Below are 144,179 nucleotides of genomic sequence, written 5' to 3'. Positions count from 1 at the left end.
GGGTAAAGAAAATGCATCAGTACCTGTTTGGGCTAAAATTCGAATTGGAAACTGACCATAAGCCACTTGTATCCCTGTTCTCCGAGAGTAAAGGGATAAATATCAATGCATTGGCCCGCATCCAGAGATGGGCGCTCACATTGTCCGCATACAACTACGTCATCCGCCACATGCCAGGCACAGAAAACTGCGCTGATGTTCTCAGTAGGCTGCCATTGCCCACCACGAGGGCGGAAATGGCGCAGCCCGCAAATCTAGGAATGGTTATGGAAGCATTTGAAGGTGAGCAATCACCCGTCACTGCCCGGCAGATCAAAACCTGGACAAGCCAGGACACCTTATTATCTCTAGTCAAAAGCTGTGTGCTTCATGGGAGCTGGTCCAGTGTCCTAATGGAAATGCAGGAAGAGATAAAGCTGTTCCAGCTGCGCAAAGATGAAATGTCTATACAGACAGACTGTCTTCTGTGGGGAAATCGAGTAGTGGTCCCCAAGAAGGGCAGAGACACCTTCATCAATGACCACCACATTACCCACCCAGGCATCGTAATGATGAAAGCGATAGCCAGATCCCAAGTGTGGTGGCCCGGTATCGATGCAGACTTAGAGTCCTGCGTTCACAGATGTAATACATGCTCGCAGTTAAGCAATGTACCCAGGGAGGCGCCGCTAAGTTTATGGTCTTGGCACTCCAAACCATGGTCTAGGGTACACGTCGACTATGAAGGCCCATTCTTGGGTAAAATGTTCCTTGTGGTTGTAGACGCGTACTCCAAGTGGATTGAATGTGAGATAATGTCGACTACCACGTCCGCTGCCACTACTGAAAGCCTGCGGACCATATTTGCCACACACGGCCTACCCGATGTCCTTGTGAGTGACAATGGCCATGTTTTACCAGTACTGAGTTCAAAGAATTCATGACCCATAACGGGATCAAACATGTCTTATATCTGCCCCGTTTAAACCAGCGTCCAATGGTTTGGCAGAGAGAGCAGTGCAAACCATCAAGCAAGGCTTGAAGAGGGTAACTGAAGGCTCACTGCAGACTCGCCTATCCCGAGTCCTGCTTAGCTACCGCACGAGACCCCACACACTCACTGGGATCTCACCTGCTGAACTGCTCATGAAAAGAGTACTTAAGACAAGGCTCTCGTTAGTTCACCCTGATCTACACGAACAGGTAGAGAGCAGGCGGCTTCAACAAAGTGCATACCATGAGAGCTCAAATGTGTCATGCGAGATTGAAATCAATGATCCTGTATTTGTATTAAATTATGGGCAAGGTCCCAAGTAGCTTCCCGGCACTGTCGTGGCCAAAGAGGTGAGCAGGGTGTTTCGGGTCAAACTTTCAAATAGAAAGACTTGGACCAAATCAAACTCAGATTCACGGACTATCCTGAGCAACCTACCTTGGACCCTATCTTTTTTGATCCCCCAACATACACACCAGTGGCAACCGACACCACGGTTGACCATGAAGCAGAACCCATCATCCACAGCAGCCCAGCAGGGCCCAACACACCAGGCAGCCCAGCAAGGCCAGCTGCACAGCAGCCCAGCAAGGGCCCAACAAATGATTCAACAACACCAGCTTTCACACAGAGACGATCAACCAGGGCAAGAAGGGCCCCAGATTGACTCACATTGTAAATAGTTACACTATTGACTTTGGCCGGGGGAGCAGTGTAGTTATATATGTATACTTGTATTTACTCTGTACAGTCACCAGAGGGCTCATTTCTTGGAGTCCCAAGGGATCCCATAATCCCTTGCGAGCACAGGTATTTAAGGAGGCTTCACAGGTTGGAGAGGCACTCTGGAGACCTGCAATAAAAGTCTATGGTCACACTTTACTTTGAGCTCACAGTGTTCAGTCTGACTCTTTCTCCATACACAACAAAGGTGAGATGAACCAAAGACCTCCCTAAGTGGAGGATGAGCATCTGGGAGGGCGCTGAGCACCTCGAGTTTTGTCGCCGAGAGCATGCAGAAAACAAGTGCAGACAGCAAAAGGATCGCGCGGCAAACCAGACTCCCTACCCACCCTTTCCTCCAATGACTGTCTGTCCCACCTTTGACAGAAACTGTAATTCCCATATTGGACTATTCAATCACCTGAGAACTCACTTTTGGACTGGAAGCAAGTCTTCTTCGATTTCGAGGGACTGCCTATGATGAAGCATTGCAGCGAGGAAGATTGAGAAGCACATTGTGCGATGACACAGCCTTGCTTGACCCTGGTCTGCAATTATATTGGGTCTGTGGTGGTTCCATTGGTAAAAATCATGGCTTGCATGTCATTGTGAAGCAAACGGTGGATGGTTACAAATGTTTGAGGACAGCCAAATTTGAGAAGGATGCTCCATAATCCATCACATTTGACAGATTTGAAGGCTTTTGTGAGCTGAAAGAAAGCCATGTACTGAGGTTGATGCTGCTCCCTACATTTTTCTTGGATTTGCCACAGTGAAAATCATGTCCGTTGTGCCCCTCAGTGGGCAGAATCCGTATTGCAACTCTGGAAGGAGCTCTTCAGCCACTGGGAAGAGACGATTGAGGAGGATTCTTGTGATGATTTTCCCTGCGGTAGAAAGCAGGGAAACTCCTCTATAATTACCGCAGTCGGATTTGTCGCCTTTCTTGAAGATGGTCACGATTATGGCATAACTGGGATCCCCTGGCATGCTCTCCTCCTTCCAGATAAGAGAGATGACATTTTGGATTCGCGCCAAGAGTACTTCTCTGCCATGCTTGAATACATCGGCAAGGATTCCATCTGCTCCTGAGACCTTTATGTTTTTCAATTGTCAGATGGCCTTTAAAACAACACACCAGGCTGGGATTGTTCCAAGGTAGTGATGGGTAGCATGCTGTGGGATGGAGTCTTCGACACTCACTTCAAAAACAGAGTCTTGGGTGAGGAGATCCTCGAAGTGCTCCTTCCAGTGGGCACTGACTGCTTCTGTGTCCTTAATGAGCACCTCTCCATTCTTGGCTCTCAGTGGAAAAGGACTTTGAGTCCTTGGGCCGTAGATGGTCTTGATCGTGCAAAAGAATCCCCGCACGTCGTGGTTGTCAGCCAGTTGTTGAATATCCTGCACTTTTTCCTCCCACTATCTATTCTTTAGGTCCCAAGTTTTTTGTTGGACCTCAGCCTTCAGTTGTCTGGAGAGCTGCTTTCTTTCCATCGTAGTGTAATGTAGCCAAGTTGGCTGATGATACAAAGATGGGTGGGAAAGCAAATTGTGAGGAGGCCACAAAGAATCTGCAAAGGGATATAGACAGGCTAAGTGAGTGGGCAAACATTTGTCAGATGGAATATAATGTGGGAAAAAGTGAGGTTATTCACTTTGGCAGAAATAATAGAAAAGCAAATTATAATTTAAATGGAGAAAATTTGCAAATTGCTGCAGTACAGAGGGACCTAGGGGTCCTTGTGCATGAAAGATAAAAAGTTAGTATGCAGTACAGAAAGTAATCAGGAAAGCAAATGGAATTTTGACGTTTATTGCAAGGGGATAGAGTATAAAAGCCGAGAAGTCCTGCTACAACTGTACAGGGTATTGGTAAGGCCACACATGGAGTACTGCATACAGTTTTGGTCTCCGTATTTAAGGAAGGATATACTTGCATTGGAAGCTGTTCAGAGAAGGTTCACTAGATTGATTCCGGAGATGAGGGGGTTGACTTATGAAGATAGGTTGAGCAGGTTGGGCCTATACGCATTGGAGTTCAGAAGAATAAGAGGTGATCTTATTGAAACATCTCAGGTAATGACGGGGCTCGACAATGTGGATGCAGAGAGGATATTTCCACTCATAGGAGAAACTAAAACTAGGGGACATAGTCTCAGACTAAGGAGCTGCCCATTTAAAACTGAGATGAGGAGGAATTTTTTCTCTCAGAGGGTTGTAAATCTATGGAATTCTCTGCCCCAGAGAGCTGTGGAGGCTGGGTCATTGAATATATTTAAGGCGGAGTTAGACAGATTTTTGAGCGATAAGTGAGTTATAGGGAGTGGGCAAGGTAGTGAAGCTGAGTCCACGATCAGATCAGCCATGATCTTATTGAATGGCAGAGCAGGCTCGAGGGGCCAGGTGGCCTACTCCTGCTCCTATTTCTTATGTTCTTATGAGTTGTGGTGTTTCCAATTCAAAAATGCCTTGCGTTTGCAGTTTATTAGCTCCTGAATCTCCTGGTCATTCTCATCGAACCAATCAATGTTTTCTGGTAGAGTAACCAAGAGTCTCTTCACAGGTGCTAATTAGGGTGGACTTGAGGGTAGACCAGGCACTAGGGACACTCTGCGGCTCCGGTTCATTGGAAGATATCAGCTTGGCTGTGATGCATTGGCTGAATAGCACTTTCTTTGAGTGCTGCAGCGCTGATTTTTTTGCGGCAGCTTTTCTGTTGCCCCCGCCATTTTGAGGCTACATTGATGCACACAGCAACTGAAACCATGTTAAGCTAACCTGTTTTTAAGTTAAGGATAACAGTGAGGCGATCCATGAGCACCCGACAAAATTACACTGATGGACAAAAAATATTGGCCCAGAAATTCCTCTCGATGTCTTCCCGTGGGCAATTGCCTCCCAACCGGAGAATTTTTACGAAAGTACCTGGTGGTCTAGGAGGCGCCCTGGATTCCGTTGGGGAGGCTTTCTCTTCCCACACTGTGAAGCACGCTCCCATCCAGAGGGTTCCCATGCAGAAGATACAGTCACGTGTGACTGCTCAGCCAATCAGGTTCCCATTAATGAGACTGAGACTCGAGTATCTACGAGTTCTCAGTGCTATTAATGGGAATGAAACCAAACACAAAAAATAAAAAACAGACCACACATATTTAAAATTAATTGAAATTAAAGTTATTATGTCTTATAAAAATAAAATCTTTTCCCGGTTTTTAAAAAAGTATTTTTAATTATGGTTAAAAATAAACTTATGTGCATAAATAGTTGAAGGTGGCAGGGCAGGTTGAGAATGCAGTTAAAAAAGTTTACGGGATCTTGGGCTGCATCAGTTGAGGTATGGAGTACAAAAACATGGAAATTATGATGAACCTGAATAAAACACTGGTTCGACCTCAGTTGGAGTATTGTGTCCAATTCTGGGCACCGCACTTTCGGAAGGATGTGAAGGCCTTAGAGAAGGTGCAGAAAAAATTACAATAATGATTCCAGGGATGAAGGTCTTCAGTTACATGGATAAATTGGAAAACTTGGGATTGTTCTCCTTTGAGCAGAGAAGATTGAGAGGAGATTTGATAGCGGTGTTCAAAATCACCTCTCATTCTTCTCAACGCCAGTGAATACAGGCCCAGTCGATCCAATCTCTCGTCATATGTCAGTCCCGCCATCCCGAGAAACAGTCTGGTGAACCTTCGCAATAATACATCTGCATTAAGACCTCCCTGCTCCTATACTCAAATCCTCTCGCTATGTAGGCCAACATGCCATTTGCCTTCTTTACCGCCTGCTGAACCTGCATGGCAACTTTCAATGACTGATGTACCATGACACCCAGGTCTCGTTGCACCTCCCCTTTTCCTAATCTGCCAGTATTCAGATAATATTCTGCTTTCATGTTTTTGCCACCAAAGTGAATAACCTTACATTTATCCACATTATACTGCATCTGTCATGCATTTGCCCACTCACCTAACCTGTCCAAATCACCCTGCAGTCTCTTAGCGTCCTCCTCACAGCTCACCCCACCACCCAGCTTAGTGTCGTCTGCAAACTTGGAGATATTACACTCAATTCCTTCACCTAAATCATTGATATGCTGAGGTGCATTTGCAGAGAGCTGGCATGGGCTCGACGGGCTGAATGGCCTACTTCCGTGCTGTAACCATTCTATGATTCTACGATTTTAATTACTTTGCATCAGTATTACAGTCAAGTAAATCCCAAGGAAATAAATATTGAATCAGGGACTGGGACTCAATAAAATTAACAAAATTAAATAACAGGAATGAAGAAAATAATGGCACTAAATAGTGAAAATCCCCAGGACCAGATGTTTCCCAGGGTTTTAAAGGAGGTAGGTGAGCACATTGCAGATGCCGTAACTATAACCTTCCAAAGTTCTCTCGATTCAGGAACTGTTCCTTTAGATTGAAAAATTGTGCATGTCAGTCCACTATTTAAGATTGGTGAGAGATGGAGGCCAGTTAGCCTAACATCTGTTGTGGGAAATTAATAGAGTCCATAACTAAGGATAGGGTGACTGAACACCTCGAAAATATTTAGTCGGTCAGAGAGAGCGAGAGAGAGCCAGCATGGATTTGTGAAAGGTACGTCATGCCTGACAAACCTGAATATCAGCGGCTGTCTATGCATGTTATTTATATGGACTTCCAGAAGGAATTTGATAAAGTCCCACATAAGAGATTATTAACTGAGGTAGAAGCCCCTGGAATTGAGGAAAATTATTGACCTGGTTAGGAAATTGCCTAAGTGGCAGAAGACAGATAGCAGTGATAATGGGGAGATACTCTAATTGGCAGGATTTGACTAGTGGTGTCCTGATGGGATCTTTGTTGGGTCCTCAACTATTCACAGTATTTATTAACGACTTAGATGATGGCATAGAAAGCCATATAATCCAAATTTTCCAATGACACAAAGATAGGTGGCATTGTAGGCAGTGTAGATGAAAGCATAACATTTCAAAGGATTATCAAAAGATTATGTGAATGGGAAAAATTGGCAAATGGATTTCTATTTAGGCAAATGTGAGGTCACCCACTTTGGCCCTACAAAGTGTAACATTACACATTTTCCAGAAGGCACAGAAAGAGGCCACAAACTAAAAACTGATTAAAGTGAGTTAGTGCAAACTTTTGGGATGAATTGGACAAAGGGAGAAAAAAGGCACCAGCCTGGGGCAGGTGGTGACTCACCACCAATTAAGGACAATCTCTGTGGTCGAGAAACCAGACTGGGTTTAAGCACAACAACAATGGGGTTGTTACACCTCATAAACCAACTGAAGAGGCCCTGAGCTAATTGGCCAGAGGGGGAAAAACAAATCTCTCTGGAGACTCCAAGTCTGCAAAGAGTCAGAACAACAAAGGGACCCCACCAGGTGTACACTTTTGGAGAACAATGTACTTAAAATGAGGAGTTGTCTTTTTCCTTGTAGTCTCCATGTGCAAATTGGGGACATCCAGATGCTTCATTGCAGTCAGTCAAACAAGATCACCACAAACAACGTATCGATCCAAACACATTATCGGAAACCGCAGCACATCAGGGGATTATTCATAACGTAGATATAAATATGCGAGCTAGAAGCAGTTCTGAATGTGTGATACAGAAGTTAAGCGAAGTACGGAACGGACACGGAAGGAACAGAACTGAAGAGAATGATTCAGATGAGGAAACAACCGGTCAAAGAACCAATGACCACGAACCTACAATCCACGATTACAGCTACGAACTGGATGTGTGATTGTATGTCTTCAGTCAATTCCCTCAGAAGTCTATTTCTGTAGTTTTTAGTTAGTTTTTGCTTATTAAAACTGACAACTAGGTTAAGCCTAAATTTTGTGTCATGTGTTGTCCTTTTCCTATAATTCCTGAAGTCCACGAATCAAGGTAGAGTGTAAAAACAAACACCCTACAGAAATTGGCGACCGCGGGCAGAACCTCGGCGTTTGGAATAGGATCATAGACACAAAACCAGGGCAAGAACCCAAGGGAGGCTTGGTTAAGTCTCAGGCTGGCTAAGGTAGTCAGAGTATTTCTCAAGGGCGGCTATGGCAACCAGCAGAGAAAAGAAACAGTCTTGGGTAGGCTGGAGTAATCCTGGGTTGACAAGGGTAGCCACCGAGAAAGTCGCAGGTAGTCTGCGAAGGGGTCTCAGGGAGACCAAAGTATCTCAAGGACGGCTAGGGAAACTAACAGAGGAAGGAAACAGTCTTGGGTAGGCTGGAGTAATCCCGAGTTACCACACCCATCAGCATCTCCTGAAGCAGAGTGTAAGGGATCACATAGTCACTCTGTAATTGTGCCGGACCACCATTTGGTACGGGTAGGCCGAATTTCTGCTGTCTCAAGGGACACATCAGTTTCGGGGGTCCCGGTGCCTCGGGGTCTCTGGCAGACCAAAGTACTCTCAAGGGCGACTAGGGTAGCCGAAGAGCTCCGGCTGACTAGGGTAGCCACCGGGAGAAGTATTTGCGGGTAGTCTGCGAAGGGGTCTCAGGGAGTTCAGGGGTAATCTCACGGACAGCCAGGGCAGCCAGAGGAGAGAAACAGTCTCGGATAGGCTGGAGTAATCTCGGTTGACTGGGGCAGTCACAGAGCAAAGCCAGTATAGTCGCGGGTAGTCTGCGAAGGGGTCTCAGGGAGGCCAAGGGTGATCTTAAGGGTGATCCCATGAGCGACTAGGGGACCAGGAGAGAAACAGTCTCGGACAGGCAGGAGTAGTCTCGGGTTGACTAGGGTAACCACAGAGAGAAGCCTGAGTAACAGTAACTACAGGTCACTGCGAGGTGGTCTCAGGGGAGACCAAGGTAGTCAGGGGAAATTTCTCAGCCAGAGGCACTGGAAATGGACTCACCGCAGCAAAACGTGGTAGAGCCTGCGCTAAGAGCAGTTGTAGGACGTTCATGGAGGTTAAGGTAGCTGCATACATATGCAACAAATTGGACATTTCAGAGCCATGGGCATGAGAAATGCTGCTCTCTGGGGATTCGCAGGAAAAAGTGGCAGAATGGACAGTCATTAGTAAACATAAAGGGTCAAAAGAGAAGGCGATTTGGCTCATGTGCCTGCAGAAGCAGACACAACTGTTAAGAGAAATGGTAGGACAGCTGGAGGAGGAGAATAAGAAGTTAAAAGGCGAGATTGGCAGTTTCGAGAAAGAAAGGCAGGACCAGGGTATGAAGGAAGAAACGGCGCGGAATCACTTAGAGTATTTACAATGCCAAGTGACTGAGTGCAAAAAGCAGCAGCAAATCTACGTTGAACAAAGTGAAAGGCACTTAGAAAGAGCCAAAGAAGTGGAAGAACAGCTCAAGAAAATCAAGATAGCCTATCAGGTAGTGCAGAAACAGGGTTACGAGAGGGAAGATCACGAACCTTGTAAGGAAAAGATCCACCAGCTAGTGGTAGAGCTAGACGGGGCCAAAGGGATGGTTTATCTCATGGCACTTGGAACAGGCGAGGAAGGTTGGGATCCAGAGGGCAAAGAGTTAGACGATGGACCCAAGTATAGCAAGCAACGGCCGGCTCCTGAGGCACTGGGACTTCTGAAACTGGTGTGCCTTGAGACAGCAGAAATTTAGCCCACCCCCACCAAATGGTGGTCCGGCACCATTACAGAGCGACTATGTGATCCCATACATGCCGCTTCAGCTGCAGGAGATGCTGATGGGAGTGGTAAACTTAAAGCAAGGAGGGGATGCCTCCGTTCATTTTGCCAATATAGAGCAGAGAGAGGGTATAAATAACTGCAACAAGGAGGAGAAAATTAAGTTGACATTGCTCTCGCTGGAAGGGAAGCTTTATCAGAGCTTGTCGACAGCCACCATCATCATAGACACTCCCTCGGAATCGAGGAAGACTTTCTTCCAATATTAACATGAGTTCTTAGGTGGCTGTACATTCCAATACGAGAACCACAGTCTCTGTCACAGGTGGGACATTTAGTCGTTGAGGGAATGGGTGAGTGGGATTGGTTTGCCGCACGCTCTTTCCGCAGCCTGCACTTGATTTCTGCATGGTCTCAGCGATGAGACTCAAGGAGCTCAGCGCCCTCCCGGATACACTTCTTCCACTTAGGGCGGTCTTTGGCCAGGGACTCCCAGGTGTCGGTGGAGATGTTGCACTTTATCAGGGAGGCTTTGAGGGTGTCCTTGTAAAGTTTCCACTGCCCACCTTTGGCTCATTTACCGTGAAGGAGTTCCGAGTAGAGTGCTTGCTTTGGGAGTCTCGTGTCTGGCACGAAAACTATGTGGCCTGCCCAGCAGAGCTGATCAAGTGTGGTCAGTGCTTCAATGCAGGGGACGTTGGCCTGGTCGAGGACGCTAACGTTGGTGCGTCTGTCCTCCCAGGAGATTTGTAGGATCTTGCGAGGACATCGTTGGTGGCATTTCTCCAGTGACTTGAGATGCCTACTGTACATGGTGTCTATTGTACATGGCGCGAATACATGACTTCATCTCTCTCATCTGGATGAAAGAGAGCATGCCGGGAGATCTCAGAGATGCAGTGATCGTGACCATCTTCAAAAAAGGGGACAAATCCGACTGTGGCAACTGAAGAGGAATCTCCCTGCTATCAGCCACTGGGAAAGTCGTCGCTAGAGTCCTGCTCAACCGTCTTCTCCCTGTGGTCGAGGAGCTCCTCCCGGAGTCACAGTGCGGATTTCGTCCCCTATGGGGCACAACGGACATGATTTTTGCAGCGTGACAGCTACAGGAAAAATGCAGGTAACAGCATCAGCCCTTATACATGGCTTTCTTTGACCTTACAAAGGCCTTTGACACTGTCGACCGCGAGCGTCCTCCTCCATTTCGGATGCCTCCAAAGGTACGTCACCATCCTCCGCCTGCTCCATGATGACATGCAGGCCGTGATCCTTACCAACGGATCCATCACATACCCAATCCACGTCCGGACTGGGGTCAAGCAGGGATTGCGTCATCGTCAAAACCCTCGACTCAATCTTCCTCGCTGCCATGCTCCACCTCACAGTTGACAGCCACCAAGTTGGGTGGAGGAACCCCACAGGGTTAAAGGAGGAATTCATGGCAGTGCTAGGGTACAGTCAGGATAATCCGTTCTGGCAGGTAGAACAGACTAGGCAGCAAGTAAACGAATCACCCGATACGGTTGCAGACTGACTGTGGCCTATTTATTTAAGGGCCACTGGAGGAAATCTGGTACGGGCAGATTTAATAGGGGAACCCAGAAACCATTGGCTGAGAACTATAATGGCTAACAGTTTGCCACGGCTCAGAGTAAAGGTCGAAGCATGGTTTGACCCAGACAATCTCCAGAATGCAGAAGCGGGGTGCTGAGAAGATTAACACTAGCTTTTAAGTCCAGTCAAGGGGGGGGAGGAGAAAACTAAAAGGGAAGTGCACAAAGTAAAAGGAGAGGTTAGGCCAAAGAAAGAATGGAGACAAGAGGGAGGTACTGCATGTCGATCTAAAGGAGAGCGTTTTAACTGTGGGAGGTTGGGACACTGGAGCAAGGATTGTGGGCTCTCTAAAGGAGGGAAGCCAGGGTACAAGGGTGCTGAGGCAGAAAAAGGTCAGAAAAAGGTAGCCGACAACCCAGCACAGATTTCAGTGGCCGCATTACAGCTGGTTATGGGCACGGGCGGAGGAAAGCTGGACGCAGCAGTGGGAGAGCAGGGACCCAATGCATCGGCACCCCCGCTTTGACGTTGCGCCCAGCCAGAATACCTGTGTCCGCTCATATATGATGAGTGGGGCAGGCCATGTGTGGATGTGAAGGTGGAAGGCGTTAAGGGAAGGTATCTGGTAGATACAGGAGCCTCTAGCATGGTTGTCCACTCACCGAATCCGACCACTTCCCTGTGGCCGAATGGAGTCCCATTCACACTGGCGGGTTTTACGGGTAATGAACAGGCTGGGGCAGTGTCAAAACCTTAACCATAGAGTTAGGACATAATAAAATGGGAATGTATTTTACTGAAGTGGGAACAGCCCAGTTCGGGAGTTCTCAGGGCCGACTACATGTTGGCACACCATGCCATAGTGGATATGAAAAACAATTGTCTATGGGGGGAAGTTGATGCAGATAGGATGGATGAGATCGTAGTGATTCCCAGGGACAGTACAGACAAAGGCAGCACCTGCACGATGAAGCGAAAGGGAGATATGACTTATTAAAATTAGTCGATAACCTTCCGGCCAAGTATCAAGGGTATGTACGAGAGAATATGGATGCATTTGTAAAGCACAAGCAAGATTGCAGGAGGGTAACTGGGGTCGAGGTGAAGATAGATGGTGATCCGATGTCACAGAAACAGTATAATTTTCCCTGGGAAACAGAAAGGGATTTGCAAATTGCTATAAATTCCCTGGTGGATCAAGGTGTGTTGAGGACCATAGCCACACATGCAAACTCACCCCGATGGCCAGTAAAAAAGCCCGATAAGTCATGGAGGGCCACGGTAGATGACCAAGTCCAAAATAAGAATATTCCGGCCTGTGCACCCACGATAGGAGTGGTAACAGATTTGATCGGGAGTATTCCTGCAGCCGCTACAACTTTCACCATGCTGGACATTTCAAATGGGTTTTGGTCCATTCTCCTGAGACAGGAGGACCAGTATAAATTTGCCTTTACCTTTAATGGTCAGCAGTACATGTGGACATGTCTTCCACAAGGGTTTCACAATAGTCCCTCGACCTTTCACCAGAGTATGACCGAGGCACTAAAAGATTTTCGTTAGCCAGATCGATTGATCCAATATGTGGACAACCTGTTGTTATTCTCCGAAAGTGCAGAGGACGACAGGCCATTATTGAGTGTGTTATATATGTGGACCTATATTTACTCTGTACAGCAACCAGAGGGCTCTTCCCCTGGAGTCCCAAGGGTTCCCATAATCCCTTGGGAGCACAGGTATTTAAGGAGGCTTCACAGGTTGGAGAGGCACTCTGGAGACCTGCAATAAAAGACTAAGGTCACACTTTACTTTGAGCTCACAGTGTTCAGTCTGACTCTTTCTCTATACACAACATCTGGCGACGAGATAGAGATAGCGAACCCAAAGATGCAGAGAACAGTGGGCATCCTGGAGAAATTTTCGGAGGGAAATGATTGGGAAACTTTTGTGGAGCAACTCGACCAATACTTCGTGGCCAATGAGCTAGATGGGGAAGAGAGCGCTGCCAAACGAAGGGTGATCCTCCTCACCGCTTGTGGGGCACCAACGTATGGCCTCATGAATAATCTGCTCACTCCAGCGAAACCCACGGAGAAATAGTACGATGATTTGTGCACACTGGTCCGGGAGCATTTGAACCCGAAGGAAAGCATTCTGATGGCGAGGTACCGGTTCTACATCTACAAAAGGTTTGAAGGCCAGGAAGTGGCGAGTTATGTCGCCGAGCTAAGACGCCTTGCAGGACATTGCGAATTTGAAGGACATTTGGAGCACATGCTCAGAGACTTTTTCATACTTGGCATTGGCCACAAAACCATACTTCGCAAACTTTTCACTGTAGAGATTCCAACCTTGAGTAAAGCCATAGTGACAGCCGAGGCGTTCATTGCCAGCAGTGACAATGCAAAGCAAATCTTTAAGCACACAAGTGCTGCTGCAACTGCTGTGAACAAAGTGATGTTGTTTTCAAATCATAATGTACAGGGCAGATCACACATACCTGCAGCTGCACGTCCCCAGATGACTCAGAGTTCACCATCAAGGGTGATGAATGCAAGGTCATTAACACCTTGTTGGCGCTGTGGGGGTGATCATCGTTTCCATTCATGCTGATTCGAAGAGTACGTTTGCAAGAGCTGTGGAACAATGGGACACCTCCAACGAGTGTGCAGGCAAGCTACAAAGCCTGTTAAAACTGCAAACCACCATGTTGCAGAGGAGGACAGATCCACGGAGGATCACAACGAACCAGCGCCTTGGATCGAGGAGACAGAGGTACATGGGGTGCACACATTCACCACGAATTGTCCCCCGATAATGCTGAATGTTAAACTAAATGGACTCCCAGTGTCAATGGAGCTGGACACGGGCACAAGCCAGTCCATCATGGGCAAAAAGACTTTCGAAAGGTTGTGGTGCAACAAGGCCTCAAGGCCAGTCTTAACTCCAGTTCGCACAAAACTAAGAGCTTACACAAAATAACTGATTCCTGTAATCGGCAGGGCTACTGTAAAGGTCTCCTACGATGGAGCGGTGCACAAGCTACCACTCTGGGTGGTATCGGGCGATGGTCCCATTCTGCTCAGCAGGAGCTGGCTGGGAAAGATGCGTTGGAACTAGGACGACGTCCGAGCGCTATCGCCCACTGACGACACTTCGTGTGCCCAGGTCTTAAACAAATTTCATTCATTGTTCAAATAAGGCATCGGGAAATTCCAAGAAGCAAAAGTGCAGATCCACCCCCTATCCAGCACAAGGCCAAAGCAGTACCGTACATGATGAGAGAAAGGGTAGAGATCGAGCTAGACCGGGCATCATTTCACCAATCGAGTTCAGTGAGTGGGCCAGTCCTATTGTCCAAGTCCTCAAGGGAGACTGCACCGTCAGAATCTGTGGCGCTTACAAAATAACTATCAATCGTTCCTCCCTGCAGGACCAATACCCACTACCAAAGGCTGACGATCTCTTTGCAACGCTGCCGGGAGGAAAGACGTTCACGAAGCTGGATCTGACTTCAGCTACATGATGCAAGAACTGGAGCCCTCAGCTGCATCAACACACACAAAGGTATTTTTGTTTATAACTGATGCCTGTTTGGAATCTGATCGGTGGCGGCGATATTCCAGAGAAACATGGAAAGCTTACTGAAGTCGGTCCAGCACACCGTGGTCTTCCAGGATGACATCTTGGTCACAGGTCGGAACACAGTCGACCTGGAGGAGGTTCTTAGTTGACTCAACTGCGTGGGGCTCAGGTTAAAATGCTCAAAGTGTGTTTTCCTGGCGCCTGAAGTGGAGTTCTTGGGCAGGAGGATTGCGGCAGACGGCATCAGGCCCACCAATGCAAAGACGGAGGCAATTGAGAATGCACCGAGGCAGCAGAATGTGACGGAGCTGCGGTCATTTCTGGGACTCTTGAACTATTTTGGTAACTTCTTACCGGGTCTCAGCACACTGCTGGAACCACTACATGTCTTACTATGAAAAGAGGGCAAATGGGTTTGGGGCAAAAGACAAGAAAATGCCTTTGTAAAAGCAAGAAAATTGGTATGCTCAAACAAATTACTTCTGTTGTATGATCCATGTAAGCGTTTGGTACTAGCATGTGATGCATCGTCATATGGTGTCGGGTGTGTATTGCAACAAGCTAATGATTTAGGGAAACTGCAACCGGTTGCTCATGCATCCAAGAGTCTGTCTAAGGCTGAGAGAGCCAACAGCATGATTGAAAAAGAAGCTTTACCTTGTGTCTATGGGGTAAAGAAAATGCATCAATACCTGTTTGGGCTAAAATTCGAATTGGAAACTGACTGTAAGCCACTTATATCCCTGTTTTCCAAGAGTAAAGCGATAACTACCAACGCATCGTCCTGCATCCAGAGATAGGCGCTCACGTTGTCCGCATACAACTATGCCATCCGCCACAGGCCAGGCACAGAAAATTGCATCGATGCTCTCAGTAGGCTGCCATTGCCCACCAAGGGGGTGGAAATGGCGCAGCCCGCAGATCTAGGCATGGTTATGGAAGCATTTGAGAGTGAGCAATCACCCGTCACTGCCCGGCAGATCAAAACCTGGACAAACCAGGTGAGCTTCATGGGAGCTGGTCCAGTGTCCCGTGGAAATGCAAGAAGAGATAAAGCCGCTCCAGTGGCGCAAAGATGAAATGTCTATACAGGGAGACTGCCTTCTGTGGGGCAATCGAGTAGTGGGCACCAAGAAGGGCAGAGACACCTTCATCAATGACCACCAGGCATCGTAATGATGAAAGCAATAGCCGGATCCAACGTGTGATGGCCCGGTATCGATGCGGACTTAGAGTCCTGCATTCAGAGATGTAATACATGCTCGCAGTTAAGCAATGTACCCAGGGAGGCGCCGCTAAGTTTATGGTCTTGGCCCTCCAAACCATGGTCTTGGGTACACGTCGACTATGCAGGCCCGTTCTTGGGTAAAATGTTCCTTGTGCTTGTAGACGCATACTCCAAGTGGATTGAATGTGAGATAATTTGAGTACAAGGGCAGGGAGGTGTTGCTACAATTGTACAGGGCCTTGGTGAGGCCACACCTGGAGTATTGTGTACAGTTTTGGTCTCCTAACCTGAGGAAGGACATTCTTGCTATTGAGGGAGTGCAGCGAAGGTTCACCAGACTGATTCCCGGGATGGCGGAACTGACCTATCAAGAAAGACTGGATCAACTGGGCTTGTATTCACTGGAGTTCAGAAGAATGAGAGGGGACCTCATAGAAACGTTTAAAATTCTGACGGGGTTAGACAGGTTAGATGCAGGAAGAATGTTCCCAATGTTGGGGAAGTCCAGAACCAGGGGACACAGTCTAAGGATAAGGGGGAAGCCATTTAGGACCGAGATGAGGAGGAATTTCTTCACCCAGAGAGTGGTGAACCTGTGGAATTCTCTACCACAGAAAGTTGTTGAGGCCAATTCACTAAATATATTCAAAAAGGAGTTAGATGAAGTCCTTACTACTAGGGGAATCAAGGGGTATGGTGAGAAAGCAGGAATGGGGTACTGAAGTTGCATGTTCAGCCATGAACTCATTGAATGGCGGTGCAGGCTAGAAGGGCCGAATGGCCTACTCCTGCACCTATTTTCTATGTCTATGTTTCTATAATGTTGGCTAGCACATCCGCTGCCACTACTGAAAGCCTGCGGGCCATGTTTGTCACTCACGGCTTACCCGATTTCCTGGTGAGAGATAAGGGGCCATGTTTTACCAGTGCTGAGTTCAAAGAATTCATGACTCGTAATGGGGTCAAACATGTAACATCTGCCCTGTTTAAACCAGCGTCAGAGGGTCAGGCAGAGAGAGTAGTGCAAACCATCAAGCAAGGCTTGAAGAGGGTAAGTGAAGGCTCACTGCAGACTCGCCTATCCCGAGTCCTGCTTAGCTACCGCACGAGACCCCACTCACTCACTGGAATCCCACCTGCTGAACTGCTCATGAAAAGAGCACTTAAGACAAGGTTCTCGTTTGTTCACCCTGATCTACATGAACAGGTAGAGAGCAGGCAGCTTCAACAAGTGCATACCATGATAGCGCAAATGTGTCACGCGAGATTGAAATCAATGATCCTGTATTTGTATTAAATTATGGGCAAGGTCCCAAGTGCCTTCCCGGCACTGGCATGGCCAAAGAGGGGAGCAGGGTGTTTCGGGTCAAACTTTCAAATGGACTCATTCACCGGAAGCATTTGGACCAAATCAAACTCAGATTCACGGACTATCCTGCGCAACCCACCTTGGACCCTATCTTTTTTGATCCCCCACCATACACACCAGTGGCAACCGGCACCACGGTTGACCACAAAGCAGAACCCATCATCCACAGCAGCCCAGCAGGGCCCAACACACCAGGCAGCCCAGCAAGGCAAGCTGCACAGCAGCCCAGCGATGGCCCAATAAATGATTGAACAACACCAGCTTTCACACTGAGACGATCAACCAGGGCAAGAAGGGCCCCAGATCGACTCACATTTTAAATAGTTACACTATTGACTTTGGAGGGGAGTGTTGTTATATATGTGGACCTATATTTGCTCTGTACAGCCATCGGAGGGCTCATCGCCTGGAGTCCCAAGGGATCCCATAATCCCTTGGGAGCACAGATATTTAAGGCGACTTCACAGGTTGGAGAGGCACTCTGGAGATCTGCAATAAAAGACTAAGGTCACACTTTACTTTGAGCTCACAGTGTTCAGTCTGACTCTTTCTCCATACACAACAGAATGGAATCTTGATAGGTTATTAAAATGAACCAAGGCCAAAGTGTTTGAGTATATAAAACTGAAGTTGGATCAAGGCCGAACATTTTGTTGTTGTAAAAAGCATTGGTTTGTCAGGAAATGTACTATTTATTGTAAAAAGGAATGTAATCTGGAGTTTTGACTGAAGGCTGCAATACACCCAAAAAGGCTCATGAAAAAGAAGAAATCACCGAGAGACATGTCTCTGTGTTTATATTAAAGAGACAACAAAGGAGGGTGTGTAAGGTTACACATGTTCCAGAAGGCATAGAAAGAGGCCACAAACTAAAAACTGATTAAAGTGAGTTAATGCAAGCTTTTGGGATGAACTGGACAAAGGGAGAAAAAGGGTGCTAGCCTGGGGCAGGTGGTGACTCACCACCAATAAACGACAATCTCTGCGGTCGTGAAACCAGACTGGATTTAAGCATAACAACAGTATGATTGTTACATTTCATAAACTAACTTGAGAGGCCCTGAACTGATTGGCCAGAGGGGAAAAAACAATCTCTCCGGAGACTCCAAGTCTGCAAAGAACCAGAACAACAAAAGGACCCCACCAGGTGTACATTTTTGGAGAACAATGTACTTAAGATGAGGAGTTGTCTTTTGCCTTGTAGACGCCGTGTGCAAATTGGGGACATCCAGAACCATCACTGCAGTCAGTCAAGCAAGATCACCACAAACAACATATCAATCCAAACACATTATCGGAAACCGCAGCGCATCAGGGGATTATTCATAATGTAGATATAAATATGAGAGCTAGAAGCAGCTCAGAATGTGTGGTACAGAAGTGAAGCGAAGTACGGAACGGACACGGAAGGAACAGAACTGAAGAGAACAATCCAGAAGAGGAAACAACCGGTCAAGGAACCAATAACCACGAACCTATAATCCACGATTGCAGCTACGAACTGGATGTGTGATTGTATGTCTTCAGTCAATTCTCTCAGAAGTCTATTTCTGTAGTTTTTAGTTAGTTTTTGCTTATTAAAACTGACAACTAGGTTAAATCTAAATTTTGTGCCACGTGTTGTCCTTTTCCTATAATTCCCGAGGTCTACGAATCAAGGTGGAGTGTAAAAACAAATATCCTACAAAAGGATAGAACAGGATATTTTCTAAATGGTAAAAACCTAAAAATAGTAGAGGTCCAAAGAAACTTGGGGGTCCAAGTACATAGATCATTAAAATGTCATGAACAGTACAGAAAATAATCAACAAGGCTAATGGCTAGAGGACTAGAATATACGGGGTTAGAAGCTATGCTGCAGTTACACAAAGCCCTGTTTAGACCACACCTGGAGTACTGTGAGCAGTTCTGGGCACCACATCTTAGGAAGGATATATTGGCCTTGGAAGGAGTGCAGCATAGGTTTACCAGAATGATACCCGAACTTCAAGAGATAAATTTGAGGAGTGATTACACAAACTAGGGTTGTATTCCCTAGAATTTAGAAGGTTAAGAGGCGATCTGATCGAATTTTTCAAGATATTAAGGGTAATAGAAAAGGTAGGTCAAAATAAACTATTTCTACTGGTTGGAGATTCTGGGGGCTGAAAGTGCCCCTTTTTTAAGAGTAGTTAAACTCTCCGACGATCAGGACTTTTTGATTTTTTCAGGTGGAGAAGGTATTCGTCCCACTCCTGTGCGAACGGCAGTAATGACATCATTAGAGTGTGCACCGTCTGGTACCCGCCCCGGAACCGACTTTGCCCTCAATCGATCGACCACTTGTTGGTGGCCCCGACAGCTTCGCGTGGTGGGAACCTGCCAGTGGTTGGCGGCACGTCCACCCTTAAAGTGAAGGGCGCACTACCCAGCCACCATTTTATTTTAATTGTCGGTCAACTCTGCAATCAGCCCGACAATGGTGGCCACGTGTTCGGCCAGGCCGCAAATAAGCTGCCCCGCACCCCCTCTTGGGTGCCGGGCCACTGGCCTGGCTGAAGCTGTCCCTTGTGGCCGAGTAGGCACCAAGTAGGCCTCGCAACGTCCCTCTCCTTTAAGTGAAGGGGAGGGCCATAGCTAAATGTCAGCATGCCGCGGCACATCAGCGTCGCGCTGATCTCATCAGCATCATGCTGATGTGCTCACCGCGGCACTGATGACACTGCCCTCCTTCTGCCCCGCACCAAACTTGCTTCCACCCCTCTGCTGACCCAAAGACCGCCCGATGATTTTTCAAAAGTAAAGCTGGCAATTTCCCTCTATTCCCTGACCCATCGATTCGGCCGGTAATTCACCAGATAATTCGAATTAACCGAGGGCAATTCCGGTCCCTGGGATTAGGGGGCATAGTCCAAAATTAGAGCCAGACGTTTCAGAAGTGAAATTACGACACATTTCTAGGGTGGAGAAGTTTGGAACTCTCTTCTACAAACAACAAATGATGCTAGATCAATTGTTAATTTTAAATCTGAGATTGATAGATTTTTGTTAACCAAAGGTATTAAGGGTTGTGGGCCAAAGGTGGAGTTAGGTCACAGATCATGATCTCATTGAATGGCAGAACATGCTCAAAGGGCTCAATGGCCTACTTCTGTTTCTACGTTCCTCTTTTCCTGTGAAGGGCAACTGTCAGGCCACCCCAGCTCATTGATGTGAAGCCCAAGCCATTTTAACTCCCAGGCTTCAATTAAAGATACGAGGCCTGACTTTCACCAGAACCCATTGTCAATAACTTCTGGTCGGTGGGCATGAAGTTGAGCAAGGAAGCTGTGGCCAGGGACTCCTTGGAATAATCCCAGGCAGTCAGGTAAATGGTGGGTGAGTATACTCATTTTTAGTTGCAGAGCTTTGGGAGGATCCAATAAATGAAGGTTCCAACACTAGGATGATACTCTGAACTGGAAGTCAACTCAGTTCAGAGTAACTTCGTGCTGGGCCAGGAAACCAAATGGAAATATTTTCAGGAGAGGGGATCAAAGAAAAACCTAAATGAAAATATCTTTCTTCACACAAAGGTAGTGGAAATCTGTAACTTTTTCCCCCCAAAAAGCTGTTGATGGTTCGTCAATTTTGTAAAGCAAGGGTATTATGGGTTACAGAACCAAGGTGGATAGATGAAGTTAAGATACAGATAAGCCATGATCTAATTGAATAGGGGAACAGGTTCAAGGAGCTGAATGGCCTACTCCTGTTCCTACATTTCTATGTTCCCATTTCATAGCAATATAACAAGCAGTATAACAAGCAAATTGATGAATTACTCTTTTGACTGCATCCAGTTCATAATTTTAAGCAATTTAACTATGTCAGTGTGCCAGACTGCAGCGTTTTCATGGACATTATTAATTGCTAGATTTGACAGTTAGTGTGGTTGCTGGGCCAGAAAGTATACAGGAATCTATTAAACATTAAGGAGTGGGACTTGCAATGGTAGAGGGAGTATCAAAGGAACAGTATCGATCTCTCATAGCTACCATGTCTCCTGATGTGTTGTTACAAATTGTTTAGTGTGTATGGTGTATCACAGTAACAACACAAGATGAATGTTCCCATCAGCAAGCAGCAGTGTGGACAGTGTTTCCTTGGTAACATATTTTTATGCCAGATGTTGGTTCCTCCAACATTAAAGACATAGTTCAATTAATTACTTTAGACTAAATATGGACTGGAAATGTAGACAAATTGTTGCAAACACCAGAAAGGCACAGAATAATATACACAGTTCAAATGTAACTGGGGAATATGGAAAAAGAACTTTACTCATGTGAAATCATAGCTTTCATTGTGCAAGGAGTTTGTTTAAAAAAAAACACTGCAGAACAAATGCCAGACTATTGACACCTTGGGAAACCTTGTGGAGTGGGTGATATTGCTTATCAAACGTTCACTTGGATCAAAAACTCTTTCCTGGAACTTTACACTTTAGGCATGATTTCGATCTGTGTTCATTGCATTGCTATTTTGTTTTTGCCCACAGTTTGAGGGTTAATCTGTTTTTGATAATGCCGTGGCAGTCATGGAATTTGTTTTACATTTTTTTCATATTATCGGATTTCATGGTCATGCCAGTTTGCTGAAATTATTACCAAATAAACAGTTGAGCCATTGTAAATGTTAGTGAATTCATTTATTGCAGTAAACTGCCTAAATCAGGAAACATCCTTCCCTCAGTCATCATTCATTCATAGGCAAACCCTCGAAGTCGAGAAAGACTTGCTTCCACTCTAAAAGTGAGTTCCCAGATGACTTTACAGTCCAATACGGGAATTACAGTCTCTGTCACAGGTGGGACAGACAATCGTTGAAGGAAAGTGTGGGTGGGGAGTCTGGTTTGCCGCACGCTCCTTCCGCTGCCTGCACTTGTTTTCTGCATGCTCTCAGCGATGAGACTCAAGGTGCTCAGCGCCTTCCCGGATGCTCTTCACCAATTAGAGCGGTCCAGGAATTCTCAGGTATTGGTAGGGATGTTACACTTTATTAAGAAGGCTTTGAGGGTGTCTTTGAAACATTTCCTCTGCCCACCTGGGGATCACTTGCCGTGTAGGAGTTCCGAGTAGAGCGCTTGCTTTGGGAGTCTTTTGTCAGGCATGTGGAAGATGTGGCCTGCCCAAACGAGTTGGTCAAGTGTGGTCAGTGCTTCAATGCTGGGGATGTTGGCCTAATCAAGAACACTGATATTGGTGCGTCTATCCTCCCAGGGGATTTGTAGGATTTTGCGGATACAACGTTGGTGGCATTTCTCCAGCGATTTGAGGTTTCTACTGGATATGGTTCATGTCTCTAAGCCATATAGGAGGGTGGATATCACTACAGTCCTGTAGACCATAAACTTGGTGCCAGATTTGAGGTCCTGGTCTTCGAACATTCTCTTCCACAAGCGACCGAAGGCTGTGCGAGCACACTGGAGGCAGTGTTGGACCGCGTCGTCGATGTCTACACTTGCTGATAGTAGGCTCCTGAGTTATGGAAAGTGGTCCACGTTGTCCAAGGCCGCGCCATGGATTTTGATGACTGGGGGAGCATTGTTGTGTGGCAGGGTCAGGTTGGTAGCGGACCTTTGTCTTATAGATATTTAGTGTAAGGCCCATGCTTTTGTACACCTCGGTGAAGATGTTGACGATGGCTTGGAGTTCAGCCTCTGAATGTGTGCAGAGCAAGTGTCGTCCACATACTGCAGTTCGATGACAGAGGATGAGATGGTCTTGGATGTGGCCTGGAGGCGAAGAAAGTTGAACAGGTTCCCACTGGTTCTTTCGTTTAGTTCCACTCTAGCGGGGAGCTTGTTGAGTGTGAGATGGAGCATTGCAGTGAGGAAGATCGAGAAGAGGGTTGGCGTGATGACACAGACCTGCTTAATCCCGGTCCGGACGTGGATTGGGTGTGTGGTGGACCCAATAGTCAGGATCATGGCTTGCATGTCGTCATGGAGCAGGCGGAGGATGGTAACAAACTTTTGGGGGCAGCCTAAATGGAGGAGGACGCTGCATAGTCCCTCGCGATTTACAGTGTCAAAGGTCTTTTGTGAGGTCAAAGAAGGCCATGTACAAGGGTTGGTGCTGTTGCCTGCATTTCTCTGGCTGCTGTCACGTCATAAAGATCATGTCTGTTGTACCCCGTAGTGGACGGAATCCGCATTGTGAATCTGGGAGGAGCTCTTGAGCCACAGGGAGAAGATGGTTGAGGAGGATTCTAGCGATTACTTTCCTATAGATTCCTCTGTAGTTGCCGTAGTCGGACTTGTCCCCTTTTTAAAAGATGGCCACGATTACGGCGTCTCTTGAGATCTCCAGGCATGCACTCTTCCTTCCAGATGATAGAGATAAGGTCATGCATTCGCGCCAATAGTGCCTTAGTACTTTAGTGCCTCAGCGGGGATTCCATCTGCTCTTGATGCCTTGTTGTTCTTGAGCTGAAAGATGACCTTTTCTACCTTGTGCAAGGCTGGGGTTTTGCTGAGGTGGTGGCAGGTAGCATGCTGCGGGATGGAGTCGAGGGCACTCGAGTCAAAGGCAGAGTCTCGATTAAGGAGATCTTCAAAGTGCTCCTTCCAGCGGGCCCTGACTGCCTCAGGTCCTTGATGAGTGTCTCCTCGTTCTTGGTCAGTAGTGAGGTGGGGCCTTAGGTGCTTGGGCCGTAGGTGGACTTAACTGCGATGAGACATCACTACACAAGCACAGACATCCCGTGCTGAGTAACAACAGGTGAGCAAAAGGGCTACAATTTACTTTCGTTCTCAGAAAATTGTGATACTTTAAAACAATCTTAGCACATTAGCTGGAACATTATCTTGAGTCTAGTGTAATGTGCCAAAATGTCTTTGTGCCAAAATGTCTTTGACCTTATTCAATTGCCATGAAATGTATTACTTTTCTTCGAACTGCTACAAAAGATAAATAATGTTCTTTACAGCTGAACTGTAATGTTTAATATCAAATGGTTTTTTGGCATTTTATTCTCTTTGTGAAATTGTTAGTGGCGCTCTGTAATTTAACATAAAGAAGAAACTTCCCGGACATTCTACAAAGAATGGCAATGATAATTGTTTACTGATTTAGGGTTGCTCAAACTTGAAGATATTCTCCCAGGTTCAATAACACTGGTCATGCCCATGAACGGACCCTATATCCTTTACATTCAGGGGTTAACCCATACTGTCCAATATCTGGTAATATGCTAACATAGCCCAGATATATAAGTCCACTTTGTTATATAAACTGGATATCATGATCCTCACATGATCCTCATCATGTGCTCTTCTCCAATCGTCTGAAAGGCAGCAACGATGCACATTCTGGTGAGACAACATCAATGTAAAGTCATAAAGCTGATTTATTTTGCACAGTGCACATGACTGAACAAACCTCGAATATGTTTATACTGTTTCTTGTAACATGCAAAATAATAAAACACAGTACATTATCTGATTAGTGGGCTAAACACTAAATTGAATTTCTGCCGGATTTCTCCCAGTCGCCTGCTGTAACAGTGGTAGAAGATCCATGGAATCTCCATTAGTAACACAGCATTTACACCATGAGCTAAAAATTCGGGTGCACCACGTTTGGGGGCGGTAACTCTCGCGAGGTGCAAGATTTTGTACCAGGCACAGAAGTCTCGCCTCTAGCGAGAAATTGGGGTTACTGCCCCTGAAAGAAATGGAGCACTAAATCAAGCACTCCACTTCATTTCTGGGGTGGTAGCAGGGCCGATAACTCGGGAGCGGGATGCAGCGCTACGCACTGGGCTGCGTGGCGCTGCCATGTAAGATGGGCTCGTCCCTGAATTAAAGAGCAGGGGCCAAGCTGCATATTCTGCATTAATGAAAGAGTCCCATCTGGACCATCGGGGAGCAGAATGCCAGGTTGACCGATCGCGGCATGGACCCCAAGAAGAGCCGACCACCTCCCCTTTAACTTTCGTCCCGCTAGTGGCGGCTTGCCCTGAAGCTGTCATTTTCATCGCCCGACACAGCTTCAGAGGGCGATATCCAATTTAGGGCCCGGAGCGCTGATGGCGCACTGTGCATGGTGATGACCCAGCATCACCGGGCGCAGCAGAGAGGGGCGCTATGTGTTACCGCCACTGCTAAACTCCCGCCAAATTTAGCGGGAGTTGTTAGCGGCGCTGCTACTGGTCGCAAAGCCATTTATGCCCCTGGGGGTGCTAACGAGTGGCTCAAATGACCAAATATCTCCTTCTCATATTTGCAGGCTGTCTCCATATCTTCCATGTAGCTTAAAGAACTTTCTCCAGACACTGGTGATACTCATTCCCCCTTGGCTGAGAATTTAAGTAGATTCATCAGATGCATTGCCCTAAACGTGTTCAATTTTAAGGACCCAATGACTGAATTTGTCAATTGATTTAGAAAATCCATTTTAGGCATTGCTACTCCATAGGCTGACAGAATATGGTTTTGAGACTATGAGGTTGTGGGGGCATTTTTCCACAGTTACTTTATGCTCTAAAGAACCTCCAACGTGGTCAAGATGGTTCAGCCTGTGTTTAGCGCAAGGCACCACCTTGGTAAAGGAGTTGATGCATGTGCTCGGAACATAGTGCAGCAGCGAGGATTAGTGCTGCATGAGGGGCGAGGCTCTGATCGCACAGCCTCTTCAGAGGAGGAGAAGGAAAAGCAGGAGGAGCATCAGCTGAAAGATGAGGAGGAGGAGGGAAAGAAGAACCTGCGGTCCAGATCCCACAAGCACCAGAGCACATTGCTTCCCAGGAGGCCAAGGCTGGTCTCAACATGACCAGATTTACAACTTCAGACATTACACCCATAAGGCTGCCAAATGCTGTGCCAGGTTCACACCATCGGCTCGTGCTCACTTGTGACTTGTGAGATACCAGGTAACATCACTACTCTATCTCATGTGGGACCCACCGAGGTGTGGGTATCTGCGCTGGTGCTGGGTGTCTGGTGATGGTGTGCCCTCAGAGGTTGGAGGCTGCTCTGAGGAGTCGTCTTACTCTTCCTCCTGGATAGTGGGGGTGGGAGGGGGTTCACTTGATGGATCTGTAGGAGAGCAAAGAGCTGAGTTAGATATATAGGGCCCAATTTTCCCCAACCCCTTTTTTCAGCGCACTTACCCTAAATGCGCCGACTTTGCGCGCTGGAAATGGCGCCGGAAAAAGTGGCCCCATCATGCCCGTTCTGTCGAGTCTTCGGTGTCTCAGCATGATCTCAAACTTTTTGATAGACAGTTCCAAATTAAATTTTCTTTCCAATGAGTCCAAACAGTGTGGGTGGTTTCCTACGAACTTTGCAACCCTTCAACGTAGAACCCGGGCAGAAAGAGGCTGTCTACGTTGCAGCCTTCCCTCCTTTTTCTCCTCCTCCTCTTCCTCCTCTCCTCCTCATGCTCCTGCTCCTCAACTTTGCGCCTGATAGGTGGTGGCAAGGGCTGTTCCCTCATAATGTCTAAGGTTATGCAGCATGCAGCATGCCACCACAAATCTTGAGACCCATTCAGCTGAGTTTTGCAGAGTCTCCAGATTAATCCAGTCAGCATAAGCGTTGCTTGAGGATGCCAACGGTAAGCTCGATAAGATACATTATGATAGCATGGCTCTTGTTGTATGCCTGTAGTGCACAAGCGTGCAGGTTATGGACTGGAGTCATGAACCATGTTATGAATGGATAACTCTTGTCCCCCAGTAGCCACCCTTTGGTTTGCCGTGGTGCTTCAAATACAGCTGGCACAGTGGACTGCCAGAGAATGAATGAATTGCGACTGCTGCCAGGACACCGGACATTGATCTGCATGATGTGCTGCCTGCGGTCACACACCAGCTGCACATTGAGGGAGTGGAATCCTTTTTGGTTCAGGTACATAGCCACGTTCACATGAGGCGCACGCAAAGCAATGTGCATGCAGTCAATGGCACCCTGCAACATGGAGAAGCCTGCAATCTTTGAAAATCCTCATGCTCGCTCCGGCTGACAAGAGGGATTGAGATGAAGTTGTCTCTCTTCACACAGAGAGCCTCAGTGACCTCCCTTATGCAGCAGTGCACTGCAAATTGCGAGATGTTGCTTATATCTCCAGCAGCAGCTTGGTCGGAGTCAGATGCACAGAGCCATGGTCAACTTGACAGCCATAGGCAATGCAGTCCTTGCCCTGCTCTGAGTTTGGAGTTGTGGCTGCAGCAATTGGCAGATTTCAGTCACAACCTCTTTTGTGAAGCGCAGATGTCTCAAGCACTGGTCATCATTGAAATTCAGGTACGAGAATTGCTCCCTGAACACCTTCTGAGGATACGGCCTCCTGCTGAGAGCCTACCTCCTCTTCCTCCTCCCTCTTCTAGCAGTTTGTCATGCTCTGCGTGGCCTCTGTTCATTTTTCCAGTCATGTTCAATGCCAAGATAAAGTCATACTAGACCACCCATGTCTCAAAGTAACTGGTTTGTGTACACCGTAGCTAATTAAATGGTGCTAAAAGAGCAGCTGCCACTCTTTCACTGGCAGTTCCCGCGGCAGCCGTTGAATTTATACTTACCTTTGCGCTGCCGGTAACTGGCAGCATCATGCTGGAGAAAATTGCGGCGTTGTGATATAAATTGGCATGCAAGACCGACTTTATGCCACAAGTGCGAACTTCAAACCCTAACGTTGAATCCAGCTGGTGGATGCTTGTAACAGCTCGGATTGTAAATAAAGGCCTTTGAGAAGACAGAACATGCTGCAAATACTCAGCGGGACACGCAATATCTGTGGAGAGACACAGAGTTCACGTCTCAGGTCAAGATGCGGCCTGACCAGCTGAGTATTTCCAAGATTTTATGGTGTTCTTTCACATTTACAGCAATGCTTGGCGAGGGAAGAGGAAGACACAGAAGAGGACGAAGCCACAGTGGAGGAAGCCACAGAGGAAGAAGCCACAGAGGAAGAAGCCACAGAGGAAGAAGCCACAGAGGAAGAAGCCACAGTGGAGGAAGCCACAGAGGAGAAATCATCAGCCTGCAGTCCCAGTGACCACAACCACAATTGTGTGTTTGGGGGTGGGGGTTGTGCATTGAGCAGTGTGTGAGGCTAGTGGTACAGGTGGTAGGACACAGCTTTTGAAGATGTATTCACTGACCCTAACCAGTGGTCTGAGGTCACGAAACTTCTTTGGTCACTGGAGCCAGGTGATGGAGGCGACACTGCTGGCAGTGACAGTCTGGGCGCTGTGGTCTCACACTGTTCTTTCTGGAGGGCCTCCTGGCCCCTATGGGTAGAGGACCTCTCTTCCGATGTTAACCCCCTGCACAAAGCTGGAGTGTTGCGTGCATGACCCAGGGTGCCCCTTCCCTGGATTGCTGAGCCACTTGTGTTGGTGCTGAGGCACTTTCCCATTTTTTGAGCTCAGGACGGGATCTCAGCTCTAAGAGCGGAATTTTCACATTTGGGGCTTCTCTTTAATGTTAAATATTTTTTTAAAAGGCAGAAATGGCTAAAAACTGGATTATTTCACTTCATTTTAATTTGTATTGCTTCATTGCCCACAATTCCTTGCAAGCCACTGTTTCACTTCCAGAGGCTGTACGAAGCACCAAAGCCGCTCCTGCACACAAACCTCAGGTCGGCTGCCTCCAGTAATGCCACCAGGATGGCGTTGCACGGCAGGTAAGCGCCACGTCAATAATATCCAACCCCCCATATCAATTTTGCTCTGATAGCGTCGTGGCCACTTTCAGCGGCCATTAAATCCAGTTGCTGGTGGTACCGGCAACTTTGATGGCTAAAACAAATTTCTCCATCTATGTGAGAGCTGAAATAATCTAAAGTAAGAATGATAGAAAAGACACAAAATACATAACCCTATGACAAATAAATAAATAAATCGCCGAAATGAAATACACATTTAAAAATTCTCCAATCTCAAGTAGCGGCCTAGAAAGGGCCTAATGCTGTGTTTCTCTGGGTACAAAGAATAAATTGGCCGAGAAATTGGGGGTTTATCGCCAGCCATTAATGGCAGATTTGGCTGAAAAAATGGCAGCCGCTGCTCTGCCACCAGCTGCTGGTGGGTCCTTCGGCAGCCGTCATTTTAGGATGGCCGGCAGCGCTGCTGTTATCAGCGATCGCTAATATCATGGAGATCATGCAGATCGTGACATCACTGAGTGTGCAACGCTCACTTGATGCCCGATCTGCGAGACTGGAGTTCACCGTTCAACTTACTGGCATGCCTTTAGTGCGAGGAGCTGTGCAAGCATTGCCAAGCTGGAAGGAGGCACCAGATTGAAAGGGATCATCAGCAATCGCTTACACGTTTGTTCAATTTGACTGGTTCTGTGCAATCTTCTGCAATTCCAGCAGCTTTATAAACTTCTTTCAAGGTTCTAAGGTAACAGGGAGTGTTTTTGCAAGTGGAGAACACCTTCATTCTTATTCAAAGGCTTCTGCTCACAGCACTTGCTCACAGTCATGGGGCTCTACAGGTGTCCTGGGTTTGTCCAGGTGTGTCCCTTTCCTGTCCAAAGTACTTGAACATGTTGTTGACTCCCAAATCCGTGACCATCTATCCATGCATTCAATGTTTGAATCCCTTCAATCTGGTTTTTGCCCCTGCTACAGTACCGAAACGGCCCTCATCAAAGTCACAAATGACATCCTTCATGACTGTCTGCAGCCAGTTGACCACTCCATTCTCCCTCAACCCCTCTCCACCAATGTCCAGCTAGATGGGACTGCACTCACCTGGTTTCATTCTTATCTATCTAATCGTAACCAGAAAATCTCCAGCAATGGCTTCTCTTCCCATTCTCGCATCGTTACGTCATTTGTCCCCCAAGGATTTGTCCTTGGCCCCCTTATTTCTCATCTATAAGCTGCCCTTTGGAGATAACATCTGAAAGCATGGAGTCAGTTTCCACATATACGCTGACGACACCCAGCTCTACCTCTCCACCACTTCCCTCGACCCCTGCTTGGTATCTAAATTGTCAGATTGCTTGTCTGACATCCAGTACTTGATGAGCAGAAATTTTCTCCAATTAAATATTGGGAAGACCGAAGCCATTATCTTTGGTCCCCGCCATAAACTGCGTTCCCTAACCACTGACTCCATCCCTCTCCCTAGCACCAATCTGAGAGTGAACTAGACCTAGGTATCATATTTGACCCTGAAATGCGTTTCTATCCACATATCTGCAGCATAACTAAAACCACCTTTTTCCACCTCTGTAACATTGCCCGCCTCAGCTCTTCTCCTGCTGAAACCCTCATTCATGCCTTTGTTACCTATAGACTTGACTATTCCAATTCACTCCTGGCTGGCCTCCCACATTCTACATTACGTAAACTTGAGGCCATCCAAAACTCAGCAGCCGATGTCCTAACTCGCACCAAATCATGATCGCCCATCACCCCTGTGCTTTCTGACCTACATTGGCTCCCGGTTAAACAACGCCTCAATTTCAAAATTCTCCACCTTGTTTACAAATCACTCCATGGCCTTGCTCCTCCCTATCTCTGTAATCTTTTTCAGCCTCACTATCCCAAAAGATGCCTGCGCTCCTAAAATTCTGGCGTCTTGAACATCCCTCATTACAACTGCTCAACCATCGGTGGCTGTGCCTTCAGCTGTTTGGGCCCTAAGCTCTGGAACTCCCTTCCTAAACCTCTCTGGGTCTCTACCTCTCTTTTCTCCCTTAAGGCGCTCTTTAAAACCTACCTCTTTAAACAAGCTTTTGGTCATCTGCCTTAATTTCTTCTTTTGTGGCTAGGTGTCAAATTTATCTGTTTTGTCTTGTAACACTGCTGTGAAATGCCTTGGGATGTTTTACTACAATAAAGGCGCTATATAAATAAAAGTTAAAGACTTTGGGGTTAAGATAGATGCCAAAATATCATAAACAAACTTCAACAAAAATATATATATATTTTATTATTTTAAAAATCTAGTAATGTTATCATAATGGAGAAATTTGATGTACCACAAATATAAAATTAGTTTTTCAGGGCCAGAATGGTTGTTCAGCAGTCTATACACAGTTAAAACCTGATTAGACCTATTTCAACAAGGCTTAACTATTTATGGAGGGTTTAACAGCGATATTAGAGTGGAAAAAGGGAAGGTTTCGTCAGTTCAACCGATTTCACTGATTGGCGGCTATGGAGAGTTCCACAGCACAGCCTATAATTGTAAGAGTTCACAGTTAAGGAAAATTAATTCTAGAACCTACAGCCTGAAAAATAAATCTGATAGCTGCAAATGAAATTCTTTCTCCCTACATTCGTGGAAATAATGTGTAAGCAACAGATGTTATGGACAAAAGAAAAATTACTCTTCTAAATGTCCTGAACTGCATGCAGCTGCTCCAAGTAAAATGCAGCCAGTGACATTGTGCTTAATCACTTCTTGAGCAGCAACGTTCTGCTTGTGGGCTGTGGCACATTATGAAGATATTTCTAGCAAAAGTGGAAGTGGGTCATGTGTATAATCCAGATTACTCGGTTGCAATCAAGTGCATTGAATGCTAGCCACCCTTTGGGAATACTTTACTGGAAAATCTATTCACAATGAAATTAGCCAATAGATGGAAAGAATGTAAAGTTTTTTTTAGCCATATGGTAAAAATTTAAATATAATTGTAATAATAAATATAAATCCTTACTGCTGCATCTCACAAACTACAATAAAATAAAATAACTATTCCCAGTCCTTTCACTAACTTAAAATAAACAGTGGGGGACCAAGCTAGTTCTCTTCAGCCACTGCCAGGTAGCAATGTGTGGGCATGTAGCTAGTTGGTTTCCTCCGGTGGCTTCTGATACCCTTAAAACACCTTATTTATTCCTTATTATCTCCAATCTGCAACCTGCAATTCCTGATTCATGTGTCCCGGAGGCCCAGGTTTGCAGGAACTGTTTCCAGCTGCTCGAACTCATGCTGAGGGTTTCTGAGCTTGAAGTGCAGCTGGATTCACTGCAGGGGTTAGTGGTGGCTGCATGTTTCCTTGGTCGCAAGTTCCAGGAGGTGGTCACCCCACAGCCAGATAGAGTTCAGAATAGCAATGGGTGGCCGCCCAGAAGGGAAGGGAGAGGCATGCAGTGCAGGAATCCTTTGGGAGTGTGGCACACTCAAACCAATATTTAGCATTAAATACCAATGTGGGTGACAGCACCTTGAAGGAGTGCAGTCCCGAACTTGGCACCATGGGGCAAAGGACTGCACAGGGAGTACATCAAAGTGTAGGAATACAGTAATAATTGGGGATTCAATAGTCAGAGGGGACAGACAGGCAATTCTGCTACCATCAACATAAGACTCTCTGGTGCCAGGGTAAGGGATATTACGAAAGGGAAGAGCCAGAAGTCATGGTCCATGTTGGAACCGACGACATAGGAAGGATTAAAAAGCAAAATACTGTGGATACTGGAAATCTGAAATAAAAACAGAAAATGCTGGAAATACTCAGCAGGTCAGACAGCACATAGGAAGGAAAAAAGAAAGAAAAGAAAGACTTGCATTAATATAGCGCCTTTCATGACCATTGGATGTCTCAAAGCGCTTTACTGCCAATGAAGTACCTTTGGAGTGTAGTCACTGTTGTAATATGGCAAACACGGCAGCTAACTTGTACACAGCAAATTCCCCAAAACAGCAATGTGATAAATGACCAGATAATCTGTTAGTTTTGGCCATTTTGACTGAGGGATAACTATTGGCCAGCACACTGGGATAACTTCCCTGCTCTTCTTCAAAATATTGCTGTTGGACCTTTTACGTCCACCTGAGAAGCAAGACGCCCTGGGGCCTCAGTTTAATCATCTGAAAGACGGCATCTCTGACAGTGCAGCACTCCCTCAGTACTGCATTGGAGTGTCAGCCTAGATTTATGTGCTCAAGTTCCTGGAATGGGGCCTAAACCCAGTAGTAAAGACAAACATAGGTCCCCTGCAGTCAGAATCAGGGGAAGTCATAACGGGGAACAAAGAAATGGCGGACCAATTGAACAAGTACTTTGGTTCGGTATTCACGAAGGAGGACACGAACAACCTTCCGGTTATAAAAGGGGTCGGGGGGTCTCGTAAGGAGGAGGAACTGAGGGAAATCCTTAGTAGCCGGGAAATTGTGTTGGGGAAATTGATGGGATTGAAGGCCGATAAATCCCCAGGGTCTGATGGACTGCATCCCAGAGTACTTAAGGAGGTGGCCTTGGAAATAGTGGATGCATTGACAGTCATTTTCCAACGTTCCATTGACTCTGGATCAGTTCCTATGGAGTGGAGGGTAGCCAATGTAACCCCACTTTTTAAAAAAGGAGGGAGAGAGAAAACAGGGAATTATAGACCGGTCAGCCTGACATCGGTAGTGGGTAAAATGATGGAATCAATTATTAAGGATGTCATAGCAGTGCATTTGGAAAGAGGTGACATGATAGGTCCAAGTCAGCATGGATTTGTGAAAGGGAAATCATGCTTGACAAATCTTCTGGAATTTTTTGAGGATGTTTCCAGTAGAGTGGATAAGGGAGAACCAGTTGATGTGGTATATTTGGACTTTCAGAAGGCGTTCGACAAGGTCCCACACAAGAGATTGATGTGCAAAGTTAGAGCACATGGGATTGGGGGTAGTGTACTGACATGGATTGAGAACTGGTTGTCAGACAGGAAGCAAAGAGTAGGAGTAAATGGGTACTTTTCAGAATGGCAGGCAGTGACTAATGGGGTACCACAAGGTTCTGTGCTGGGGCCCCAGCTGTTTACACTGTACATTAATGATTTAGATGAGGGGATTAAATGTCGTATCTCCAAATTTGCGGATGACACTAAGTTGGGTGGCAGTGTGAGCTGCGAGGAGGATGCTGTGAGGCTGCAGAGCGACTTGGATAGGTTAGATGAGTGGGCAAATGCATGGCAGATGAAGTATAATGTGGATAAATGTGAGGTTATCCACTTTGGTGGTAAAAACAGAGAGACAGACTATTATCTGAATGGTGACAGATTAGGAAAAGGGGAGGTGCAAAGAGACCTGGGTGTCATGGTACATCAGTCATTGAAGGTTGGCATGCAGGTGCAGCAGGCGGTTAAGAAAGCAAATGGCATGTTGGCCTTCATAGCAAGGGGATTTGAGTACAGGGGCAGGGAGGTGTTGCTACAGTTGTACAGGGCATTGGTGAGGCCACACCTGGAGTATTGTGTACAGTTTTGGTCTCCTAACCTGAGGAAGGACATTCTTGCTATTGAGGGAGTGCAGCGAAGGTTCACCAGACTGATTCCCGGGATGGCGGGACTGACCTATCAAGAAAGACTGGATCAACTGGGCTTGTATTCACTGGAGTTCAGAAGAATGAGAGGGGACCTCATAGAAACATTTAAAATTCTGACGGGGTTAGACAGGTTAGATGCAGGAAGAATGTTCCCAATGTTGGGGAAGTCCAGAACCAGAGGTTACAGTCTAAGGATAAGGGGTAAGCCATTTAGGACCGAGATGCGGAGGAACTTCTTCACCCAGAGAGTGGTGAACCTGTGGAATTCTCTACCACAGAAAGTTGTTGAGGCCAATTCACTAAATATATTCAAAAAGGAGTTAGATGAGGTCCTTACTACTAGGGGGATCAACGGCTATGGCGAGAAAGCAGGAATGGGGTACTGAAGTTGAATGTTCAGCCATGAACTCATTGAATGGCGGTGCAGGCTCGAAGGGCCGAATGGCCTACTCCTGCACCTATTTTCTATGTTTCTATGTTTCTAACCTTCTGACTCAAAGGTGAGTGTACTACCACTGAGCCAAAGCTGACACAGCTGACAGAGAAAGAGGATTGAGATCCTCTAGTATGAGTTTAAGCAATTAAAGTAGAAGTTAAAAAGCAGGACCTCAAAAGTAGTGATCTCTGATTTACTCCCTGTGCCATTTTCGAGTGTGAGTGGAAATAGGAGATAGCAGGTGAATGCATGGATAGAGACATGGATAGTGTAGTGGACAGGCTTCAGAGTCCTGGGACATTGGGCCCAGTTTTGTGGCAGAAAAGACCTGTCCAAGATGAATGGGTTGCAACTGAACAGAGCTGGGACCAATATCCTTGCAGGCAGGTTAACTAGTGCTATGGGGGAGGATTTAAACAAATTTGATAGGGGGCTAGGCATCAAGATATAGCATTAAAATGTAGAAACAAGATGCACAGAGGACTGGGAGAGACAGAGTTAGAAATAATACAGAATTAGATGGAAACATAGAGGTCTAAGTTAGGTTTGGGGTGCATTAATAAGATTTGAGCTGCAAGCGCAAATAACCATGTGGGAAAATGATATAGTGGCGAAAACTGAGACCTGGCTCGAAAAACTGGAGGATTGGATACTTAATATTCCTGGGTACAAGGTATTCAGAAAATATAGGGAATGAATAAAAGGAGGAGGGGTAGAAATTTTGATTAAGGAAAATATTACAGTGCTAGAAAGAGAGAATGCCTTTGAGGGGTCAAAGTCAGAGGAGCCGAAATTGCCCTGCGGCCCATCTGGGGGCGGTAACCTTTCGTGCCCGGGAAGTCCCGCCTCTAGCGTGGAATTTCCCTTTGCACCCCTCAAATGTGACGGAGCGCTGTCTCATTCCCCTCCTCTTCATTTAAAGAGGAGGGCCACTGCGGACTCTGCATAGCCCTTTGGTGGTCACCACTGGGCCACTAGAGACAATCCTGACCAGGTCAGCAGGCCGGCATGTGAAGAGGTGTGCCAGGCTGCATGATGATAGCCCGGTCGAGACGAGGGCCGCCATTGTCAGGGCGATGGGAAAGTCAGTCAGCAAAAAAAATGACAGCCTAGGGCGCACAAGGCCTCCTCTTTAAGGGGCATACCATGCAGATGTCAGCACCCTGCAAAGCGGGTGCGGATATAGGCCCACGTCAGCCTCGCGTCTCGCGGGTCAATTTCCCCCGCAGGGCGCACAGGGGTCGGCGCAGGGCGGTGAGAGGTTGGTTTGCATGGTGATGACATCACCACTGGGTGTACACCGGCCTGGGGCGCAGCACAAACTCCAAATCGTCCCCAAAATCTCTGGGGCAATTTTGCCCCAGGCGCCACCATCGCCACCCCTGAGCTAAAAGTCAATTGTGCTCTGTTAGCGCCTACCAGCAGCGCTTACGGCACTAAAAAGGGGCAATTTCAGCCCCAGAATCTATTTGGTTGGAGGTGAGAAACATAAATGGAGCTATTACATCACCTGGTACATTTTATGGGCCACCAAATAGTGGGAAAGAGATAGAGGAGCAGATTTGCAAAGAAATTACTGAGTGGTGCAAGAACTATAGAGTAGTAATAATGGGAGACCCTAATTACCCTAATATTGAAAGGGCATTGATTGTGTTCAGGGCAGAAAAAGAGAGGAAATTCTGAACTGTCCAGGAGAATTTTCCCGATCTGTATCTTTCCTGCCCATCGAGAAACAAAGCATTGCTGGATTTTGTCCTGGGGAAAAAAGTGGGTCAAGCAGAGAAAGTTGCAGTCCGGAAGCACCTCGGGAATAGTGATTGTTGGGCTACAACTTCTGGGTGCTAATTTTTGAAATTTTGATTTTGAGCTTCCAGGAAAGAACTGAAGTGCTAAATCCAGGGCTAATGACCTCAGCTACCGGGGCTCTACCGGCAGAGCGATAATGAATTTCAGGTACAATGCAGTCAGGAATGATCCTTCACATTGGCTCTTTCCAGCTCTTAAAGGGGAGGTTGTATCATTGCGCGGATCCTCATTACCACCATTGCTGACTGTGAAGACGACATGCAAGCAACTGAATCCAGTAATTCTCATGTCTGATCAGACTCCCAGGGAGGAAGCTCGCCATTTCAGTGACCAGGCATTGGATGCATTGTTTGCGGAAGTGGAACAAAAGAGGGCAGTGCTGTTCCTGGCCACTGGAAAGAAGCCATTGCTCAGGTCTTCAGGGCAACATGGAGGGAAGGTCTCGGCCAGCAGGGTGGTCATCCAGAGCCTGACACAGTGCGCAAGAAATTCAACTCAGGTTGTCAGAGTGAGTACATGCTTCAACAGATCCTACATACCAAATCTGAACCTCAATCACCCACCAAACACCTCCAGCTACTAAAACTTACATCCACTCCTTACATAACAATTACAGCTATTCAATTATGGAACCCACATCTCCCAAAAACATAGCTGCACTCTCACTCACACACATTAATTTTCTTGCAGGGACAAGATGGCCCATAATAGGAGGGAGCAGCAAAGAACGGGTGGAGGTGATGCACAGATCCAGCACCTTATGGACTTAGAGGAGCAAGTGCTGCGACCCATTGGGCATTAGATGGTGGGCGCCATGGCCGTCAGTGACATCGACACCCTTAGGGGCAACAAAGTTATCTTCATCCCCTTTCCTTCTCTCATCCCACTTCCCCCTCACATCAGAGTTGGTTAGAATGGAATGGGAAAATATATTAAAATATAAAAATATAGAAATGCAGTGACAAACATATACAGTAATATTTCATATCACTCAGCAAAGATTTATTCCAGTGAGAAATAAAGATGCTAAGAGAAGGATGAACCATGCCTGGCTAACTAAGGAAGTAAAGGATGGTATCAAATTGAAAACAAAGGCATACAATGTTGCGAAGGACAGTGGAAGGCCAGTGGATTGGGAAATTTTTAGAAACCAGAAAAGGATGACTAAAAAATGATGAAGACAGAAAAGACAGCATATGAGAGTAAATTAGTAAGAAATATAAAAACAGACAGTAAGAACTTCTACAGGTATATAAAAAGGAAACGAGTAGCTAAAGTAAACATCGGTCCCTCAGAGGATGAGACTGGAGAATTAACAATGCGATACAGTGAAATGGCAGAGACTTCGAACAAATATTTTGTATCAGTCTTCACGGTAGAGGACACTAAAAACATCCCAATAGTTGATAATCAAGGAACTATTGTAGGGGGATCGCAAAACAATCACTATCACAAGAGATAAAGTACTCGGCAAACTAATCAGACTAAGAAAGGAGGGAGACAGAAAGCTGGAAACGACAAACCAGTTAGCCTAACATCTGTAATTGGGAAAATGCTGGAGTCTATCATTAAGGAAGTAATGGCAGGGCATTTAGAAAATCATAATGTAGTCAAGCATAGTCAGCATGGTTTTCTGAAAGGGAAATCATGTTTGACAAATTTGCTGGAGTTTTTTGAAGGTGTAATGAGCAGAGTGGATAAAAGAGAACCAGTTTATGTCGTATATTATGTCCTAAATACGATAGAATCTTTAGAGGAATATAGAAAGTTAAGAGGCAAAATTAAAAGGGATATTAAGAATGCTAAGAGGGAGCACGAGAAATTCTTGGCTAGTAAAATTAAGGAAAACCCTAAGATGTTCTATAAATATATTAAGAGTAAGAGGGTAACTAAAGAAAGGGTAGGGCCTATTAGAGATCATGAGCGTAATCTTTGTGTGGAGGTGGAAGATGTTGGTAGGGTTCTTAACGAGTACTTTGCATCTGTTTTAACAAAGGAAAGGGGCAATGCAGATACTGTTATCAAGGAGGAGTGTGATATTCTGGATGAAATAAATATAGTGAGAGAGGAAGTATTAAGGGGTTTAGCAGCTTTGAAAGTAGATAAGTCTCCAGGCCCAGATGAAATGCATCCCAGGTAGTTGAACGAAGTAAAAGAAGAAATAGCAGAGGCCTTGACCATAATTTTCCAGTTCACTTTGGATTTGGGCATGGTGCCGGAGGACTGGAGGAATCTAATGTATAAACTTGTTTAAGAAGGGAAAAAGGGATAGGCCGAGCAATTACAGGCCTGTCAGCCTAACCTCAGTGGTGGGAAAATTATTGGAAAAAATCCTGAAAGACAGGATAAATCTACATTTGGAAAGGCAAAAAGAGTAATTAGGGACAGTCAGCACGGATTTGTTAAGGGAAGATCGTGTTTGACTAACCGGATTGAATTTTTTGAGGAGGTAACCAAGAGGGTCGATGAGGGTAATGCATATGATATGGTATATATGGACTTTAGCAAAGCTTTTGATAAGGTCCCACATGGTAGACTGGTCACGAAGGTTAAAGCCCATGAGATCCAGTGCAAAGTGGCATGTTGGATCCAAAATTGGCTTGGAGGTAGGAAGCAAAGGGTAATGGTTGATGGATGTTTTTGTGACTGGAAGGATGTATCCAGTGGGGTTCTGCAGGGCTCAGTACTGGGTCCGTTGCTTTTTGTGGTATATATCAATGATTTCGATTTGAATATAGGAAGTATGATCAAGAAGTTTGCAGACGACACTAAAATTGGCTGTGTTGTTGATAATGAAGAGGAAAGTCATGGGTTGCAGGAGGATATCAATCTACTAGTCAGGTGGACAGAGCAGTGTCAAATGGAATTTAATTCAGAGAAGTGTGAGGTAATGCACTTTGGGAGGGCTAATAAGGAAAGGGTACCATCATCATTATCATCATAGCCAGTCCCTAGGAATCGAGGAAGATTTGCTTCCACTCTTAACATGAGTTCTTCGGTGGCTGTACAGTCCAATACGAGAACCACAGTCTGTCACAGGTGGGGCAGATAGTCATTGAGGGAAGGGGTGGGTGGGACTGCACTTGATTACTGCACGCTCTGGGCGACGGGACTTGAGGTGCTCAGCACCCTCCCGGATGTGCTTCCTCCATTTAGGGCGGTCTTTGGCCAGGGTCTCCCAGGTGCCAATGACGATGTTGCACTTTATCAGGGAGGCTTTGAGGGTGTCCTTGTAACGTTTCTGCTGCCCATCTTTGGCTCGTTTGCTGTGAAGGAGTTCCGAGTAAAGAGCTTGTTTTGGGACTCTCGTGTCTGGCATGCGAACGATGTGGCCTGCCCAGCGGAGCTGATCAAGTGTGGTCAGTGCTTCGATGCAGGGGATGTTGGCCTGGTCAAGGGCGCTAATGTTGTTGCATCTGTCCTCCCAAGGAATTTGTAGGATCTTGTGGAGACATCGTTGGTGGTATTTCCCCAGCAACTTGAGGGGTCTACTGTACATGGTCCATGTTTCTGAGCCATACAGGAGGGCAGGGATTACTACACCCCTGTAGACAATGAGCTTGGTGGCAGATTTGAGGGCCTGGTCTTCAAACAATCTTTTCCTTGGGCGGCCGAAGGCTGCACTGGCGCACTGGACACGGTGTTGGATCTCGTCGTCAATGTCTGCTCTTGTTGATAGGAGGCTCCCGAGAAATGGGAAGTGGAAGTGGGAAGGGTATACACATTAAGCAGTAGGCCACTTAATAGTGTAGATGAACAAAGGGACCTTGGAGTGCTTGTCCACAGATCCCTGAAAGTAGCAGGCCAGGTGGATAAAGTGGTTAAGAAGTCATACGGAATGCTTGCCTTTATTGGCTGAGGCATAGAATATAAGAGCAGGGAGGTTATGCTTAAATTGTATAATACTTTGGTTAGGCCACAACTGGAGTACTGCATGCAGTTCTGGTCACCGTATTATAGGAAGGATGTGATTGCATGAGAGAGGGTGAAGGAATGCAAAATTCACAAGAAACCCCACCTTGTGTTTGGGCTCATTGGAAAGGAAATTTAATTTGGGACTATATACCGAAAAGTTTGGAACTCTAACATGGTTATGGAAGAAACTACGAACCTTAATAGAATTTTGGATTTTAAAAGACAAATTCAAGGCTGTGGGCGGGCCTACGGAACTAGCAAGACACAGTCTAATTAAGTAAAGCTACCTGGGTGTGAGAACTGTGTAAACTTGTCTGGAAGAATGAGTATTTGAAAACCCTTCTCCACAAGAGACATTAACATCACAAAATCACCCACAGATAGCTACGTATCAACAAGGGTCTGGACAACCATTTCAGCATATACATCACAAAGAGGCCCAATCCAGCCTGTATGCGAAAGACTAAGCACAAAAGGGCATTGCAATTACCAAACTAATATTTTCATCAGGAAACAGTTTTTGAACGTCAACCCACCCAAAACATATCAACTTTTAACGAGCCCGACAAAATATTACAAAGAAGAACCAAGCCCGCCAAAATTATACAAAGGATTTTGAACAGATCTGGCGGCAAGATTGGAACACTGAAATCGTATAACTGACCCCTGTTTTCAACAGAGGGTAGGTAGTTGCTAGGTACCTGCAAGGCTGCTACCACCTCAGATGACACTTTGACTGACAGACTAGTACCACACTACGCTGTGTCATCAAGACAAGGAGAGAAACCAACATGACAGTTGTAAGCTAACTTCTCCAGCCTCGAAGTCCTGAAGTCCTGAAGGAAGGAAGAACATCACCATCGCAGCAGCGACCGACCACAGTCAACGTGGTATCAAGGGAAAACACAACCGCGACCTACCATTAACTATCAAAAGGATTGATAAGCATAAGTCCCTGCCTGCCCTGGAGTCTAACCTAGCTAGAATTAGGTATTGGGAGGTGGGATGTATAATTTACTGTGACCCTCTTTGAATGTGTAATGCATGGTTCTTTATTAGATGTGTGATTTTAAGTTTGACCTTGTACCTTTCCTTGTATTGTTCTTTATTAGAGTGATTGTAAGTTTGGCCTTGTATTTTCTTACTAGAATAATAAGCCTGTATTACTTTGACTGTAATAAAAACGAAGTTCTTTCAATCAAACCAGTGTCCTTTGCATTTTTGTCACACCCCCTCCCCGCCAAATAAATCCAGAGTACAGAACCCAAGGGAGTGGGAGTGATTCGAACTGCTCAAGTTGGTCAGAAGGGAACCTGACCCCCTCATAGAGAACACCCCCCCTTACAAAATGGCGACCACGGCAGGACTCTGTACACGGGGTGTGATGTGGAGAGTGCTGGTTTGGGGCAAGGAACCAAGATGGAAGAGAGGATTTCCTCCTATGTGTATAAGAAGGTCAATGTAACTAAGGAATGGGTGCTTAGTCTATTGCGCGCTGAGCGTCCAGCTGACGCAGCAGCCCAGTGGACAGCAAGCAAAGATCACAAAGAAGCAGTAGAGAAGGCTATCTGGTTGGTCTGTCTACAGCGACAGGTCCAACTCCTAGATAGAATGAATGAAATATTACAGGCAGAGTTATGGGAATGCGCAGAGAGCTATCAGGAAAGGGTTATGTCAGAAGAAAGATTATCAGAACTCCGTAAGCTAAAACAGGAAAGGACCCAAATAATGGAAATGTTTAAAAACAGTCAGGACTATTTTCAATGTCAGGTTACCGAGGCCAAAAGTAATGAAAAGTCACTGAGGGAGGAAAGCACTCGCCTCACCCTACAAGTAAAAGAGCTCCAGGAAAGATTAAAAGATGTGCAAGCAGCGTATAATCTAGCTAGCACTAATGTAGCTAGCAATTCTCCAGCCTCGAAGTCCTGAAGTCCTGAAGGAAGGAACTGTGTAAACTTGTTTGGAAGAATGAGTATTTCAAAACCCTTCTCCACAAGAGACATTAACATCACAAAATCACCCACAGATAGCTACGCATCAACATGGGCCTGGACAACCATTGGGAGACCACGGTCCCTGCCAGCAACAAATTAAAAGTTTAAACCTTGCTCTATCCAATGCAAAAGGCATGGTATGTCTAATAAGCCCGGGTACGCCCCAGGTAAACCTGGAAGAGAAGGAAGAAACTACCTGGCCACTACCTGTGGCACCGGTGACTACACCGGTGCAGCAACAGGAGGGGCAAATCAGTTGCGGGTTGGACAGGGATAGTGAACCACTGTTGGAGTGGATTTTTGGACATATACTGGACTAGTATACGGGACCAAACATTTGTTTTATTTTCCCCTTTAAATGAATTTTGTAAAGGACAATACTGATGCATTATGCTTTAAACAGTTAGACTTTAAGGCATGCTGGCCTTGAGTTAATGGAGATAGGGAAGTGAGATAATGAACATTGGAAAGTTAAGTACTGGGTATGTTTGTTTATACCGGTGTCAAAAGACCTGCACTTGTTTATACTGCCCTATCACAATGCAGGATGGTTAATATCAGAAGCTTAGCCTTCGATAGTAACAGCTTTGTAGTGCTAAAGCATGTGTTGTAAAGTGACGTAATTTGTAAGATAAAAGAACTTCACTGCAGATACCAATTTGAGAAGATGGTTCAAAGACAGGGTCTTTAACACTTCTCCCAAAGCTTTATCTCTGATTTAATAAACCTCTCTTTATATATTATACAGTCTCGGAAATATTTTTCCACAACAAAATGGCATCACGACAGGATACTGTCTGATCAGACATGATCACTTAAGACAGTATCTGGAATCTGGTGTTAGAGACTGAAAAGAGAGGTGTATGGGCATGACGGGATAGTGTATAAGATACGAGTAAAGAGATAGCGGGATGAGGCTGACTAACCAGTTTGAGTTGTCCCTTTAGTAAATAAGGTCGGTGCGGAAGGGAACTGATCGATCCAACCTCGAGCCGAAAACTCCGGTGGTAAGGAAACACGCTAGCTTTGTTGCAAAGACAAAGGGTCTCCACAGAGTAGTCGTGGCCGTGAGTATTACAGAAACAAAGGGAAACGTCCGAGACTGGCTAACAAGGAAGGTAAGGAAGGGAATGTAAAACGCGGGCTGCCCGGGTCATTAATTAATTCCTATCATTAATTGTAACTTGCGTAATTACGTAATGCCATAAAAAAGCTGATAGTGACTATCTTAAGTGACATATGGATCCAGACATAAGCTTTGTTGAATGAAGAGAGACTTTTGTGAGTGTCTATTTTAAATGAAGAGAGTACTCGAGTAATTTTGACTGTGGAATGAATGAAAGCCTGCTTGGGAAGGTGTGGAGTTGCCTGCCTGTTTTAGCTCCACCCACTGTTTCCAAACAGAGTGAAATGTTTTTTTAACCCTTCATAGTGTTGTCCTGTATGTGGGAAGTTTAAGAAACTGTGAACCTTATGATATTACATTTTAAGTTAGAAACGAAGGTGTGGATATATTCGGATGATAAGTTACGGAGCTAGGAAATGCACAAAGGATAGGTTTGTTGAGTAAAAAAAAAAGAATTTGACACGCTCACTTACTTGTCGAAAGAAAACATGCAATTGGGTTGAAAGACATAAATTTAGTCCAGGAATGAGATAAAGAATGCCTTTTAAAACACTCCCATTTTCCTTTGTGTAAAACCTTGACACGAAAGCTTCTAGCTCAGTAAAAAAAAAGAGTTTTAAAATTTAGAAATACTTCAGGGATCAGGTCAAACTCCTGGGCGAGTGGTGAGCTATCTGTGAAGGTGTAAAAGGGACTTTTGAAAAAGGCTAAAACGGAAAGCTTTAGCAGTTTAGAAAAGAAAAAGATAAAGCAGGAAAAGATCTCTGCCACGGGAACAGGAGGAGGGCAGAAAATTTGCCATAATTGTGGAAAACCGGGCCATTTTGCCAGGGAATGCAAAGGGAAAGGCAGTGAAAAGCAATGTACGTATTGTGGTAAGAAAGGGCACCTGGAAGCGACATGCTATGGTAAAAATGGCTATCCTAATAAGGCAAGGACCCTGTCAGAACAGGAATACCAGAAGTGGCAGGCGTACAAAGCCACCCGGTGATGTCCGGCGGCCCCTGTACAAAGTAAAAAGAAGGGAAGGATATATGTGTCTGCACTAGACAGTGTGAGATGCTAGTGGACACGGGAGCCTCAATATCCATTACCAATATGTCCCTTCCCATCACCGACAAGAAGGCCCTGATTGATTGCGGCAAGGGGAAACTGCACCACTAACTCCCCAACATGGCCGGTAGGGAAACCAGATGGGAGTTATAGACTCACTATCGACTACACTGCCCTTAACAAGATCATCGCCAAATTACACCCGATCGTGGCCAGCCCCTCCACAATCCTTACCTCATAGAGTGGGGCCCTGAACAAGAACAGGCGTATAGTAAACTCAAGTCAGAACTAGGCTCCGCACCTGAATTGGGACTGCCTGACATGAGTAAGGATTTCCACATCCACTGTAACAATGAAGGTGGATTCTATATGGCCGTGGGCACCCAAGATCACGGGGATAAAAGGAGACCTATAGCCTATTACTCTACCACCGAAAGCTCGGTGGTGACTGGGTTATCCAGATGTATAGCCGCACTAGATTGCGCAGCTTGGATGGTAAAAATTAAGCAAGCCTGTGGTGATGACTGGAACCATCATTCTCCACACTAAAAACACATTGGTAGAAATGTTAAATACAGGAAAACTGAGAACCGTATCTAATATGAGATGGGCAAAGTGGGAAGCAGTCCTCTTAACACCCAACAAAGCGGTAACCATAATTAGGGATGTAGGAAACAACCCCGCAGAAGGTATGATGGGTGAAGGGGAACCCCACTTTTGCGAAGAGGTATGTGAGGATATGGAAGAGGATAGAATAAAAGACTCCCCCCCTTCAAACCGCAGAACAAACCTTGTTTGTGGACAGCTCACGAAAATATGTAGAGGGACTACCTCGTACCGGATGGGCCGTAGTTAACCAGGATCTAGAGACAGTTGAATCAGGGCGAATTAATCGGGGGTCGTCAGCTCAAGTGGCAGAACTGGTAGCCCTCACCCGGGCACTGGAATTATCCGAAAATATGATTGTTAATATCTATACGGACAGTAGATATGCATTCAGGGTAGTACACGATTATATGACAGCATGGGGGAGAAGGGGTGTTTGCGATGGATAAGACATAACTTACTAAATACCAGTTGATATCAGCTGTGAAAAAGATATTGGTTTAATTGAAAAAAAAAATAATTTGAAGAGGTTAAAAAAAACACTCTCCATTGATAATGATTTTAAATTATTAAAATTAAGTCAGTGCCGCTGGGGCCCGAGACAAACAGATAAGTATTGAGAAACTACACCAGGACACTTCTGAGGAGGAAATAGGTATGTGGACAAAGCAGGGCGCAATGCAAGGGAAGGATAACGTTTGGAGACGAAACGACAAGGTAATTGCGCCTGAATGCATACAGAATACCTTATTGGAGTTGCATCATGGCCTGTCTCATTCAGGATGAGAGGCCATGACCGGGAGTCTTGGGAGAGATTGGTGGTGGAAAGGAATGGGGAGAGATATTGCTAAATATTGCCATCGATGCGTTACGTGCGCACAATATAATCCAGGCAGGCCCATTAAAGTTAAAATGGGACAGCAGCCCCATCCACGGGGGCCATGGGAACACGTACAAATTGATTTCACAAGTCCTTTGCCCACATCCCATGGAAAAAGATATTGCCTAGTGATTATCGATCAATTTACCCGGTGGGTGAAAGCTTTCCCCACACGTGATTGCACTGCCTCAACAGTGGCAAGGATATTCTGACCAAGGCACCCACTTCACGGGAAAAAAAATTGTAAAAACAATATGCCAGCTGATGGGCATAAAACAAAAATTCCACATCCCCTACCACACGCAGAGTTCTGGAATCGTAGAGCGCATGAACCGTACCCTTAAGAATGCCCTGGCAAAGCCATGAAAACGTCAGGAAAAACGTGGACAGAAGCATTACCCATTATATTGATGAAGTTAAGAGCCACGACAAACCGGACAACCGGATTAACCCCTTATGAACTAATGACAGGAAGGGCGATGCGATTACCAGAGAACATCATAACAGGGGGGGGGGGGCGATGTAGGCCTATTAAAAGACAAAATAAAACGGTATGTTTTGGAACTAAGTACTCAATTAAAAGGGATGCGTAAATTAGTTAGGGACAATCAGGAAGAAAGAGACGCGGAAGCAGAGCTTACAAAGCTCCCTGAAGTCCCGTTGGTGGGAAGTCGCGTTATGGTAAGGGTCCTCCCGGGAAAACCAGGGTTTGCCCAAAAAATGGATAGGACCGTATGAGGTTATAATCAGCAGGGACACTTGTGCCTGCATCGATGTTAAAGGGAACGGACAATGGAAGCATCGGACCCAGCTTAAGGTTTTTGAACCAGCCATTTAGCACACGTATTAGTTGTTGTTGTTTGTCTATTTACAGATTGACAGTGAGATATTCTTCAAGCAAGTCATACGGCCATTTTGCCTTTGACTATTTGTTAATTATAGAGTAATAAGATGAAATTATATATTACGATCGGTGTGATTATCATAGTTCGTGTTAGGTCCGGCCTGCTAGCTAGACCGAAACGAGAGTTACATGTGAATACCTTTTTGTACATGCCTTATGTTTATGCGCAAAATGAGAACTTTTCTAGTTGCTGGATATGTTCGCACATCCCCATACATAGCAAAGGAGGAATCCCCTTGTGGTCAATCTCCCTTAACATCTCGGAAGTAGCAGAGTGGGTAATGCGACAAAACGGTACAGGAGAAGTAAATGATACTTGGAACCAGAGTGGGGATAAAGAAACGTGGAGATTGGGGGGTTACCTTTTGGATGCATTTGACAGATGGTACCAGCCGGAATACAATCGGTCGGTACGACCCCCGTTCCTGGTTTTGACCAACACCTCAGAAGTTGGAAGGCCCACCACTGACATTTGTTTCACTAGAGACCTGACTGGTGAGGAAACAGGTTTTGTAGCAGGATATAGCAATTGTACGCAATACTTTAACCTCACCAGGTGGAACACAATAGCCAGCGAAACAACAAAGCAGGGGTTCTTTGAAATAGAGGGTTTGAAGAATCAGACAAGTAGCCAGGACTGGGACCCTAAGATTAGGTGGCGACGGGGGCTGAGAGAGAGATTGGGATTGAATCTAACAGCATACAATTTTGTGTGCGGGCATAAGGCCTACCCCTGGTTGCCTCAGAACTGGAGGGGGTCCTGGTATTTGGGATATGTGGTCCCGTTTTGTCAGACGGGTACGTACTTTAGCAGAAGTACAGACACCAGGTCGACTAAGATGAGATCTTACCCCGGTAGAGAGGCTATTTGGGGTCATGATGCTCCCATTCGGGATAGGACGCACCATGGATGAATTACGTAACCTAGAGAGGGGACTGGAACAGATAGTTAACGACACTGCTGAAGCAATAGAGGGCATAACGGCTGAAATGGTAGCCATACGCACAATGGTACTCCAGAACCGAATGGCCCCAGATTAGATACTAGCACAAAGTGGGGGCACATGTGCCTTAATTGGAGCTGAATGTTGCACTTGCATTCCCGATAATTCAGAAAACATAACCAACCTCGCTGATCACATAAGAAGGGAGGTAAAGAAGTTATCCATAACAGCAGGAGGATCTGGCTGGTTTGACTGGCTGTTAGGGGGATCCTGGGGGTCCTATCTTATGCATGGAGTAATTATTCTGGTTGTAATAATAATTACTTGCTGTCTGATTATCGGGTGTTTTAATATCTGCTGTAAAGTTATGATGGCTCGACTGATGCCAGTAGCCAATGTAATCGCTGAAGAAGAAGCACACCAGATGGAAATACCTGAAGACACCAAGGATGAAGAAACAGACGACAATGACACCGACCACTATCTTTGAAGGGTAGCCTAGAGCTACAGGCAAGGTGGACATACGGAACATCAGGGAAGTAACATACCCCAAAGGATGAATATATGACAATATGATACTATCATTGTGGTCATCTGGATTTCGTGAACATAATCCAGGACCAAAAGGGGGAATATTGTTGGAGTGGATTTTTGGACATATACTGGACTAGTATATGGGACCAAACATTTGTTTTATTTTCCCCTTTAAATGAATTTTGTAAGGGACAATACTGATGCATTATGCTTTAAACAGTTAGACTTTAAGGCATGCTGGCCTTGAGTTAATGGAGATAGAGAAGTGAGATAATGAACACTGGAAAGTTAAGTACTGGGTATGTTTGTTTATACCGGTGTCAAAAGACCTGCACTTGTTTATACTGCCCTATCACAATGCAGGATGGTTAATATCAGAAGCTTAGCCTTCGATAGTAACAGCTTTGTAGTGCTAAAGCATGTGTTGTAAAGTGACATAATTTGTAAGATAAAAGAACTTCACTGTAGATACCAATTTGAGAAGATGGTTCAAAGACAGGGGTCTTTAACACTTCTCCCAAAGCTTTGTCCCCGATTTAATAAACCTCTCTTTATATATTATACAGTCTCGGAAATATTTTTCCACAACAACCACCACCACCTGTAGCACCGAGTTTCAGCTTGGCTTGGCAGCAGGGAGGAGAGGGAGGCAAGCCAGAACAGGGAGAGCCAGAACCAGGGCCAATGTGCCTGGTCCAGCAACAGAAGTTTGGCCCGCCCACCCTTGCCAGTGATCCAGGGCCCCTGGAAAGTCAGTTTGTGGTCCCCCACACTCCCCACCAGCTTAGGGCTATGATAGGCCACCTGGGAAAGCGAACTCCAAAGGGAGACTCCTCGGTTCACTTTGTGGAGGTGGAACAAGCAGGGGATATTAATGGTGCGATGATGCAGAAATGGCAAAGATGCTTCTCCTATCTCTAGACAGCAAACTGTACCAGTCCCTCTCTACTGAGAGCAAAAGAGGACAGAAAACACTTGCTGCCATCCAGAAAGACATTTTAGAAGCTATGGGCTTCAATAATGGGAGTCCCTTATCTAGAGTAGAGAAAACGGTGCAGCTCACAGGAGAAACCCCACAGGCTTTCGCAGACCGACTGCGGCCGGTGTACAAAAGCGCCTGTAGTGGGGACATCGACAGAGATCACTTAAACCCGGGCAAATTAGCACACTGGCTCCGAAGCCTAGTAGCTAACAGTTTACCCAGAATAAGAACCAAGGCTGAGGCCTGGTTCGACCCCAGAGATCCCCAAGCCACCGAACAGGGAGTGCTTAGGCAGCTGACCCTAGCTTACAGAAATGGCAGAGGGACAGAAGAGCATCCACAAAAGGGAAGGGTTCACGAAATCCAACCTAACCAAGACAAGAGGGAATGGCACCACAAGGGGGGCAACTCCTCCGATACAAAACGTACCTGCTTTGGGTGCGAAAAGAGTGGGCACTGGAGAAGGGATTGTAAAAATCCTTGGAAGAACAACGCAGGAAAGAATTCTCCAGCCCCTGCCCAAAAGACCGAGACAGATAAGCCTGCCACCCCCACTCGTTTGATATCTTTTTAACTGCGCTCCAAGCCATGTTAGATGGCCCTGGGAAGGTAGGCCCGCTACCGGTATCGAAATCTCATCTGCCCCCTCCCAACCCAAACCGTGACTAGGACAGGCACAGCCTGTCCACCTATATGACCTCAAGTATGATGCGTGGGGGAGACCGACCGTACAGATGGAAGTGGAAAAGGTGAAAGGGACTTACCTGCTGGACACCAGTGCCTCAAGCACACTTGTCTATGCAGCTAACCCCACCGCCTCACCTCTGCCTAACGGGGTCCCCAACAGCTTGGTGGGTTTCACAGACACTGAACAGACTGGCTCATTCTCCGTTCCGCTCTCCATTCATTTAGGTACACGCCACACAAAGTGGACTTGTGTCCTGATGAAGTGGGAGCAGGAAGGGAGAGGGATCCTGGGAGCTGACTTCATCCTAGGCCACGGGATTCTAGTGGATTTAAGAAACCACTGTCGTTGGGGGTCAGTCTGTACGGGACAGGAGAGTGAGGTGATGGTTATCCCAGGAAAACAGGGAAAAGGGACGGTGTGCACCATGAAACCAAAGGAGGGTTACGACCTTGAATCAGTAACACTCCTGTAAAATACCAAGAGTATGTGAGGAAAAACCTTGCAGCTTTTGTCACTCACAAACACGACTGTGGGAGAATAAATGGGGTCGAGGTTAGCAGAGATGGGGACCCCATGATCCGACCACAGAAACAGTGCAACTTCTCCAAGGAGGCGGAGGCAGACATGGAAACAGCCTTGGGTTCGCTGGTTAAACAGGGGTTATTGAGACCAATAGCTACCCATGTGAACTCTCCATTGTGGCCGGTTAAGAAACCGGACAACTCCTGGAGAGCCATGGTGGACTGTCGCGCACTCAACTGTAACATCCCCACCTGTGCACTCACTGTTGCAGCTGTCGCTGACCTCATTGGAAGTATCCCAGTATCCGCGACCACCTTCACGATGCTGGATATTTCCAACGGGTTCTGGTCCATACCTTTAAGAAGGGAAGATCAGTACAAGTTTGCTTTTACCTTTAAAGGACAGCAATATACTTGGAACTGTCTCCCTCAGGACTTCCACAACAGCCCCAGTATTTTCCATCAGTGTATAGCCAACTGTTTAAAGAGCTTCAGCAGACCCCAGCAATTAGTACAGTATGAGGATGACCTTCTCCTGTTTACCGATGAGGGGGAGGAGCATGGCCCACTGCTGGCTGAACTGCTAGAGCTGCTGAAAGAAGAAGGATTTAAAGTAAACCCCAAGAAGACACAGATTGGCCTGAAGGAAGTAAAATTCCTGGGACTGGCTGTGCACACTGGGGAAAGAGCCATTGACAAAGATAGAAGGGAAGCAGTGCAGAAGTTACCCGCCCCCAACACAGTGACAGGAGGAAGATCTTTTCTCGAGCTAACCAGGTACTGCAGAGATTTCATTGAGGATTATGCAGCCACCACAGCCCCTCTGCTCTGACTCCTACACAAGGGAGTGGAGTGGGAATGGAACAAAGGTTGCGAGGCAGCATTTATCCAACTCCAGAAAGACCTGCAGACTACGCCAGCTCTAGCGGCCATAGATGGGGGTATAGAGTTTTTCCTGGAGGTAGCAGCCAGTGGGGACAGCCTGAGTGCAGTACTGCTCCAGGAGCGGCACGGCCGGCTGAGACCAGTGGTCTACTCCTCCAGGATACTCACGGACGTGGCGAAGGGATACTCCAACGGTGAGCGGCACCTCCTAGCCACTCACTGGGCTGTGAAAAGATCATTGATTTTCTGGGGGGTCCCCTATCACACTCCTTACCCACCATACTCCTGGACGGGAGAATCAAGGACGGGACAGTGAGCAGTACCCGCATTGCTCGCTGGGCCCTGCTCCTCTCCCAAATGGACCTAAGGGTAAAGGGACTCTGCGAGCCAAGACTTGCAGCCAACATGATTTATCCAGGGACAGCCCATCGGTGTTCCATAGAAGTGGTATGGGAAATTAACATAGGCTTTCGGGCTGGGTTACATCCACAGGCCAAGAGATCTATGTGGACGGTTCAAGCACGGTATCTGCAGGTGAACGACACACAGGCTGCGGAGTTTATGACACCAAGGCAGGAATTGCCCTGGCGATTAAACTCCCCAGTACTATGAGCGCCAAGCATACTGAACTGTCTGCGGTGGTGTATGTAGTCACAAACCCCGAAGAATTCCCTACCCCATACATGATTTGCTCGGACAGTATGTTCACATGCAATTCGTGTATGAAAGTACCTGGCTATCTGGTCTCGCCACGGATACACATCCACAGACGGGAGACCCCTGGCAATTAAGTCCCGACTGGAAAAGATCATGAAAGCCGTCGGGGAGGAAGGGAATATTTACATACATAAAGTGAAAGCACATTCCACCACTGAACCCCGTAATGAGGGAAACCAGCAGGCTGACATGTTAGCCAAGCAAGGTGCCCGCACGGGCAAGCTCTGGGATCCGTACAACCCAGGACCCATTGCAGCAGTCAGAGGCAGGATTGGGACAGCAGGGAAGGCAGGGAGAGCTTTGCACTCAGACCTAAAAACGGTTCAGACACAAGACCCCGTCCTCAAAACTTTCCTGAACACGCTAGCTAAAGGGGAAAGGATAGATGGCCCATACGGCACTGCAGCAATTGCCATTAAAGAAGGCATGCTGTTCAGAAGGATAGCGCAGATGAATACGTGGCTTGAGCAGTGGTGCAGCAGGGAGGGATTCAAATTCCTGGGGCATTGGAACCGGTTCTGGGGGAGGTGGGACCAGTACAAACCGGACGGTCTGCACCTGGGCAGGACCGGAACCAATGTCCTGGGGAGAGTGTTTGCTAGTGCTGTTGGGGAGGAGTTAAACTAATATGGCAGGAGGATGGGAACCAATGCAGGGAGACAGAGGGAAACAAAAAGGAGAAAAAAGCAAAAGACAGAAAGGAGATGAGTAAAAGTGGAGGACAGAGAAACCCAAGGCAAAAAACAAAAAGGGCCACTGAATATAAAGGGGCTGCAGGAGGGGTCAAAACTAAAAATCAAGGTTTAAAAACTAGGATTAAAACACTCTACCTAAATGAACGCAGTATTCGAAATAAAGTAAATGAGTTGATGGCACAAATCATTACAAATGGGTATGATTTGGTGGCCATTACAGAAACATGGTTGCAGGGTGGCCAAGACTGGGAATTAAACATACAGGGGTATCTGACGATTCGGAAAGATAGACAAGAAGGGAAAGGAGGTGGGGTAGCGCTGTTAATAAAGGATGATATCAGGGCAGTTGTGAGAGACGATATTGGCTCGAATGAACAAAATGTTGAATCATTGTGGGTGGAGATTAGAGATAGTAAGGGGAAAAAGTCACTGGTGGGCGTAGTTTATAGGCCCCCAAATAATAACTTCATGGTGGGATGGGCAATAATCAAGGGAATAATGGAGGCATGTGAAAAAGGAACGGCAGTAGTCATAGGGGATTTTAACCTATATATCGATTGGTCAACTCAAATAGCACGGGGTAGCCTGGAGGAGGAATTCATAGAATGCATACGGGATTGTTTCTTAGAACAGTATGTAACAGAACCGACAAGGGAGCAAGCGATCTTAGATCTGGTCCTGTGTAATGAGACAGGAAAAATAAACGATCTTCGAGTAAAAGATCCTCTTGGAATGAGTGATCACAGTATGGTTGAATTTGTAATACAGATTGAGGGTGAGGAAGTTGTGTCAGAAACAAGCGTACTATGCTTAAACAAAGGGGACTACAGTGGGATGAGGGCAGAGTTGGCTAAAGTAGACTGGAAACACAGACTAAACGGTGGCACAATTGAGGAACAGTGGAGGACTTTTAAGGAGCTCTTTCATAGTGCGCAACAAAAATATATTCCAGTGAAAAAGAAGGGCGGTAAGAGAAGGGATAACTAGCCGTGGATAACCAAGGAAATAAAGGAGAGTATCAAATCAAAGACCAATGCGTATAAGGTGGCCAAGGTTCGTGGGAAACTAGAGGATTGGGAAAATTTTAAACAACAGCAAAGAATGAGTAAAAAAGCAATAAAGAAAGGAAAGATAGATTTCGAAGGTAAACTTGCGCAAAACATAAAAACAGATAGTAAAAGCTTTTACAGATATATAAAATGGAAAAGATTGACGAAAGTAAATGTTGGTCCCTTCGAAGATGAGAAGGGGGATTTAATAATGGGAAATGTGGAAATGGCTGAGACCTTAAACAATTATTTTGCTTCAGTCTTCACAGTGGAAGACACAATAACCATGCCAAAAATTGCTGGTCACGGGAATATGGGAAGGGAGGACCTTGAGACAATCACTATCACTAGGGGGGTAGTGCTGGACAGGCTAATGGGACTCAAGGTAGACAAGTCCCCTGGTCCTGATGAAATGCATCCCAGGGTATTAAAAGAGATAGCGGAAATTATAGCAGATGCATTCGTTATAATCTACCAAAATTTTCTGGACTCTGGGGAGGTACCAGCGGATTGGAAAGCAGCTAATGTAACGCCTCTGTTTAAAAAAGGGGGCAGACAAAAGGCAGGTAACTATAGGCCGGTTAGTTTAACATCTGTAGTGGGGAAAATGCTTGAAACTATCATTAAGGAAAAAATAGCGGGACATCTAAATAGGAATCGTGCAATCAAGCAGACGCAGCATGGATTCATGAAGGGGAAATCATGTTTCACTAATTTACTAGAATTCTTGAGCATGGTGGATAGAGGTGTACCGATGGATGTGGTGTATTTAGATTTCCAAAAGGCATCTGATAAGGTGCTACACAAAAGGTTACTGCGGAAGATAGAGGTACGCGGAGTCAGAGGAAATGTATTAGCATGGATAGAGAATTGGCTGGCGAACAGAAAGCAGAGAGTCGGGAAAAATGGGTCCTTTTCGGGTTGGAAATCAGTGGTTAGTGTGTGCCACAGGGATCGGTGCTGGGACCACAACTGTTTACAATATACGTAGATGACCTGGAAGAGGGGACAGAGTGTAGTGTAACAAAATTTGCAGATGACACTAAGATTAGTGGGAAAGCAGGTTGTGTAGAGGACACAGAGAGGCTGCAGAGAAATTTGGTTAGGTTAAGCGAATGGGCTAAGGTTTGGCAGATGGAATACAATGTCGGAAAGTGTGAGGTCATCCACCTTGGGAAAAAAAAACAGTAAAAGGGAATATTATTTGAATGGGGAGAAATTACAACATGCTGAGATGCAGAGGGACCTGGGGGTCCTTGTGCATGAATCCCAAAAAGTTAGTTTGTAGGTGCAGCAGATAATTAGGAAGGCGAATGGAATGTTGGCCTTCATTGCGAGAGGGATGGAGTACAAAAGCAGGGAGGTCCTGCTGCAACTGTATAGGGTATTGGTAAGGCCGCACCTGGAGTACTGCGTGCAGTTTTGGTCACCTTACTTAAGGAAGGATATACTGGCTTTGGAGGGGGTACAGAGACGATTCACTAGGCTGATTCCGGAGATGAGGGGGTTACCTTATGATGATAGATTGAGTAGACTGGGTCTTTACTCGTTGGAGTTCAGAAGGACGAGGGGTGATCTTCTAGAAACATTTAAAATTATGAAAGGGATAGACAAGATAGAGACAGAGAGGTTGTTTCCACTGGTAGGGGAGGCTAGAACTAGGAGGCACAGACTCAAAATACGGGGGAGCCAATTTAAAACCGAGTTGAGAAGGAATTTCTTCTCCCAGAGGGTTGTGAATCTGTGGAATTCTCTGCCCAAGGAAGCAGTGGAGGCTAGCTCATTGAATGTATTCAAGTCACAGATCGATAGATTTTTAACCAATAAGGGAATTAAGGGTTACGGGGAGAGGGCGGGTAAGTGGAGCTGAGTCCACGGCCAGATCAGCCATGATCTTATTGAATGGTGGAGCAGTCTCGAGGAGCTAGATGGCCTACTCCTGTTCCTAATTCTTATGTTCTTATGTTCAGGGGGGAGCAATGGGTCGTACCGCAACAACACCAGAGAAAATTCCTCCAGCTGGCCCACGAGGGTCCAGGAGCAGGACACCCTGGACCTGAGACCACTTGGCAATGAGTGAAACAAGCAGGATGGTGGCCAGGACTCAGGGAAGACATCCGCGAGTTCTATGCTAGCTGTCTGGTGTGCGCGGCCAACAACCCCGACCCCCAGAAAAGAAAGGTGTCTACGGGACATATCAGGAGGGTAGAGGGATCCTGGCAGTCGATCCAAATTTATTATATCAGGCCCCTACCCACTGCCCAGGAAGGTTACAAGTACTGCCTAGTATTAGTGGATGAATTTACCAAATGGGTGGAAGCCTTCCCATGCCAAACAGCGACTGCCCTGGGAACAGCTCAGATCCTGGTCAGAGAAGTGTTCTCCCGATGAGGACTACTACAATACGTGGAGTCCGACCAAGGGAGTCACTTCACTGGGCAGGTGATGCAGGAGATCCTTAAGGTACTCGGCATCAAAGCAAAATGGCATGTCGCCCACAACCCGCAGTCATCCGGGCCTGTGGAGAGTTTCAACCGTACCATCAAAAAAAGGCTGTGCAAAGAGGCAGTGGACTCATCCAAAGGGTGGGTAGAGATCCTACCACTGGTCCTCATGGGGATCCGGGCTAGCCAGTCAAAGAGCATGGGGTATTCCCCATACGAGCTCATGACCGGCAGAGCCATGCGAACCACCACCCATGTCCAGCTTAGGGAAGCGAACCGGGACAGCTTTGTCAGGAATCTGTTTGAATACCTGAAACAGATTCACCGGCAGGCTGCTAACAACATGGGAAAACAGCATCGGAGCAACCGACTGCTGCTAGAACCCCACAAACACCACGTGTGGGAGATAGGGGACCAGGTTATGGTGAGAAACTACATAGAGTAGGGGTCTTTGAGGCACTGTACATGGGACCGTACTACATTGACGACAAGGCAAGCCCCATGGTCTATACCATAAAATTGTGCCGCCGAACAAAGTGGTTCCACATAAATCAGTGCAAACTTTTCAACCCAGGGGCAGCAGCAAAATGTAAGGGACAGCCAGAAACTGTAAACCGCACTAAAGACAGGGACCCCCAGCCAACAGCCCCCAACTGTGGAAATCCCACAGGGGACGTGGCAGACCCACAGACTGCACCTAGGGGGACGGTGGACTGTGTTACTGGAGGAGCTGTCCCACCTATCATTTGGGACTCTGATGCACCTCCAGCAGCCGGAGCCTTAAGAAGGACTCCCAGCACGCCACGGCCAAAGACACCATGGTCACCAGCATTCCAATTTGAATGGTTCCACACCGGGAGAGGGACCAGCCACAAAAGGGCACCTAAGGTCAGAGACCAGCCCGCGAGCAGGGACACCCAGCCGGTAGCCTCGGGAAACAAGGGACCCCTGAAAGAGATAGCGGTTGCCCAGCCACCAAGTGGGAGTCCCCAGCCCGTAGCCCTCGACCAGGCAGAACAACTCCCAGGGGAAGAAACAAACCAGGCAGCCACCCTCAAAGGAGCGGTGTGCTGCAGCACCGGAGGGGACGTTCCCCCGATAGTGTGGGACTCAAACCCATGTCCGGTCAGGGTACTTAGGATTAGGCAGTGCAGACCGACCTATCACCTACCTCACTGGACACCCAGTGGGAGAAGAAGAAAGAGAGAAGGCAGGAATTAACCTGGCCAACCGGAGACAGGTGGCAGATGTACATATATAGCGATGTGAATTTAAAGATATTTAGCAATATGAATTTAAGTATGTTTAGTGAATAAGTTTAGAATAGTGTAAGATTTATCTGTGTAATGATAAGTATATATGTATTAGTTAACTGGGGTAAGGAAAAGAATCTACCTGTGCAGCTGTTAAAAGAAGCACAGGCCGGGTAACATCCGGGAGTAAGAAGAATCTACCGGTATAGCTATTAAGGAAGCACCAGTAAGATAACAAGCAAAATGGCTGTGAGATAAAAGTTAAAAGCAGACATCAGTCCACCAGGAACTGAATAAGACAGCCAGTCAATTGAAGACTATGAGCCCAAATTGGAACTCGGTCACCTTTGTCAAGCCAGAGAACTTTCTCAGGGCTAGACAATCTGTTTTACGTGCCCCTACAGGAAAGAGAGCAGCATGAGAAGGATCCTGTTCCTGCTCACCCTGGTAAGGATGAGCAGCGGCGACTGAGGAGATGTGGAAAAATCCCTCATTTACGGGTGTTCAGGAGGAAGAGCACCAATCGTAAACGCCGGGGGTGGCTCCCGAGACGTGGAAGAATTCGCCATTTACGCCCACGAGGGAAGATGGCCAGGGTGGCTGGGATCTAATTCTACCCGCTACTCCAGCCAGGAAGGCTTTACCCATGGGGAGGCCTCATTTCCATGCCCCCGGATATGGATCATCACTGCCCAAGTCAGTGTTGTCATGTTTGTAACCATCACATAACTGTAACCTTTATGTAACAACACTGTACACTGTATACACCTGAGAAATGCACACCTTGACCACAGGCGGTGAACTTGTGGGAGACACTCCTCACCTGGTCATCCAGGTATATAAAGGGAGGTCCCACTCAGGGTCATCACTCCGTGGTCCTGTAAATAAAGGTACAGGTTACAGAGTGACCTTGTCTCCAGTATGTGCCTCATGTTGATTTGCTGTAATGTGTAAGGACACAAATTTGGCGACGAGAAACGGGAATCAACGACTCAAGAGAATGGCCACCGGTAGCATGGAGGAACGGTACAGTGTTGGTGAGGACTGGGACGATTTCATTGAGAGGCTCCAGCAGAGCTTTGTCACGAAGGACTGGCTGGGAGTGGCTGACAAGCGAAGGGCGCATCTACTGACCAGCTGTGGACCTAAGACGTATGCGCTAATGAAAGACCTGCTCGCACCCGAGAAGCCGGCGGACAAGACCTTCCAGGAGCTCAGCAAACTGATCAGTGAACACCTCAAACCGGTGAGTAGTATACACATGGCCCAACACCGGTTCTATACACACCAGCGTCAGAAAGGGCAGAGCATACCGGACTTTGTTGCAGACCTTCAGTGCTTGGCCAGCCTCTGTAGGTTCACAGACACCTGCAGGGGGGAGATGTTACTGGATTTCTTCATTGAGGGCATTTGTCATGCTGGGATTTTTAGGAAGCTAATTGAGACCAAGGACTTGACCTTGGAAGCAGCGGCGTTGATGGCTCAAACCTTGGCGGGGGAGGAGGAAACCAAGATCATATACGCGCGCAACCCTGCTCCCAACGTGGCGATGGAGCAGGGAGTTAACATGGTAAACGCGACTCAGAACCCCGCAGGCAGGCAAGGGCAATTCGACACCAACCAGGCAGTAACAGACTATAGGGTGGGTCCTCAACAGAGACAATGGCAGGTTGAATGGACATTTACACCATCACAAGGGACAATACGTCCCGGGATGGGACTATTGACACCCACAAACAGAGTGCTCAAGAGTAATCAAAGAGACAATCAGAGAGGAATGCCTGGTAACAGCTCTTTTGTTCACAACAACTTCTACTCTTGCTGGAGGTGCGGGGGCAAACATGCTGCGAAAACCTGCCGGTTTCAACAATTCATCTGCAGAACTTGTAACTTAAGTGACATTTAGCCAGGATGCGCAGGAAGCCAGCAGCGAGGCTGGTTTACGAAGTGGATGAACCACAAGAGGAGTCTGCAAGGCAAGGGGTATGCATGGGACACAGTAATGGATGCTGAAGTTCAGCAGGCCCAGGTGGCAAACATCCACAGCTCATACACAAAAACGCCACCTATGATGATGAGAGTACTGTTAAACGACATCCCGGTACGCATAGAAACATAGAATATAGGTGCAGGAGTAGGCCATTTGGCCCTTCGAGCCTGCACCACCATTCAATCTGATCATGGCTGATCATTCACCTCAGTACCCTTTTCCCGCTTTCTCTCCATAACCCTTGATCCCTTTAGCCGTAAGGGCCATATCTAACTCCCTCTTAAATATGTTCAATGAACTGGCATCAACGACTCTCTGCGGCAGGGAATTCCACAGGTAAACAACTCTCTGAGTGAAGAAGTTTCTCCTCATCTCTGTCCTTAGTGACCTACCCCCTACCCTAAGACTGTGTCCCCTGGTTCGGGACTTCCCCAACATCGGGAACATTCTTCCCGCATCTAATCTGTCCCGTCCCGTCAGATTCTTATACGTTTCTATGAGATCCCCTCTCATTCTTCTAAACTCCAGTGTATAAAGGCCCAGTTGGTCCAGTCTCTCCTCATATGTCAGTCCAGCCATCCCTGGAATGAGTCTGGTGAACCTTCGCTGCATTCCCTCAATAGCAAGAACGTCCTTCCTCAGATTAGGAGACCAAAACTGAACACAATATTCCAGGTGAGGCCTCACCAAGGCCCTGTACAATTGCAGTAAGACATCTTTGCTCCTGTACTCAAATCCCCTAGCTATAAAGGCCAACATGCCATTTGCCTTCTTCACCGCCTGCTGTACCTGCATGCCAACTTTCAATGACTGGTCTCGTTGTACCTCCCCTTTTCTTAATCTGCCACCATTCAGATAATATTCTGCCTTTGTGTTTTTGCCATCAAAGTGGATAACCTCACATTTATCCACATTATACTGCATCTGCCATGCATTTGCCCACTCACCTAACCTGTCCAAATCACCCTGCAGCTTCTTAGCATTCTCTTCACAGCTCACTCCGCCACCCAGTTCAGTGTCATCTGCAAACTTGGAGATATTGCACTCAATTCCTGCATCTAAATCATTAATGTATATTGTAAAGAGCTGGGGTCCCAGCACTGAGCCCTGTGGCACTCCACTAATCACTGCCTCCCATTCTGAAAAGGACCCATTTATCCTGACTCTCTGCTTCCTGTCTGACAACCAATTCTCTATCCACGCCAGTACATTACCCCCAATACCATGTGCTTTGATTTTGCACACCAATCTCTTATGTGGGACCTTGTCAAAGGCCTTTTGAAAGTCCAAATACACCACATCCACTGGTTCTCCCTTGTCCACTCCACTAGTTACATCCTCAAAAAATTCCAGAAGATTTGTCAATAATGATTTCCCCTTCACAAAACCATGCTGACTTGGACCGATCCTGTCACTGCTTTCCAAATGCGCTGCGATTTCATCCTTAATAATTGATTCCAACATTTTCCCCACTACTGATGTTAGGCTAACTGGTCTATAATTTCCCGTTTTCTCTCTCCCTCCTTTTTTAAGAAGTGGTGTTGCATTAGCTACCCTCCAGTCCATAGGAACTGATCCAGATTCAATAGACTGTTGGAAAATGATCACCAGTGCATCCACTATTTCTAGGGCCACTTCCTTAAGTACTCTGGGATGCAGACAATCAGGCTCCGGGAATTTGTCAGCCTTCAATCCCATCAATTTCCCCAACACAATTTCCCACCTAATAAGGATATCCTTCAGTTCCACCATCTCATGTGACCCTCGGTCTCCTAGAACATCCGGAAGGTCATTTGTGTCTTCCTTCGTGAAGACCAATCCAAAGTATTTGTTCAATTGGTCTGCCATTTCTTTGTTCCCCATTATTAATTCACCTGAGTCCGACTGCAAGGGACCTACGTTTGTCTTGACTAATCTTTTTCTCTTCACAAATCTATAGAAGCTTTTGCAGTCAGTTTTTATGTTCCCCGCAAGCTTCCTCTCGTACTCTATTTGCCCCCTCCTAATTAAACCCTTTGTCCTCCTCTGCTGAATTCTAAATTTCTCCCAGTCCTCAGCTTTTTCTGTCCAATTTATATGCCTCTTCCTTGGATCTAACACTATCATTAATTTCCCTTGTTCGCCACGGTTGAGTCACCTTCGCTGTTTTATTTTTGCTCCAGACAGGGATGTTTAACTGTTGAAGTTCATCCATGTGATCTATAAATGTTTGCCATTGCCTATCCACCGTCAACCCTTTAAGTAACATTTGCCAGTCTATTCTCGCCAATTCACACCTCATGCCATTGAAGTTAGCTTTCCTGAAGTTTAGGACCCGAGTATCTGAATTAACTGTGTCACTCTCCATCTTAATAAAGAATTCTACCATATTATGGTCACTCTTCCCCAAGGGGCCTCGCACAACAAGATTGCCAATTAGTCCCTTCTCATTACACATCACTCAGTCTAGGATGGCCAGCTCCCTAGTTGGTTCCTCGACATATTGGTCAAGAAAACCATCCCTAATACACTCCAGGAAATCCTCTATCGCATTGTTACCAGTTTGATTTGCCCAATCTATATGTAAATTAAAGTCGCCCATGATAACTGCTGTAACTTTATTGCACACATCTCTTATTTCTTGTTTGATGCTGTCCCCAATCTCACTACTACTATTTGGTGGCCTGTACACAACTCCCACCAGCGTTTTCTACCCTTTGGTATTCGTAGCTCCACCCATACCGATTCCACATCATCCAAGCTAATGTCCTTCCTTACTATTGCATTAATTTCCTCTTTGACCAGCAACGCCACCCCGCCTCCTTTTCCTCTCTGTCTATCCTTCCTAAATGCTGAATACCCCTGGATGTTGAGGTCCCAGCCTTGGTCACCCTGGAGCCATGTCTCTGTGATGCCAATTACATCATATCCATTAACTGCTATCTGCGCAGTTAATTCGTCCACCTTACTCCGAATACTCCTCGCATTGAGGCACAGAGCCTTCAGGCTTGTCTTTTTAACACACCTTGCCCCTTTAGAATTTTGCTGTAATGTGGCCCTTGTAAGGGGTTTTCACAGGTTGTTGTGCCTTTAGTGTCTCTCTCTGGGCTTCTGCCTGGCCTGTGAGGTACCCTGAGTGCTGCAAGAGCACCCCTGGAGAGACTGTGTCCACAGCTTATGAAGGGGGTTTTGAGACTCGCGCATCCCCACAGTTTATGCCTAGCCTGTGAGGCACCTGTGAGTGTCAAACACTCCTAACCCCTTCTTCCCTAGCCTGTGACACACAGTTGAGCGTTTTCGAGGCGCTCCTAGCTTCCCTTACACGGTTCTGACATAAGACTCACGATCAGGAGATGTAATACAATAGAACTGAGACAAGTGATTCCAAGAGGAACTTTAGGCTTCCAATTTATTTGACAATGTGTAACTCAACAAACAGCAATACACCAACAAAACAATCCCCCTAAATCCCACTAAAACGGACCCAACGAAAAGCTTTACACAAGTATAGCAGTACAATGCCCAACCTCCCACCTTTCCTGGCCTAACTGAGTTGGGAGTTCTGGGGACCAGAGGTTATACTCACTACTGTGCCTTCCGCAGTCTGGTGGTTTGTTTCTTCTATCTTCGGTGTCTTCGGACACTGGTTTTCCTTCAGTGTCGAGAGGCTTGCTGGTTGTGGTTGTTGGATGACGAGGGCAGGGAAAATCATCACTTCTTTTTCACTACGTCAGAAACCCCTTTTTTATAGCCAGATTATCCAGTCCGCCTCTCCTGCTGAAGTCGATTCTTCTCATTGGTGGACTTTTTGATTTTGAAAAATGCAGCAGTTTTAGTTGGGGTTTTTTTTCCACTGATGTTAACCTACTCAAGGTTTGAGTGGGTGTTGATTGCATTGGCCTCCTGTAGCCATTGTGCTAGTCTGGCCTGAGCCAGATATTTCTATGCCTGATGAAAAAAGGTGTTGGAATATGTATGTGGCATTGTTTAAATGCTAATGTTTTCAAGGGGCAAGTTTCGAGGGTATACAGTTCCCAGACAATTTGATAAGTTCCAATGTCCAAACTGGCCCGTTTGATATTGACCCCACCCCTTTTCTTGCAGACCCAACATACACCTTTTAAAATCCCAACTTCGATTAAAGTTCGTAGTTTCTTCCATGTGCACTTTAGGATTTCAAACTTTCTGGTAGATAGTTCCAAATTAAATTCCCTTTCCTATGAGTCCAAACACTGGGGGGGGGGGATCTCCATTCATTTGTGTCCCAAAGTTTTCCTTTCATCGGTTTCAATTCACAGCACAGACTGATCACACAGCCCTTTTCCTTCTGGGTAAAATGAGGGGGTTTTCGTCCTCCCCTACATAATCCCCCATCTGACACAGTCAGACACCACTCGAGTGTGTCAAAGTTCAGGGTGGTGAGAAAACCCTAGGTCTCCCAAATTGCCCAACTTTCCCCAGTTTAACTCTAAACTGATCCCGTCGATATATATCGTAATTCCTTTTAACACGGTACTAAACACAGAAATCCAACAGGTTACAATACACGACGGCAACATACATATATGTACTTAAGGTTACAGCAGTAATTGTACATTGAGTCTCATTTCAGTCTCAAACGTAAGACAAAGAAACCTGCCCTGCAAACTCCCCAGGAGCCATGTATGAAAAACGCAGCCATTCCTGGAAATAACAAAACCGCCTAAGTGTCGCGGTCAAGCTTTGTTTACACACCTTGAGTGTTTAGCAACGGCTCTCCTGGCTGTGTAGTAGCCTGAGGAACTGCGTTCTTTTTCTTTTTCTCCTGAGCTTACAGCTTGTAACTAGCAGATAAGCTACAATCAGGAGTTGGCCGATTACTAAGGCATGCGATCGCACCCGGATCCATGCAGGTATGTCTGCCCGTATTCCCAAATCCCAACATGCTGGGGGTTTAATCTGGGCAATCTCCCCTGCTAGAATTTCAGTTTTCTGCTCCATGGTGTAAAAATGTTTTTGAGACAAATCCACTGCCTGGAGGAGGGCTGTAAGTTTCTCAGGTAGTGGGGCAATGGGATAGTCAAACTGGGCGACATACTGTTGTAGATGGCTGAGGTTGTTTTGTACCGTGAGGTGAATCGTGGAAGGTTCAGGGATGGGTGTGATTCTGGTGTGTGCCATTTGAACCTCTGCCCTGGGTTTAAAGCAAAAGCTGCTGTACAGTATTGGACACCACCTTCCTGGTCCATGTTCATACCGTTGGGCACTTGTGGTGACACAATATGTCCCACCGCCTACATATGCTACCTGTGGAGGCATGTGGTTAGGGGCCATTACCTTCATTGTGCAATTGATAGGCTCTGTCCCAGCAGTGCTGAATCCGCATTGTGGCCTTGCAAAAGCGTTCAAGTGCTGGGGGCACAGGATTACCTGTGCTCCCCTGCTCCGACAACCCGAGAGGTCTGTACCTGTCACTGTGTGCTCCCACATTGTGACATAAGGTGGGACCTCTTGGAATCGAACATGCACCCCTCCACGAATGACTCCCACATTCTCCACTCGGTACAGGGGTGCTGGTTATGGGGACGCCCCCATCACGGGCATCCTGACCACCACACCCATGATGGTATGATTTGACTTTCCACAGTCCACCGGTACCGGGTAGGCTTCCGACGCTACACGAAGTTGGCAAGGACTCAAAACATTATCATAAGGGTGCAGTGCTGCTAAGTGCTGGTTGCTGATCCAGGAGGGGACCTGTCCCTGTCTCAGATCCTCGAGGTTACTCCGTCCCTCTCCCAGCAACCAGGCACCATAGAGCACGCACACCTCATTTTAGGCGGCTTGATCGGAGGCGTTTCTATCCTCCCGAATCAAGGCGTTTACAGCCCTGGCCTGCGCCTCCAATTGAGAGATAATCTCCTTTAAGTGAACTGTCATTGCCACCTCTTCGTGGAGCGCGGATCCCACTCCGGTATTCTCGTCCCCCAGGACTTTGCGCAGCTGATTCTTTAACCCATTTATCTGGAGGGCCAGCTGCATGTTATCCAAACTGTTTATGGCGGACGCCCCGGTGTTAAACCCCGTAAGAATGTCATTTAAAGTGCCACGCCTCTGCCTGCCCGGTTCGGCCCTATCCCACTGTTTATACAAGTCTGTCACTTTGACATCCCCGAAGTCCAGTTCATAGAACTTCCGGAACATCTCCCGCAGCAAAATCTGGTATAACAGCTGGTTTCCCGGGGACACCACGTAGGTAGGCGGACTTCTGTCAGATTTAGCACCACTGATGCCACTGCGTAGTGTACCCCCTGATAAAATAGTTTCTTGGTAGGGACAAACACTAAACCATTCCCCGGCCCCCTGGTTGCTGTCGGGCACTCGTGTGGGATGGTGGGCTTGGCCGTGGGTGGGGGTTTTCTTTCCCGAACTACAAGTTCGGTGGCATTTACTGGTACCCGGGGATTGGGGGTCACACACGCCTCCCCGCTGCGATTCCATACCACCCCATCCCCGACATCCTGCCACCACCTATAAAAAGCAATGGAGACCCCCTCTGAACACACGCGAGTGGATCCCCACATACACAAATAAATTCCTTGGTCGTACGCCCACCATTTCTCCCAGCACACCGTTACCCCGCCAGATGGTTCGGTAGGTATCATTATCCAGACGTTCCCAGTCCGAGTGTCAGTCTCCCATGTCCCTCTTGAGCTTTCTGAGCCACCACCACCATCCCAGAGGTATGTCCCCTTGGCAAGTTAGGCATACCTTCCTGCCTTCTGTCACTCTCACTCTGGAAGTGGCCACAGTGATCTCCAGGCAGGGGATGGAGGCCTCTCCGTAGGTAAAGTCCTTATGGTTGGAGTACTTGGTGGAGTTCGATCCCAACCACCCAGGCCATTTCCCCTCGTGGGAGTAGGTGACCCGGCCATCCGCCGCCGGAGTCCCTTCTCCTGTGGTCACTGTCGGCGCTCTGCCCCCGGAGCATCCGAAAACTAGGGAGTCCTCGGTGTCCCCTCGGTGTCCAGTGCAGATCCTTAGCGATACCAGCATCACAAACGTCCAGTAGGGAGGTGTTGACATCTGAAAGGCAAGAAGAACATGGCCTTGCCTTGAGAGACCTCTCCAGGCTCGGCCCACTTAACATGTTCCAAACACAAAATGCTGTACCCAACCGTCACTGCCTTACCTAATCACATATACTCACAACACAAAGTAATAAAACAGGAAGGGAAAATATACACACCGCCACCCGTCCCCGGGTGGCCAGGCTATATCCTGTCACTGTATAGGCATCGTCGACCACTCGGCTGACCGTATCCTGGGGACCAGGATGCCCTCCGCTGAGGGGCTCGTATGGTCCCCCTTAATGAGTCTTGTGCTGCCCTCCAAGGCCCTCCCGAGCCCTGGATAATTGGTGGGAGACCCTTGCTAGTGCAACAGAGCATCCTCCCTGTTGTCTTTTGCCTTCTCGGTCTGGGGCGGGGAGCTAAGTAAACAGGGGACCATGGCGCCCTGGTCTGTGGCACTCTGTCACTCCTCCTTACTGTCGGTGCAGAGTCCCACGTTATGGGCTGCAATGCCATCTCCTTCACCTCTTGGGCTAGCCCCAGCTGATCCACCATGGGAGGTTCAGCTTCCCCTTGAACCTTGCTAATGGTAGAGCCTTTCTCGCTACTTCTGTTAGTGGGCTGGGAACCTCTACCCAGTGGTGGGATAGCTTTACAGGAGCAGTGAACCAGCCCCGACTGTAGAGCTTCGGGGCCCGCTGCCTCCTCCGGAGCCTCCAAATCCACCGGGGCCTGTTCTTCCCCCAGTGCCTGATTCCCTTCCCTTGCTCGTCCCCTCTGTTTTTTACCTCTTTTGGGGTCAAACAATTTACACTGATTAATGTGATACCACTTCACCCAGCGAGGCAGTCGAACCGCATAGACCATAGGGCTAGCCTTGTCGACTATGCTGTATGGTCCCATATATAATGCTTCAAAAACCCCGACCCGAGCATAGTTCTTCACCATGACCTGGTCCCCTATCTCCCATTCGTGGTGTTTGCTGGGTTCTAGCAGCAATCGGTTACTCTGATGCTGTCTGCCCATGTTACTAGCAGCCTGCCAGTGAATCTGTTTGAGGTGTTCAAACAGGTTCCTGACAAACCGGTCCCGGTTCACCTCTCGGAGCTGCCCTTCGGTGAGAACCGGCGCCAACACATGCACTGGGGTTCTCATGATCCGGCCCGTCATCAGCTCATGGGGTGAGTACCCTGTGCTCTTTGACTGACTGGCCCAGATTCCCATGAGGACCAACGGTAAGACCTCCACCCACTTGTTCGGTGAGTCTCCCGTCCCCTTGCGCAGCCTTTCCTTTACGGTCCAGTTCAGGCGTTCTACGGGGCCTGAGGACTGAGGGTTGTAGGCGACATGCCATTTGGCTCTTATCCCCAGCACCTTTAGGGGGCCTGCATCACCTGGCCGGTGAAGTGGCTTCCCCGGTCGGACTCCACGATCTGAGGTAGACCCCACCGAGAGAACACCTCCCTCACCAGGATTTTTGCAGTCCCCACCGCGGTAGCTGTTCGGCAAGGGAAGGCTTCCACCCACTTGGAAAACACACCCACCAGGACAAGGCAGTATTTATAACCTCCCTGGGCGGCCGGTAGGGGTCCGATGTAGTCGATCTGGATCGACTGCCATGGTCCATTTACCCGCCTGACGTGTCCCATAGACGCCTTCCTTTTCTGAGGGTCTGGGTTGTTTGCAGCGCAAACCAGACAGCCTGCACAGAAGTTGCGGACGTCTTCCCGGAGGTCTGGCCACCACCCTGCCTTTTCTACCCATTGCCAGGTAGATTCCGGCCCAGGGTGTCCCGCACCTGGACCCTCATGGGCCAGCTGAAGGGATTCCCTCCGGTGTTGTGGCGGCACTACTCATTTGTCCCCTTTAAACAACATGCCTTCCCACACAGCAATATCTACAGTACTATATGGGCCCTCTGCCTTTTCCCCCCTTTTTATAGCAGCCAAGGCAGCCTTCAGGATCGGATCCTGCATCTGGACTACTTTAAGGTCCGGGGCCGCAGCCGCCCCTACGCTCCCTTGTGTCCCTGGCTTGCTTCTTGCTGCTGCTATCCTGCCTGCCTCATATGGGTCCCATGGGTGACCTGTGCGAGCACCTTCCCTTGCCAGCAGGTCTGCCTGCTGGTTACCTTCCCCCCGTGGTTCAGTTTTGGAGTGGGCCTTTACCTTATGGATATATACATCCCCGGTTTCTCCCATTGCAGCCACGATCTTTTCTAGCAGGGGTTTGGTCACAAGGGGCTTCCCATCCGCAGAGGTGTACCCCCGGCGTGACCAAATCGCCAGATACTCTGTACACGAATTGCAAGTGAACATGCTGTCCGAGCAAATCGTGTATGGGGTAGGGAATTCCTCGGGGTGTGTGACCACATACATCACCGCCGAGAGTTCCGCCTGCTGGGCGCTCAGGGTGCATGGGAGTTTAAGAGCCAAGGCAATTCCTGCCTTGGGATCCCAAACTCCGCAGCCCATGAGTCTTGTACCCACGGACACTGAACTGGAGCCATCAACGTAGACACTGGGAGGGGTCTCCATTCATTTGTGTCCCAAAGTTTTCCTTCCATCGGTTTCAATTCACAGCACAGACTGATCCCACAGCCCTTTTCCTTCTGGGTAAAATGAGGGGGTTTTCGTCCTCCCCTACACCCTTTTTGTTTTTTGCCTTGGGATTCCCTGCCCTCCATTTTTTCTATTATCCTTTCTATCTTTTGCCTCTGTCTCTCTTTTATTTCCCTCTGCCTCCCTGCATGGATTCCCGTCCCCCTGCCATATTAGTTTAACTCCTCTCCAAGAGCACGAGCAAACACTCCCCCTCAGACATTGGTTCCGGTCCTGGCCAGGTGCAGACCGTCCGATTTGTACTGGTCCCACCTCCCCCAGAACCGATTCCAATGCCCCAGGAATTTGAATCCCTCCCTTCTGCACCACTCCTCAAGCCATGTATTCTTCTGAGCTATCCTGCGATTCCTACTCTGACTAGCTCGTGGCATTGGTAGCAATCCCGAGATTACTACTTTTGAGGTCTTACTTTTTAATTGAGCTCCTAGCTCCCTAAATTCGTGTCGTAGGACCTCGTCCCGTTTTTTACCTATATCATTGGTACTTATGTGCACCACGACAACTGGATGTTCACCTCCCTTTTCAGAATGTCCTGCACCCGTTCTGAGACATCCTTGACCCTTGCACCAGGGAGGCAACATACCATCCTGGATTCTCAGCTGCGGCCGTAGAAACGCCTATCTATTCCCCTTACAATTGAATCCCCTATCACTATCGCTCTCCCACTCTTTTTCCTGCCCTCCTGTGCAGCAGAGCCACCCACGGTGCCATGAACTTGGCTGCTTCTGCCCTCCCCTGATGAGTCATCCCCCTCAACAGCACCCAAAGCAGTGTATCTGTTTTGCAGTGGGATGACCACAGGGGATCCCTGCACTACCTTCCTTCCACTGCTCTTCCTGTTGGTCACCCATTTACTATCTGGCTGTGGACTCTTTACCTGCGGTGAGACCAACTCGCTAAACGTGCTATTCACGTCATTCTCAGCATCATGGATGCTCCAGAGTGAATCCACCCGCAGCTCCAGTACCGCAATACGGTCTGTCAGGATCTGCAGGCGGATACACTTCCCGCACACTTAGTCGTCAGGGACACTGGAAGCGTCCCTGCGTTCCCACATAGTACAGGAGGAGCATCACAAGTGTCTGAGCTATCCTGCCATGACTTACCCTGAGAATAAGTTAATTTGGCAACAACAATGCTAAATGTTACTTACTGAAAAAAAAGAGAAAGAAAAGCTACTTACCAATCACCAGCCAATCACTTACCCCCTTGGCTGTGACGTCACCTTTTGATTTCTTTCAACTTCTTTTTTACCTTCTCCCTGTTGCTGCACAAGCACGCCTCACCAACGAACTGCCCGACGCCTCTCGCGTCCATTTTATAGGCCTCCGACCCCGGACTCACGCCTCACCAACGAACTACCCGACACCTCTCGCGGCCTTTTTATAGGCCTCCGACCCCGGACTCACGCCTCACCAACGAACTCCCCGCGCCTCTCATGGCCTTTTTATAGGCCTCCGACCCCGGACTCACGCCTCACCAACGAACTCCCCGCGCCTCTCATGGCCTTTTTATAGGCCTCCGACCCCGGACTCACGCCTCACCAATGAACTCCCCGCCTCTCATGGCCTTTTTATAGGCCTCCGACCCCGGACTCACGCCTCACTAACGACCACCCCGACGCCTCTCGCGGCCATTTTATGGGCCTCCGACCCCGGACTCACGCCTCACCAACGACCACCCCGACGCCTCTCACGGCCTTTTTATAGGCCTCCGACCCCGGACTCATGCCTCACCAATGAACTCCCCGCCTCTCGCGGCTTTTTTATAGGCCTCCGACCCCGGACTCACGCCTCACCAACGAACTCCCCGACGCCTCTCGCGGCATTTTTATAGGCCTCTGACCCCGGAATCACGCCTCACCAGCATGGAGCTGGACACAGGAGCCAGCCAGTCACTTATGAGTGTCCAATAATTTGAGAAACTGTGGCCACTCAGAGCTAGCAGACCCAAACTAGAACGCATTGACGCGCAACTACGGATGTACACCAAAGAGATCATCCCAGTGCTAGGCAGTGCAATGTTGGTGGTCACACATAATGGATCTCAGAACCGGCTGCCACTCTGGATTGTCCCAGGAAATGGTCCCGCGCTCTTGGGGAGGAGCTGGATAGCCGAGATGAACTGGAAATGAGGGGATGTGCACGCCATTTCATCTGTGGAGCGAAGTTCATGCTCACAGGTCCTACAAAAGTTCAAGTCACTATTTCAACCTGGCGTCGGTACTTTCAAAGGCACCAAAGTAGTGATACGCATTACCCCAGACGCCACACCAGTGCACCACAAAGCCAGAGCTGTGCCGTATGTGATACGGGAGAAAATTGAGAGTGAGTTGGACAGGTTGCTAAGAGAGGGCATAATTTCGCCCGTTGAATTCAGCGACTGGGCAAGCCCCTTCGTCCCTGTTCTAAAAACGGATGGCTCGGTCAGGATCTGTGGTGACTACAAGGCCACCATCAACCGAGTGTCCCTTCAGGACCAATACCCGCTTCCGAGAGCGGAGGATCTTTTTACCACACTGGCAGGCGGCAAGCTGTTCACCAAGTTGGAACTCACTTCAGCCTACATGACTCAGGAACTGGCTGAAGAATCCAAGCTACTGACTACCACCACAACGCACAAGGGGCTGTTTGTCTACAACAGGTGTCCATTTGGCATTCGTTCAGCAGCCGCTATCTTTTAGAGGAACATGGAAAGCCTGCTCAAATCCATCCCTGGAACAATCGTATTTCAGGACGACATCCTTATCATGGGCCGAGACACCGAGGAACACCTCCACAACCTGGAGGAGGTGCTACGCCGACTGGACCAGGTAGGCCTGCGACTAAGGTAGTCCAAGTGTGTGTTTTTGGCCCCAGAGTTTAATTTTTGGACAGGAGGGTTGCCGCAGATGGGATCCGGCCTACCGAATCCAAAACGGAGGCGATCCGTCGCACGCCCAGGCCTGGCAACACATCGGATTTACGTTCATTTCTGGGACTATTGAACTATTTCGGGAACTTTCTACTGAACTTAAGTACATTGCTGGAGCCGCTACACGTGCTCCTGCGTAAGGGTTGCGATTGGTTTTGGGGGGACTGTCAGGAACGGGCTTTCAATCGGGTGCGGAACCTGCTTTGTTCTAATAAGTTATTGACCCTGTACGATCCCTGTAAGAAATTGGTTTTGACAGGCGATGCATCATCCTATGGGTTTGGGTGCGTGTTGCAGCAAAGTAATGATGAGGGCCAACTCCAACCTGTGGCTTATGCCTCCAGGTCACTCTCCCAAGCAGAAAGCGGGTATCGGATGGTTGAAAAGGAAGCACACGCATGTGTCTATAGTATGAAAAAGATGCACCAGTACCTCTTTGGCAGAAGGTTCCAGTTAGAAATGGACCACAAGCCACTAACATCCCTGTTGTCCGACAACAAAGCTGTCAATGCCAATGCGTCAGCTCGCATACAGCGATGGGCTCTCACGCTGGCTGCGTATGACTACACCATGCGGCACCGGCCAGGCACCGAAAATTGTGCTGACGCACTCAGTAGGCTTCCACTGGCCACCACTGAGGGGGCAGTGGAGCAAAGCGCTGAGATGATCATGGCTGTCGATGCCTTTGACAGCGCAGGCTCCCCCATCACAGCCCACCAGATCAAAACCTGGACAAACAGAGATCCCCTCCTATCTCTGATCAAGAAATGTGTCCTGACGGGGGATTGGGCGCCTGCACACGGAGCATGCCCTGAAGAGGTCAGACCATTTCACAGACGGATGGATGAGCTCTCCATCCAAGCCGGCTGCCTACTATGGGGCAGCTGGGTAGTCATGCCCCAGAGGGGTAGGGAAGCATTCATTAGGAAACGCCACAGCGAGCATCGTGCTTATGAAGGCCATTGCCCGGTCACATGTATGGTGGCCAGGAATTGATGCAGACCTGGAACACTGTGTTCACAGGTGCACGACATGGGCCCAGCTGGGCAATGCCCCCAGGGAGGCCCCACTCAGCCCATGGCCCTGGCCCACCAAGCCATGGTCACGTATTCACGTAGACTACGTGGGCCCGTTCATGGGAAAAATATTCCTCATTGTTGTTGATGCGTACTCGAAATGGATCGAGTGCATCATATTGAATTCGTGTATGACATCCACCACAGTGGAGAGTCTGCATGTGGTCTTTGCGACCGAAGGCTTGCCGAACATCCTAGTTAGCGACAACGGCCCATGTTTCACCAGCTATGAATTCCGGGAGTTCATGTCGGGTAATGGCATCAAACATGTCAGGACAGCGCCGTTCAAGTCGGCTTCCAATGGCCAGGCGGAACGTGCGGTCCAAATTATAAAGCAAGGCATGCTCCGGATTCAAGGACCCTCCCTTCAATACCGTCTATCGCGCCTCCTGCTGGCCTACAGGTCCCGACCGCACTCACTCACGGGGGTCCCGCCAGTGGAACTACTCATGAAACGCACACTAAAAACTTGGCTGTCCCTCATCCATCCAGTCTTGTCAGGCATTTTTGAGGGTAAGCACCAGTCCCAAAATGAGTACCATAACTCAAAGTGGAGATAGATAGAAATAAGTGACCCTGTATTTGTTCTTAATCACGCTGTGGGGCCCAAGTGGCTCGAGGGTGCTGTAATTGGTAAAGAGGGGAATAGGGTCATAGTGGTCAGACTCAACAATGGACAGATATGCCGCAAGCATTTGGACGAAGTAATAAAAAGGTTCAGCATGGACACTGAGGAACCTGAGGAAAATCATGAGATGCTGCCCACACCACTACCAGTGAACGAGCAACAAGAACCGTCAGCAGCATACACAGTCCCTGCAGTCAGCCCGGACGAGCCGGAATCACCACAGGTGACAAAGACACATGCCAAGGCTCAACAACCAGAGCCCCAACTGCGGTGCTCCACGAGAGAGCGTCAACCACCTGAAAGACTCAATCTTTGACCTAAAGACGTTGGGGGGAGGTGATGTCATGTTTATAACCTTCACATAACTGTAACCTTTATGTAACAACACTGTACGTTGTATACACCTGAGAAATGCACACCTTGACCACAGAGGGTGAACTTGTGTGAGACACTCCTCACCTGGTCATCCAGGTATATAAAGGGATGTCCCATGCAGGGTCATCACTTCTTGGTCCTGTAAATAAAGGTACAGGTCACAGAGTGACCTTGTCTCCAGTATGTGCCTCGTGTTGATTTGCTGTAGTGTGTAAGGACACAACAAGTTTTACAGAGGGAAAGCGTGTGTGTTTGACTTGCAAAGGAAACATTCTGCTGGGAAGATGGTGGTGGCTCAGAAAACTCAGCAAGGATGCATGGAACCAGGAATCGGACTGGGAAAGACTCAGTAATGATACGTACCGCACTATCACGGGCACACGGGGAGGAGTAAAAGTGTGTTGGGACAAATGGTGGGAATCCGAACAATGAAATTATGTTTGCATGTGGGGATCAGAGAGTATTTGTCCCGCAGGCATATCAATCGCCTTCGCCAGGCAATGGCAAGATGAAGGGGAAGGAATGGGGTGGAACTCTAGCCTAAACGAGTGCACGATCCCACACTCCCCACTCCCAATTAACTCCACCGAACTAAGAGCACACATTAAGAAACCCCTACCCACAATCTCGCCAATACGCACAATAATAGAAAAGTGTCCTACCACCACCAAGGGACCTGGGAACGGGATTAGTATTGGTACAGACCGAAAAAGTGTTATATCAGCGGGTACATTATGCAGTAGCTTCAGTAATATTAAACCTTACCGAGGTACACCTGCCTGCATGATGTCCGAAGGAAACAGAGCTACTATACCAGGCCCTACTTAGAAACATGTTCAATAAATTTTAGGGGAGGACGAAAACCCCCTCATTTTACCAGAAGGAAAAGGGCTGTGGGATCAGTCTGTACTGTGAATTGAAACCGAGGTGGTTTGACCTTGGCAGAGCAGTGATTGGACGGGGGAGGACACCGGAGGGCCAATGGTGGGACAGAGTCAGCCCGAAGCATGGGGCTTTCAAGCCAATGGGAGAGCACTTGCTCGAAAACTGTGGGACTGACTCACAGCCATTATCGGACTATTGCCTTCCCCATGTTTACACTATGGAAGGAAATTATGCAGACCTTCAGAAAACTAGGGAACCCAAAACAAACCACGGGCTTACACAATGGCTACAGGAGGCCAACGCAATCAACACCCATTCAAACCTTGAGTAGGTTAACATCAGTGGAAAAAACACGCAATAATCTAAAACTGCTGCATTTTTCAAAATCACAAAGCCCACCAATGGGAAGAAGCGATTTCAGCAGGAGAGGCGGACTGGATAATCTGGCTATAAAAAGGGGTTTCTGACGTAGTGTGTATGGTTCCCTGCCCTTGTGATCCAACAACCAGCAAGCCCCTCGACACTGAAGGAAAACCAGTGTCCGAAGACACCGAAGATAGAAGAAACAAACCACCAGACCTACAGAAGGCACAGTAGTGAGTATAACCTCTGGTCCCTGGAACTCCCAACTCAGTTAGGCCAGGAAAGGTGGGAGGTTGGGCATTGTACTGCTAAACTTGTGTAAAGATTTTCGTTGTGTCCGTTTAGTGGGATTTAGGGGGATTGTTTTGTTGGTGTATTGCTGTTTGTTGAGATACACCTTGTCAAATAAATTGGAAGCCTAAGTTCCTCTTGGAATCAACTTGTCTCAGTTCTATTGTATTACATCTCCTGATCGTGAGTCTTATGTCAGAACAGTGTAAGGGAAGCTAGGAGCGCCTCAAAAACGCTCAACTGTGTGTCACAGGCTAGGGAAGAAGGGATTAGGAGTGTTTGACACTCACAGGTGCCTCACAGGCTAAGCATAAGCTGTGGGGATGCACGAGTCTCAAAACCCCCTTCTTAAGCTGTGGACACAGTCTTTCCAGGGGTGCTCTTGCAGCACTCAGGGTACCTCACAGGCCAGGTATAAGCTGTGAGGGCAGAAGCCCAGAGAGAGACACCCAAGGCACAACAACACTCCCTGAAAACCCCTTACAAAATGTAGACAAAGCAGACGTATACACCCTAAACGCTAGGGACACCATGGGCTCAGGGAGACCTAGAAGGGGAATCATAAACAATGTTTTCACTACCTACAATACAGCACCCTCTGTAATAACTAGCCTAGATGACATAGAGCTGCAAACACAGATAAACAGTTTAAAGACCCAATTGAGAAAAATTCTGAAACAGGAGAACACCGTAGTAGGATCAGAAATACACGAGGGCTATCCATTTAAAAGAAATAGTGGCTGAGCTGGAAAAACATGCACAGACAGTGAATGCACTCATACAGGAGGATAAAAACGCTTCTGACCAAGCTGCAAAGAACGAGGTGTGTGTATTATATGGGGCCTGGTTGTTGGGCGAGGGCTGCAACAACCTGGAGGATTTAAGACAAGGTGTAGTCCCTTCTTGGATCAGGAACAAGCACCTCGCAGCCCTCCACCCGTACAGCAATTCACTAAGCCCGTGACAGCTCTGCCTAGCCTCTGAAGCCTACCCTGTCCCAGTAGACTGTGGGAAATCTAACCACACTATTATGGGGATAGTATTAAGGATGCCGGTCATGGGTGGGACAGCCCGACCCGCACCGGTATACCGGGTGGAGAATATTGGAGTTATTCAGGGAGGTGCACACATTCGTTTCGCAGTGATCCCACCCTATGTCATAAAGTGGGAGCAAGCTGTAACCGGTACTGACCTCTCCAGGTGCCGAAGCCAGGGTGCACACATAATATTGTGGTCCCAGTACTTGAGTGCCCATTCAAAGTCACAGTGTGGGTTTAAAGCTGCTGGCGCACAGCCTATTAACTGTACCATGGAAGTAATGGCACATGACCATGTCCCTCCACAGGTAGCATACATAGGGGGTGGGACATATTGTGTCACCACCAGTGCGCCCCACTACCAACATGGACACTTCTGGTGTCCGATAAATGACAGCAATTTTTTGCTTCAAACCTGAGACATCAGTTCAAGTGGCCCAGGAATGGATTGTTCCCATTCCTGAACCCTCCACTGTCTACCTCACTGTGAAGGAAAACATTACAACCCTGCAGGATTATGTTGTACATTTTGGCTATGCAATTCCCCCTCTACCCGAACATCTCACCGCTCTGCTAAAAGCTGTAATTATCTCACAAAAATACTTCTATACTTTAGAACAGAAAACTATTGAGATAGGGAAAAAGATTCTTGAGATCACCATTCCACCTTGGTGGAACCTTTTCAGAAATATAGAGGTCCCAATCTGGATCCGAATCGCTTCCCACACTTTAGTCATTTGTCAACTCGCGATTATACTTTACTTATGGTGTCTCACTTGCCGAGTGAAACGCAGAGGCCATCAGGTCAGGCAACAAAGGGTGCTGTACGCTCCTTGGCCGAACTTGGGAATCGCGCAGGGAGGGGTGACACCATACCACCATATTTAATTTGTGTTTGATTTTACCTGCTGTAAACCGCAACATCACAAGTGTTGTAAGAGTGTTAATTAAATGTTTTGAATATGTACCTTTATTTTACTGAACTAAAAACATGTTTGACTATGGACCTTTATGCTATTTGAGAATGTGTTACTATGAGTTTTTATTTTACTTTATTAAAGTTGTGTATGACTGTATACCGTCATTTTACAGTGAAAACCAAGTAAAAGAGGGACATCATACCCCCTCTATGGTATAACCGAATAGTAACGACTGTATTCACCTGTATATTGCATTGCATTTCAATGGGGGATGCAGGGTAATGTTTAGCTAGTATAAATGCAGGGAAGGTTGACTCTCGGTAGCAGGAACTTTGCTTACTTTGATTTACACTCAAAGTGTAGAGTGTCAACAGGGGGGATTGAAGGAATGCAAAATTCACAAGAAACCCCCCCTCTGTTTGGGCTCATTCAAAAGGAAATTTAATTTGGGACTATATACTGAAAAGTTTGGAACTCTAACGTGCTTATGGAAGAAACTACGAACATTAATAGAATTTTCATTTTGAAAGACAAACTCAAGGCTGTGGGCGGACCTACGGAACGAGCAGGAGACAGTCTAATTAAGTGAAGTTACCTGGGTGTAAGAACTGAGTTAACCTGCCTGGAAGAATGAATATTTGAAAATCCTTCTCCACAAGAGAAATTAACATCACAAAATCACCTGCAGATAGCTTCTCATCAACATTCGTCTGGACAACCATTTCAGCATATATATCATAAAGAGGCCCAATCCAGCCTGTAAGCGAAAGACGAAGCACAAAAGGATATTGCAATTACCAAACTAATATTTCCATCAGGAAACAATTTTCGAATATCAACCCACCCAAGACATATCAACTTTTAACGAGCCCGACAAAATATTACAAAGAAGAAATAAGCCCACCAAAATTATACAAAGGATTTTGAACAGATCTGGCAGCAAGATTAGAACACTGAAATCGTATAACTGACCCCTGTTTTCAATCGAGGTTAGGTGGTTGCTAGGTAGCTATAAGACTGCTACCACCTCAGATGACACTTTGACTGACAGACTAGTACCACACTACACTGTGTCATCAAGACAAGGAGAGAAACCAATGCGACAGTTGTAAACCAACTTCTCCAGCCTCGAAGTCCTGAAGTCCTGAAGGAAGGAAGAACATCACCATCTCAGCAGCGACCGACCACAGTCAATGTGGTATCAAGGGAAAAACAACCGCAATCTACCGTTAACTATCAAAAGGATTGGTAAGCATAAGTCCCTGCCTGCCCTGGAATCTAACCTAGCTAGAATTAGGTATTGGGAGGTGGGATGTATAATTTACTGTGACCCTCTTTGAATGTGTAATGCATGGTTCTTTATTAGATGTATGATTTTAAGTTTGACCTTGTACCTTTCCTTATATTGTCCTTTATTAGAGTGATTGTAAGTTTGGCCTTGTATTTTCTTACTAGAATAATAAGCCTGTATTACTTTGACTGTAGTAAAAACAAAGTTCTTTGCATCAAACCAGTGTCCTTTGCACTTTTGTCACACCCCCGAAATAAATCCAGAGTACAGAACCCAAGGGAGTGGGAGCAATTCAAACCGCTCAAGTTGATCAGAAGGGAAACTAAACCCCTCATAGAGAACACACGCCCCACTTACAAGGGTGCAGAGGAGATTTACTTGGATGCTGCCTGGAATGGAGAATCTCAGTTAAGAGGACAGATTGGATAGAAACATAGAAACAGAAACACAGAAAATAGATGCAGGAGTAGGCCAATTGGCCCTTCGAGCCTGCACCACCATTCAATATGATCATGGCTGATCATTCACCTCAGTACCCTTTTCCTGCTTTCTCTTCTTACCCCTTAATCCCTTTAGCCGTAAGGGCCATATCTAACTCCCTTTTGAATATATCCAATGAACTGGCATCAACAACTCTGTGGTAGGGAATTCCACAGGTTAACAACTCTCTGAGTGAAGAAGTTTCTCCTCATCTCAGTCCTAAATTCACCTGAATCTGACTGCAAGGGACCTATGCTTTTCTTCACATATCTATAGAAGCTTTTGCAGTCAGTTTTTATGTTCAAAACAAGCTTCCTCTCATACTCTATATTCCCCCTCCTAATTAAATCCTTTGTCCTCCTCTACTGAATTATAAAATTCTCCCAGTCCTCAGGTTTGTTGCTTTTTTTGGGCAATTTATATGCATCAACCTTGGATTTAACACTATCCTTAATTTCCCTTGTTAGCCATGGTTGAGCCATCTTCCCCATTTTATTTTTACTCCAGATAGGGATGTACAATTGTTGAAGTTCATCCATGTGATCTTTAAATGTTTGCCATTGCCTATCCACCGTCAACCCTTTAAGTATCACTCGCCAGTCTATTCTAGCCAATTTACCTCTCATACCATCGAAGTTATCTTTCCTTAAGTTCAGGACCCTAGTCTCTGAATTAACTGTGTCACTCTCCATCTTAATAAAGAATTCTACCATATTATGGTCACTCTTCCCCAAGGGGCCTCGCACAATAAGATTTTTAATTAGTCCTTTCTCATTACACATCACCCAGTCTAGGATGGCCAGCTCTCTAGTTGGTTCCTCGACATATTGGTCGAGAAAACCATCCCTAATACACTCCAGGAAATCCTCCTCCACCGCATTGCTACCAGATTGGTTAGCCCAATCAATATGTAGATTAAAGTCGCCCATGATAACTGCTGTACCTTTCTTGCACGCATCTCGAATTTCTTGTTTGATGCTGTCCCCAACCTTACTACTACTGTTTGGTGGTCTGTACACAACTCCCACTAGCGTTTTCTGCCCTTTAGTAATCCGTAGCTCCACCCATACTAATTCTACATAATCCAAGGTAATGTCCTTCCTTACTATTGCGTTAATTTCCTCTTTAACCAGCAACGCCACCCCACCTCCTTTTCCTTTCTGTCTATCCTTCCTGAATGTTGAATACCCCTGGATGTTGAGTTCCCAGTCTTGGTCACCCTGGAGCCATGTCTCCGTGATGCCAATTACATCATTTCCGTAAACAGCTATCTGCGCAGTTAATTCGTCCACCTTATTATGAATACTCCTTGCATTGCAGCACAGCGCCTTCAGGCTTGTCTTTTTAACACACTTTGGCCCTTTAGAATTTTGCTGTAGGCTGGGTTTGTTCTCATTGGAACAGAGGAGGTTGAGAGAAGACCTCATTGAGGTGTACGAAATGTTGAGGGGCCTGGACATAGTGGATATTAAGGGCCTATTTCCATTGGTGGAGGGGTCTATTACAAGGGGGCATCATTTTAAGGTGGTTGGTGGAAGGTTTAGAGGGGATTTGGGGGAGGGGGGCTTCTTTATTCAGAGGGTTGTGGGGATCTGGAACTTGCTGCCTGGAAGAGTGGTGAATGCAGAAACCCTCACCACTTTTAAGAGATGGTTGGATGGGCACTTAAAGTGCAGGGTTACGGATCTAGAGCTGGTCCTTAGGCACAAGAAGAATGAACTTTTGTTGGCCGACGCAGTATTAACGGTAAGTACCGCAGGGAATTGAATACGGCCCAGGTGATCTCCTGGACTAGTTTTAATTGCCTGGATGGGCCACAGAGGAATTTTCCCAGATTTTTTTCTCCCTAAATTGGCCTGGGTTTTAACTGGTTTTTGCCTCTTCCAGGAGATGACATGGCTCTGGTTGGGGTGGAGTGCAAAATGTGTCAGTATAAGGGATGTCGCATTTGTGTGAGGCAGACATAGAAACATAGAAACATAGAAAATAGGTGCAGGAGTAGGCCATTCGGCCCTTCGAATCTACACCGCCATTCAATAAGATCATGGCTGATCATTCCCTCAGTAACCTTTCCTGCTTTCTCTCCATACCCCTTGATCCCTTTAGCCGTAAGGGCCATATCTAACTCCCTTTTGAATATATCCAATGATATATTCATTGGATATATTCAAGAATATATATTCACTGGTTGGGCTGGGTGCTCTTTGTCTTTCCGCCATTATTCATAGGTTTATATGTAAACTTTAAGGCTGCTGACCAAGGGTTGTGCGCCTCTTTGTTGGCCGGTGTGAAAATGATGGGCTGAAATGGCCTCCTTCTTCGCTGTAAATTTCTGGGGTTTTTTCTATGTTTCTACGTTTCGATTTAGATTTCCAGAAAACATTCGATAAGGTGCCACACTAAACGTTGCTGCACAAAAATGAGAGGTGATCTTATTGAAATGTATAAGATTCTGAGGGGGCTTGACAGGGTAGATGCAGATAGGATGTTTCCCCTCATGGGGGAATCTAGAACTATGGAGTATAGTTTCAGAATAAGGGGTCCCCCATTTAAAACAGAAATGAGGAGGAATTTCTTCTCTCAGAGGGTCATGAATATTTGGAATTCTCTACCCCAGAGATAATATTTAAGGTGGACATAGACAGATTTTTGAACGATAAGGGAGTCAAGGGTTATGGGGAGCGGGCGGTTAAGTGGAGTTGAGGCCAGGATCAGATCAGCCATGATCTTATTGAATGGCGGAGCAGGCTCGAGGGGCCAAATGGCCTATTCCTGCTCCTATTTCTTATTTTCTAATCTTCCTATCAGAAGCCTTTCTCACTTTCATGCTCCTGGTACTGTCTGCATTCCTTGCTGCATTCCTGCCCCCCTGCCCTCACCTCAACGCGAGTCTTGTGACCAGCCTGTCCCTGAGCCTCCCAGTGAGAGTGAGGCGGGAGAACAGGATGAGGAACAAAGCATAGTATCACTGCACCTCTCATCCACAGGCATCAACCCTGATACTGGAATTTTGTGATCTTTAGAGGCAAGTTTAGTCGCGGGGTCTGCACTGGGTGATGCCCCAGCGACGTGCGAGCTGCAGCAATGCCAGGGAGAAATATTACCTCAGGAGCTAACTCCCCGGATGGTCAGTTCGTGTGTGGGTTCTGCTGCACATCTTTTATGATGGCTCCCATTTCAGCTTAGTGCCCAGGAGAATGCTGTGACATTCCATAATAGAGGGATGGTATGATGGGGATGGTGAGCAATGAAGATTTGGGGTTTCATTCATAGGAATCAGAATCTGAGGCATTCATGGACAGCCTGTCCGGAAGGGGGATTGGCTGACTGCCTCCTCCCTCCCTCCTCGTCCTCATCCTCCTCCCCCCTAATCCCTGGTGGCAAGGGCCCTCGTGATGGCCAAGATGTAGAGCATGTAGCAGACCACCATGAATTGGAACACCCGCTCAGCCAAGTACTGGAGGGCTCCTCCCGAGTGGTCAAGACAGTGGAACAATTGCTTCAGTAGCCCGATGGTCTGCTCGATGATGGAAGCATGGCTCTCATTATGTGAGTGCTGGGCATAAGTGGTGGGGTTGAAGGGGGAGTCCACCAGCCAGGTGGAGAGCAGATAACCCTTGACTCTGAGCAGCTATCTTTGCTGTGTTAGCTGGAAGATTGCTGGCACACTAGGCTACTGCCAGGATAGTGGGCATTGACCTTTGGAATCTCTGGGGGTGGTCGCACACCAACTGCACATTATATGAGTGGTAGTCTTTGCGGTTATGGAAGATCTCAGGATCGTTATATGGCGCCCGCAAAGCCACATTTGTTGTCTGCAATCGATGCCGTCCTGCTCGCTCAACCTGCTTCTCTCTTTCTCAGAGAGAAGACATCGTAGTCCCTTCTCCTGGTGTAGAGAGCCTTTGTGGCCTCCCGGATGCAGTGATAGACGATAACCTGAAAAATATTAACTATGTCTCCTGCTGCAGATTGGAAGGATCTGCTGGTGAAGAAATTGAGGGCCACGCTGACCTTGACTGCCACGAGAGAACTGTGGTCGCCATGCTCTAGGATGCCGGTCTGGTTGCAGGAGGTGGCAAAGTTCTGTGACCACCTCCTTGGTGAAGCAGAACCTCCTTACACATTGCTTCTCGCTTAAATGGATATAAGAGAAGTGCTCTTGGAAGACCTGAGGTGGGTAAAGCCTCCTGTTGAGAGCCCTCCTGGTCCTCGTCCTCCTGGACAAGCAGTAGGAATCTCACCAGTGCTCTATGAAAGTTAACGGCCTGGTTTTATTTGATGAAACTACATTAGTAATCCTGCAGATAATTGGAGGCCCTTACGACATGGCTCAGCCAGCCTGCACTTAGATAAGCATGGGTGTCCCTGCAGGGAGAATATTAAACAAAAACAAATCTTACCTAATATACATTTCTCAATAGCTGTATTGATGATTTTTAAACATAATGACCTAAAAATCCACTCATTTTTGGGCACTCGGTAGCGGCGGGGTGGGGGAGTTGAGCGCAGGGTAAATATCCTGTGCCAGAATGGTGAGGTCTGAAGCACTTTGATATTGGGCTTTGGACCTCATTGCCATGTCAGCAAAGAGAGGAGAAGAGTGAAGAAAAAGTAGGTCAAAGTAGTGACTCTCAGAAAAGTGGGTAGGGGTCAGGTTGGAGGTCAGGCCCTGGAGTTTGGCTTTTTGGGCCAGTGGGAAGGTCAATCACAATCAGGCATCGGTAACAGCAGCAATGGGGTAGGTCAGAAACAACGGAGATGTGGGGAGGGTCGATAGAGGCAATCGGGTCCTTTATTGTGCGGGCAAAATAAAATTCGCCTTTTGTTTATCTTTACCCACTATGACGGCTGCCATGCTTCCGACCAGAAGTGCCCGTGTGATTCTGGCCTGCCATTTTGGGGCTTTAGTATGCAGTGTAGTGCCTGAAAAATGGGCACTACATGGCCCAATTGCTAGGCCTATGGTTTTCTCTACATGTCTCCATGGCCAAAGAGAACGCTCTTCCAATGGATTAATATAGTGAAGGCTGACTAATGTATTTGAATTATAATGACAGGACAGAAACTACATGGCAACTGATTATGCTCTTTTTGTGGACTTATTACTCGAGAACATTTTGCTTTTAGATCAAATTTAGAGGTTCAGTTTATATTTCTGAGGCTACACATGAACAAAAGGACTTTTTGCAGCTATTTCTGCTCTAGCTAGCCAAGCTGCAATGGTATGATAGGGAATAGGTTTGTTGCCTAATTCGGCAGAACTCAATGTGCATTTTGTTACCGATACATCAACTTAAAGGGCTGGATTTTTGAGTCGTTTGCGACCTGGTTTTTGCCAGGTTTCGACCCTCCCCAGCGAAAAATGGGTCGGTGAGCTGTCTTGCGTCTGGGCGCGATCCTTGGGTCGACTTTTGCGGCAGCACTTAGAAGCACCGTCGGGGAGAGCTGCGCCGGGTGTGCAACAGCTCACATTGCGACACCGGAATAGTTTCGACAAACACCTGACCGGTACGCCCCAAAACGTGCCCCGTGATGACCACCAGGGAAAACACAGCAGTGCAGCCCTGCCGGCGGCGGGGAGGTGGATAAACTGCAAAAAAGGTAAGTTCCAGTTTTTATTTTTTTTATATTTTTGCAGCGATTTATGTTGTCAGGATGTTGCCAATGTTTTTGTGAATTTTCTTTTTCCCTCCCAGGGCCTCTCTTGTAGCGTTCCCGACCCCACACTTTAGTTGGCGAGGATCCTGATTTTGCGCCGCAAAAGTAGGACAACACCTCCCTTTTGCGCTGCAGCCCATGGCGCAAGGCCCAAATGACAAAAGTTGCTCCATGAAGCGCAAACGTTAATCGGGCGGTAAATTTTCCGCCCGGCCTCTTCTCGCCCCGAAAACGGCAAAACCAAAAATCTAGCCCAATTAGTATTAGTGACTGACAGTTAAATCATAGACAGAATATACTGAGGTGTGTTAAATAAATAATTTTTTATTCAATATAGATTCACGTAAATGGTTTAAGGTTTGTTTACATTACATCTGTAACAAGTGAAACTGCCATAGCTATTGCCATTGTGGTTGCTGAACAGAGGGTTTAGGATTTCAGAAAGCGAATACCATTCAAGTGACTTTGAATCATTTCCAATGGCTTGAGCCACTGGTCTACCACCATGAAAAGAACATAAGAACATAAGAATTAGGAACAGGAATAGGCCATCTAGCCCCTCGAGCCTGCTCCGCCATTCAACAGGATCATGGCTGATCTGGCCGTGGACTCAGCGCCACTTACCCGCCCGCTGTTGCTGAAATTCGATGAGGTTTAGCGGTCGGAGGCTTCCCGCGGGCAATTGTCTCCGACCTGAAACATTTCTACGAAATTACCTGGTAGTCCAGGAGGAGCATGTGACTCTGTTGGGGAGGCCTTCTCTTCCCGTGCTGCAATGCGCGCTCCCGTCCTCCAGGTTCCCACGCAGAAGCTGCAATCAGATATTGTATTCCACAGCTTTCCCATTAATAGCAATGAGAATTCCATACCTACGAGTTCTCATTGCTATTAATGGGGGATAAATGCACTAAACACATAAAATAAAAAATAAAAAACAGACCTCACGTAATTAAAATTAAAGTTAATAAATATCTTATATTAAGCATAAATGTAACATAGTGGGTGTTAAGTATGGAAGAACTCCACAAGACTGAGTACTGTGAGCTAAAACTGATGTGACCTTAGTCTCTTTAATACAACTCCAGCGTGTCTGAGCAGCATGGCAGACAACCTTTTATACTCCCTTGCTCCCTTGGGCCTCCAACAGTCGCGCCCTCTGGTGGCAAGTCTTACACAGTTACAATGTTTACATAGATAACATCACTCCCCCCCCCCACCACCGCCCGCCGCCAAAATCTTTGATACAAATTATTTACAGGTTAAGACGATCCAGGGCCCTACGCTCCCTGGTTGATCGTCTGAGATCAAACTCTGGCATGGGTGAGTTGGTCGGACCATTGCTGCACTGCGGCACGGCTGGTCTGACAGGACTGTTGCGTATGGTGGGTTCATCCTCTTGATTGACAGCAAGGTCGATTGCTGGTTGGGTGTGTGTTGGTGAATCGATGATGATAATGTCCTCTTCAGGTTGTCCTGGTTGTCGTGAACCGCAGTTTGGTCTGATCCAAATGTTTTCTGCACATTTGTCCATTCAATAGTTTGACAATAAACACTCTATTCCCCTCCTTGGCCAAGACAGTGCCAGCGACCCATTTAGGACCATGACCGTAATTAAGGACATACACAGGATCATTAACATCAATGTCACGCGATACAGCCACGCGATCGTGGTACATGTTTTGCCGGTGACGCCGGGTTTCCACATGGTCATTGAGATCTGGGTGGACTAGGGAGAGCCTGGTTTTGAGTGCTCTCTTCATTAACAATTCTGCAGGGGAACCCCAGTGAGTGAGTGGGGTCGCGTCCGGTAGCTGAGCAGAATCCGAGATAAGCAGGTCTGCAAGGAGCCTTCCGTCACACGTTTCAAGCTCTGCTTGATAGTTTGGACTGCCCGTTCCACTTGACCGTTGGATGCGGGCTTAAACGGGGCAGACCTGACATGTTTGATGCCATTGCGGGTCATAAACTTGTTGAATTCCGAGCTGGTGAAACACGGTCCATTGTCACTGACAAGCACGTCGGGCAAGCCATGGTGGCGAACATAGCCTTTCAATGGTGGCAGTGGATGTGCTGGATGACATGATTATGCATTCAATCCATTTAGCGTAAGCATCTACAACAACTAAAAACATCTTTCCGACAAAGGGGCCAGCAAAATCTATGTGGATCCTGGACCACGGTTTGGAGGGCCATGACCACAGCCTCTCTTAGTGCTTTGTTCAATTGTCAGCACGTGTTGCATTGGTGTACGCATGACTCTAAGTGCGGTCAATGCTGGGCCACCAAACATGTGACCTGGCTATAGCCTCCTTCATGACTATGCCTGGGTAGGTATTGTGTATGTCGCGTATAAACGTTTCCCTACCCCATAAGAGACAATTCGACTGGATGGACATTTCATCTTTGCGTCGGTGAAACAGCTTAATTTCATCTTGCATTTCCCCGGGAACGGCCGACCAGCTCCCATTGAGGACGCAACTTTTTACAAGTGATAGCACAGGATCCTGGCTGGTCCACGTCCTGATCTGGCGAGCAGTGACGGGTGACCCTTCACTCTCAAAAGCATCTATGACCAGAAGCAAGTCTGCGGGCTGCGCCATTTCCACCCCAGTAGTGGGCAATGGTAGCCGACTGAGGGCATCAGCACAGTTCTCTGAGCCTGGTCTTTGGCGGATAACAGAGTCATAGGCGGACAATGTTAGTGCCCATCTTTGGATGCGGGACGAAGCATTGGTGTTTATACCTTTGCTTTCTGAAAACAGTGAAATGAGCGGTTTGTGGTCTGTTTCAAACTCAAACCGAAGCCCAAATAGGTATTGGTGCATTTTCTTAACCCCATATACACATGCTAACACCTCTTTCTCGACCATACTGTCGGCTCTTTCAGCCTTGGACAGACTTCCAGATGCATATGCAACCGGTTGAAGTTTGTCCGATACATTGGTTTGCTGTAACACACAGCCGACCCCGTACGAGCTAGCACTAATCGTTTACAAGGGTCATATAGTACAAGTAACTTATTAGAACAAATAGGTTTCTGGCCTTCTCAAAGGCTGTCTCTTGAGATTTACTCCAAATCCAGTCATTACCCTTACGTAGCAACATGCACAACGGTTCCAGCAAAGTGCTTAACCCGGGTAGAAAGTTACCAAAATAGTTGAGGAGTCCCAGGAACAAACGCAGCACCGTCACATTCTGTGGTCTGGATGCATTCTTGATGGCCTCTATCTTTGAGTCCATGGGTCTGATGCCATCTGCCGCAATCTTTCTCCCTAAAAATTCAACCTCTGGCGCCAGGAAAACACACTTGGGGCATTTCAGCCTGAGTCCCACTCTGTCTAGTCGACTTAGAACCTCTTCCAGGTTGTGCAGGTGTTCAATGGAATCACGACCGGTGATCAGGATGTTGTCTTGAAACACAACGGTGCGCAGAACCACTTTCAGCAGATTCTCCATGTTTCTCTGGAAGATGGCAGCAGCCGAACGAATCCCAAAAGGGCACCTGTGGTATTTAAGCAGTCCTTTGTGCATGTTGATGCACATCAATCTTTTCGAAGATTCAGCCAGCTCCTGTGTCATGTAAGCGGAGGTTAGGTCCAACTTGGTTAACGACTCCCCCTCCCCCCCCCGCTAACGTGGCAAACAGGTCATCCACCTTGAGACTCGGTTGATCGTTACCTTGTAGTGTCCGCAGATTCTGACCATGTTATCGCTTTTCAACACCGGAACAATCAGACTGGCCCACTCATTGAACTTGACTGGTGATATGATTCCCCCTCATTGAAGTCTGTCCAGTTCGATCTTGACTTTCTCCCTCATCATATATGGAACCGCTCGAGCCTTGTAATGAACGGCCCTTGCATCGGGGACGAGATGGATCTGCAGCTTGGCGCCTGTGAAGTTGCCAATGCCTAGTTCAAATAGCGACGGAAACTTGCTCAGCACTTGGGCGCACAAGGCATCATCCACTGAAGATAATGCTTTGATGTCATCCCAGTTCCAGCGAATCTTTCCTAGCCAGCTTCTGCCGAATAGCGTTGAGCCATCGCCTGGTAAAATCCACAGTGATAAATCATGCACAGCTCCATCATACGATACCTTAACTGCTGCACTGCCAATGACTGGTATGAGCTCTTTGGTGTAGGTGTGCAGCTTTGTCTGAATCAGGCTCAGTTTGGGCCTTTGTGCCTTGTTGCCCCACAGTTTCTCAAAAGCATTCTGGCTCATAATTGACTGACTCGTCCCCATGTCCAACTCTATTTATACCAGAATACCGTTGAATTTGACTTTCAGCATGATAGGAGGGCTCTTGGTGGTGAAGATGTGTATCCCATACACTTCTTCCTCGGGTTGAGTTGCCTCTCTTGTTCTGCGTGATCCGCGTCAGATCGATCATCCTCTGCCACATTCACTGGAGGTGCCCATTGTTTCGCAGCCTTTGCACATGTAGTACTTGAATCGACATTGATGGGCTTGATGATTACCCCCACAGCGCCAACATGGTGCTAATGGATTTGCATTCACGCCCAATGGCGGACTCTGAGTCATCCTAGGTCTTGCAGCTGCAGACGTGTAGGCCCTGCTATATGCAGTTCTGCCTGCTAGCGAAGTTATTTTATGCACAATATTTGCCGGTGAGCTTCGATGCTGGGAAGATATCTGTCTGTTATTATCGCTCGTGGATATGAATGCCGAAGCTATCGTGATGGCCTTGCTTAGGTCTAGGTATTCGGCGGACAGCAGCTTGCGAAGAATGACCTTGTGGCCAATGCCAAGCACAAAAAAGTCCCGCAGCAGTTCCCCCAAAAATCCAGCGAATTCGCAAGTTCCCACAAGGCGTCTCAGGTTGGCGACATAACTCGCCACGTCCTGGCCTTCGGAGCGGTGGTGCGTGTAGAAGCGATACCTGGCCATTAAGACGCTCTCCTTTGCCTTGAGGTGGTTCTGAACCAGTGAACACAACTCTGGATATGTCTTCTCTGCTGGTTTCTCCGGTGCTAGCAGATTCTTGATAAGGTCATATATTGTGGACCCACACACGGTGAGGAGAATCGCCCTGCGCTTGATCGCTTTATCATCCCCATCCAGCTCATTGGCTTCAAAGTACTGGTCGAGACACTCAACGAAGGCTTCCCAATCATCAACCTCTACAAATCTCTCTAAAATACCAACGGCAGCCATGACCATGTGAAAGTTCGTAATCTGTTACTCGTCGCCAATTGTTAAGTATGGAAGAACTTCACAAGGCTGAGTACTGTGAGCTAAAACTGATGTGACCTTAGTCTCTTCAATACTTCATCTCTTTTTAACTCCAGAGTGCCTAAGCAGCATGGCGGACAACATAGAAACATAGAAACATAGAAACATAGAAAATAAGTGCAGGAGTAGGCCATTCGGCCCTTCTAGCCTGCACCGCCATTTAATGAGTTCATGGCTGAACATGCAACTTCAGTACCACATTCCTGCTTTCTCACCATACCCCTTGATCCCCCTAGTAGTAAGGACTTCATCTCACTCCTTTTTGAATATATTTAGTGAATTGGCCTCAACAACTTTCTGTGGTAGAGAATTCCACAGGTTCACCACTCTCTGGGTGAAGAAATTCCTCCTCATCTCGGTCCTAAATGGCTTACCCCTTATCCTTAGACTGTGTCCCCAGGTTCTGGACTTCCCCAACATTGGGAACATTCTTCCTGCATCTAACCTGTCTAACCCCGTCAGAATTTTAAACGTTTCTATGAGGTCCCCTCTCATTCTTCTGAACTCCAGTGAATACAAGCCCAGTTGATCCAGTCTTTCTTGATAGGTCAGTCCCGCCATCCCGGGAATCAGTCTGGTGAACGTTCGCTGCAATTCCTCAATAGCAAGAATGTCCTTCCTCAGGTTAGGAGACCAAAACTGTACACAATAATCCAGGTGTGGCCTCACGAAGGCCCTGTACAACTGTAGCAACACCTCCCTGCCCCTGTACTCAAATCCCCTCGCTATGAAGGCCAACATGCCATTTGCTTTCTTAACCGCCTGCTGTACCTGCATGCCAACCTTCAATGACTGATGTACCATGACACCCAGGTCTCTTTGCACCTCCCCTTTTCCTAATCTGTCACCATTCAGATAATAGTCTGTCTCTCTGTTTTACCACCAATGTGGATAACCTCACATTTATCCACATTATACTTCATCTGCCATGCATTTGCCCATTCACCTAACCTATCCAAGTCACTCTGCAGCCTCATAGCATCCTCCTCGCAGCTCACACTGCCACTCAACTTAGTGTCATCCGCAAATTTGGAGATACTACATTTAATCCCCTCGTCTAAATCATTAATGTACAGTGTAAACAGCTGGGGCCCCAGCACAGAACCTTGCGGTACTCCACTAGTCACTGCCTGCCATTCTGAAAAGTACCCATTTACTCCTACTCTTTGCTTCCTGTCTGACAACCAGTTCTCAATCCATGTCAGCACACTACCCCCAATCCCATGTGCTTTAACTTTGCACATTAATCTCTTGTGTGGGACCTTGTCGAAAGCCTTCTGAAAGTCCAAATATACCACATCAACTGGTTCTCCCTTGTCCACTCTACTGGAAACATCCTCAAAACATTCCAGAAGATTTGTCAAGATTGATTTCCCTTTCACAAATCCATGCTGACTTGGACCTATCATATCACCTCTTTCCAAATGCACTGCTATGACATCCTTAAAAATTGATTCCATCATTTTACCCACGACCGATGTCAGACTGACCGGTCTATAATTCCCTGTTATCTCTCTTCCTCCTTTTTTAAAAAGTGGGGTTACATTGGCTACTCTCCACTCCATAGGAACTGATCCAGAGTCAATGGAATGTTGGAAAATGACTGTCAATGCATCCACTATTTCCAAGGCCACCTCCTTAAGTACTCTGGGATGCTGTCCATCAGGCCCTGGGATTTATCAGCCTTCAATCCCATCAATTTCCCCAACACAATTTACCGACTAATAAGGATTTCCCTCAGTTCCTCCTCCTTACTAGACCCTCCGACCCCTTTTATATCCGGAAGATTGTTTGTGTCCTCCTTAGTGAATACCGAACCAAAGTACTTGTTCAATTGGTCCGCCATTTCTTTGTTCCCCGTTATGACTTCCCCTGATTCTGACCGCAGGGGACCTACGTTTGTCTTTACTATCCTTTTTCTCTTTACATATCTATAGAAACTTTTGCAATCCGTCTTAATGTTCCCTGCAAGCTTCTTCTCATACTCCATTTTCCCTGCCCTAATCAAACCCTTTGTCCTCCTCTGCTGAGTTCTAAATTTCTCTCAGTCCCCGGATTCGCTGCTATTTCTGGCCAATTTGTATGCCACTTCCTTGGCTTTAATACTGTCCCTGATTTCCCTTGATAGCCATGGTTGAGCCACCTTCCCTTTTTTATTTTTACGCCAGACAGGAATGTACAATTGTTGTAGTTCATCCATGCGATCTCTAAATGTCTGCCATTGCCCATCCACAGTCAACCCCTTCAGTATCATTCGCCAATCTATCCTAGCCAATTCACGCCTCATACCTTCAAAGTTACCCTTCTTTAAGTTCTGGACCATGGTCTCTGAATTAACTGTTTCATTCTCCATCCTAATGCAGAATTCCACCATATTATGGTCACTCTTCCCCAAGGGACCTCGTACAACGAGATTGCTAATTAATCCTCTCTCATTACACAACACCCAGTCTAAGATGGCCTCCCCCCGAGTTGGTTCCTCGACATATTGGTCTAAAAAACCATCCCTTATGCACTCCAGGAAATCCTCCTCCACCGTATTGCTTCCAGTTTGGTTAACCCAATCTATGTGCATATTAAAGTCACCCATTATAACTGCTGCACCTTTATTGCACGCACCCCTAATTTCATGTTTGATGCCCTCTCCAAAATCACTACTACTGTTTGGAGGTCTGTACACAAGTCCCACTAACGTTTTTTGCCCTTTGGTATTCTGCAGCTCTACCCATATAGATTCCATATCATCCAAGCTAATGTCCTTCCGAACTATTTCCTTAATTTCCTCTTTAACCAGCAATGCTACCCCACCTCCTTTTCCTTTTATTCTATCTTTCCTGGATGTTGAATACCCCTTGATGTTGAGTTCCCAGCCCTGATCATCCTGGAGCCACGTCTCCGTTATCCCAATCACATCATATTTGTTAACATCTATTTGCACAGTTAATTCATCCACCTTATTGCGGATACTCCTTGCATTAAGACACAAAGCCTTCAGGCTTGTTTTTTTAACACCCTTTGTCCTTTTAGAATTTTGCTGTACAATGGCCCTTTTTGTTCTTTGCCTTGGGTTTCTCTGCCCTCCACTTTTCCTCATCTGCTTTCTGTCTTTTTCTTTTGCCTCCTTTTTGTTTCCCTCTGTCTCCCTGCATTGGTTCCCATCCCCCTGCCATATTAGTTTAACTCCTTTTACACTCCCTTGCATGAGGTGTGCAGGTGACCCTTGGGCCTCTAACAGTTGTGCCTTCTGGTGGCAAGTCTTGCACAGTTACAATGTTTATATACATAACAGTGGACAGGGGTTTTTTTTACAACAAAATGTGTTTTTTAAAATTTAATTTAATGATATTTGTGTATGTTTTTAAACACTTAATGCCTGTAAAAGTAGGCTATGCGCCTGCTTTTTCAGGCCCAAGAATTTTGAGGACATTTGCTGGGCAAGATATGGGTAAATACCGCAATCTTGCCCTAGCAAATGTCCTCATTCCCGAGCTGTAGATCATTTGTCAAGCTCCATCTTGACAGATCGGAAAAGCCAGTTTTCAGCGCATGCGCATTGTGCGCTGAAAACCAGCTTTTCCGATGTCTTCCCGGGTCTGTAGAAACTTTGTACGAATCCAGGGAGGCCGGGATTTCCAGGCCCATCACTTTATTTTCTAATTTTGTCCAGCTGATGCGTCACTCCCTCTACTCTGATGCCTCGTCCATACCCACCTCCTCCTCTCCACACAAACTATCTTCAAAGCAACAAATAAATCTGATACAGATTGGCCAATAACTTATTCTCCATTCATTGCTACATTTCTTTTATATTTTTAAATCAGTATTCAATAATGAAATTGGTTTGCGTGAGGAACAATGTGCCTGATCTTTATATTTCTTCAGGGGAAAATAAAAGTTATACCATGGCACCAAGTGTTCAAACTATCCCATCCTCCAGAGGCTCACTGAATGTGTCAATCATAAGTCCAAAGGAATAGAAGCAAGTTTGTAAAAATTTTATGGGAAAGCTATTTGACACTGGACCCAATCTACACTGTATGTAAAAAAACAACCACTTAGTATTATAGAAGGAAGAACTATGAGTTACATTGACCTCATTAGATGCTGTCTCCAAGAAATTATTAATTAACTGAGTGGGTGGTTATGGCTAGCGGGGGCAGGGGTGGGGGAGAAGGAAAATGGCTATTTACAAGGTCAAGCAAGAAGTGGTTATTTCTTATGTATCATATGCTGAGATAGTATAATCATCATTTTTAAGCTGATAGTCAATGGGTTTTCCAGACTTGTTCCCAGGCTCACAATAATTTTGTTTGATAAATAAAAGTGACCTTTTAGTTACTTATTTAAAAAAATTCTCAGCTGCAGCAAGCAGCAGAGACTGTAACATTAGCAGATGGAATGTATTTGTATAACTGAGTCAAGACCACAACTGGGATTTTTCTAAGAATTATACATGCTCTCCAATGCGAGATGACATGACCCCAAAAGTGCACGGTGCTGGATTCCTATGTGATACTAGTAGATGGCAGAGATTCTCAGTTAGCCCTTTAGTAAATCTCAATTTGTATTTTCAACTAACTTGGAAAGTGTCGGCTCAGCCAAGAAGTATGAGTTTATCCTACAGCTGTGATCCAAAAGCTAAATGCTCCAGAGCAACAATTTCATAAAGAGAAGAGCAAAATTGAAGACTGTTACAAGCTTTGATGTACAAATTCTGGAAAGTAGCAGTGAAGTTTCAAATAGACAGTGTAATTGACTTGACAGTGTTTCATGCTGCAAATATCTGCCCACAAAACATCCTCTTATTCGTCATTCATCATCTTTGAAGTTTTGGAAATCTCATTATCCTCCTCATTTTCCGGGCGAATGCTTTCTGCTATTAAGGATCAGTATACAAAGCCATATGTTATATAGACAATAGATTTTTTTTACAAAATCTAAGATTGAGTATGAATTTTGCAGCACAGAAAAAGCCTGTTCAACCCATCCTACCATTGCCATTTTTCTGAGTCCCATACCACTGCCTTTGCCGCAGATTCTTAAAATGTTGCTTTTTCAAATACACTATAATGACCATTTGTTTTTGGTATGGCATTCCATGTCCTAACAACTCTCTGAATTAAAAAAAAATCTCTTAAACTGTCCCTTCATTCTTTTAGTGATGATTTTAATTTTATACCCTTCAGACATCAAACCATCATCCAGTAGAAATTGTTTTTCCTCTATTTAATTTATCAAACCCCTTCAAATTTAAAAATCTCTGGTAGATTTCCTCTTAATCGCTGTTCTATTGAAAAGGGCCCGAGTTTCTCTAATCCACCTTCATGACCAAAGCCTCCCATCCTTGATATGATTGCTGGTGAATCTCTTCTGTACCCTCACCGCCCTTGAAATCTACCTAAGCACTCAATATCAGATATAAAATTCTAAATGCAACCCAACCAATGACTTGTGTAGACTTCATGACCATGAAATTTGGCACTTTAGCGTCATCCATTAAGGCTGGTTTGGATGAAAAAATAGCAGCCAGGTCACTTCAGCCCACTTCCGGCGGGTCCTACGGCGGCCACCATTTTGGGCAGGTTAGCAGCGCTGCCATTGCGGCGCTCGCTGCAGAAATGAAAATGAGGCAGATCGTGATGCCAATGAGTGTGCAACGCTGATTTGATGCACTACCTGCCATTTTGGATGTTGCCGCTCCATTCAGTGCCCTCTCCAAATTATGAACAGCTGATCGTGCATTTAGTGGCAGGAAGGAACCTGCCACCAGTGCTATTTAAAGGGATCAGCAACAACTTGCAGCTGACTTGCTTTTTCATTTGTATTGGCTCTGTGTAGGTTTGTGGAACTGTTTGGAGTTTTCTACAGTTACTTAAAGTTGATGAGGTGACAGGGAGTGCTGCAGTAAATGCAGAACACCTTGCTTCTCATTTAAAGTGTTCGACTCGCACCACTTGCTCCGAGTCATGGGGACTCAGTGTCAGAAGGTTGTGGGTTCAAAGTCCCACTCCAGAGATTTGAGCACAAAAATCTAGGCTGACACTCCGCTGAGGGAGTGCTGCATTGTTGGAGGTACCAGCTTTTGGATGCAACGTTAAACCGAAGCCCTGTCTACCCACTCGGGTCGATGTAAAAGCTCCCATGGTACAATTTTGCCGAAGAGCAGGGAAGTTATCCCCGGTGTCCTGGCCAATATTTATGCCTCAATCAACACCTAATACAGATTATCTGGTCATTATCGCATTGCTGTTTGTGGGAGCTTGTTGTGCACAAATTGGCTGCTGCGTTTCCGACATTACATGAGTGACTACATTCAAAAAAATTACTTCATTGGCTGTAAAGCTCCTTGGGATGTCCAGTGGTTGTGAATGCGCCATATAAATGCAAACAACTCACTCACTCACTCACTCACTCCTTTCTTTCTTTCTTTCTTTCTCTTTCTTTCTCTATTTGCAGTCCACCTCACTGTCGAGTATGAGAGATGGAGCGGAGGCAGTGAAGAAGAAGACAATATGCTCAGAGAAGGAGGAAGATGAGTGTCATGTATTCAACCAGCATTGTAACCCATGTATAAAATGGACCTAAGTTGTACACCGTGAGAACACTGACCACTAGGTGGGAGACACTCCTAACCTGGACCTTCAAGTATAAAAGGGGAAGCTCCACCCACCTTTATCACTTGAGTGCTAAGGAATAAAGGACAGGTCACAGACTGACCTTCTCTCAAGCATGGGCCTCGTGTGCATTTATACTGTGTAGTAAGGACGTATCAATGGCGACAAGAAACTGGGATTTAAACCACGCGAGCATGGCCACCAGCAGAACAGACGAGAGGTACTGTGTTAAGGAATGGTTGGGACAGAGATTCAACATTGTTAAAGCAGCACACAGTTCTCCAGGCAGACAAGAGCAGTCAGGCATGCCCCAACATGTAGTCGAACCCAGAGGGGGAGTTCGACAGAGACAATGACAAGCTGAACAGCGATTCACGCCATTGCAAGGGACAATGCGGCCAGTAATGGGGCCATCAACACCTGTTAATGGTGCACTCAAGGACAATAACAGGGGCAGTCAGGGACGATCGACTGGCAAGGGACCTTTTGTTTCAAACCGCAACTCATGCTGGAGGCGTGGAGGCATACATTCAGCCAGAGTTTGCAGAGATGAGCAAAATACCTGCAGAAATTGCAGAAATGGACACTGGGGGAAATCGCTGGAAGCTGAAGTTCAGCGAGTTCATGTGGAGCACGTATACAGTTCATACACCAGGACGCCACCGATAATGATGAAAGTGCTCCTCAATGGCATCCCAGTATCAATGGAGTTAGACACGGGTGCCAGCCAGTCCCTGATGGGTATCAAACAGTTCGAAAAGTTGTGGGCATCCAAGGCCAGGAGGCCAAAATTATTGCCGATTGACGCACAGCTATGGACTTACACAAAGCAGATCATTCCGGTGCTAGGCAGCGCCACGGTAGTCGTGACCCACAAAGATTCGGAGAACAGGTTGCCACTCTGGATTGTCCCAGGGGACAGTCCCGCACTACTGGGGAGGAGTTGGCTTGCTGTCATGAACTGGAAATGGGGCGATGTCAATGCAATTTCCTTTGTGGAGCGAGTATCATGCTCACAGGTCCTGGACAAATTTGACTCATTATTTCAACCCGGCATTGGCACGTTCATGGGTGCCAAGGTAGAGTTTCACATAAACCCGGACGCCAGACCAGTACACCACAAGGCCAGAGCGGTGCCTTACGTGATGCGGGAAAAGATAGAAGGTGAATTGGACCGCCTGTTGAGGGAAGGCATCATCTCGCCAGTCGAATTCAGTGACTGGGCGAGCCCGATTGTGCCGGTGCTCAAGGCGGATGGGTCGGTCAGTATATGTGGCGATTACAAGGCCACCATCAATCGGGTGTCACTCCAAGACCAGTACCCGCTACCAAGAGCGGAGGACCTCTTTGCGACACTATCCGGTGGCAAACTTTTTTCAAAATTGGACCTGACCTCAGCTTACATGACCCAGGAGCTGGCGAGTGAGTCGAAGAAGCTGACCACCATCACGACACACAAGGGGTTGTTTGAGTACAACAGATGTCCGTTCGGGATTCACTCGGCCGCCGTGATCTTCTAACGAAATATGGAAAGCCTCCTCAAGTCGATTCCAGGGACGGTGGTTTTTCAGGACGACATCCTCATTACGGGTTACGATACTGAAGAACACCTCCACAATCTGGAGGAGGTGCTATGCAGACTGGACCGGGTAGGTCTGCGCCTGAAAAAGGCGAAATGCGTCTTCCTAGCTCCAGAGGTAGAATTCCTGGGGATGAGGGTAGCAGCAGAGGGAATCAGCCCTACTGCATCCAAGATGGAAGCGATCCAGAGAGCACCCAGACCCTGTAACACGACGGAGCTGCGTTCGTTCCTGGGGCTCCTGAACTATTTTGGTAACTTTCTTCCCAAATTGAGCACGCTGCTAGAGCCGCTACATGTGCTCCTACGCAAAGGTTGCGAATGGGTCTGGGGGGACAGCCAAGAAAGGGCTTTTAATAGAGCACGCAATTTGTTATGTTCCAACAATCTGTTAACGCTATATGACCCATGTAAGAAACTTGTGTTAACGTGCGATGCGTCGCCCTATGGGGTCGGGTGTGTGTTGCAGCATGTCAATGCCAAGGGTCAGTTACAGCCAGTAGCTTATGCCTCCAGGAGTCTGTCCCAGGCAGAAAGGGGCTACGGGATGGTAGAAAAGGAGGCGCTCGCATGTGTATATGCGGTAAAGAAAATGCACCAGTATCTGTTTGGCAGGAAATTTGAGCTGGAGACAGATCACAAACCCCTAACGTCCCTTTTGGCCGACAACAAGGCCATAAATGCAAACGCATCGGCCCGCATACAGAGGTGGGCACTCACGTTAGCTGCCTATGACTACACAATTCGGCACAGACCGTGCACCGAAAACTGCGCCGATGCACTCAGCAGGCTCCCACTAGCCACCACTGAGGGGGCTACCGAGCATGGTGCTGAGATGGTCATGGCTGTTGAAGCTTTCGGAAGCGAAGGCTCACCCGTGACAGCCCGTCAGATTAAAGTCTGGACAAATAGAGATCCGCTGTTGTCTCTAGTCAAGAAATGTGTCCTGAATAGGGACTGGGGAGCCACATACGGGGCATGCCCTGAGAAATTTAAACCATTTCACAGGCGCAAGGATGAACTCTCGATTCAGGCCGACTGCCTACTGTGGGGAAACCGCGTAGTCATGCCCCAGATGGGCAGAGAGGTGTTCATCAGAGAACTCCACAATGGGCACCCGGGCATTGTCACGATGAAGGCAATTGCCAGTTCACACGTTTGGTGGCCAGGGATAGACGCAGATCTGGAACTTTGTGTTCGCAGGTGCAACACGTGTGCCCAGCTGGGCCATGCGCCCAGGGAAACCCCCCTTAGCCCCTGGCCATGGCCCGCCAAGCCTTGGTCACGCATCCATGTGGACTACGCAGGTCCTTTCATGGGGAAAATGTTTTTGGTTGTCGTAGACGCCTACTCCAAATGGATCGAGTGTGACATTTTAAATTCAAGCACATCCTCTGCCACGGTAGAAAGTCTACGGGCAATGTTCGCCGCCCACGGTCTACCGGACATCTTGGTCAGCGACAATGGCCCGTGCTTCACAAGCACTGAATTCCAGGATTTCATGGCAGGCAATGGAATTAACCATGTCAGAACGGCACCGTTCAAGCCGGCCTCAAACAGCCAGGCAGAACGAGCAGTGCAGATAATCAAACAGGAGATGCTCAGATTCCAAGGGGGTTCCCTACAAACCCGCTTATCACGCCTCCTGTTGGCCTATAGATCCTGACCACACTCGCTCACAGGGGTTCCACCCGCAGAGCTACTAATGAAAAGGACGCTCAAAACCCGATTATCCCTTATACACCCCACCATGAAAGAAATTGTCGAGAGCAGGCGCCAGTCACAATATCACTACCATGACAGGAATGCGAGGGCGCGATGTATTGATGTAAATGATCCTGTTTTTGTCCTCAACTACGCTGCAGGGCCCAAATGGCTCGCAGGCACTGTGGTTGCCAAAGAGGGAAATAGGATTCTGGTAGTTAAACTTACCAATGGACAAATCTGCCGCAAACATGTGGATCAAACAAAAAGGAGGTTCAGCAACCTCATAGAAGAAGCAGAGGAAGAACACGATATAGAGTTCACTCCACCACAGGTGACCGAACACCGGAACCAAAGGGAGGCGAGCCCAGTCACTGTGGGCAGTCCGAACAGGCCTGAGGCACTGCAAACAGCAGACACTCACGCCAGCGCTCAACAATCTGAGCCCCAACTCAGGCGCTCTACAAGGGAGCGTAAACCACCAGAGAGACTCAACCTGTGATCCCAATAAGACTTTGGGGGGGATGTGATGTCATGTATTCAACCAGCATTGTAACCCATGTATAAAATGGACCTAAGTTGTACACCGTGAGAACACTGACCACTAGGTGGGAGACACTCCTAACCTGGACCTTCAGGTATAAAAGGGGAAGCTCCACCCACCTTCATCACTTGAGTGCTAAGGAATAAAGGACAGTTCACAGACTGACCTTCTCTCAAGCATGGGCCTCGTGTGCATTTATACTGTGTAGTAAGGACATATCAATGAGGGTCAGGAGGGCTCTCAGCAGGTGGCCTTATCAACCTAGGTTCTTCCAAGGGCAAATCTCCTACCTGTACTGAAGCCAGGAGCAGTGTATTAGTAGATTCCACTTCCAAGGAGGTGGTCACAGAACTCTGCCACCTTCTGCAACCAGACTTGCAGCCTCAGAGCAAGGCATGACTGCACTGTCAGTGGCCTTCAAGGTCACCGTGGCCTCAATTTTTTCACCACTGGATCCTTCCAGTCAGTAGCATGTGACATAGCTGACATCTCCCAGTTCACCATCTATTTCTGGATCTGGGAGTTCAGAGAGGCTCTGTACTCGAGGAAAAGGATCTTCATTGTCTTATCTCTGGATGAGTAGATGTATAAAGTTGGATTGGAAAGTTTGCTTTGTGTTGGCTTTTATTTCAGTATCATGGCCAAGAGGATGCTGTGATGGTCAGTAACAGGGGGAAGGTAGGTTGTGGGACTAATGTTGAAAGAGCAATTGTGGTTATCTTCACTGGGACCATAGGCGGATGATTCCATCCCAGATATCCCAGCCAGAAAGGGAATGTCTGGGATGCATCCTTCCTTCTGCGAGCGGATGCCGTAAATCTGAAATGGAAGCATAAAATGCTGGAAATACTCAGCTGATCAGCCAGCATCTTGACTTGAGACGGTGACTCTGTTTCTATCTCCATAGATGTTGCCTGACCTCCTGAGTATTTCCAGCATGCTCTGTCTTTTAAGAGGCTTTCCTTTACCATTCAAGGCCTTGCAGGCATCCAGCAACACTCCTTGTACATGTAAAAAAACTTTTAACATTTATTGCAGCAAACCACAGCTTCAAGAAAATCAAAAAACCCAGTCCAAAATTTTAAATGCAAACTTACCTGAACGCTGTGTGTGTCCCTTTTAAGAGGTGCTAACAGTGCCTCTGTCAGTCTGCTTGCACACTGTATTTACATAGAAACATAGAAAATAGGTGCAGGAGTAGACCATTCGGCCCTTCGAGCCTGCACCACCATTCAATATGATCATGGCTGATCATGCAACTTCAGTACCCCATTCCTGCTTTATCTCCATACCCTTTGATCCCTTTAGCTGTAAGGGCCACATCTAACTCCCTTTTGAATATATCTAACGAACTGGCCTTAACAACTTTCTGTGGTAGAGATTTCCGCAGGTTCACAATTCTCTGAATGAAGAAGTTTCTCCTCATCTCGGTCCTATATAGCTTACTCCTTATCTTTCGACTGTGACCACTGGTTCTGGACTTCCCCAACATTGGGAACATTCTTCCTGCATCTAACCTGTCCAATCCCATCAGAATTTTATATGTTTCTATGAGATCCCCTCTCATTCTTCTAAATTCCAGTGAATATAAGCCTAGTCAATCCAGTCTTTCTTCATATGTCAGTCCTGCCATCCCGGGAATCAGTCTGGTGAACCTTCGCTGCACTCCCGATGTCATGTACCCTATATGGTTACTGCTTGTACTATTACAAGGTGTGCCACCAGAGGGAACCGCAGTGGGAGACTTGCAGGTTACTTGTACAGGTGTGCCTGGCCTAGTATAAAAGGCAGGCCACCATGTGTGATCCTCACTCTGGAGTTATCAATAAAGGACTAAGGTCACTACAGTTCAAGTACAACACATTGCCTCGTGGAGTCATTATCAGAGCATCTAAAGACATAACACCCTCAATAGCAAGAATGTCCTTCCTCAGATTAGGAGACCAAAACTGTTCACAATATTCAAGGTGTGGCCTCACCAAGTCCCTGCATTAAGATCTCCCTGCTCCTATACTCAAATCCTCTCACTATGAAGGTCAACCTGCCATTTGCCTTCTTCACCGCCTGCTGTACTTGTATGCCAACTTTCAATGACTGATGTACCATGACACCCAGGTCTCGTTGTCCCTTCCCTTTTCCTAATCTGTCACCATTCAGATAACATTCTGCCTTCCTGTTTTTCCCACCAAAATGGATTACCTGGCATGCTTACTTCCCAGTCGGATTGAAGTTCGCCGTGGTGACATTAAGGTGTGTCCCTCATTTTTTGTACACCTTTCAATGTTGTCAAGAAGTTCACCTATCTTGGAAGTGTACTATTTAACAATACAAAGATTGATAAGGAAGTGATGGCTCACATAAAGAGAGCAAAGGTGGCCTGTGATAGACTGTCCAAGGGTGTTTGGAATCAGTACGGTATCAAGTATGCCACTAAACTGTAGGTTTATATAGTTAGCTTTTCAAATCTCCTGTGCTTACGAACTGTGGATACTCTATAAAAGGCACAGTCGATAAGCTGGAAGGTTTTCGTCTAAGATACCTTAGTGTTCTACTTCTGATTAGTTGACAGAACAGGTTATTGATGGACTAGTAACACATAACCAGTGCTTGGATTTTGTGTTTTAGAATTTTTGGCCAAGAACACTAATATCTTTTTATTTGCTTTATTTAAATTAATGGAAGTAATAATATTTGAATTTGAACCCGATTATGAAATTCCTCGTTGAAAAATAAACCTTTTGAAATAGTTTTGTTTGGCTTGGCAAGCTCATATCCAAGTATCCCCTGTGATAAAAAAAATTCTTGATTCACCACTGGCCCTTTGCATTAGTGAGTTCTTCTGACACCCAGTTGCTGAGGGAGAAGTGTTATGAGAGGTCAGGAGATGAGTGGAGGCTCTATTGCTTGTAGAGAATGTGTGTTGCCATAGGTACCTTATCCACAGTTATGAAGTCATTGAGTGTTTTTGGCAATGTGGCAGTTCTTGGGGTGATGAAGTTTGCACTAACTACCCTTGCTTCAGACAGCCTGTACCACTCTCTTATGGGGGTTCCTGCCCTCAATGCCCATGACTTCTGTCAGCAGCACCTCCACGTATGCATCTGGAAAACTTTGATGCCTTTGCTCCTGCTGCCATGCCCAAGGTTGCTGCTCCCACCGCCATCATACAGTGTCTGAAGGTTTAAATGTCAGGCCTCCTTTGAAGTCACTGCAACCTTTTAAAGACTACACCAGAACTGTATTTAACCTCCTTCACATGGGAGGGGTGTATAATGGGCGGCTTCCACTACCACTCATAATCTGCCAGCATCGAAAGTTAAAACAAGCCCTTCTGAATCTAGGAGTGTATCCTTTGACAGAATGAGCTTTCCCTGTGACAGCACCACTTGACTGTTTATCCAATGAAATTTCCTCTCATTGTAAGAACATAAGAATTAGGAGTAGGAGTAGGCCATACAGCCCCTCAAGCCTGCTCCGCCATTCAATATAATCATGGCTGATCATCAACCTCAACTCCATTTTCCCGCCCAATCTCCATATCCCTTGATTCCCCCAAAGTCCAAAACTCTATCTATTTCAGCCTTGAATATCATCATCATAGGCAGTCCCTCGAAATCGAGGAAGACTTGCTTCCACTCCAAATGTGAGTTCTCAGGTGACTGAACAGTCCAATACTGGAATTACAGTCTCTGTCACAGATGGGACAGACAGACATTGGAGGAAAGGGTGGGTGGGGAAGCTGGTTTGCTGCACGCTCCTTCCGCTGCCCGCAGTTGTTTTCTGCATGTGCTCGGTGATGAGACTCAAGGTGCTCAGCGCCCTCCCAGATGCTCTTCCTCCACTTAGGGCGGTCCTTGGCTAGGGACTCCCAGGCGTCGGTGGGGATGTTGCACTTTATCAAGGAGGCTTTGAGTCCTTGAATATACTCAATGATTCAGCACCACAGCACTTTGGGATATAGAATTCCAAAGATTCATAACCCTCTGAGTGAAGAAATTCCTCCTCATCTCAATCTTAAATGGCTGACCCCTTATCCTGAGTCTATGCCCCCGAGTTCTGGACTTTCCAGCCAGGGGAAACAATCTCTTAGCATCTATCTTGAATCTTACGTGTTTCAATGAGATGACGGGGCCGAAATTCACCATCCCCGAAGGGACGGCTGACGTGGGGTTTGAGCGACCGATAAAATCGATCGGTTGCTGCGGTCAGATGATTTTCCTTCCCCAAGCCATATTCAGCTTGCGGGGGGGGGGGGGCAGTTTCAGCTGTGTGCACTTCCGCCGGAAACGGCGCGGTGAAGCCGCTATAAAGGAGACATTCCAGCGGAGAGTTCTGCAGCATGCGGGCCACTGGAAAGCGGCAAGGACCGGGATTTTCAGCTGCAAAAGGGTAAGCCTTTTCCCAGCATTGCCCCCGCGGGGTATTCGAGTCGGTGCTCGAACAGGACATCGCTGGAGTGTTGCCGCGATCGGCGCCCTTTGGTAGGGAAATAGTTTTATTAATTTTAGTTTTTTTATTTAAGATTACAGTATCCACAGTATTTATCTTGTAATAGTTGTATTATTAGTGATTTTATTTAAGATTACAATACCACTGTGTTTATCTTTTAATTGTTTTATTAATTGTTTTGGCTCCATTCAACCTGCTGAGTGCTGTTCCGAGATTTGCACATACTTTTGTACAACCTTCAGGTCTGACTCTTTAGTGGAGGCCTGTGGGCTGCAGAGACCTGCTTGGCAGGGTTCACCCTGAGGATGGGAGGAGTGTTAAGAGGGCAACACCTGGGACACCTGCTCAGAAAAAGGCCAGGGAGCAACTGGCTCATTTGAAACCCTTGCCTGCATGCTGAATTTCTCAGTGGTGATAACGCTCAAATTAAGACAGCCACACCACTGAAAAATCCACTTTGGAAGGGTTCATTAGCGCTGGAACCCATTTGTTCACTTTTGGAGCTGAATATGGGGTGGGCCAGCCATGAAACAATTTTGACGCTAATGGCCACAAAAAGGTGGGGGGAGCACCAGATTTCCAGCGGTACTGAATTTCAGGCCCTACATCTCATTCATCTAAACTCCACATAGGCCCAATCACTTCCCCTCCTCGGACCTCTACCAATGCTCATGACCTAGCTGGTGAATGAAAGTAGCCCCCATTTCTAATTTCCCATCTCAGAATCTCAGGACAATTTTAACCCTACCCCTCATTGGAAACTGGGCAGATGGGCAGTTAAAATTGTCCGAGTTACTTACCTGCCCTGCAGCATCCGAGTGCTAACAGGTTCCGATACTCATCAGTAGGCCGCAAGGACACCTGCCTAAAGCTGGCAGGGCATATGCACTGCATTTTTAAACATATGCATGTAGCATTCCTATAATGCCTGCAATTTGTGCTCGGCAACCTAAGCAGATATTGCAGTGAGTTTTCATCCAGTCCAACCCAGCGACAAAGAGGACCGGGGCCAGAAGAGTTCCAAGAAGGTAAGTTTTTCATTTTTGTTTTGATTTTCTTGTGCTCTTCGGAGTCCCACAGGGAAAGCTTAAGCCTCCCCACCATAATCTCACCCTCTCCCTCCCAATCGTGGGAGGCGGGTGGGACAGCCCAGCACTTCCGCGCTGTCAGCTAACAGCTTCTGTGTTGTGCATTTTCTCACCACTTGCTGATCAGAACAGATGGGAATTCGGCCAGCAGAGTTTAAATAAGGCACAGCAGAGACTCATTTTGCCATAGGCAGGCAGCCACTGGCAGTTAAAATGCTGCGACAGGATTTTAACTTTGAGGTAGGTAGGGGACAGGGTGAGGGGGAGGGGGGTGGCTAGATTCCAGTCAGGAAGCCCGAGAATAGTTGAAGACCGATTGGGGTGGGGATTGATGGGCCAGAGGGGGAATCACAGATCGAAGACCTTGTGCGGTGGGGGGGGGGGGTGTCAGAAGCCTTGTGTGGTAGTGGGTAGGGGGGGGGGGGGGGTTGGAGGCCTCATGGAAGCGATCGAAAGCCTCCGGGGGAAGAGCAGGGGAGATTGGAAGGGTTGGTGGGATGTCTGATTGTGGGGATTCGCAAAGTAGGGACGCTGGATCCAGCAGGTAAATGGAAAGGCACTTACCTCTTGGATCCAGCAGTCCTTGCCTCCCTTTAGCTACTGGATCTTCTAGGGCCTGAAAAACCCAACCAGCCAGAGTTAAATTTAAAATGGAGATTCAAATGAGGCATGCAGCATCATTTTTGGGGGTTAAAATTGTCTTCCAATGAGTTTTAGAGGATGAGGAAACTACTGGTGGCCAGGACGTGGAAGGCACAGAACCAATTATCTCTCAGTGATTGAGGCAATCACAAGTGTGTAAAAGTACCTGGAGCTGAGTTTTTTTTTTTGCTGGTTAACAAGATAGAACCATTGCGTGCATTGAGGAAAAATGACTAAAATGAAGCAGTGTACAATGTATAGATTTTTATTAAACAGGATAAAATGATGTTAAATTTGAATTGGTCATTTATTTTTATGATGCAGCAAATTGCTGAACCCTACTGTGGTGAATACCCTGATATAACAATCATTTCCACCGGTCCATAGGGGGTTCATTCTGGTAAAGTTGATTCTATTCTCACTTCCCTTTCCGAATCGGAGATAATACACAATTTCTTCCCCAAATGTTCATCTTACCTCCTAATTATGCTAGAATACAGTTGTATTAGAAACATAGAAAATAGGTGCAGGAGTAGGCCATTCGGCCCTTCTAGCCTGCACCGCCATTCAATGAGTTCATGGCTGAACATGCAACTTCAGTACCCCATTCCTGCTTTCTCACCATACCCCTTGATTCCCCGAGTAGTAAGGACTTCATCTAACTCCTTTTTGAATATATTTAGTGAATTGGCCTCAACAACTTTCTGTGGTAGAGAATTCCACAGGTTCACCACTCTCTGGGTGAAGAAATTCCTCCTCATCTCGGTCCTAAATGGCTTCCCCCTTATCCTTAGACTGTGTCCCCTGGTTCTGGACTTCCCCAACATTGGGAACATTCTTCCTGCATCTAACCTGTCTAACCCCGTCAGAATTTTAAACGTTTCTATGAGGTCCCCTCTCATTCTTCTGAACTCCAGTGAATACAAGCCCAGTTGATCCAGTCTTTCTTGATAGGTCAGTCCCGCCATCCCGGGAATCAGTCTGGTGAACCTTCGCTGCACTCCCTCAATAACAAGAATGTCCTTCCTCAGGTTAGGAGACCAAAACTGTACACAATACTCCAGGTGTGGCCTCACCAAGGCCCTGTACAATTGTAGCAACACCTCCCTGCCCTTGTACTCAAATCCCCTCGCTATGAAGGCCAACATGCCATTTGCTTTCTTAACCGCCTGCTGTACCTGCATGCCAACCTTCAATGACTGATGTACCATGACACCCAGGTCTCTTTGCACCTGCCCTTTTCCTAATCTGTCACCATTCAGATAATAGTCTGTCTCTCTGTTTTTACCACCAAAGTGGATAACCTCACATTTATCCACATTATACTTCATCTGCCATGCATTTGCCCACTCACCTAACCTATCCAAGTCGCTCTGCAGCCTCATAGAATCCTCCTTGCAGCTCACACTGCCACCCAACTTAGTGTCATCCGCAAATTTGGAGATACTACATTTAATCCCCTCGTCTAAATCATTAATGTACAGTGTAAACAGCTGGGGCCCCAGCACAGAACCTTGCGGTACCCCACTAGTCACTGCCTGCCATTCTGAAAAGTCCCCATTTACTCCTACTCTTTGCTTCCTGTCTGACAACCAGTTCTCAATCCATGTCAGCACACTACCCCCAATCCCATGTGCTTTAACTTTGCACATTAATCTCTTGTGTGGGACCTTGTCGAAAGCCTTCTGAAAGTCCAAATATACCACATCAACTGGTTCTCCCTTGTCCACTCTACTGGAAACATCCTCAAAAAATTCCAGAAGATTTGTCAAGCATGATTTCCCTTTCACAAATCCATGCTGACTTGGACCTATCATATTACCTCTTTCCAAATGCACTGCGATGACATCCTTAATAATTGATTCCATCATTTTACCCACTACCGATGTCAGGCTGACCGGTCTGTAATTCCCTGTTTTCTCTCTCCCTCCTTTTTTAAAAAGTGGGGTTACATTGGCTACCCTCCACTCCATAGGAACTGATCCAGAGTCAATGGAATGTTGGAAAATGACTGTCAATGCATCCACTATTTCCAAGGCCACCTCCTTAAGTACTCTGGGATGCAGTCCATCAGGCCCTGGGGATTTATCGGCCTTCAATCCCATCAATTTCCCCAACACAATTTCCCGACTAATAAGGATTTCCCTCAGTTCCTCCTCCTTACTAGACCCTCTGACCCCTTTTATATCCGGAAGGTTGTTTGTTGTCTCCTCAGTGAATACCGAACCAAAGTACTTGTTCAATTGGTCCGCCATTTCTTTGTTCCCCGTTATGACTTCCCCTGATTCTGACTGCAGGGGACCTACGTTTGTCTTTACTAACCTTTTTCTCTTTATATATCTATCGAAACTTTTGCAATCCGTCTTAATGTTCCCTGCAAGCTTCTTCTCGTACTCCATTTTCCCTGCCCTAATCAAACCCTTTGTCCTCCTCTGCTGAGTTCTAAATTTCTCCCAGTCCCCGGGTTCGCTGCTATTTCTGGCCAATTTGTATGCCACTTCCTTGGCTTTAATGCTATCCCTGATTTCCCTTGATAGCCACGGTTGAGCCACCTTCCCTTTTTTATTTTTACGACAGACAGGAATGTACAATTGTTGTAGTTCATCCATGCGGTCTCTAAATGTCTGCCATTGCCCATCCACAGTCAACCCCTTCAGTATCATTCGCCAATCTATCCTAGTCAATTCACGCCTCATACCTTCAAAGTTAGCCTTCTTTAAGTTCTGGACCATGGTCTCTGAATTAAATGTTTCATTCTCCATCCTAATGCAGAATTCCACCATATTATGGTCACTCTTCCCCAAGGGGCCTCGCACAACGAGATTGCTAATTAATCCTCTCTCATTACACAACACCCAGTCTAAGATGGCCTCCCCCCTAGTTGGTTCCTCGACATATTGGCACCAGAAGCTATCTAATCCTTTGTCCAAGTGACCATTTGTCACATATTCAACTGTAGAAGGCATCGTAGATGAGTCTGATTCTGTCCTCATCCAACATCTGCATACATGAACTTTCTGCAGGGGTAAATGGGTACCAAACTGGAAGTGAGAATTGTGGCAAATAGTTGCCTACCCAACTGATTATAATTAAATTTCCCTGAGTGACATCTTGCTTGCGTATTATGCAATTTAACCAAATAGTTTCACTGTTAAAGCTTATGAAATGCATTCTGCATTTTCTTGACATCTAATTTAACAACCAGTCATGGTGAAACCACTTCATGACGTTTGGCTAATTGTGCAAGAAAGTGAAATTCAAGATTTTGACACATTCCTTGATTCAAACAAAGAATGAAGATTTCAGAACATCACCGACGGCAGTTTGTAGATCATCACTACGTGGAAAATGTAGAGAAAATGAAGCTGCGTATTCTGCCCCGTGGAGGTGATGATGGGATGTGTTACTGCCCTGTGTTTTTATAGGTCTTCACTGGTTAAATGAGCAACTGACCCACTGAAATCCATGGAAATTCCCATTGAAAGCACACCACAATACAACTAGTTTGGGTACAGGAGCAGCTCATGCAAACACGATGGCTGACTGATTGACCTCTCTTGGACAAGGCTGTTTTAATCTACAGGCAACTCTCGATTATCCATACACGGATCCAACGGAAAACCGTTGTAATGGGATTTAAAATTCTGTTGCTAACAAGTGAAAAGACAGCCCCAAAAAAATTGGAAAAATCACCTTCCAAACACTCTGCTCATTTGTATTTGCTCATTCTCTCTCTCACACAATCTCTCTCTCTCTCTCTCACACACTCGCACATTCTCTCTCCCTGGTCGAAGGGATCCCGGGCCGAAAGGACTCGGCTCCGGATTCGGGGTGGTCCGGGACGACCTACCAAAGGGTCTCTCTCACACACTCTATCTCTCTCTCTCTCTCTCTCTCACTCACCATAAAAATCACCCTCCTCTGCCCTTGCTTTGCTGGTATGTGTGTGTGCACGCTGCTGCAACCGCTGATGTTGGGAACGGGGGCAGTGCCGGTACCGGGTTCCAGGCACAGACTTTAATCAGAAGACTGCTAACTTCTTTTGTTACTGTTTGTAGCTGATTGTATTGATTCATTAAAGTTTTAACTTAGAAATATAAACTCGCCCTAACGAATGTATTTATTCATTAAAGTTTTAACTTTAAAATGTAGACTCACCCTCACGGAAAAATCGTTTACCCGGTTGTTACTCTGCAAAATAAATCTTAAATCTTGATAACAATGCTTTATGAGAGGCATTTCTCCAGGGTGCTATTATTTCCGTTAAAACAATGCGAGATCTAGTGGGAAGAGGCAATTCTGGATTAATTATTAAACACAACTGACTGCCAAAATTCTTGCCATCTGGCAAGCTGTTGTGACATTCCTTTAAAGTTATTCTGTGGGAACTGATACAAAGTTCCACTGTCCAAATCAATGAACTGGGAACAAAGACTTTGCTGTTAAGCGTGCAATTTTCAATAAATCGATTCTTGGCAACCCCTCCACTGAATGAAATGCACTATCCCCACGATCACCACTGGCCAATAAATTGCCCACCCCCAAACTGAAGTCTTGGCAACTGAACAAAACATAAATCAGGACTCCACCCTCCCCTTCCAGCAAGTATAAATCCTGGCATAACTGAACAACTCACCTCCCATGAGAAAACATCCATAGATTTGATCCAAAACCCAACCCTCAAAATCCTGAGCAGAAATGACTGCATAGAACCACCATCCATAATTATTCTCAAACGTCCTCCCCCCCAGCCCCGCCCCACCCCATCGCTGCCACAGCTGGTGTGAAATGCCTAGATTCGACTAATATCTCACCACCCCTCCCTCTTGAAGTAGAATTTCCAGGAGCAGACCTGAAACCCACATTCCAGCCCACCCCAGCACGGAGCAGAAATAGCGGGATCAAAGCCCAAACCCCCTTGGATTTCCCCTCACCACCCGCCAGCTGGGCAGAGATATCATGTTACTGCTCACTGCAATTGGAATCTGACAGAAATGCAGAAGGTTGGCACCACCTCCCGATGAGCATTACCGAGGTGTTTGGATCTAATCTGTCCCCACACTGTCAAATCCACTCCAGTATCAGTCAAGCAACATCTCTTCCACATTGCCATAGATTTGGTGATTGAAGTCTGCAAACATCAGCCAAGCAAAGCTCACAGCACCCTCCCAACCACACCGACCCTTACTTAGGTGAGTGGAGCCCACAGCCATCAGATGTACAACCCACCCCTCTCCTCAATGCACTGAGCATTGTTCTCGTGGCTGGAATCCAGCCTCCTCACCTGAGCATATCTTCCCCACCCCTGAGCGTCAGTGAAGGGTGTTAAAAAAACAAGCCTGAAGGCTTTGTGCCTCAATGCAAGGAGTATCCGCAATAAGGTGGATGAATTAACTGTGCAAATAGATGTCAACAAATATGATGTGATTGGGATTACGGAGACGTGGCTCCAGGATGATCAGGGCTGGGAACTCAACATCAAGGGGTATTCAACATTCAGGAAAAATAGAATAAAAGGAAAAGGAGGTGGGGTAGCATTGCTGGTTAAGGAGCAAATTAAGGCAATAGTTCGGAAGGACATTAGCTTGGATGATGTGGAATCTATATGGGTAGAGCTGCAGAATACCAAAGGGCAAAAAACGTTAGTGGGAGTTGTGTACAGACCTCCAAACAATAGTAGTGATGTTGGGGAGGGCATCAAACATGAAATTAGGGGTGCGTGCAATAAAGGTGCAGCAGTTATAATGGGTGACTTTAATATGCACATAGATTGGGTTAACCAAACTGGAAGCAATACGGTGGAGGAGGATTTCCTGGAGTGCGTAAGGGATGTTTTTTTAGACCAATATGTCGAGGAACCAACTAGGGGGGAGGCCATCTTAGACTGGGTGTTGTGTAATGAGAGAGGATTAATTAGCAATCTCGCTGTGCGAGCCCCCTTGGGGAAGAGTGACCAAAATATGGTGGAATTCTGCATTAGGATGGAGAATGAAACAGTTAATTCAGAGACCATGGTCCAGAACTTAAAGAAGGGTAACTTTGAAGGTATGAGGCGTGAATTGGCTAGGATAGATTGGCGAATGATACTGAAGGGGTTGACTGTGGATGGGCAATGGCAGACATTTAGAGACCGCATGGATGAACTACAACAATTGTACATTCCTGTCTGGCATAAAAATAAAAAAGGGAAGGTGGCTCAACCGTGGCTATCAAGGGAAATCAGGGATAGCATTAAAGCCAAGGAAGTGGCATACAAATTGGCCAGAAATAGCAGAGAACCCGGGGACTGGGAGAAATTTAGAACTCAGCAGAGGAGGACAAAGGGTTTGATTAGGGCAGGGAAAATGGAGTACGAGAAGGAGCCTGCAGGAAACATTAAGACGGATTGCAAAAGTTTCTATAGATATGTAAAGAGAAAAAGGTAAGTAAAGACAAACGTAGGTCCCCTGCAGTCAGAATCAGGAGAAGTCATAACGGGGAACAAAGAAATGGCGGACCAATTGAACAAGTACTTTGGTTCGGTATTCACTGAGGAGGACACAAACAACCTTCCGGATATAAAAGGGGTCGGAGGGTCTAGTAAGGAGGAGGAACTGAGGGAAATCCTTATTAGTCGGGAAATTGTGTTGGGGAAATTGATGGGATTGAAGGCCGATAAATCCCCAGGGCCTGATGGACTGCATCCCAGAGTACTTAAGGAGTTGGCCTTGGAAATTGTGGATGCATTGACAGTCATTTTCCAACATTCCATTGACTCTGGATCAGTTCCTATGGAGTGGAGGGTAGCCAATGTAACCCCACTTTTTAAAAAAGGAGGGAAAGAGAAAACAGGGAATTATAGACCGGTCAGCCTGACATCGGTAGTGGGTAAAATGATGGAATCAATTGTTAAGGATGTCATAGCAGTGCATTTGGAAAGAGGTAATATGATAGGTCCAAGTCAGCATGGATTTGTGAAAGGGAAATCGTGCTTGACAAATCTTCTGGAATTTTTTGAGGATGTTTCCAGTAGAGTGGACAAGAGAGAACCAGTTGATGTGGTATATTTAGACTTTCAGAAGGCTTTCGACAAGGTCCCACACAAGAGATTAATGTGCAAAGTTAAAGCACATGGGATTGGGGGTAGTGTGCTGACATGGATTGAGAACTGGTTGGCAGACAGGAAGCAAAGAGTAGGAGTAAATGGGGACTTTTCAGAATGGCAGGCAGTGACTAGTGGGGTACCGCAAGGTTCTGTGCTGGGGCCCCAGCTGTTTACACTGTACATTAATGATTTAGACGAAGGGATTAAATGTAGTATCTCCAAATTTGCGGATGACACTAAGTTGGGTGGCAGTGTGAGCTGCGAGGAGGATGCTATGAGGCTGCAGAGTGACTTGGATAGGTTAGGTGAGTGGGCAAATGCATGGCAGATGAAGTATAATGTGGATAAATGTGAGGTTATCCACTTTGGTGGTAAAAACAGAGAGACAGACTATTATCTGAATGGTGACAGATTAGGAAAAGGGGAGGTGCAAAGAGACCTGGGTGTCATGGTACATCAGTCATTGAAGGTTGGCATGCAGGTACAGCAGGCGGTTAAGAAAGCAAATGGCATGTTGGCCTTCATAGCAAGGGGATTTGAGTACAGGGGCAGGGAGGTGTTGCTACAATTGTACAGGGCCTTGGTGAGGCCACACCTGGAGTATTGTGTACAGTTTTGGTCACCTAACCTGAGGAAGGACATTCTTGCTATTGAGGGAGTGCAGCGAAGGTTCACCAGACTGATTCCCGGGATGGCGGGACTGACCTATCAAGAAAGACTGGATCAACTGGGCTTGTATTCACTGGAGTTCAGAAGAATAAGAGGGGACCTCATAGAAACGTTTAAAATTCTGACGGGGTTCGACAGGTTAGATGCAGGAAGAATGTTCCCAATGTTGGGGAAGTCCAGAACCAGGGGACACAGTCTAAGGATAAGGGGGAAGCCATTTAGGACCGAGATGAGGAGGAATTTCTTCACCCAGAGAGTGGTGAACCTGTGGAATTCTCTACCACAGAATGTTGTTGAGGCCAATTCACTAAATATATTCAAAAAGGAGTTAGATGAAGTCCTTACTACTAGGGGAATCAAGGGGTATGGTGAGAAAGCAGGAATGGGGTACTGAAGTTGCATGTTCAGCCATGAACTCATTAAATGGCGGTGCAGGCTAGAAGGGCCGAATGGCCTACTCCTGCACCTATTTTCTATGTTTCTATGTTTCTATGTTTCTATCTGATTGGAGCCAACCTTCCCATACTTCCTTCCTACATCCTCCTCCTAATATCCACCTCCTTCCTCTTTCACCTCTCTCGTCCTCCCCCTTTCCTTCTCCCCCTCTTCCTCTTCTCCCTCGATACCTCATACTCTGCGCTCTGCTTCTACATCACCTTCATCCTCCCATCTATTTCCACCACCCGCTGTAAGCATCGGCTCCCCAAGGATTGTTGGGGTTCCATTCAGTCTTGTGGGGTTCACCGGGAATGAGCAGGCAGGGGCGATTAATGGCGGGGAAGACATCCTTTTGGAAGTAGCAGCCAGTGGGGACTGCTTGAGCGCAGTGCTGCTCCAGGAGCGGCACGGCAAACTGAGGCCTGTGGTGTACTCGTCAAGAGTCCTCATGGATGTCGAACAGGGATACTCCAATTGCAAGAGGCATCTCCTTGCCACGCATTGGGCCGTGAAGCGCTCCCAGCTCTTCACAGGGTCATCCCAGATCATTCTATTGACCCACCATACCCCCACTCAGATGTTGCTAGATGGGAGAATAAAGGACGGCGCAATGAGCAGTGTTCGCATTGCTCGCTGGACTTTATTGCTCTCACAGATGAATCTGAGAGTGCAAGGCCTGTGTGAGTCCTTGCTGGCAGCTAACATGATCTATACAGGGACGGCCCATAAGTGTTCGGTAGAGGGAGTATGGGACCCCACGAGCCGCAAAATATATGTCGACAGATCTAGTTCGGTGGTAACAGGGGAGCGTTTCACAGGGTGGGGGATTTATGACCCGACGGCAGGCATTGCAAGGGCCATTAAACTACCGAGCACCCTGAGCGCTCAGCATGCCGAACTGTCGGCGGTGGTGTATGTCGTTACCCATGCCGACAAGTTCCCGACCCCATACACCACCTGCTCGGATTCCATGTTCACATGCAATTAGTGCACCGAATACTTGGCCATCTGGTCTCGTCGCGGTTTCACATCTGCAGATGGGAAGCCCTTAGCAACCAAACCACTGTTGCAAAGGATCTTAGAGGCCACGGGAACCCATGGAAGCCATTATTCACAAAGTAAATGTCCATTCCAAGACAGAGCCCAGAGAAAAAGGCAACCAAAAGGCTGATGAATTAGCCAAGGAGAGAGCCAAAACAGGAGAGTTTTGAGACCCATATGGGTCCAATCCAGTAGCAAAGATGCGGGACAAAGGGGGAACACAAGGGATTGTAGGGGTAGCATTGGCCCCAGACTTGAGGAAAGTCCAGGAACGGGATCCCGTCCTCAAGGTTGTCCTGGAGCAGCTGGCTAGGGGAGGAAAGGTAGAAGGCCCATTCGGGGTAGCGGGCATTACTATAAAGGAGGGAATGCTTTTCAGGGGAGATCAATGGGTGGTTCCAGAACAGCACCAGAGGGAATTCCTCCAGATAGCCCACGGGGGCCCAGGAGCGGGACACCCAGGGCCGGAGACTACCTGGTAGAGGGTAGAACAGGCAGGGTGGTGGCTGCAATTGACAGAGGGTGACCGGGATTTTGACTGGTGTGCGTAGCGAACAATCCCGATCCCCAGAAAAGAAAGCTTCCCATGGGACACACGAGAAGGGTCGATGGACTATGGCATTCGGTACAGGTTGATTACATCAGACCATTGCCCACCGCAAAGGGGGGGGTTACAAGTACTGTTTGGTCTTAGTGGACATTTTTTCGAAGTGGGTTGAAGCCTTCCCTTGCCGATCAGCCATGGTGTTGGCGACGGCAAGGATCTTGGTGAGGGAAGTGTTCTCTAGGTGGAGTCTGCCGCAGATCGTGAAGTCTGACCAGGGGAGCCACTTCACAGGGAAGATCATGCAGGCTACCTTGAAAGTGTTAGGGATAGAAGGGAAATCGCATGTGGCTCACAGCCCAGCGTCATGGGGGGTTGTTGGAGCGACTTAATCAAAGAAAGGCTACGGAAACAAACAGGACAGTCCCCAAAAAAGTGGGTTGAGATCCTGCCGTTTGTCCTGATGGTGGTCCGAGTCAGCCTCTCCAGAAGCACAGGTTATTCCCCGCATGAGCTCATGACTGGTAGGGTCATGCGCACGCCCACCCATGTTCTGGCGCCACTTCTCAAAGCGAGGCAGTGAGAGAAGTAAACCGGGACAAGTTTGTCAAAAATCTGTTCAAGCACTTGAAACAGATTCATTGGCAAGCTTCCAGCAACATGGGGCGGCAGCACCAGAGCAATCGGTTGCTGTTCAAGCCCCAGATAACCCACGAGTGGAAGGTAGGGGATCAGATCATGGTCGGCAATTACGCTCGGGTGGGCACGTTTGAGCCTTTGTACATGTGACCCTACAGCATTATAGATAAGGTCAGTCCCATGGTGTACGCGGTTAAGTTTCCGAAGCGCACGAAGTGGTTCTATGTGAACCAGTGCAAGTTGTTTAACCCGGGGGAAGGAGCGAGAAACAGAAAGAAGCACCAAGGTGCTGTAAACAGTGTGGTGGACGCAGGTCTTCCTCCCATAGTTTGCGACAGTGAGGAGCCCGTGGTGGTGGTTAGGAGGAGGGCAGAATCCCACAGCCGAGAACGCCGTGGTAGCTCCTTACACACCGCCAAGGAGCTGTAAAAAGCCTAGGGTCGTAGAGACCTACCATGGCCACCCAGAGATTGGTGGCGGTGTATGTAGTTTCCTCCTCAGTTTCATGTTTTTACAGAGTGTGTTTTGATGAAGCCAGACCTGTGGAGGTATACCCTCTCACAGAAAGGTTGTTGCTTCTTTGTATCTTCACAGGAAGCCGAGAGAAAGATGGAGATAACCCTGGTAATCGTTCTTTGGAGCTTGGCCGGAACAGGGTACAGCAGGAGGGGGACGCCAAGTTGTCCTTCCCTTACGGATGTACTGGGGGGAACGGACCCACCATGACACAGGGAGTAGGACACGGACGGGATGACAGCCTACTTCCATGAGGGAAGGTGGCCAAGATGGCTGGGGTCGAATTTGACTAAATACTCCAGCCACGCCGGGTTCACATACGGGGAAGCTTCCATACTGTGTCCCAGACTGAAGCCACAGCCACACGGGTTAGGGTGACTGAGGGCAAGCGCGTATGCTTGAAGTGCAAGGGACACATTCCCCTGGGACGGTGGTGGTGGCTCAGGAAATTGAGTCAGGACAAGGGGAACCAAACAGCGGACTGGGAATGACTGGGGAACGATACGTACCGACAGATTACAGGGTCAAAGGGGGGAAGTGGAAGTGTGCTGGGACAAGTGGTGGAAAGAGGAACAGGGAATTGATTGTGTGTGTGGGGGTCGGAGCGGATCTGTCCAGCGGGGGTGTCGATTGCCTTTTCGCGGCAATGGCAGGCCACCGGGGCTGGGATCAGATGGGATCGGGGTATGGACACCTGCGTGATCCCTGACCCTCCCAACACAATAAATGTCACTGAACTTGTAGCACACAAGAGGAAGCCCCTGCCCACAGCCTCACCGGTACAGACGACAGAGTTAGGTGTCCCGCCACCACACCAGGCCCTGGGAATGTTTTAATTTTAGTCCCGACTGGAAAGGTTTTATTCCAGGGAGTGCACTACGTGGTCGCGTCGGTCATTTTAAACCTAACTGGGATACATCTGCCTGAGTGGTATCCAAAAGAAACTGAGCAGCTGTATGAGGCGCTCAATCAAGAAATGTTCCACCAGTTCTTTGAACTTAGTTACTTACGAGGATGTGAGTTGGGAAAGATTGTATGACATGGGAGTGTACGATAACGTTAGTCTGAGGAGGGAGAGGTGAGGGGTGCTCAATGATCTTGTTACGGCGTTTAGCACGGGTACATCTCTCGTCAACAGTATGGATGCAGCTGCAGTGGTTTAAAGGACCAGCTGCGGAAAATCCTGGGGGAAGGGAACGTGGTGGTAGGGTCGGAGTTAGAGGAGGACCAGGCAATGACTGTCCATTTAAAGGAGGTTATCGCAGAGCTGGAGACACATGCAAAGCCTGTAAATGCATTAATACAGGAGGGCAGGAATGCCTCAGCACAGGCAGCATGAAACGAAGTCTGCGTGTTGTACGGTGCCTGGTTGCTGAGCGAGGGGCGCAGTAATTTAGAGGACCTCCAGCAAGGTTGCGTCCCGTCATGGATCAGCAACCGGCACCTCGCAGCGTTCAGCACGTACAGTAATTCGATGAGCACGTGTCAGCTCCGTCTAGTCTCCGAAGCCTACCCAGTCCCAGTGGATTGCGGTCGGTCCAACCACACAATCATGGAGATAGTGTTGCGTATGCCAGTAATGGGTGGGACATCACAACCAGTGGTGGTATACAGGGTGGAGAACATTGGGGTCATACGGGAAGGAGTGCACGTGTGGCATCATGAGGTCCCACCATTTGCTATAAAGTGGGAGCACGCCATGACTGGCACTGAGCTCAAGGGGTGCCAGAGCAGGGGTGCACACATCATATTGTCTCCCCAGCATTTGACCGCATTCGATCGGCCAGAGTGCGGGTTTGAATCCGAGAGTTGAGAGCTTATCAATTGAACCATGGAGGTGATGGCCCAGAGCCACGTTCCACCTCAGGTAGCATATGCGGGTAATGGGACATACTGAGTAACCATGAGTGTGGACCGGTATCGAGTACACCGGGACACTTGGTGTCCGGTCACCAACAGCACTTTCTGCTTCAAACCCCATGCCGAAGTTCAAGTGGCACAGGAACGTATTATTCCAATCCCAGAGTCATCCACAGTACACAGTACGGTAAACAACACAATCCCGAACCTGCAACAGTACATTACCCAGTTCAGGTATCAGATTCCTTTTCTGCCGGAACACCTAACAACGTTATTAAAGGCCATCGAGCTATCCCAAAAACATTATTTCACACTGGAACAGACAAACCAGGACACAGGGGAAAGAATTAAAGGGATAAATTCCCCGCCCTGGTGGGACCTTGGTATAAATGTGGAGGTTCCTCCATGGATCCGGATGTGCTCAGTACGGTATGCTCTCGTCATTTTACAATTTTTGATTGTGACATACCTGTTGTGTATTTCTTGTAAAAAGAGAAGTCAGGCGCTCCGGAATTGATGGGAGGCCGTAGTTAACAAACCTTGAATGTAACTTTCTGTATATATATATGGTAACAGTGCGGTGCACGGTTGTATTTCGGGGACATATATTCGGGATGTTTTAAAGACAAAAAGGATAGGATTGGTTGGAAACCACGATGCTTGCTCACCAGCGAATGTTGATATGTTCTAGAAGGACTCTTGAAATATCATAGGCGGGACTGTAGGCATCGGCTCCTCAATGACTGTTGGGCATTATCTGGACATTGCGTTTTGATATTTCTCACTGTAGACAGAGCTGGCAGCCCCTGTTGTGGGAGGGGCCCAGATATTTTCTATGTTGTATATGAAAAATCCACATCTGATGGGCGGGGGTGTTCTGGGACACGTTACAATGGCCAAGAGAAGGCAACTCATCACAGGTAATGGGCAAAGATGGAGGGTCCATTGTTAAGCAATGTGAACTCATCAGAGAGCCGTTACCTGGATGAGATAACCCTGAGAGGCAGGAAACCAGAACAAAAGAAAGCCATTAAGCCCAGACCAGTTGGAAGCGAAAACTCATCCCCAGCCATCACTGGAATACACATGGGCCACTCAGACAGAAGCCTCGAAACAAGGAAAAACTTTATTTGGCCAGAAGAAGCACCTTTTGGATATTAAAGGTGGCCTTGTGACCATCTCTCTCTCTCTTTGTTCCCGCTTGCTTCACCTCAACAAGAACCAAGCACTCTGTCTGGGATGGAGAGAAGAAACCATAGACAGTACGGAACCAGAAGAGACACGTTTTCACCAGGAGAAGCAGCGAGTAAGCCAACGAATCGGTGAGCATCATCTCTGCCCACAAATCTTTAAGATCACTGCCACTGTGTGAGGAGGTGTCATGTGTTCTCCCAACCAAGCCTTAGAAGGGTTTTAGTGGGGAGGTTTTGCTGCAAGGTCCATAGGGGTACGCCCAGCCAGTTGGTACAGTTTTGGTGGTACACTGTGGATCCGAGCAGAGGGTTTAGACGTTGGGTACTTTGCGATAGGGGCAGTTTAGACATGCCAGGTATTGGATTATACTACATCATCATTGTATTTACTTGTAATTCTGCTGTGCTAAGATAGCTTTAATAAAGCATTGATGGTTGAGACTGAGATATTTGTCTGTGACTCATTCATCTGTTCAGTACAGTAATCACTCCCAGGTCTAGAGCTATTGTAACGTGGGGGTGCGTCGAAAACACCTAAGGGAAACCACTTACACCAGCCCCCCACCTTTTACAGATCCAATTCAAATATCCCCCACCCTCTAATCTCAACACTGCATTTGCTCTCAACATGTGTAATGCCACAGGAGATCAACAATTAAATATGAAATTACTTTGCAAAAACTGTTACAGAATTTCACCTTGCAAGAGACATCGGAGAGATTCTCTGTTTCCTTGTTTCAGATCGGCACCAGGAGTGTATAATTTGGAAACTGCGCATCCCCAGCCTTGTATTTCCACCTATTCATTCTAATGTACAGAAAATCATGGACTGGGGGTACATAGTTCCCCCAAATCCAGTTCAAATGTGTGTCTTAATCTCAAACACAATGAAAGACTGTTAGTTGTCTAAAATGCTCTACCCCAAAGGGCCATGGAGGGTGAATATTTGAATATATTCAAGACAGAGATAGATAGATGTTTGAATATTGAGGGAATCAAGGGAAATGGGGATAGTGCAGGTAAGTGGAGTTGAGGTAGATGGTTAGCCATGTTCTTATTGAATGGCGGAGCAGGCTCAAGGAGCTGAATGGCCTACTTCTGCTCATAATGGTTATGTTTTTATATTCTTATGTCTAGAATTTACTAGAATGGTACCAGGGATGAGGGACTTCAGTGATGTGGAGAGACTATGGGCCGAAATTTGGCCCACCCGTTTTTTCGTCGCACTCACCGGAGATGCACCGACTTCCTAGGGTGAAAACGGCGCTGAAAAGATCTCCCTGGATTCTGGCCACTCTATGGCCTCTCCCATGGCTTGCTCGGTGCATTAGAGAGTGGAGCTAGGGCCCTGCGCGAAAAACAGTGCCGGCAGCTCAACACATGCGCACTAGAGGTTTCGCGCATGCGCAGTAGCTCCTGCCCCCAGCCGGAGGTCGCTTGGAGAAGTCCTCGGAGAAGTCCCTCGGAGAAGTCCCTCGGAGAAGTAATCGGGGAAGTATCTCAGAGAAGTCCCTCGGAGAAGTCCCTCGGAGAAGTCCCTCGGAGAAGTCCTCGGAGAAGTCCCTCGGAGAAGTCCTCAGAGAAGTCCCTCAGAGAAGTCCAGTCCTTGGAGAAGTCCCTCGGCGAAGTCCTCGGAGAAGTCCCTGGGAGAAGTCCTCGGAGAAGTCCCTCGGAGAAGTCCCTCGGAGAAGTCCTCGGAGAAGTCCCTCAGAGAAGTCCCTTGGACAAGTCCTCGGAGATGTCCCTTGGAAATGTCCCTCGGAGAAGTCCTCAGCGAGGTCCCTCGGAGAAGTCGTCGGAGAATTCCTAGGAGAGTTGGAGTCCTCGAGAGAGTCGGAGTCGGAGAGAGTCGGAGAGGAGCTGGAGTCAGCCCGCTGACTTCCTGGGCCGAGTTAGGAAGGCAGGACTTAAGTTATATTTTAAATTTATTATTGATGGTTTTTATACTTCTTGAATGTTGTTTAGTGCTTTGCAAGGTCCATTCCGCTTCCCTTCCTCCCCCATCTTTGGCTACCTGCGCTGATTTCTTAACTCTCCGCAAGGGTTTTCTGTGCAGTCACAAGTGGCCACATACGTTGGCCTAAGTTAGTTTGGAGCAACTATTAGCTCTCCAAACCGGCTTAAATGACCAAAATGGGCGTAGGTGACTGGTAACGCCCCCTTTTGAACAAAACTAAATGAAACTAAAAAAATCCTAATTAACTCACTTACACTGGTGCAAATTGAATGTGCAAAATGGGGATTTTTAAGATACTCCAGAAAAATCAAGTTGCTCCAAAAAAAAAACAGAGCAACTCCTGGGCAATTTTGGGCCCTAGGGAAGCAGAGATTGTTCTCCTTAGAGCAGAGAAGGTTAAGAAGAAATTTAATAGAGATGTTCAAAATTATGAAGCGTTTTGATAGAGTAAATGAAGAAAAACTATTTCCACTGACAGGCGGATTGGTAACCAAATGAAAGAGATTTAAGATCATTGGCCGGGGGATGGTATGGAGGATTTTATTATGCAGCAAATAGTTATGATCAGGAATGCACTGCCTGAAAAAGTGGTGGAAGTGGATTTCAAAAGGGAATTGGATATATGCAGGGCAATAGGGATAGAGCAATGGAGTGGGTCTAATTGATTAGCTCTTCAAACAGACAAAGCAGACACGATGGGTCGAATAGTCTCCTTCTGTGCCGTGTTATTCTATGGGCCCAAATTTGATCAAAGCCAAGTTCTGCCCATTTACCGTCGAAAAGACCGCTAAGATTCTGACGGTACTTTGGGCAGAAGTTTGGTGAAAAAATGGAGAAAAACTGCCTGGTAGAAAAAATGGGCGTTACACATCGATTTTGGGCGGTAGCAGGCGGTAGGTCAGATTCTGGGCGGCAAATGCAATCCTCAACAAAGTAACACCGAGGCTGGAGTTAGGCCCAGGGAGGGGAAATGCAAAAAAAAATGTTCAACAAATAAAAAACAAAACATGACAAAACCTTCAGAGAACCCTTTCAAGCAAAAGAATTAAAGAAAACATCTCATTTATCTTTTCTTGCAGGTCTTCATACCTATCATCCAAGTAAGACCTTCTCCACGTGGCAGTTTTTCCTCTTGCAGGAGTGGAAGACCACTCGGATAAATCTCGGACGGGAGTGGGCGGGACGATTTTTTTTGGCATTGCACGCCAGTGCATGCCAGTGGACGCTCCCCAGTGGTCCTTTCAAACCGTCGGCGTGAGGTCCTCACCAATATCGCACAGAGGGGAGAGCGCCGAAAAAATTGGGAGACCGCCAAGAAAACTGAGCAGCAGCTGGCGATAGGGTGATCAAATTCGGGCCTTATGATTCTAAGTGAATAGTGCAGGGGATTTTGCAGGCAGCAACATGGGGATTGTAGCTATTGGCAGATATATTGCAGTCTAGGCCAACCTTGGAATGCTGAGTTCATATAATTCATAGCATGTGCTACTTCATGGAGCGTGTGTACTGCAACAGTCAGCAATAAGGACACAGCGCATTTAGAACCATAGGGTAGACTAGGGGACTATGAGAGAGCCATGTCACTAGGGCTATGAAGATCTGCTGGTACAATACACTATTTGCAATGCACGAATAATGCCAGTGAAGCTCAGACCAGCCTTCAGTGTTTATGCCATTACTTTATTAGATCCAAAGCCCAACTTAACTGAGTATAGCATTCTTAATTAGATCTTAAAGCTATGATACCTATTCTATTGCCAATTATGAGTTATCTAGCCATTGCACATTCACAATCCGGAACATCCCGATTGGGTCAGAAGCAGTCTCCTGTTAATCTATCTTTACCTCCTTTTTTATAGTCTGTTCACTTACTATAAAAGGGTTGGATTTTCGGCTTTTAAGATTTGGGGCGTTAATGCTGGTGGGGCGGTCCTGATACCGCCTGGAAAAAGTTTGTGCCCCCGTCAGCAGAATTTGGCAGAGAGTGAGGTTCAATGATCGGGGACACAAAATCAGGAGTTGCACATCCGAGCTTGTCCGCCCCAGACGAAAATCACGGTATTAAAAACCTCTAAATTTTCCGCATGCGCAGATGCATTCGAATCTTCCCAGGCGCAGGCAAAATTTTAGTGTGTGGCGATTTGCGCAGGCGTAGATGCACCTGAAGCGGGAATTAAAGCGTTAAACACATTTTAGATTAGGAAGGCAAAAACACAATTTGCTGATGTGGCAAAATTGGCAGGTGCAACTCGAGGACAATGGTGCAATTCCTGTTAGTCAGAGCTAATGTCGTAGGTCTACGAAGTGGCTTCCTGTTGTTATTCAGAACTAAGAAATAGATTCCTGTTGTTATTCAGAACCAAGAAATAGATTCCTGTTAGTGACAGGAGGCAGGATACAGGATACATATTTTCATACCCAAAGAGGATGTAGAACAATTAACAAAATTAAAATTGAACAATCTGTAATAAAGCGAAAAAAATTGTCACGCGGTAGAAAGACTGACCAATGATAATGTAAATGATGACTTTACAAAGAATTCTATATAAAAGAAGCTACTCCTGAAGTGTTAGATGAGAACGATTGGGAAGGTTTCCAGTTAAGGAACTGGTGTAGACCGTGTCTCCCTCGATGAAGCAATTAAACAATTCTTTTCTCCACAACAGGCCTGTGTTGAGTGTCTTTGTCATACTCCACATCAAATGGCGTAGTCTGGCAGGACACACCCGGGCGAAAGACAGACGGACATTTGCAGACCATCATGAGTGAGTATATTTTAAATACCATTCATAAATCCGATGTAATCTGCCACGAAACGTGTCAGTCGCCTGGGGTGTCCGAAATTGTGCAAAAGGTTGGTAGTGATGTAAAAGACTTGACGATAGTTAAGAGGTCACAATAGTAATTATCAAAGTAGGATTGGCTTCATAGGTTTGTAATTGCAGACCCTAGGTTGGAGGAAACCAGCTTAAAGGGGACAACGAAGTAATAGAGGGGTAGACGTACCAAAAATAGATGGCCTGAAAAGATATGCTCGATTAGGGGCCGGGCGGTTCGCTGAATAGGTATTTTGCTGACGACCATAGAAAATTGATAGTTACTATGTTAAGCGACGGATGAGATCCCAAGGAAGATCCCGCAGAAGAAAAATTATGATGGAAGAAAGGCAAATAAACAGACGGCCCAAACAGGTTTGATGATGGTCAGTCAATGTTTGCAAAATAAGGCCATGGCCAGGTCTCAATTAGAGGAATTGCGCAAATTAAGAGTAGGAGATAGAGTGGGTAGATCTAAGAAGAATATAACACTGACACAGAAGCTTCAGCTTTTGTGCCGAGGAAGAGAAAGATAAGCTTTGTTGAATGAAAGTGGTTACGTGGAAGTCGTCTTGATTGTGAATATTTGAGGTGGGAGTTAGTGAATTTTTCATTTGTCTGAAAGCCGGTCTTTTAAAAGAGAAATGGTGCATCTGATTGTTTGTTTTTGTTCCACCCACCTTTTTTGGGCAGAGAGCTGAACGTTTTTAACCTTTGTAGTGTTGTCCTACATGTGGGAAGTTTAAGAAAATATGAAGAAGTTGAATTGTGTACCTAGAATCTCAGAAACAGAGATGTGAATTTATTTTTGTTGTGTATACATGCCTGTTTACTGTGTGATGTCTGTAACACTGTATGCAACATTGAATGTGCCCTTGTACTGTACACACCTTACCGGTACACTAGAGGGTGCTGTTGCTGGAGACCCAGGGGTTACCTGCACACGGCAGTATAAAAAGGAACACACAGCTTGTTGGCAGGCACTCAGGAGCTGCTGATAAAAGACTGCAAGCCTGCAGAGTTTAAGACCATACCCTGCCTCGTGGAGTCATTACTAAAGGTGCCTACATACACTACAACTGGCGATGGGAATACAGGATCACGAACTACACGCTCAACATGTCTAACCTCAGCAACTTTCAGCAATTTATGGCGGGGGAGGATTAGGATGCTTTCGTGGAAAGATAGGAACAGTTCTTCATAGCCAGCGACCTGCACGGGGACACATCGGCTACACTACCAAACAAACGCAGGGCCATCCTGCTTAGCAGTTGTGGGCCCACCATCTACGGTCTCGTCAAGGACTTGCTAGCCCTGGAGAAGACAACCATCTAGAGCTATGAGAAACTTGTAACAATTTTTTGAGGATGTTTCCAGTAGAGTGGACAAGGGAGAACCAGTTGATGTGGTATATTTGGACTTTCAGAAGGCTTTCGACAAGGTCCCACACAAGAGATTGATGTGCAAAGTTAGAGCACATGGGATTGGGGGTAGTGTACTGACATGGATTGAGAACTGGTTGTCAGACAGGAAGCAAAGAGTAGGAGTAAATGGGTACTTTTCAGAATGGCAGGCAGTGACTAGTGGGGTACCGCAAGGTTCTGTGCTGGGGCCCCAGCTGTTTACACTGTACATTAATGATTTAGATGAGGGGATTAAATGTAGTATCTCCAAATTTGCGGATGACACTAAGTTGGGTGGCAGTGTGAGCTGCGAGGAGGATGCTGTGAGGCTGCAGAGCGACTTGGATAGGTTAGGTGAGTGGGCGAATGCATGGCAGATGAAGTATAATGTGGATAAATGTGAGGTTATCCACTTTGGTGGTAAAAACAGAGAGACAGACTACTATCTGAATGGTGACAGATTAGGAAAAGGGGAGGTGCAAAGAGACCTGGGTGTCATGGTACATCAGTCATTGAAGGTTGGCATGCAGGTGCAGCAGGCGGTTAAGAAAGCAAATGGCATGTTGGCCTTCATAGCAAGGGGATTTGAGTACAGGGGCAGGGAGGTGTTGCTACAGTTGTACAGGGCATTGGTGAGGCCACACCTGGAGTATTGTGTACAGTTTTGGTCTCCTAACCTGAGGAAGGACATTCTTGCTATTGAGGGAGTGCAGCGAAGGTTCACTAGACTGATTCCCGGGATGGCGGGACTGACCTATCAAGAAAGACTGGATCAACTGGGCTTGTATTCACTGGAGTTCAGAAGAATGAGAGGGGACCTCATAGAAACGTTTAAAATTCTGACGGGCTTAGACAGGTTAGATGCAGGAAGAATGTTCCCAATGTTGGGGAAATCCAGAACCAGAGGTCACAGTCTAAGGATAAGGGGTAAGCCATTTAGGACCGAGATGCGGAGGAACTTCTTCACCCAGAGAGTGGTGAACCTGTGGAATTCTCTACCACAGAAAGTTGTTGAGGCCAATTCACTAAATATATTCAAAAAGGAGTTAGATGAGGTCCTTACTACTAGGGGGATCAAGGGGTATGGCGAGAAAGCAGGAATGGGGTACTGAAGTTGAATGTTCAGCCATGAACTCATTGAATGGCGGTGCAGGCTAGAAGGGCCGAATGGCCTACTCCTGCACCTATTTTCTATGTTTCTATGCAGGAACAACTAAAACCGAAAGAAAGCATCCTTACAGCCAGGCACCGGTTCTACACTTACCGGCGACATGAAGGCCAAGAAATTGCCAAGTATGCTGCACACTTAAGAAGACTAGCCGCACCGTGTGAGTTTGGCGACCACCTTAATGAAGCACTAAGGGACATATTTGTCATCAGAATCGACCACGATGGCCTCCTACACAAATTGCTCTTGGCTGACACTGCGGTCACCCTGCAGAAAGCAATTCAAGTGAGCCAAGCCTACATGGTTTCGGCCAGCGACTCCAGGTGAATACTGACCCAGGACTCTAAACCGGCAAGCGCAGTGCACCGCATGGATACTTCTAAAGGCAGAAATGCTGCCCCGAGTCCCACAACCCTGAGTCTGCCACATGGGGCAAACCGGATGGCCCCGTGCTGCCGCTGTGGAGGAAACCACAGGGCTCACCAGTGCCGCTACAAAGGCTATGCATGCAAAGGCTGCAAAGAAAAAGGGCGCCTTCAGAGAATGTGCAGAAAAGGCTGTACTCACTGTGTCTCGGATGAGTTGGCTAACCACCGGGGCTCCGACACAGATGAAGATGTAGCTGCTCTAACCCTGGGAGTGGGGTATGAAATCTTTACCTGCTCCACCGGAAGTTCTCCGTGGATGATGGAAGTGGACATTAGCAGGGTCCCAGTCACCATGGGGATTGACACAGGCGCGAGCCAGTCTGTGATGAGCCAAAAGACCTTTGAAAAAATTTGGAGGAATCCTGCCACTCGACCAAAATTGTCTCCTGTCCAGGCAAAGCTACTCACCTATACCAAAGGTAAAATCCAAATCGTTGGCAATGTGGACATCCAGGTCTCCCAGGGCGGCATGTTGCACAAACTCCCCCTGTGGATTGTAGCTGGCGACGGTTCCACGCTGCTGGGCAGGAATTGGATGAACCGGGTCCACATCAGACGAAGTGGTGCTGTGGAAGAAAAGACCACAGAAAGACTGCAGCACCACAAGTATGTGGAAGAAAAGAGCACCACAGCCTGCCTGCAACAACACCACAAAATGGCTGCAGCAGACCTGCATTCAAAATGGCCTCCTCCATGCCAGGAGTCAACATGGAGGAGCATCATGTGACATTAAGCGGCCAATCAGATTTGAAAGCTCCCTTAAAGGAGACTGGTATCCAAAAAAATTTAAAGGGGAAGTTCCAACTATTTGAGTACAATGACCTTAAAGCTAAAGATGCAATTAAAGGGTGCTTGTATGAAAATGCATGCAATGTAACCATGAATTGTAATGCTGGTTTAACTAATGTGACTAATGAGATGAATGCAGGTGTCAGTAAGGTTAAGAACAAGTTTATTATGCTTAACAATAATGATAGAGATTGTGAAATGCCTAATGTAACCATGTCTGCTGAAATCAGGACACCCAAAAGTGATGCAAGTGCTAGAATGTATAATGCAGGCTCGACTATGTGTGATCAGAGCCAAGGTGTCATGTATACCGGTCGAACACTGCCAAAGGACATTGAGTCCTACAGGGACCATGCTAATGCCAATGGAATCCCCCTGTGGGAGACCCCCAGGTCCAGCAGGCTACCTGACCATGTAGCCTGGACCTTTGGAACGAATGTGATGCCCCTTGCAGGACACATACACAGACAGTGGGAGCAGACCCACTACAGGGACAGTGGTCAATGGGCAGCCCAGCCACCACCAATGGCAACCAGCACCAGCCCAGCCCTACAGCCCCTGGCCACCAGGGCCAACACCAGAAGCATGAGGCCAATACCCTCCAGCTTCCCTGGCAAACCCTGCGATGACCTGATCCTCATCCCAATTGGTGGACAAGGAGCCCACCGAGTCTTGTGGCCCTGCCCACCACCCCACAATTACCCACATCACATTGTATACACACCACCCACTGCTGCCGTGGCTACCTCCCCGAGGGATCCCACAACAGTGACACCCACTTGGTCTGTGTGTGAGGGAGGGGAAATGTACGAGGCCAGCCTCAAGCACAAGGGTCACACCTGGCAACCACACAACCCTCACCACACCCTCCCATAGCCCACCACTGATCACCTCCCCTGGTCATGACAACAAGGATATGAAAAATGCTCAGGGGGGAGTATTGTTGTGTATGCATGCCTGTTTACTGTGTGATGTCTGTAACACTGTATGCAACATTGAATGTTGCATATAGTGTACTGTACACACCTTACCGGTACACTAGAGGGTGCTTTTGCTGGAGACCTAGAGGTTACCTGCACACGGCAGGTAACCCAGTATAAAAAGGAAAACACAGCTTGTTGGCAGGCACTCAGGAGCTGCTGATAAAAGACTGCAAGCCTGCAGAGTTTAAGACCATACCCTGCCTCGTGGAATCATTACTAAAGGTGCCTACATACATTACAATTTTGATGATAAATTACGGACTTAGGAAACGCACAAAAGATGGGTTTGTTGAACAAAAGATAAAACTTCAATTAAAAATGTGTGGCTCAGTTTAAATCAATTAGAATCGTAAACAAAGTGTTGTCTTTTCAATTTGGTTGTTGCAGGCCAAGACGTCCAATTACTTGTGTAAAAAAAAAACACACAATCATTGATTACATTGGGTTGAAAGATAATAAAGTTAGTCTATGAGTGAGATAAAGAAAGGAGAGGGAAGAGTGTAGTTTGTTTTTAAAAAAAGCCTGCGTGGGTTTCTTGAGGCTACAGACTGGGGAAGCTCCGCCCTCGTTTCCTTTGTGTAGGATCTTATTTTAAATGACGTGAAAGCTTCTAGTTTAGTAAAAAGAGATTTAAATAAAAAGATTTGCAGTACAGTATTTGAATTGGGATTTTGAGATATTCTGCTTGATAAACATTTTGGTTGTATTAGAAAATCTTGGGTTTGGAAACCTTTGTAAAAGAAATAATAAACAGTTTTAAAAAAATACTAAAAGTTTGGAAACAATCTGAAAATGCTATTTTCTCTGATGAGAGACAGAAATACACGGGGACAGAATGAGACCCATAGCTTACTATTTAACCCAACAATCATCAGTAGCTGTGAGCTTGTCCAGATGCGTGGCTGCACTGGACTGCGCCACATGGGCAGTAAAGGTCAGCGAACCTGTCGTGATGACAGGCAAAATTGTCCTACACACCAAACACCTGTAGAAATGTTGAATACTGGAAAGTTCCGGGCCGTCTCCAAAGTCCGCCGAGCGAAGTGGGAAGCAGTTTTATTGCCCCACGATGAATCAGTAAAGATAGTCAGAGACACCGGGGAAAACCCAGCAGAAGGAATCCTCACTAGGGAGGAGCCTCACGAGTGTAACACATTAGAATGGGAAGGTTCCCCAGGGAATGTAAGTGAGGTAGCTCTCGAAAACCCAGACCTCACATTGTATGTGGACGGATCCCGACTGTACGTTGACGGCCACCCACGTACGGGATGGGTGGTATTAAACCAGCATCTTGAGGTAGTGATGCAGGGAGCGCTGGACGGAGGCCTTTCAGCCCAAGTAGCAGAATTAACTGCATTAACGGAAGCCTTATTACTGGCAGAGGGAAAGACAGTGAATATATATAGAGATAGCAGGTATGCCTTTGGGATAGTACATGACTGCATGGTAGCATGGGGAAGGAGAGGGTTTGTTATCTCTGGTGGTGAGGCCATCAAACACGATGAATGTATAAAATTACTATTAGAAGCAGCCAGCAAACCAGCTAAAGCAGCAGTGATAAAGGTGTTGTAGGAAGTAGGCACCTGCAGAAGGGAGAGAATCTATCTCCTGCAAACAAGATCATAAACCAATTATTTCCCCAAGAAGAAAGAGATAGGGAGAGAACCTATCTCCTGTAACAAGGTCATCAATCAGCCCGAGCTGACAATAACCGAACATGTAGTTCCTGAGACACCATGGGAATTCTATTGGGTTAAAAGAACCTATATGTAATCTATAATCGTTGTGATTGGCTTGTGTCCAGCCGTGATGGGCTGAGTAACTGTAGTAAACTGTTTTTAACTGTTGTAAAACATATAAAAGTCCATGTAACCTTTTGTTCTGTGGAGAGAAGCCTGGATACAGTCCTGAGACTTCCTCCCCGCTAAACGTTAATAAAGGCCGCATCGGTATTGGAACTCTGAGTGTTGAGTGATTCTTCTGAGAAAACACTAACGCTAACAGTGGCGTAGTCGACGGGATTTCCCGGAGTCGCTGGACGTCCTTGGAAAAACCCGGGTGAGTATAAAAAACAATTTTTAAGTATAAAGGGTGCGGAAGGTGGAAGCTGGTTGATCGACACGATCTCAAACGCCTAGCCTGAGCCTGAATTAAGAGGACTTTTGTCCCACGTGACGGCCAGGAACCAAGTAGGCGTAGGGAACACACTTAGACCGTGGGATCGCGATACCGAGAGACATCTTCCGGACCCAGTAGTGTAATTTGAAATACCCCTGGGTAGAATCAAGCGGTGTACAGCGGCTAACGGAATCCAAACCTGTGAACAGGGTCGGACCAATGGGCAAGAGCGGTGGTAGGTAGTCGTTAAGGTTAACGTAAGCACTGCGGGAATTGCTTAAACGCGTTTTAAGAATTGTATAAGTCTGTGTAACAGCAGAACTTGTGACCTGACAGTAGCTAGGAGATGGTTTACTACAAGTTACGCTAGGTAGAAAGCGGACCTCTGAGAGTAGATTCCTAACGGTACTAGTCCTACCCAGGAATGGCCATGAAAGCAAGTAAACTCGAGTGGGGATCAGAAGGGTCCATTACCCGCCATCTGGCGGAAAAAAAAAGAAGCTAATCGAAAAAAAAATGATTAGCTCAGGGTGGAATCCTCAGGAACTACCAGCAAAGCAAAGGGAATGGTGGGAGAAGGAACGGAAAGTCAAAAAAAGAACAAAAGGCTGTGGTCTTGATACTGCGAGCCCATGTAAATTAACATAGGAAACTAAGATTAAAAAAAACTGACGGTGATTGTCTTAAGTGAAGTATGGAAGAGGAATAGAGCCGGCCAAAGAAAAAAAAAGATTAATAGGAAAGAAGAGACTTTTGTGAACGTCTGTTTTAAATGAGAAGTGCCTGTGTGATTTTGTGACTGCGGAATGAATTTTTATGTTGTCATGTTTCTGAAAGCCTGGTTGGAAGAGGAATGCAAGTGTCTGTTTATTTTAGCTAACCCTTTGTAGTGCTGTCCTGTATGTGGGAAGTTTTAAGACATTTTAAGTTAGAAACGCAGATGTGGATTTATTCGAATGATTCGGATGATAAGTTACGGAGCAAGGAAATTTACAAAGGATAGGTTTGTTGAGCAAAAGATAAAAAATACATGGTCCCGGTGGTTAAAAAAAAAGAATTTACTTGTCGAAAGAAAACATGCAATGATTGATTGGGTTGAAAGACATAAATTTAGTCTCAGAATGAGAAAAAGAATGCTTTTAAAAAAAAAGAGCTTCTAGCGAAAAAAAAAGTTTTAAATAAAGATTGAAATTATAAAGTTTGAATTGGGATTCTGAGATATTCAGAGAAGGCACAGAAAATACTGAGGTGGATTAAAAAAAAAAATTATTAAATTAAATCTGATCAGGTCAAACTTCTGGGCGAGTGGCGAGCTATCTGCGAAGGTGTAAAAGGGACTTTTGGAAAATGTTAAAAACAGCAAGCTTTAGTAACGACTTTAAAATTCGACTTTGGAGCATTTTGAGATAACGAAAGGCAGCCCTCAAACTCTCAAAGCTGGACTCCATTCCAGTTATGGAGAAAAAGAAAAAGATAAAGACGCCACTTTGAAAGTAAACAAATGATTTTAAATTAACAACATTATGGAGTTACGAACCCTCCGTGTAAAATACAAAACCTAATTTGAAGAAAGAAAAAAAAAGATGTAACGGACTAAATGGAAAAAGACATAACTTACTAAATACTAGTTGATGTTTGCTGTGAAAAAGATATTGGTTTAATTAGAAGGAAAAAAAATTGGAATAGGTAAAAAACACTCTACATGGATTTGAATTTTAAATTATGAGAAAGTTTCAATGCAGTTTGAAAAGATTTCCAAAATGGACAGTGTTTATCAAGAAAAGTCCCGAACAGTGTAAACAAGCAGGAGGGTTTTGAAGATAACGAGGAAAAAGAGAGAAATTTAAAAAAAAACAGAATTGAATTTCAGTAAACAAAATTGCTATTGTATGTGTGGTCTCGTTTTAAAACAATTTTTAAAAAATTCTTTGGCAAGTACTTGAATTAGAAGTTAAGAAAACATTGGAGTTTACTCTAATGATTTATGCTGTTTAACGGATTCCTAATTTCGAAGCCAGTTTTGAAGGCACAAAGACTTTTTTTTTTCAGATGATTACGTGAAGTCACGTAATGACATCAGGTCTTCTTACAAACCTGGAAAGGAGTTAACCCTTTCCATTGACAGCCGTTTTACACTGAACATTATTAATTTGGATTTCTTAATGGAAAAAAAAGACTCACCTAACAGAAGAAACAAAAATAAAAACAGAACTAGCTTATGTAATAATACTTGCCTGATACAATAAAGAAATAGATACTCAATAAAACAAATTGAAGAGTTAAAAGCTAAGATAAACAGGCTGGAAGAGATAACGGGACCAGACGGATAGTGCAGTGCGCAGCCATAGCACCATCACCTATGGCAATAGGACCAATGTACCCCACGGTGGGTAGGTGTAGTCCACAAACCCAACCTAACGGTAAAGCAGACAACGATGTTTGGAGGAATAGCTTTGGTCTTGGTCATAATAGGAGTTTGGGTAATATTTAAGTGGGTAAAGACACGGGCGTACGCCCCACAGATTCAACTCGAAATGGTTCGATTATAACCTTGTGCTTCTGATTTTGCAGGGTGACAGGGACACTCGTAGAGCAAAAAACTTAACCCCTGGTGATGACCAGGCTGTCTGTTTAAAATTACAGATAATACTTACCGGAATGGGAATACGAACGGCGCTACTCATAATATGGATAACCCTGCGACATGCACGTACCCTGGGCAACACCGACGGACAGCAGAGCACGCTGGAAATAAATAACTACATGAACTATGGAGTCTTGTTTAATTTAACGGATGGAATGTGCATCCCAGCAACCAAGGACTGGAGCAAGGACAGGACTTATTTTAATGCATGGTTACAAGTGAATCCTAATAAGAATCCTAATAAGAATAAGAGTATGTGTACAGTGCTCCACGGGTATAAGGAGCAGTTGCATTAAACGGAGGGATGTCAAAGGGCCCGATGAATGTACTTTCGGCATAATTTGCGCGCCTCCGGGACAATCCCAGCAATCAGTCATCCGCAAAAAGGGAATGGGTACTACGAGGAGGCGGGGGCGGCTGCAATATCATTGTATGTATGTTTCTCACCCCCTCCAACACCGCACCCCATAAGAACCACTACATTGCCCGAGGAACTGCCTTGTCCCATAACTACTAAGGGACCAGAGAATGGGATTGTAATGTACAACGAAGGGGAATTATTGTATGATAATGTTAAACATGAAATTGTGCCTGTTCTGATCAATATTTCAGGCATCCAGATGCCGGAATACTGCACCGAACAGTTAAGGAAAATGTACAATGTATTAAGTAAAGTTGTAATGCAGCAGGCTGCCGATGCAATGGGTGCCAGTAGGTTCCGGGGACAGGGGTCAGCCCCCAGGATGAAGAGTGAAATAGTTAATGATGTTGCTACCAGTTTCAATACAGGGACCTCCGTAGTAAACTCGATAGACATACAAGGGTTAAATGAGAGGGTGGAACAGCTTAGAGGGGTGATGAAGGGGTTATTGGAGAGGGTGGAGCAAAACCAGGAAGACCAAGCCAACCTAGGAAAGGAGGGTGCCGAAATCCAGTTGGATGGCATCTCAGTCCTGGAAGCTCACGCCAAAACCATCAATCACCTCATTGATAGAGAAAAAGAAGATACAGGAAAGCAAAGACAGGGGCAACTCTGTCACGCTTATGGTCTGTGGATGGTGGGACAGATCCGCCACAATCTCAACCAGATCCAACGCGGGGAAGTACCCGATTGGATAGACAGTTCACATTTAGCTCAGTTGGCTAACCAGAGGGGGACACTGGATAATTGTACTCTGAAGGGACTGACCCGAGTATACCCAGCAATTCCAGATTGCCAGATGGGTAGGACTACCGGGATAGGGATAGTCCTGATGATCCCTATAGCCACGCCGGACTCAGGGCCGTTCCCCCTGTACCAACTAGAGAATATTGGAGTAATAAGGGAAAATGTCTCCATACGCTACTACCTGACCACCACCTCTGCCGTTCGTCGAAACAACATACTTACCGGGATTTCCCTAGCAGATTGCAAGCAAAAGGGGGAAATCACAGTATGCCCTCACCCGGTGGGCCGAGGTGAGCTAGACGAGTGCGGGTTTAACCAAACCGCCGGGTATGTATTAGAAATAGTGCCCGCACACAGGCACTTCGCGAGGGCAGGCTACGGAGGGAAGTGAAGATACTGCGTCTCTACCACAGAGCGTTCATACCAGTATAATGACCTGCAGTGCCCTATACCACAGCCAAACTTTTGCTTTACACCACTACGATCTGTCGCGATCGGGCAAGCACATATCACCCAGGTTAGGCGCCGGAAGTATGAAGTTATTGAGTCAACCGATCAGCTCCATGATCATTTGCAGGATTATGACGAGCCAGATCAGGTCCCTATTCCACATCTAACTGAAGTATTACGAGAATTGAGGCTCAGAGTGGGTCAATCCGTAAAACTATATCACCAACTGCAAACCAAAATCAAAGTACTGGAAGAAGATGTAGACTTGCAAAGTCAGAGTTGGTGGAGGAAGGTCTGGGACTGCGGAATAAATGTGAACATCCACCCATGGATTTGAATAATTTCACACATACTGGTCGGGATACAATTGACCTTAGCAATAACATGGGGCATAATGGCCTGCCAGGCATGCAGGCACCACGCACAATGAAGAGGGACAAATCACCATTCCCCGGATACTAAAGAAGCCTGTTTGATAAGGGGGCAGGAGGATTTGGCCTTTGTCAATTTGATTTAAGCAACCGGGACTCCTGAAACTGCGTGACTGGCCAGCACGTTGAGGCAGGGAGTACCGGGCCGTGCACAAAACATATCTAGTAAAGGTAGAACGGTCGGTTAAAAGGGGACTAGGACTAGTCCCTTTACCGAAAGGGGGAGTTGTTGTAGGAAGTAGGCACCTGCAGAATATATCAAAACACTAGGCATTAGGCACCTGCTAAATATATCTAAACTCATATAAGTTTAAAGTGGCCACAGGCATGATGGGAAATCAGGTAGTCAAGCTGTGAACTATTGACTGTGCAATGACCGAGCAATAGCCCTGTGAGGCCCACTACCAGGAATGCCTTGGATGCAGGATAAGAATAATAAACCAATTATTTCCCCAAGAAGAAAGAGATAGGGAGAGAACCTATCTTCTGTAACAAGGTCATCAATCAGCCCGAGCTGACAATAACCGAACATGTAGTTCCTGAGACACCAGGGGAATTCTTTTGGGTTAAAAGAACCTATATGTAATCTATAATCATTGTGATTGACTTGTGTCCAGCCGTGATGGGCTGAGTAACTGTAGTAAACTGTTTTTAACTGTTGTAAAACATATAAAAGTCCATGTAACCCTTTGTTCTGTGGAGAGAAGCCTGGACTCAGCCTTGTGATTTCCTCCCCGCTAGCGTTAATAAAGGCTGCGACGGCGTTGGAACCGACTCTGAGTGTTGAGTGATTCTTCTGAGAAAACACTAACGCTAACAAAGGTAAAGGCCCATCAATGAGCAGTGGACGAAATATAGCTTGGAAATGAGGATACGAACAATGCCGCCCGAGAAGCGGCCACATCCGCAGACATAAAGATAGAGTCAGTCTGTAGTATTACTACAGAGGAGGACATAATCATAGTTAAACTGCATGCAGATACAAACGAGAAAGAAAGAGCAGAATGGGAGAGGAAGGGAGGATCACCTGGTATAGACTCAACGCGGAGAAAGGACGGAAAGGTGTTGACCCCTTGCTGCATTTGGCAAATGATCATGGAGTTACACCAAGGCATTAACCATGCCGGGCGTAATGCCATGGTATACAATATTTCACGGGATTCGTGGTGACTGGGAATTGGGCGCGACATTGCTAAACATTGTCAGCACTGTGTTACGTGCGCCCAACATAATCCGGGAAAAGCGGGGACCATGAGAAAACATACAGATTGAATAAACTCCAGGGGAAGGAAATACTGCCTGGTGATTATTGAACAGTTTACAAGGTGGGAGGAAGCATTCGCCACCCGCAATTGCACCGCAACCACGGTAGCCCGTATACTAGCGGAAGAGGCAATTCCTAGATGGGGGATTCCCATTCATATAGATTCGGACCAAGGGACTCATTTCACAGGGAAGGTAATGAAGGAAACTTGTAAAATACTGAACATTAAGCAGAAATTCCACATCCCCTACCATCCCCAGAGTTCGGGAATGGTAGAAATAATGAATAGAACCGTCAAAACCTCCCTGAGTAAAGCAATCCAGGGAACCGGACAGGCATGGCCGGAACTCCTGCCCACCATATTGATGAGACTGTGTGCTGCACCGAACCGCACAACAGGACTCATCCCTTACGAACTAATGACTGGACGAGCAATGAGCAATGAAACTCCCTGAGGGAATAGGAGGAGTAGAGTTCGGACCTTTACATGATAGAATCAGGAAGTATGTGATGGAAGAAAATTAGGAAGTATGTGATGGAACTGAGTAGGCAGTTGAAAGGTTTGTGACAGGAAGTGCGAGATAAGCAGGAAGAGGAAGACGAGGATAAAGGAACAAAACCCCCGGTGGTAGTACGCGAGGTGGGGGCAAGGGTAATGGTTAGGGTGTTAACAGAAAAATCTGAATTCGCCCCTCGACAGAGCGGACCCTATGAGGTACTGATTAGCGGAGTCACATGTGCATGCGTAAATATGAATGGTAGGGGCCGATGGAAACATTGGTCCCAGCTGAAAGAATAAGGAGTGGAGGGATACATTGATGGACTTTTCGAGGGACTAGTTTTATTATTTTTTATAATACTAGGGGTACTTGCCATAATAAAATGCACCTGGGAAAGGTCACATGCCCGGAGAAACAGTGCAAACAATCCAGTAGAAGTAGAAATGGTAAGAATCTAACTGTCATGTATCTCACATTACTGTTTCTAACTGTATCTTATCGTGCTATACATGACTGTAACTAGATATGACCTGTAAGCACAAGCATACTTTACCACCAGGGGTGCACTTGCAGGAGACACTGCATACCTGTTCCACACAGGTATATAAAGGCAGGTCTCAGGCAAGTGTGGCACTCGAGAGCTGTGAAATGCATAATAAGCACATAAGACCATAAGAATTAGGAACAGGAGTAGGCCATCTAGCCCCTCGAGCCTGCTCTGCCAGTCAACAAGATCATGGCTGATCTAGGCCATGGACTCAGCTCCACTTACCCGCCCGCTCCCTGTAACCCTTAATTCCCTTATTGGTTAAAAATCTATCTATCTGTGATTTGAATATATTCAATGAGCTAGCCTCAACTGCTTCCTTGGGCAGAGAATTCCACAGATTCACAACCCTCTGGGAGAAGAAATTCCTTCTCAACTCGGTTTTAAATTGGCTCCCCCGTATTTTGAGGCTGTGCCCCCTAGTTCTAGTCTCCCCGACCAGTGGAAACAACCTCTCTGCCTCTATCTTGTCTATCCCTTTCATTATTTTAAATGTTTCGATAAGATCACCCTTCATCCTTCTGAACTCCAACGAGTAAAGACCCAGTCTACTCAATCTATCATCATAAGGTAACCCCCTCATCTCTGGAATCAGCCGAGTGAATCGTCTCTGTACCCCCTCCAAAGCTAGTATATCCTTCCTTAAGTAAGGTAACCAAAACTGCACGCAGTACTCCAGGTGCGGCCTCACCAATACCCTGTACAGTTGCAGCAGGACCTCCCTGCTTTTGTACTCCATCCCTCTCGCAATGAAGGCCAACATTCCATTCACCTTCCTGATTACCTGCTGCACCTGCAAACTAACTTTTTGGGATTCATTCACAAGGACCCCCAGGTCCCTCTGCACCGCAGCATGTTGTAATTTCTCCCCATTCAAATAATATTCCCTTTTTTCTGTTTTTTTTTCCAAGGTGGATGACCTCACATTTTCCGACATTGTATTGCTGTCATGAACTGGAAATGGGGCAATGTAAATGCAATTTCTTCTGTGGAGCGAGTATCATGCGCTCAGGTCCTGGACAAATTTGACTCATTATTTCAACCCGGCATCGGCACTTTCATGGGGGCCAAGGTAGTGATTCACATAAACCCGGACGCCAGGCCAGTACCAGGCGGTGCCGTACATGATGTGGGGAAGGTTAGAATGCAAATTGGTCCGCCTGCTGAGGGAAGGCATCATCTCACCAGTCAAATTCAGTGACTGGGTGAGCCCTATCGTGCCGGTGCTCAAGGTAGACGGGTCGGTCAGGATATGTGGCGATTACAAGGCCACCATCAATCGGGTGTCACTCCAAAACCAGTACCCGCTACCGAGAGCAGAGGACCTCTTTGCGACGCTATCCGGTGGCAAACTTTTTTCAAAATTGGACCTGACCTCAGCTTACATGACATAGGAGTTGGCCAGTGAGTCGAAGAAGCTGACCACCATCGCGACACACAAGGGGTTGTTTGAGTATAACAGATGTCCATTCGGGATTCATTCGGCCACCGCCATCTTTCAGCGAAATATGGAAAGCCTCCTCAAGTCGATTCCAAGGACAGTGATTTTTCAAGACGACATCCTCATCATGGGTCATGATACTGAAGAACACCTCCACAACCTGGAGGAGGTGCTACGCAGACTGGACCGAGTAGGGCTGCGACTGAAAAAGACGAAGTGCGTCTTCTTGGCTGTAGAGGTAGAATTCCTGGGGAGGAGGGTAGCAGCAGACAAGATCAGACCTACTGCATCCAAAACGGAAGTGATCCAGGGAGCAACCAGACCCCGTAACACGACGGAGCTGCGTTCGTTCCTGGGGCTCTTGAACTATTTTGGTAACTTTCTTCTCAAATTGAGCACGCTGTTAGAGCCGCTACACGTGCTCCTACGCAAAGGTCACGATTAGGTCTCGGGGGACAGCCAGGAAAGGGCTTTTGATAGAGCGCGCAATTTGTTATGCTCCAACAAACTGTTAGCGTTATATGACGCGTGAAAGAAACTTGTTTTAACGTGTGATGCGTCATCCTATGGGGTCGGGTGTGTGTTGCAGTATGTGAATGCCAATGGTCAGTTACAGCGGTAGCTTATGCCTCCAAAAGTCTGTCCTGGGAAGAGAGGGGCTACGGGATGATAGAAAAGGAAGCACTAGCATGTGGATATGCAGTAAAAAAAATGCACCAGTCCCTGTTTGGCAGGAAATTTGAGCTGGAGACAGATCACAAACCCCTAATGTCCCTTTTGGCTGACAACAAGGCCATAAATTTGAATGCATCGGCCTGCATACAGAGGTGGGCACTTACGTTAGCCACCTATGACTACACAATTCGGCACAGATCGGGCAGTGAAAACTGCGCCGATATACTCAGCAGGCTCCCACTAGCCACCACGACGGGGCAACTGAGCATGATGCTGAGATGGTCATGGCTGTTGAAGCTTTCGAAAGCGAAGCCTGTGACAGCCCATCAGATTAAAGTCTTGACAAATAAAGACTCACTACTGTCTTTAGTCAAGAAATGTGTCCTGAATAGGGACTGGGCAGTCACGTACAGGGCATGCCCTGAGGAATTTAAACCATTTCATAGGCACAAGGATGAACTCTCGATTCAGGCCGATCGCCTACTGTGGGGAAACAGAGTGGTCATGCCCCAGATGAGCAGAGATGTGTTTATCAGAGAACTTCACAATGAGCACCTGTGCATTGTCATGATGAAGGCAATTGCCAGGTCACACGTTTGGTGGCCCGGGATAGATGCAGACCTGCAACACGTGTGCTCTGTTGGGCAACGCACCCAGGGAAGCCCCCCTTAGCCCCTGGTCCTGGCCCGCCAAGCCATGGTCATGCATCCATGTGGACTACGCAGGTCCTTTCATGGGAAAAATGTTTTTGGTTGCAGTAGACGCTTACTCCAAATGGATTGAGTGTGCCATTTGAAATTCAAGCACATCCTCTGCCATGGTAGAAAGTCTACGGGCAATGTTCGCTGCCCATGGTCAACCGGATGTCTTGGTCAGCGACAATGGCCCGTGCTTCACAAGCACTGAATTCCAGGACTTCATGGCAGGCAATGGAATCAACCATGTCAGAACAGCACCGTTGAAGCCAGCCTCAAATGGCCAGGCGGAACGAGCAGTGCAGATAATCAAACAGTGGATGCTCAGAATCCAAGGGGGTTCCCTACAAAGCCGCTTATCACGTCTCCTGTTGGCCAATAGATCCCGACCACACTCGCTCACAGGGGTTCCACCTGCAGAGCTGTTCATAAAAAGGACGCTCAAAACCAGGTTATCCCTTATACACCTCACTATGAAAGAAATTGTTGAGAGCAGGCGTTCGTCACAATGTGACTACCATGACAGGAATGCGAGGGCATGATGTATTGATGTCAATGATCCTGTTTTTGTCCTTAATTATGCTGCAGGGCCCAAATGGCTTGTAGGCACTGTGATTGCCAAAGAGGGGAATAGGGTTTTGGTAGTTAAACTTACCAATGGACAAATCTGCGGCAAACACGTGGATCAAACTAAAAGGAGGTTCAGCAACTCCATAGAAGAAGCAGAGGAAGAACACGATGTAGAGTTTACTCCACCACAGGTGACCGAACACTGGAGCCAAGTGGAGGAGAGCCCAGTCACTGTGGACAGTCCGGATAGGCCTGAGGCACCGTAAACAGCTGACACTCAGGCCAGCGCCCAACAAACAGAGCCCCAACTCAGGCGCTCTACAAGGGAGTGTAAACCACCAGAGAGACTTAACCTGTGATCCCAATAAGACTTTGGGGGGGAGGTGATGTCATGTATTCAACTATCATTGTCACCCATGTATAAGCTGACCTAAGTTGTACACCTTGAGGACATTGACTACAAGGGGGTGAACTTGTGGGAGACACTCCTAACCTGGAATTTCAGGTATAAAAGAGAAAGTTCCACCCACCTTCATCACTTGAGGTCTTGGTAATAAAGGTAACTGGTCACAGAGTGACCTTCTCTCAAGTATGGACCTCGTGTGCATTTATATTGTATAGTAAGGACGTATCAGCCAGAGCCACAGTCACCTTCACTGCGACGGGCAGCGCAGTCCTGTTGGCACTGGAAGGCTGTAGATCTGCCTGTAGGAGATGGCATATCTCTGTCAGCACTTCCTTTCAGAAGCACAGCCTACTCACACACTACTCCTCAGAGAGCTGGAGGTTTGAGCGTTGGTGTCTGTAAACCCGTGGGGGGTAAGCCCACCTCCCCAGACATCTTCGCCCTCTCCTCATTTGTGGACCGATATGACCAAGAGCCCTTCTTCTATCCTGACGCTGCCTAGCAATAGCATGGAGCATAATACGCTGGCGAACTAATAATTCCCCATTAAATTATTTTGCTG

The sequence above is a fragment of the Pristiophorus japonicus genome, chromosome 3 (assembly GCF_044704955.1).
Source record: "Pristiophorus japonicus isolate sPriJap1 chromosome 3, sPriJap1.hap1, whole genome shotgun sequence".
NCBI classification, from domain to species: domain Eukaryota; kingdom Metazoa; phylum Chordata; class Chondrichthyes; family Pristiophoridae; genus Pristiophorus; species Pristiophorus japonicus.
This window is presented reverse-complemented; position numbering follows the sequence as displayed.